Genomic DNA, 144179 nt, shown 5'->3' with positions numbered 1-144179 from the left:
GAAACCATAAAATATATAGAAGGAAATATAGGCGAAACACTACGTGATTTGCACATCAAAGACATCTTTACAGACACATCACCCAAAGCAGTGATAGTGAAGGCAAAGATAAACAGCTGGTACTATATCAAATTAAAGAGCTTTTGCACAGCAAAAGAGACAATAACAAAAACAAAGAGAAACCCCACCAACTGGGAGAACATTTTTGCACCCAACACTAATGATAAAGGACTGATCACAAAAATCTGCAAAGAGCTGATGAGACTCAACAACAACAAAGAAAATAATCCAGTCAAAAAATGGGCAGAAGAGCTTAAAAGAAACTTCTCTGAAGAGGAAATGCAAATGGCCAACAGGCATATGAAAAAATGTTCAACATCACTTGTCATCAGGGAAATGCAAATCAAAACTACCATGAGATACCATCTTACACCAGTGAGAATGGCACATATTAAAAAAACTAGCAACAACAAATGTTGGCGAGGGTGTGGAGAAAAAGGAACTCTTCTGCACTGTTGGTGGGAGTGCAAACTGGTCCAACCACTGTGGAAAGCTGTGTGGAGATTTCTGGACCTACTAAACATAGAGCTTCCATATGACCCAGCAATTCCACTCCTAGGTATTTACCCAAAGGACACAGAAACATCAATTCCAAAGAACACCTGCACCCCTATGTTTATAGCAGCACTGTTTACAATAGCTAAGCTTTGGAAACAACCCAAATGCCCAAAAATAGATGACTGGATCAAGAAGATGTGGTCCATATATACCATGGAATATTACTCAGCATTCAAAAAAGATAAACACATGCAATTTGCTGCAACATGGATGGCGCTGGAAGGGATCATGCTCAGCGAAATAAGCCAAAAAGAAAAAGAAAAATACCGGATGGTCTCACTCATAGCAGGAATCTAGAAAACTTAAATAAGGGACCAGGAAAAAGAATAACTATAAGAAAGTGAAAATCAAAATCAACAAAAACTATGAACCAGAGACACTTTTAGGGGGGCGGGGGCGGGAGGGGAGGGATTGGGGTCAGAATGGGGGGCTGCAATTGTATGGGGAATATAACAATAAAATTTATAAAAAAAAAATATCTCCAGGGCATCTGGATTGCTTCAATAAACAACTAAATAAAATCTTCCCATGAGACACCAATTATTTTGTTATATGAATGGTTTTCATTGAAGACTCAGATATTTGCCTCACAATACCTTAAGTGTTGTTTACTTCTATGCTTGCAGAAGGCATCATTTCTTTTCTGATGAGAATTGCCACAATGCCATATTGTTTATAGACAGTTTTCTCTTAAGACTGTCAATCAAGGCTTATGGGGTAAATGGATTGTGGGTATCAGCAACCTTAAATTAAAGTGTACTTATGCGGAGATTGCTCTTCTGGGCTAAGATCTGAAGGGTTCCTGAGTCATACATCTTACCACTTAAGTGCCACATGTTTGTTCTCTTTGGCTCATTCACCTGTGGAGCTCCATCCCTTCATATTGGCCAATACACTGGCTCCCAATTAAGTTTATGTGTGTGGTACAATGTTACAGATGTAATCTGTGTCCTCAATTCAGAGGAAATGGCTGGAGTGAACTTTGTAAGTAACTTTACATCATTGTTTGAATGATTATTTATAGAGGAAAAAACTATTATCACAAAGAAATTACATTTAATACTGGAGTTTTAGTTTATGACTTTCACTTCTGGAGTCCAGGATAATTTAAATTATGGAATGTTATTTTTTACTTTTCTCTTGAACAATACTAGCATTGCCTTAATTTTCCATGATAAAATAAATACATATTTATTTATCTCATTTATCTAGTCAAATAGAAAAGTAGAGAAATGGAGAAAGAACTACAGTTATCTATATATTGAGCACATTATCATTATTATTGTTTTTTAAAAATACCCAGAGGGATTGGGGGATTTCCCCCTGGGCCCGACCATACCTTTAAATCTAATTGACCAACATCAATATCACCATTCAATTTAGCATCTTTGTTTAGATTTACAGTTTTCTAATAAATATTTTCCACTTTATATTGATGTCCTTTCTGCATAAAGACTGTAAGTTGCATAGAGCTTATCTAATTACAGGACTTTACACGGTGGATATTATGGAGCATATTAGACTTTAATTTATGATGCACATCTCAAACTTGTATGATGTTATAGTGCAATGTTACTTCAGCAAAAAGTAAAGCAAAATAAAACATACTGGTCAAAAAAAGAAATATTGAATAAAGGACTTCCCATACATATTCTCACAGTTATTGCCAAATTAGTCCTTTAGAAAATGTGTCTCAGTGTGCACTCCCACCATACGAAAGTGAAAATCTCTGTTTTCCAGAGTCCTGGGCATTGGCTACTAAAATTTTGGGGTATTAATTTTAATATTTTTAACTAACACTATAAAACTTTAGATGGCACCAATTTAATCTACATGGCCATTTTATTAAAAACTCTCATAATTCTTTTTCTCACCATATTTTAAATTAATAGTAAGCATATACTTACTTTATATTTTTATGAGTTATTTGACCAAATGTACCAGTAAAAGAACAATATCAGAGACACCAAATCCTTACAAACAAGATAATTATTATGGATCCTTTTAGCAGGTATATTTAATGGGCAGTTTCCTGTCTGCCATGGTCTAAGAGTCTAAGAAAAAGCCAAATATTTTTTGATATCCTTTTTTGGCCCCACTCATCATACTATCAAAGTGACTACACAATATAGAATATACTGATTAGTCTCACCTATAATTCTCATCTCTAACAATATTAAGGATCACATTCAGATTCATTGTCATGTGATCCAAAAAAAAGTGGCAATTGAGAGGTTACTTTTCAAATCATTTCTGAGCATGAAGCTATTTCATGGACTCAGACTCTCTCACAGAAAGCGCAACACTCCCTGCTTTCAGGAAAATCTCCATTGTTTCTGTCACAAATCTCAAGCACATACATAACAAACATTTCATACTTACTTTCCAGGGGTTCCCCATTGCTTTTTGGGAAATTTAACCTGAAATTCCTTATTGGCTCTGGGAAACTCTGGTTGCTACTGGTTATATTTTGAGTTAATTTTACATAATTTTAACCCCAAATTCTCTTCCTGTTCTTTCAAATGCAAGATGACACGCAATGGCATAAAGAATAGTGTGCTTTGCTCTTACCAGCAAGTGAAAGATGGACCCTCATTAGACTTTCTAGCTTCCACTGAACTATTAAAAGCTATTTCCCCAAATTCTGACTAAAAGAATGGACAACCAATGGTAATTAAATGCTGGAACCCTTCTTGTCTTGGATGTGAAGATGTTCTGATCTCTCTGTCCAAAGCAGTGGATTGATCTATTGATTTGCAGTAACGGAAATGAATGTGTTTTATTGGTTCTATGTCTTTACAGAACACTGGGAACTATTAAATGAACCAACAAAAGTATCCCTGGTGACCATGTTCAAACCACTGATGACTCTATAGTGAAATTAACTTTGGAAAAAAAAAGAAAGAAAAATTAATGAGCTCCATGGGACAAAGTCTTCAGAGATAAAAAATGTAACCACAACATCAATTGTAGAGAAAAAGGATTCTCATTATGTTCTTTTTACAGGGTTCAAGTGCTGGGAGCACATCTGATGATTACTGTTTCAGAGCACAGTCACACAATCTACTGAAGTTAATCCTCCCCGATAGCTTATTATTAGTTCTTAAAATGTTATTTCAGTGACTAAGCAATGAGTGTTTATTCAATTCACTTCACTAATCATATGTTCCATCCACTTTTCCTGTTAAAATAGATCTAACTGGTATTCATATAGCTATTAATCACTGTTATGTCATACTCAAAACATGTAGGGATGCTGCTAAACCCAATGGTGTCATCTGCTTACTGAGAATGCCAGATCTGGGTGTATTGTGTCCAGGACCCACCATTTTATTCTAAGTCCTGAGATCCTCACCACCCTTCCGCAGTGCTCAACAGTGCCAGATTTCACAAAGCCTAGTAGCTGAAAATTGAGACAGAGCCAGAAGTTCAAAACAAGCACAGAGCCAAAATTGAACTGGAGCCAGAAGTTCAAAACAAGCACAGCACTGCCTGTGCTGACTGGCTGCCCTCTCCTCATCCAAGATGTCTGCTAACAATTCCATGGACCCGATAGCATCACAGCCATCATACTTACTACAGAAAAGCCGATAGATCTTTTATAAAAGTGGATCAGTTATTGAGAGAGCAGGATAGGCCCTTAAGAGCAGTATTACTAAAGTTTCTACAGACATTATGGCAGGGGTTGAGGTAGAGAAGGAGACACCCAGGGAAGCTGAGATGCAGAGACAGCCAGGCGGGACACACGACAGGGGGCACATTCAGTGGTTTTGTTTTCTACATTTCCCATTGTCTCCTGCTTACCCAGTTTTCTTTATTACTGCCAAAATAATTTCATGACGGGAAGAGTGGATGGAACATAGGAATAGTGTTTTTCTAGTCTTTGTTCTCTGCATTTCCTTATAAATTCTGGAATCAGATATAAATTTACATAAAAACAGTTTGCTAGGATTCTGATGGAGTTGGCTTTAAGTTAATGGGCCAATATGTGAACTGTTAATTTTTCAAAAGAAGGTTATTGAGTCTTCCAGTTCTTTAACATGGTACCAACATTAATTTAATTATTATTTACTTTCTTTCAATATTTTATAGGGGCTTTTGTGTGCATATGTATGCTTGTATGTTTAGAATTATTGCACATGACTAGATTTTTTTTAACAACTATTCATTGTTCTTGGGGGGCTATTATAAGGGAAATCATTGAAAATATTTATTCTCAAATATTGAATTTCTAACATATAGAACTAAAACTGATGTTTATATATTAACTTAATGTGTATTCATGAACTTAAATTTCCTTAATTTCCTAAGTTCTTTTCTTAGATTATTTTGTATTTTCTACATAAAATAATTTTATTTCTAAATAAGCTCAGAATCTAACCACAACAACTGGAAATTTATATCTGCCTTTGTAAGAGAGTTCAAAAATAGGTTTAATAAAGAAAATCAAAAACAGAAAAAATTCAGAGAGGGAAGTTCAAGTGATGCATGAGAACTCAATAAGATAATCAAATAGATGAAATAGAATCCAGGAAAATTCATGAATGAGGTCAGAAACAAAAGAATAAATAGAAGGTAGAATTTGAGCTTTAAGTAAGAAACAACATATATATAGGATATAAAGAGTTAAATAAATGAGATAAAATAAGCAAAAGCCCATACATATGTGGACCTCTGATTTATGACAAAGGAGCCAAAACATGTATTGGAACAAGGACAGCCTCTTCAATAACTGGTGCTGGGAAAATTGGAGAGCTGATGCAAAACAGTGAAACTGTTACGGAGCAGCCCCGCTATAAAACGGGTTCCTGGCTGTGGGTCCTCACCCACGGGCTTAAAAAAGAACTTATTAATACTCCACTGCAGGCACACACAAAAAGTTAATAAAAGGTTTATTTACAAGGGAAAAGAAATTGAGGAAATGTACAACTCAGGGAGAAAATAGGGAAATAAAGTCTTTAATGCGTCCTACCTGATCCACCCACCTGGAAACCCAAAGGCACTCTCAGAGCAGGCCAAGCGCTGCGAGCTGGCAGGAAGCCAAAATGGGGAGTCCCCCAAAGCCCACGTGTCTGGTTTTATACCAAACCTGGCTGCTTAACCCCACCCTCATGTTCCAGCCACCTTCCCTTTGGTGGTGATGGGATTTGTAGTTCCCAGTGTCTTTTGGCTTTGGTCTGGGGTGGGGGCAGAGTCCACAAAGTCTATATGGAATTAGCTTTAGGACAGCCTTTTCCCCCTAACAAAACTAGATCACGATCTCACACCATACACCAAAATCAGCTCAAAACGAAACAAAGACTTGTATGAAAAACCTGAAACCATAAAATACATAGAAGAAAATCATAAAATAGATAAGCCTTAGTGATATCTTTAGGGATTTGTCTCCAACAGCAAGGAAAACAAAAAGGAACATAAACAGCTGGGACTTTATCAAACTAAAAATATTCTGTACAGCGAAAGCCACCTTAACCTAAATGAAAAGATCCCCCAACTGAATGGGAGAAAATATTTGCACACCATACACCTGACAAGGGACTGGTATCAAAGAGATACAAAGAACTCAAGAAACCTCTACAAAAATAAGACAAATAACCCAATTAAAAAATGGGCCAAAGCACTAAACAGACACTTCTCCAAAGAAGACATTCAAATGGCCAGCAGGTACATGAAAAAAATGTTCACAACCATTTATTATTAGAGAAATGAAAATCAAGACCACAATGAGCTATCATCGCACACCTGTGAGAATGGCCCATATAGAAAAAGGCCAGAAACAAGTGTTGGCAAGGATGTGGAGCAAAAGTAATCCTCCCACTCTGCTGGTGGGAATACAAACTGGTCTAGCCCTTATGAAGGTGTCTCCAAAACATTAAAAATGATTGTCATTTGATCCAGTAATTCCACTCCAAGCCATCTACCCAAAACCTTCAAAAACACTAATTTGGAAGGAAACCTGCACTCCCATGTTTATTGCATCATTATTTACTACAACTCATTATGGAAATAACTGAAATGCCCCAGAACAGATGAGTGATTGAGAAGATGTTGTATAGGCTCACAATGAAATATTACTCAACGAGCACAAAAGATAAACTCATGTCACTTGCAGCAATGTTGATGGAGCTGGAAGAGATAATACTAAGTGAAATAAGTCAGGAGAAAGATAAATACCAGCAGTGTCACTAATATGAGGAATATAAAGTAACTAAATTAATGGTCAGATAAAGTCAAGCTTAAAAACTAACACTTGATAATTGACTACAGAACTGAAGCTGTGAGAGGAAGAGGGATGGGGAAGGGGTAAGAACAAAGAGGGAAGGAAGGGTTAACAAGCAGGATGAGGGGGACCCCAGGACTCCAAACCTGCCTGCTCTAAACGGGTTCTGCCACCTGCTACATAACGACAAACATATCCTTAGTACATAAGACTGTCAAAGGAAAGGAACTTCAATACAATTAGTGTGCAATAGAGAAAAGAGAAAGAATATAGTTAAAATAGTTTCCAATTAAACACTCAAAGTTACCCATCCCTGTGTGTAAATGCCCAGTTAAACAGGGTTGGCCCAAAGTAGGGCTACTGAGATCGAAAACCTTGCTACAAATCTAATTAATTAATTCCTATATCCATACAGTGTGCCAGATGAAAGAAAAACAGTAGAGGAAATAAAAATTTCTAGAGAAAGCTATGGAAGCAGAATTGATCCAATGAATGATCAAATCCATGGCTTCAAAATGATAAATGCGCAAATGACTCAGATGGAAAAAGACAGGGAAATATACTTGGATAATTACTCAATTCTGTTAGGAATGCCACATAAAGATAATGGGTATTGCAAAGAATGCAAAAACAATGATTTGAAGGGATATGTGCAATGCTGTGTTCATGCAGCACTACTTAGAATATCCAAGTTATGGAAACCTAAGTTCCCAAAGACAGATGAGTGGATCGGAAAGATGTGGCATATATACTTAATAGAATATTATTTAGTTATAAAAAGATAAAATCTTGCATTGTGTGACAACATGGATGGAACTGTATGGAACTGTGCTAATTTTTTTTAAATAATAAATTTTATTTTTATATTCCCCATACAATTGCAACCCCCCATTTTGACCCCAATCCCTCCCCTCCCCACCCCCCACCCCCCACAGAGTGTCTCTGGTTCATAGTTTTTTGTTGATTTTGATTTGCACTTTCTTATAGTTATTCATTTTCCTGGTCCCTTATTTAAGTTTTCTAGATTCCTGCTATGAGTGAGACCATCCGGTATTTTTCTTTTTCTTTCTGGCTTATTTCGCTGAGCATGATCCCTTCCAGCGCCATCCATGTTGCTGCAAATTGCATGTGTTTATCTTTTTTGAATGCTGAGTAATATTCCATGGTGTATATGGACCACATCTTCTTGATCCAGTCATCTATTTTTGGGCATTTGGGCTGTTTCCAAAGCTTAGCTATTGTAAACAGTGCTGCTATAAACATAGGGGTGCAGGTGCTCTTTGGAATTGATGTTTCTGTGTCCTTTGGGTAAATACCTAGGAGTGGAATTGCTGGATCCTATGGAAGCTCTATGTTTAGTAGGTCCAGAAATCTCCACACAGCTCTCCATAGTGGTTGGACCAGTTTGCACTCCCACCAACAGTGCAGAAGAGTTCCTTTTTCTACACACCCTCGCCAACATTTGTTGTTGCTAGTTTTTTTAATATGTGCCATTCTCACTGGTGTAAGATGGTATTTCATGATAGTTTTGATTTGCATTTCCCTGATTACAAGTGATGTTGAACATTTTTTCATATGCCTGTTGGCCATTTGCATTTCCTCTTCAGAGAAGTTTCTTTTTAGCTCTTCTGCCCATTTTTTGACTGGATTATTTTCTTTGTTGTTGTTGAGTCTCATCAGCTCTTTGCAGATTTTTGTGATCAGTTCTTTATCATTAGTGTTGGGTGCAAAAATGTTCTCCCTGCTGGTGGGGTTTCTCTTTGTTTTTGTTATTGTCTCTTTTGCTGTGCAGAAGCTCTTTAATTTGATGTAGTCCCAGCTGTTTATCTTTTCCTTCACTATCACTGCTTTGGGTGATGTGTCTGTAAAGATGTCTTTGATGTGCATATCACATAGTGTTTCGCCTATATTTCCTTCTATATATTTTATGGTTTCAGGTCTTATGTCCTAGTTCTTTAATCCATTTTGAGTTGATTTTTGTGTATGGTGTGAGGTAGTGGTCAAGCTTCATTCTTTTGCATGTAGTGACCCAGTTTTCCCAGCACCATTTATTGAACAAACTTTCTTTGCTCCAATGCATAGTCTTTGCTCCTTTGTCAAAGATTAGTTGACCATAAATCTGTGGGTTTATTTCTGGATTTTCTATTCGATTCCATTGGTCTGTGTGTCTGTTCTTGTTCCAATACCATGCAGTTTTGATGATTATGGCTTTGTAGTAGAGTTTGAAGTCTGGGAGTGTGATGCCTCCATTCCCTTCTTTTTTTTTTTTCAGGAGAGCTTTGGCTATTCGGGGTTTTTTGTGATTCCATATGAATTTCATCAATAATTGTTCTACTTCTTTGAAGAATGACATTGAAATTTTGATTGGAATAGCATTGAATCTGTATATTGCTTTTGGAAGGATAGCCATTTTAATAATGTTTATTCTTCCAATCCATGAGCAGGGGATGTCTTTCCATTTCTTTGTGTCTTCTTCTATTTCTTTTAACAGTGTTATAGTTTTCTTTGTATAGGTCCTTTACCTCTTTTGTTAGATTTATTCCCAAATATTTGATTTTTTTTGTTTTGATAATGAAAGGGATGTTTTTTTTTATTTCTTCTTCTTCAGATTTATTGTTCGTGTATAGGAAGGCTACTGACTTTTGCGTGTTGATTTTGTATCCTGCCACTTTGCTGAACTGATTGATGAGTTGAATTAGTTTTTCTGTGGAGTTTTTGGGGTTCTCTATGTATATTATCATATCATCTGCAAATAGGATAATTTGACTTCTTCTTTTCCTATTTGGATTCCTTGGATGTCTTTCTCTTGTCTTATTGCTCTGGCTAGGACTTCCAGTATTATATTGAAAAGCAGTGGTGAGAGTGGAAATCCTTGTCTTGTTCCAGATCTTAATGGAATTGCTTTCAGCTTTTCACCATTGAGGATGATACTGGCTGTTGGCTTGTCATATATGGCCTTTATGATATTGAGGTATGTTCCTTGTATCCCAAGAATTTCAAGGGCTTTTATCATGAATGGGTGTTGCACTTTGTCGAAAGCTTTCTTAGCATCTATTGATATTATCATATGGTTTTTATATTTCTTTTTGTTTATGTGTTGGATAACGTTGATTGATTTTTGGATGTTGAACCATCCTTGTGTCCCTGGAATGAATCCTACTTGGCCAGAACTGTGCTAATTTAAGTAAGTCAGATGGAGAAAGCCAGATGGATACCAGATGGTGTTACTTAATGTGGACTGTAGAGAAAACAAAAGATCAGACAAAACCAAACCAATAACCAAATCTGACCATAAATTTGAGGCTACCAGAAGAGCAGTCAGGTTAGACCACAGTGGGGAGGAAGCTCCATGGACTGTTATGGACTTGTATGGGTGCTTTGGTGGTGGGTGTGCTGAGGTAATGTACACCTGAAGGGCATTATTCTGTCCCTCTGCAAGATGTATACTCTTGTACACCAACATTACCTTGTTGAAAAAGTAATAAAAATAATAACAACTAAAAATATTTTTTCTGAAATGAAAAAAGGAAAGGAGTATGTTTGACAAGGAGTGTATGTTTGAATTTTGAATAATGTCTGTACATTAGTTTTTATTAAAAAAGATTTATGCATATAAGAACTGGGGTGTAGGCCAGAGGTGCAGGGGGTGAGAGGATCCACCAGAGACAGAGTGGGGAGCAGAACAGGCAGATTGACTGAAACACACTGCTAAGGGGAGCAGCGGGCAGGACAGGAGAGGTCTGCTGTGCCATGTGGGTAGCTCCCTGGCGGGGATGGAACACGTGTTGCAGTGGTTGCGGAGAGCTTCATAGGCTGCACCTTAGCCCCTTGCACCACCACGGAGGCCCAGGTCTGTAGATTAGTTGATGGTAGTATTGTTGTTAATTTCCTTTCTGACCATTGTTCTGTGGTTTTGAAAGATGAAAATGATTGGGGAAGCTGGATCATGAAATAGGAGAATTCTTGGTACAATTTTTGCTGCTTTTTTATAATTGAAATTATTTTAAAAGAGAAAGTTAATAAATAAAAAGTACTACTGAGTGGTTTTAAATAAAATTCTAAATTTCTATTAAAGCTATTAGAACAAATGGACAAATTCATATCTATCACAAGTCATAAGATACAAAGCCAATAAATAAATATCAATTGTATTTCTATGTGCTAGCAATGAGTAATTGGAAAGTGAAATTTAAAATAGGATTTACAGGCGAGGGTGTGGAGAAAAAGGAACTCTTCTGCACTGTTGGTGGGAGTGCAAACTGGTCCAACCACTATGGAGAGCTGTGTGGAGATTTCTGGACCTACTAAACATAGAGCTTCCATAGGATCCAGCAATTCCACTCCTAGGTATTTACCCAAAGGACACAGAAACATCCATTCCAAAGAGCACCTGCACCCCTATGTTTATAGCAGCACTGTTTACAATAGCTAAGCTTTGGAAACAGCCCTAATGCCCAAAAATAGATGACTGGATCAAGAAGATGTGGTACATATATACCATGGAATATTACTCAGCATTCAAAAAAGATAAACACATGCAATTTGCAGCAACATGGATGGCGCTGGAAGGGATCATGCTCAGCGAAATAAGCCAAAAAGAAAAAGAAAATTACCGGATGGTCTCACTCATAGCAGGAATCTAGAAAACTTAAATAAGGGACCAGGAAAATGAATATAAGAAAGTGCAAATCAAAATCAACAAAAAACTATGAACCAGAGACACTTTTTGGGGGGTGGGGGGCGGGAGGGGAAGGATTGGGGTCAGAATGGGGCGTTTGCAATTGTATGGGGGAATATAAAAATAAAATTTAATAAAAAAAATAAAAAAATAAAACAAATATATTACAAAAAAAAATAGGATTTACAATGACACTCAAAACCATGAAGCCATTAGGTAGCAATAACTTAAATACTGTGGAAACTGTACTTCAGTGTATACCGAAAACTGCTAGAGATTGCTGAAGACAATTTTTGAGAATTTTCATTGTTTTCTTTTTCAAAATAATTTCTTTGGGGAAAAAGACACAAGGTTTCAAATTAATTCAAATTAATTTTAAATTATGATGGAATGCGCAAAAAGAAATATTACCCAAGTAATAATGCACATTTGTAATTATTGAGGCAAAGATTAAGTTTTTAAGTAAAAACTTTGAAAAATAGCATTTAAAGAATATCTTCGTATTTGTGAATATATCAGTTAATATGAATGCATACATAGGAAACTTCTGGAAGAATATCTAAAATGTTAATGATGATGATTATTACTTTTACGCTTAACTTTTTTTTTCTTTTGTGATCTTAATTTAACTTTTGCTTATACTGAATAGTAATTAAGGTAAACATGTTGCAGAAGGAGAAAAGGAATCATTGTATTCTGTTAGCCTCTATTAACTGCTTTGGATGTATTGAACAAGTGGAAGAAAAGATATGCATGCTTTTTTTTCATTTGATGTTTATTTTGGGTAAATGACCTGCACTGAAGGATATTGTGGAAACTTCCATTCTCTGAGGACACTGTCTCCTCTGTTGCATGCTTTGGGATCATGGTCAAGAGAATACACAAAAGAACCAGTGTAATTCACTGAGGACTGGGGTATAATAATTTGATTTCATGTTTGGGAAATAAACACTAATTTTGTTACTGTAAAAACTCTTAGATGGTCTAGGGAAGTCTGAATATCATGTCTATCCCAACCAGAGATGACTTCTGATATTCCCTCAGATCTTGGAGTAGCAAATAAATTTCAAAATCATACAAATTCTTTGGAAGGAAAGTCTTGGTCATGTGTGTTAGAGATGATATTGTCAGATAAATCAGTGCCATCCCAGACAGCTGCTTGTGAGGTGAGTATGGTCCATGAGTGGCAGTAGCCCACATACAAGTCTATACAGACTTATTTTTCTTCAACCTTCTAATATTCAGCATGCTCAGGTATAAATAACCAGCTGAAATCATTATGACCATAAGTCTTTGAAAGACTTTAAAGTTATTTTCTCTTAGAAATATTTTGATATGTTTTGCCAAAATTAGATGAGAATAGTTAATTGAGATAGAGTAAATAGAAGCAAGAAGTTGTGATTTTGACTTAATTTATGTATTTGCTAGGGTTGGGTTAGTATGTGAGTAAATAGCAGGTGATCCAAAAATAGATGAAATGAAGGAATTCTAGAAACAGTCCTGAATTGGAAGTTATTTGCTCGTATAATTAAGATCTCTGCACACCTAATCAGCTCTCTAAAATATATAAGAACTAAACAGAAACTGAATTATGATATCAACAAAATTTTCAAGATATTCAAGAGAAAATTTCTAAGGTTTCCAGAAATGGTTAAGTCACCATCTCAAAATTGAAGGGAAGAAAGGATATGTAATCTTTTTCTATATCTCTGTCTATTCTATTTAATATAATTATGTTACTTTATCTTTTGTTAATAATTTGTTACTTGTGTGATACTAAAGCTCTTGGCAGTACTCCCAGCATGTCTGGAAACATTAAACCAGGCTCATTCCTCCATCTTTGTGATGGAGTCCGTAAACTCAGAGATTTATTATGGCCCATAGGCACTTGATTGATAGAGACACTCCCGCTTTTGTTATACAAGAGTACTTTAAAGCAATAAAGTGAAACTCACAGACAGTTAATTGGAATTTCTGAAAGAAGTTATGTTTTTCAATTTATTGATGACTCTGAAGAAGCACTGGAGAGTGAAACTGTTTTAGTAGATATTAGTGTGTTAATTGATATTGGCTGAGAAACAGTCACACTACAGCTGTTGGTTTCAATCCAGAATTTAAGTCTGCTTTTAATAAGTTTCTGACAGGTACATGAAGGAAGCCTGATTGGAAGTCCAAAAAGGATAGATTTTTTTTTTTTTTTTTTTGCTAAACATAGTGATAATTTGGTTGGCACTGTTGTGCTTTAATGCAGTTACTCTCTAAGTGCTACGTTGATAGGTTATGGTATGGCTTATGAGCCACTCAGAACATTTTGTCCACCAAAAGTAAGAGCAAGCAAGAGTTCCCTAAATTAGAGTCAGGGAGATGGAAAAATTAAGAGGTGTCAGAGTATTTTTAAACTTGAGTTCACATGAAAAATGATGTAATTTGTTTTTTTTTTTTTAACTTTCAACTGAATTTATTGAAATTATATTTAAGATACAGTTAGATGCTTTCCAGCCTGCTCAGCTTGGCCACTACCCCTGTCACATTTTTTTTTTAATTTTATTTTTATATTCCCCATACAATTGCAACCCCCTTATTTTGACCCTAATCCCTCCCCTCCCTCCCCCTAACCCCCATAAACTGTCTCTGGTTCATAGTTTTTTGTTGATTTTGATTTTCACTTTCTTATAGTTATTCTTTTTCCTGGTCCCTTATTTAAGTTTTCTAGATTCCTGCTATGAGTGAGACCATCCGGCATTTTTCTTTTTCTTTCTGGCTTATTTGGCTGAGCATGATCCCTTCCAGCGCCATCCATGTTGCTGCAAATTGCATGTGTTTATCTGAAAAATGATGTAATTTGAGACCCCTTTAGCTCCGTGGTAGTTATGTTAACCAAGAATTTTTTTTTGTTTCCAACTATCTTTTAATATTCTATAAAACATTTAATGTGACAAAACCCATACAAAGGTCTTAATGTGCTTTGGGAGATTCTGAAAGACTCCTCCAAAGGGTATAAACAGAAAAAAAAGAAGGAATCACTAAGAGTCAGGTTTTTGTTAGAAATGAGAAACGGAAGGGGGCGGGGGTGACATAAATGATCAGATGAAAATGTTTTCTGGACAGTCCAAATAAAGGAGTTTCACAAAAACACTGTGATGTGATTTTAGAGCGCCCCTTCCTCCACAACTCCATCATCATCAGACCACCCACAGACCCACGCACTCGACAAATCTTTCCCTGTTAAAGTCAGGGAGACAACAAAGTCAAGTGAAAGTAACTGTAATGTCATTAGAGCTTCAACATAGCGCTAAACTAAGAAAAAAAATACCTGAATCTCAACTGCTAATGTAGGTCATTAAATGCTGGTTTTTGGCTTTAGTAGCTGGATTTTGGTTTTAGTAAGGCAAAGAGTAAAAGGTATAAAGATGAGACATACCATTTTGAACATGCTCACTTAGAGGAAGCACGAAATTGCCGAATGGAGGTGCCCAACATTCAAAGAGATCATAGCAAAAGTGCACATTTTGAAACTATCAAATATTAAAAGCTAAATTGAAGTATTAGGACTTAATGCAACTGAGAGGAAGCAGAGAAGTGGACTTATGGATGAAATCTGAGAAATATAATGCAATAAAGATGACCAGAGGAAGAGACTTGTACTCTTGTGCTGTATCCGAGAGTCTGGATAGAGTATAGACCTGGTGTCTAGAATGTCATAAGAAATAAGAAGTAATTGAAGGTGCTAAATGCAATGAAATGTGCAAATAAAAATGGCTACACCTTGTTTAAACCTAAAGAAGCCAGAGGTAATCTGGCCAAGAACAGGTTCAGTGGAGAGGTGTGTTTAGAAGCCTTATAAGCATTTGAAGAGTAGGTTGGACGTCAGGGATTAATGACAATTATTGTAGAAGCTAAGGATAGACGTCATTTGGTGAATATATTTAATGTTTGTCGAGCTGATTATAACTTCAGTGACTTGATAACAAGGAGTCTAAGGTTTTCGGCCAGACAGCATGAAAAAGAATAATGTTCTTCAGCTATATACAGAACATTTTCTTACTTATAAGTGAATTTGGTTTGTATCAAATTGCTCTCTGTGTTCTGCACCAAAGCAAAGAATCAGTGAAGATAAGGTAAAGGTACAATTTCAGAAAGTCATTGGAAATATCTTTAAAAAAAAAAAAAACCCTTAAACATCCTTGTTTATTTTTTTACAATATAGGATTTTTTCCCCCTTAGTTGCAGTTACTGCAGGGGGAAATTTTTTTTAAAGATTTATTTATTTATGCATATAAGAGCTGGGGTACAGGCCAGAGATGCAGGGGGTGAGAGGATTCATCAGAGACAGAGTGGGGAACAGAACAGGCAGATCTACTGAAACACACTGCTGAGGGTAGCAGCGGGTGAGTCAGGAGAGGTCTGCTGCGCCATGTGGGTTGCTCCCTGGCCAGCCAGGGATCGAACTCATGCTGCAGAGGCTGCGGATTGCTTCATAGTGCGGTACTTAACCCTTTGTGCCACCAGAGAGCCCCAATGGGGGAAAAATTCTAAAAACAACTCTGCACCAGGCAAGAAAAAACTTTTTATTCAAATAGTGCAGATTGATAATATGATATAAATTTTAAGTGCATAATCATATAAATCAATACCTGTGTATATACACTACATTATTAAAGTGTCCTTTATAAATTTTGTGGGCTTGGTCATGGCTCTGCAAAAGAGTTCTTGAACAGTTCTGCTTTGTCTGACAGATAAGGAAACATCTTGTGTCATAATCACCCCTCATGTGTTTTCAGTTTCTCTAGGAATAAAAATGCTTCAAGGAGGTTATGAAATTGAGTAAAATTGCAGTTATTGAGAAGGGAATCTTTCTTAGAAAAAAGACATGCTAAAATTCATGATCTCATTCTTCCCTTGGGAACAAATGAGACATGGACCAATGTACTCCAAAGTCTAAATTAAAAGGATCCAATATATTTAATTAATAGCATGGAAAAATATGTTATATTTGAACTTTATTATTTAAAGAATACTTAAAAATTGATCTTTTAAAAACTATTGTTGTTATTTAGTACATTATAAAATCAACTTTGTTGATCTATTCATTCTTTAAAAAATATTTATTTTTATTTCTTTATGCATTCAAGAATTGGGGTGAAAGCCAGAGGTGGGGGTGGTGAGAGGATTCACCAGCAACAGAATAGGAGCAAAACAGACGGATCTACTGAAACACACTGTTGAGGGGAGCAGCTGGCGAGATAGGGGAGGTCTGCTGTGCCATGTGGGTCAGCTCCCTGGCTAGGGCTGGTGATAGCTTGATAGTGTGGAGACTTTAACCCATGCACCACCAGGGAGGCCAATATATTCATTTTAAATGAGCTAAATTAGAAGATAATGGAGCAGGGCATCTAAGAGTCAGTATTTTATTGAAAATTTTCCTTGATATAATGAATGTGTATTTATGTGTGTATGAGTGTGTGCCCGGGAACACAATATTACAAAATGTGTATCTTACCATTATTGTGGTCAAAAATGTTTGAAAGGTGGATTTCAAGCCTATCAAATGACATGTCACAGAGCTGAGCATGAATTATTTAAAAATATTCATTATCAAGCAACATAAAATACATGTGAGATCCAATGCTTGATTTTTCTATACAAAATCCATGTAAACTATTTTGCCCATCATCTTCTCAAGTTTTATCTCTCTCAATTTCATAGGCAAACTGGGACTAAGTCAGGAGCCAGGAATGAGAAACCATACAACACTAACCACCTTCATCCTCCTGGGATTGACAGATGACCCTCAACTGCAGATTCTGATTTTCATATTTCTACTTATCACCTACATGTTGAGTATAACTGGAAACCTGACCATCATCCTCCTCACATTAGTGGATTCTCACCTCAAAACTGCCATGTACTTTTTTCTCCAAAACTTTTCCTTCTTAGAAATCTCATTTACTTCTGCCTGCATTCCTAGCTTCTTGTACAGTCTATCAACAGGCGACAGGACCATTACCTATAATGCTTGTGCATCCCAAGTATTTTTTATAGCTCTTTTTGGAATAACAGAATTTTTCCTCCTGACCATCATGTCCTATGATCGGTACGTGGCCATCTGCAAACCCCTGCACTATGTGACCATCATGAACGACAAGGTCTGCAAAAGGCTTGTCTTCTCCTGTTGGATGATGACTTTATTGACCCTATTCCCACCATTTTCATTGGTCCTGGACTTAGAATTCTGTGACTCTAATGCCCTGGACCACTTTGTCTGTGATGCTAATGCTATCCTGAACATCTCATGCTCAGATACAAGGTTCCTAGAGCAGCTGCTTATTGTCTGCTCTGTGTTGATCTTCATCATGACTCTCTTGTGTGTGGTTTTATCCTACATGTATATCATCAGAACAATTCTAAGATTCCCCTCTGTTCAGCAAAGAACAAAAGCCTTTTCCACCTGTTCTTCCCATATTATTGTGATTTCTATCACATATGGCAGTTGTATTTTTATCTATGTCAAACCTTCAGCAAAAGATGAGATGACCATTAACAAGGGAGTGTCAGTCCTTACTACTTCCATCTCCCCCATGTTAAACCCATTTATTTATACTCTGAGGAATAAACAAGTGAAACAAGCTTTTAATGACTTAGTCAAAAGAATCATGATGCTCTCAAAGAACTAGGAAAATGTTGAGGGTGAGATCCCTAGGCCAATTTTCTTCAGTTTCTATCCCATATGTCTCATCCTGACCTAAACTTGGCTTTTATTTAGTGCTGACACTGACAAAGTCACCCCTGACTCTTCCCTATACATCAACATTTTTTAAAATTATTTTTAAATTTTTTTAATTTAAATTTTATTTTTATATTCCCCATATAATTACAACCCTCTTATTTTGACCCCAATCCCTCCTCTCCCTGCCTCCCCACCCCCCAGAGAGTCTCTGGTTCATAGTTGTTTGTTGATTTTGATATTTTCTTTCTTATAGTTATTCTTTTTCCTGGTCCCTTATTTAAGTTTTCTAGATTCCTGCTATGAGTGAGACCATCTGGTATTTTTCTTTTTCTTTCTGGCTTATTTCACTGAGTATGATCCCTTCCAGCGCCATCCATGTTGCTGCAAATTGCATGTGTTTATCTTTTTTGAATGCTGAGTAATATTCCATGGTGTATATGGACCACATCTTCATTTTTGAGAAATGATAAACTTTACTCAGAAAAAATGAGAATGGTTTTGATAGCCCTGAAAATAGAAACACGACTTTATTCTCAACCTTTCTTTTCCAATGGTGAAAGGATTGGGAGATTTGTCATAGCTATTGATGTAATAGTGTACATTATTTCTCCAAAGAAAACTTAGAGAGAAACAAAAGGAACCAATACTTTCGCTAAATGTAACAAGGAAAGAAATATCAAAATTCCAAAGTATATTTTGAAACAAGGATTAAGTATAAAGTATAGGATTTCAAAAGTCACTTAAATGAAGAAGCATTAAAATATTAAGGTTCTCATATTTTATTGAATGGAACCCTCCTATGTAAAAGTTACTCATACTTGCCAAAAGGGACTTGAATTACATTAAAATGGAGAGAGAAAGCACTGATAATTCCTGTTAAGGAATTAAAGTCTTCACTGAAATTACATAAAATAGATTGATAATGATGTATGAATTCAAGTGTTAAATGTTGGATGTAAATTAGTTAAAGTAATTAAATAGATGGCAGTGAGTCCAAGAAACTAATAGGACGAGAAGAGTGATAACCAGCAAGCCAAAGATACCAGGAAAAGAGAAAGAAGAAACTTAATATAATAGGAATGCTAATATCAATAAATTTTTTTTTCCTCAAGCGAAAACAAGCATTTTATTTAGGACTTCTCTGGTCTAAAATATACCCATGGACATGGACATGTTAAATCTCCTATAAGGAACATGTGGGATGCGTTGCTACATTAGATGCGTTGCTACATTAGATGCATTCATAGTCTGTAAAACATGAGTGTTTATAAGAAACAAAATAACACCAAACTCGTTTTTAGTGCCTGGCAGATTAAATTTTTTACAATAACCATGAGCTGGAAGCAACCTAAGTACCCAAAGACAGATGATTGGATAAAGAAGGTGTGGCATATAATCACAATGGACTATTATTCAGTTTTAAAAATAAGATGGAATTATGCCTTTTGCCACAACATAGATGGATTTAGTATTATTCGAGGTGAAGTATGTCAAAGAGAAAAACTATATATTAAAAAAAGGCAAAGAGGAACTCAATAAAACAAATCTGTATTTATTAGCATGGCAAATGACAACTTTTCCACTGGTACCTATGTATGTTATTTTCATGTATATTTATATATTTTTCCCACCGAAAATGGAAACATGAAAAAATTTTATATATTTTTTGCTAGTAATTTGTTATCTAAGAGTTGTTTCCAGAACCATGTCATTTTGTCAGGCAATTTGTTATTTGTTTCAGGTCTTACATTTGTGCATTTAATCCACTTTGAGTTATTTTTGTTTAAATTGTAGATTCTTTTTCATTCCAGTTTCATTCTTTTTCATGTGACTGTCCAGTTTTCCCAACACCATTTGTTGAAGAGACTGTTCTTTCACCGATGTATATTCTTTGTATATTTAATGTATATTCATGGATTAACTATTGATAGATTTGTGGGCTTTGCTTAGGCTTTTTCTATTTTTTTTTTTTTTTTTTTTAGTTTTGGAACCATACTGTTTTAATTGCTATAGTTTTTTTTAGTGCACTTTGAAGCCTGGAAAAGTGATACTCCCGTTCTTTTTCTTATTTTTTTTTTTTGGGCTGAATTGTTTGGCTATTTAGAACCCTTTGTGGTTCCATAAGAATGTAAGTAATGTTGAGGGGGCGGAGCAACATGGCGGCGAGGAGACGCTGCGAGTAAGATCTCCCATTAAAAATAGTTAATAGGGAGGAAAAGCGGCAGGTCCCAGTGAGAACTGGGACACGGAAGATAAACGGACGACTCCAGCAAACTGCCCAAAGAAGAAAGTTGCCATAAAAGAGGACCATAAGGGAGGGAAGCGCAGAACCCTGCTCCCCTCCCCCGCCCACAGAGGCGGCACTCTCCGACCGGCAGAGAGGAGGGAAACAACAAACCAAAACGGCCAACAAGAACAAACGACGCAGCAAGCGGGACTGTGAGTGGAAAGGAACTATTTCAGCCACCACACCCCGTGAACGGGAGCTGGGGAGAACCCTGCAGGATCCGCCGCGGAGGTGAGCTCCAGGCGCCATTAAAGAGAGCCCCGCCCCCCAGGAGGAGACCAGCACCAGCACACAGCCCCGGCCGCCCGGTAAGCTTGCGCGGAAAGAGGCGCACTGGAAAAGCAGACGCGGATCCGGATCGGATCGCAGCTGCCCAGGTCCCCGCGCCTGCGACCTAGGCTTGCGGGGAGACGGCGGAGGCCCTCCCTGAGTGAGCAGGAACAAGGCGCCCAGGCAGGGGAGCGGGATTCAAAAGGCGCCATTCCCGCGCCACTGATCTGGGCTACAGCCCGCGTCCTGGAACTGAGGGCTTTGGAACTGAGACCCGGGGCACGAAATTAGGGGCGTGGGTTCCCCACGACGGTGGGGCACAAGGCAGACACAGCACCCCAAATCCGTTGAGGTGTACCCTACCATCCCCGCTCTGCTCCCTGTCCCACGGGGTGGAAAATCAGCTCCCCAAGGGCTCTAGGAGAGATCTCTGGCGCCACCTAGCGACTTGACCCCAGCACAGGCTACTGAAGGAGCTAGTGGCCAGCTGGGGAGTTAGCCCACACCGGGCCCCTTCCGAACAAGTAGTCTGAGCCCACAGGGAGAGCGAGCACCCACAGCCGGGGCAGACCAGACGCGCAGGGAGTGTGTCCCACATCACCATTTTAGAACAGGGACATTTCTTCAGTAAAGACTACCTGCAGAAGGCTTCCTCAGGAGCCAGAGGTGAGCGGGGGAAGTTCGCCCACGCCAGACCCCCTCTGGCCTGCAGTCCAAGCCCAGAGGGGGAGCAGGAACCCACCGCCGGGGCAGACCAGGCGCACAGGGGAGTGTGTCCCCACATCGGCATTTTAGAACAGGGACCTTTACCTCCAGTAAAGGCTGCTTGAAACTGACAGATGACTCCTGGAAGAACCAGAGGGGAACAGAGAAGCCCACCCAAGATGCCGGCCAGTCCCAACAACACAGTGTCCCAACGCATACGGCAAATTAGAAAACAGACAGTAGGGAGGAGAAGAACCACACGCAACCTAGCAACTCTCCAGAGAAAAAGCACACCACAAAAAGAAAACCAGCCCCCAGATTGCAACGACAATAACTTGGAAGAATTTCTGAGCCTTCCAGAAAGAGAATTTAAAATTGCCGTGATTAAAAAACTGACAGAAGTCATAAAGGAAAACAATGATAAGGGAAAAATAATCAACGATCAGAAGAATGCAATTGAGTCCCTAGAGAGGGAAAACAATGGTCAGAAGAAAGAAATTGAGTCCCTAAAGAGGGAAGTAAAAGAAATGCAGGAGATCAAAGAATTAATGGAAGAACTAAAGAATTCTGGGAAAAGCAATGAAAGCAGAATAGATGAAATTGGAAGAACGAATAAGTAATCTTGAAGACACAGAAATAAAAAGAACCAAAACAGAAAAGGAAAGAGAAGTACGAAGGAAAAAGAATGAAGAAAGACTTCGGGAACTATCTGACTCCATGAGGAAAGGAAATATAAGAGTTATAGGAATACCAGAAGGAGAGGAGAGAGATGTAGGAACAGAGAAAATATTCAAAGAGATAATTGAAGAGAACTTCCCAAATGTGAAGAAGGAGCTGAAAATTGATATACAAGAAGCAAGAAGAACACCAAACTTCCACGACGAAAGGAAAAATACAGCAAGACACATAATAGTAAAGCTCCCAAGAATCCAGGAGAAGGAAAAAATAATGAAGCTGGCAAGAGGGAAGAAACAGATAACATTCAAAGGAAAGCCAATCAGGCTGACATCAGACTTCTCCGAAGAAACACTACGGGCAAGGAGAGAGTGGAGGGACATAGTCAACAGACTCCAAGAAAACAGATGCCAACCAAGAATACTCTATCCCGCAAAGCTCTCCTTCCTCTTTGAAGAAAGAATATGGACCTTCCCAGACAAACAGAAACTCCAGAATTTCATTGCAACTAAACCCCCACTCCAAAAAATACTACAAGGAGTCCTAAAGCCAGAACCTCAGAGGGACGAATAACAATGAAAGAAGGCCAAAAAAAAAAAAAGTTATTAAAAGAATAAATAAATAAAATCAAAGGAAAGACAAACACAATGGCAAATACAGATGTTAACATATCAATATTAACTCTAAATGTAAATGGACTAAACTCTTCAATAAAAAGACACAGAGTTGCAGCCTGGATTAAGAAACAAAACCCAACCTTTTGCTGTCTCCAGGAAACACATTTAGCTACAAAAGATAAAAATAGGCTCAAAGTTAAAGGATGGAAAACAATCCTACAAGCAAATGGACCAAAAAAGAAAGCAGGAACAGCTATACTTATATCAGATAAAACAGACTTCAAACTCAAAAAGATAAAAAGAGACCCCAAGGGTCACTACATTATGATCAAGGGGACAATACTTCAAGAAGAAATAACACTCATTAACATATACTCACCAAACAAAGGAGCACCAAAATATATCAGACAACTGTTGTCCTCTCTGAAAACAGACATCAGAGAAAACACATACGTAGTGGGAGACTTCAACACACCACTATCAACAATGGATAGATCAACAAGACAAAAAATAAGTAAAGAAACCAAAGCTCTAAATAAGGACCTAGAGCAATTGGGCTTAACAGACATCTATAGAACACTACACCCCAAAAAAACGGAGTACACATTTTTCTCAAGCGCACACGGATCATTCTCCAGGATCGATCACATACTGGGGCACAAGACAAACATCAACAGATACACCAAGATTGAAATCATATCAACCATCTTTTCTGACCATGAAGGCATCAAACTAGAAATAAACCATAAAAAGAAGGCAAGGAACTTTCCTACCTCATGGAGATTAAAAACCACACTACTGGAAGACCACTGGACTAATGAGGAGATCAAAGAAGAAATTAAAAAAATTTTTGAATTGAACGACAAGGAGGACACCAATATCCTAAATGTATGGGATGCAGCAAAAGCAGTAATAAGAGGAAAATATATAGCAATAGAAGCTCACATCAAGAAACAAGAAAGAACGCAAAGAAACAACCTAATCTCGAAGCTCAAAGATCTAGAAAAAGAACAACAAAAAAACCCCAAAACCAGTAGAAGAAAAGAAATAATAAAAACCAAAGCAGAAATAAATGAAATTGAAACTAAAAAAACAATCCAAAAGATCAATGAAACCAAGAGCTGGTTCTTTGAAAAAATCAATAAAATAGACAAACCCCTAGCCAGGCTCACAAAGGAAAAAAGGGAGAAAGCACAAATAAACAGGATCATCAATGAAAGAGGAGAAATCACAACGGACACAGCAGAAATCAAAAGAATAATCAGTAACTACTATGAACAGTTATATGGAAACAAGTTCAACAATCTAGAGGAGATGGACAAATTCCTACAACTCTACAATCACCCAAAGCTAGATAAAGAAGAACTAGAACACCTAAACAGACCAATTACAATTAGCGAAATTGAAATGGTAATAAAAAACCTCCCCAAAAACAAAAGCCCAGGACCTGATGGATTTACAAATGAATTCTACCAAACATTCAGAGACGAATTAGTGCCTATCCTTCACAAACTCTTCCAAAAAATTGAGAAGGAAGGGACAATACCAAACACGTTCTATGAAGCCAACATTACACTAATACCAAAACCGAACAAGGACAACACAAAAAAGGAAAACTACAGGCCAATCTCCCTAATGAACACTGATGCAAAAATCCTCAATAAAATTTTAGCTATCAGAATCCAACAATGTATCCATAAGATAATTCACCACGACCAAGTTGGATTCATTCCAGGGGCACAAGGATGGTTTAACATCCGAAAATCAATCAACGTTATCCAACACATCAACAAAAAGAAATATAAAAACCATATGATAATATCAATAGATGCTGAGAAAGCTTTCGACAAAGTGCAACACCCATTCATGATAAAAGCCCTTGAAATTCTTGGGATACAAGGAACATACCTCAACATCATAAAGGCCATCTATGACAAGCCAACAGCCAGTATCATTCTCAATGGTGAAAAGCTGAAAGCAATTCCATTAAGATCTGGAACAAGACAAGGATGTCCACTCTCACCACTGCTTTTCAATATAATACTGGAAGTCCTAGCCAGGGCAATAAGACAAGAGAAAGACATCCAAGGAATCCAAATAGGAAAAGAAGAAGTCAAACTATCACTATTTGCAGACGATATGATATTATACATAGAGAACCCCAAAAACTCCACAGAAAAGCTAATTCAACTCATCAATCAGTTCAGTAAAGTGGCAGGATACAAAATCAACACGCAAAAGTCAGTAGCCTTCCTATACATAAACAATAAATCTGAAGAAGAAATAAAAAAAACCATCCCTTTTGTTATTGAAACAAAAAAAATCAAATATTTGGGAATAAATCTAACAAAAGAGGTAAAGGACCTATACAAAGAAAACTATAAAACACTGTTAAAAGAAATAGAAGAAGACACAAAGAAATGGAGAGACATCCCCTGCTCATGGATTGGAAGAATAAACATTATTAAAATGGCTATCCTTCCAAAAGCAATATACAGATTCAATGCTATTCCAATCAAAATTTCAATGTCATTCTTCAAAGAAATAGAACAATTATTGATGAAATTCATATGGAATCACAAAAAACCCCGAATAGCCAAAGCTCTCCTGAAAAAAAAAAGGGAATGGAGGCATCACACTCCCAGACTTCAAACTCTACTACAAAGCCATAATCATCAAAACTGCATGGTATTGGAACAAGAACAGACATACAGACCAATGGAATCGAATAGAAAATCCAGAAATAAACCCACAGATTTATGGTCAACTAATCTTTGACAAAGGAGCAAAGACTATGCATTGGAGCAAAGAAAGTTTGTTCAATAAATGGTGCTGGGAAAACTGGGTGGCTACATGCAAAAGAATGAAGCTTGACCACTACCTCACACCATACACAAAAATCAACTCAAAATGGATTAAAGAACTAGACATAAGACCTGAAACCATAAAATATATAGAAGGAAATATAGGCGAAACACTACGTGATCTGCACATCAAAGACATCTTTACAGACACATCACCCAAAGCAGTGATAGTGAAGGCAAAGATAAACAGCTGGGACTACATCAAATTAAAGAGCTTTTGCACAGCAACAGAGACAATAACAAAAATAAAGAGAAACCCCACCAACTGGGAGAACATTTTTGCACCCAACACTAATGATAAAGGACTGATCACAAAATTCTGCAAAGAGCTGATGAGACTCAACAACAACAAAGAAAATAATCCAGTCAAAAAATGGGCAGAAGGGCTAAAAAGAAACTTCTCTGAAGAGGAAATGCAAATGGCCAACAGGCATATGAAAAAATGTTCAACATCACTTGTAATCAGGGAAATGCAAATCAAAACTACCATGAGATACCATCTTATACCAGTGAGAATGGCACATATTAAAAAAACTAGCAACAACAAATGTTGGCCACGGTGTGGAGAAAAAGGAACTCTTCTGCACTGTTGGTGGGAGTCAAACTGGTCCAACCACTGTGGAAAGCTGTGTGGAGATTTCTGGACCTACTAAACATAGAGCTTCCATAGGATCCAGCAATTCCACTCCTAGGTATTTACCCAAAGAACACAGAAACATCAATTCCAAAGAGCACCTGCACCCCTATGTTTATAGCAGCACTGTTTACAATAGCTAAGCTTTGGAAACAACCCAAATGCCCAAAAATAGATGACTGGATCAACAATATGTGGTCCATATACACCATGGAATATTACTCAGCATTCAAAAAAGATAAACACATGCAATTTGCAGCAACATGGATGGCGCTGGAAGGGATCATGCTCAGCGAAATAAGCCAGAAAGAAAAAGAAAAATACCGGATGGTCTCACTCATAGCAGGAATCTAGAAAACTTAAATAAGGGACCAGGAAAATGAATAACTATAAGAAAGTGAAAATCAAAATCAACAAAAAACTATGAACCAGAGACACTTTTAGGGGGGCGGGGGCAGGAGGGGAGGGATTGGGATCAGAATGGGGGGGCTGCAATTGTATGGGGAATATAACAATAAAATTTATTAAAAAAAAAGTTCTATAAAAATTATATAGGTATGCCAAAGAATGAAAGCAGTCATGACAATTGTAAAGAAATAAATTTAGAGGACATTGCTTTTTGACCTCAAAACTTATTAAAATGTTCATGTAATCAGGACAGCTTTATGTGAGGTTTATATTATGTCACTAATATCCCAATAGAAATTTTAAATGCAAAGTCATGAGAATTTATTCTTCAAAAATATATTAAAGAAGGAGGTAAAGGACTGAATCTGAGGGCTAGGAGTGATTCTGGTCACTTATAAGTCCTACACTTGGTCTCTCTCTCGTCCTGGGTACATGGAGAGCAGTCGTGGGTGATGTGGGCCATTTTCCCCGTCTCAGCAATGCGGAGCACACAGCAATAGACATCTGCTTGTAAATGGAACTGCACAATTCACCAGGCATCCTCTGGGCTCCATACAGTCCCTGGTATAAACAGACTGTAAATGGTTTTTGAACCAACGGATGTAAGGATGGGTGAATAAAAATGCGAACAAGTGAAAAAAAAAAAGAATGTAAGTAATGTTTATTCTATCTCATTGAAGAATACTCATTGAAATCTTGACAGAGATTGCATTAAATCTGTACGTTGTTTTTGGTGAAGATGGTCATATAGCAATATTAATTCCTCCAATCCATGAGCAGAGAACTTCTTTCTATTCTTTTAACAATGTCTCAGTTTTCATTACATAAGTCCTTTACCTCCTTTGTTACTCCTAGGTGTTTCATTTATATTTATATTTATTATTTTAATATTTACTTTATTTTTATTTATTTTTATTTTTATTTTTATTTTTTAATAGAGGCATGCTTTATTTATTTGTTTGCTGGTTTGTTTGTTTGTTTTGTTTATACATGCACTGGGTACAGTCAGAAGCGCAGGAGGGTGAGAGAATTCACCAGAGCCAGAGCGGGGAGCAGAGCAGGCAGAAGGACCGAAGGACACTGCTGAGGGGAGCAGCGGGCGGCAGGAGAGGTCTGCGCGCCATGTGGGACCCTCCTCCGGTGGCCGGGGAGCAGCCGAGGATCGAACCGGCGCTGCAGAGGCCGCGCACAGCTTCGCAACCCAGCGCTCAACCGCTGCGCCACCGGGGAGGCCCAATATTTACTTTATTTTTAATGAGGTAAAAAAGGAACCATGAAATCAGTACAATTAAGTTAGTAAAAAAAAAAGAGTGACTTATGAAAATTTTGTTAAAAATAAGCAATAATATGTGAGTATTTATGCATACACATTGACTGGATTGCAATACAAAATGTGTTTCTCCTATATATTGTACTCAGATGTTTGAAAAAACAAGATTTCAAACAATAAAATGACATTTAGGAGAGAGGAAAGCATAAATAGCTTTAAAAAGTCATCTAGTCAAATAAAATGTATTGCTTACCTTATCTAACCAAAAATTCATTTGAAAATCTTTTTTTCCTGTTTCCTGAGTCTCGTCTCTCAGGTTTAGGTACAGACTGGCTGGAAGGCAGGCAGGATTACCTACTTCCATCTCCCCCATGTTGAACCCATTTGTTTACTCTTTGAGGAACAAACAAGTGATACAAGCCTTTAATAACTTAGTCACAAAATTGTACTCCTCTCTGGGAATTCGGGGAATATTGAACTAATAGTTCATAAAATCTTTCCATTTCCACCACTTTTTTTTTTTTTGCTTCTTCTTATCTTTCTTTCTATAAAGTAGAAATCTCTATCAAAGAACAGCTTACTTTTCCTTATCGAGTATCCTATTTGTCAAAAAAGGTACAAGAACAAAAAATGACTTAGACACAGTGATATTCTTTTATATCTCTATCAAAATATATGAATAAATGTGTAGATATCTGCTGAATGAAGGCACTGATAAGAACAATATTCAGAATTTATGGAATCAGGATTTCCCATTTGGAAACTGAGCATGGAACTTAAAAATAGCAGAACATTATCATGCTATCTTATAGGTATCATTATCATGCTATGTTGTGCTATCTTATACTTTCAAACACCATTTTGTCAATACTTTAAATAGGTTAAAAAATCTCCTTTAAGGAATTCACATGCTTATTTATTCAACAGTTTATATTGATCTCATTTTTCATGCTTGGGACATTCTCTTCAATTATCTCCTTGAATAATTTCTCGGTTCCTTTGTCTCTCTCCTCACCTTCTGGAATCCCTATAACTCTTATATTTCCTTTCCTTCATGGAGTCTGATAATTGTCAAAAAGTTTCCTTATTCTTTTTCTTTGTATTTCTCTCTCTTTTATTTCTGCATCTTCCAGAGTACTGATATGTTCTTCCATTTTATCAATTCTGTTTTCATTGCTTTTCCCAGTGTTCTTTATCTCTTCTAGTAATCTTTTAATCTCCTGTGTTTCTTTTAAGGTCTCATTTTCATTCTTCAGTTCATTGATTATTTGTCTCATATTTTTTTCCTGTTCGTTTTCTCTATGCTTTTTAATCATGATGATTCTGAATTCTCTGACAGGCAGAGAAGTTCTTCCATGTCATTGTTGTTGAGTTCTGGTGACTGATTTTCTTTTTGTGGTTAGTCCTTCCCTGCGGGCTTGCTTGGTTATTCATATTTTTCCTTCTCCCTGCTGTTTGCGTTCTAATTAGTTCTATGCATTGGGACATTGTGCCACTGGTGTTGGAAAGCATCTCTTTGGGGTGCTCCATCAGGGGTGTTGGAAACTGTTTACCAGACTGAGACCAGTACTGTTAGCCCAAAACGCCTCTGGGGTATTGATGCTGTGGTTGTGTTGCTGGGCACTGTCCCTATGGTTCTGTCCCTCAGTTCCAGAAGGAAGTCCCTTCCCTCCAACTATCAGCTAGTTGGCGATTTTGTTCTGGTTACTAGGTGGCGCCGGAGACCTGTACTTTCCGACCTGTGCTTTTCCCCAGTAGATCTCTGGGAAACAGGGGTGACGGAAGGGAGCACCTCAACACAGGGGCTATTACTCATGCTGGGTGCTGAGTCTGCACTGGGTTCACCCGGTACTGTGCCCGCAGCTGTACAGCTCCCACGCCCTGAATTCTGCACCATAGGTCTCAGTTCCAGGGCTCTCAGATCCCAAACGCAGGCTGTCACCCTGTGTGGTGCCCACTGCTATGGCCTGCTCCATGCCCTGGATCCCATACCTGGCTCTCGGTTCCAGAATGCAAGCTGTCACATTGGAGCTTTAGTAGTCTTGCTCCTTGCCTCATTTCCCTTCTCACCCCTGTTTGCGTGGCCCACCCCCTCTCAGAGCTAGAGGGTGGTTTTGGAATCCCTGGCTTCCAACTATCAGGTATTTGGCAATTTTGTTTTGATCACTAGGTGGCACCGGAGACCTTTCCTAGTATCCTTCCAGAGCTGCTTTTCCCCCATATGTCTCTGGGGAACAGAGAGCGGGTGGAGTGGAGCGCCTCGATGGCCGTGGGGTGCTGTGCCTGCCCTGTGCCCTGCCATTGTGGGGATCCCACACCCCGAATTTCATGCTCCGGTTCTCAGTTCCAAAGCCCTCAGATCCAGAATGTGGGTGGTAGCCCAGTTCAATGCCTGCAGATCTGGTGTCTTTTACACCCTGATCCTGTGCCCGGGTGCCTGATTTTGATTACCCAGTGAGGGTCATTCACCTCAGTAATGGCTCCCGCGTGTCTCCCCACAATCATAGGTTGTGTGCATGGAAACCTGGGAAGCTGCAATTCTGTGTATCCTTTTTGAGCATGGGCAAGCTTACCGCTGGCCTTTGGCTATTCGCAGGTCTTTCCACCCAGTCCCATATGTAAAAGAAAAACTTTCTCTTATCAAACTACTTTGTTTTTATGAATGATGGCAGAGGTTTTTTTCCATTACCAGGAGCACATACTGGCTGTATTATTTCCTTAAGTAGTTTTTCATGACCATGGACTCCAAGATAAACAAAATCCAAAACTTTTTCTTTTTTAAAGATGTCTCTCAATATGCTCCCTTTGTCAACTATTTAAGAAAATCTACTCTATACCAATATTTTTAATCTTTTATGTCTAATCTTAGTTTTTCCTGCTTCTATCATTAAAAAGTTATGTCTGGCAAAACAATTTATCTCTTCTTTATATAAATACTTCTTAGCTTGAACAAAGCATCTAGACATTGTCTGAATTTTACAGTGATTTCCAGAATTGAGAGAGTAATTTATAGTAATTTATAACTCTCAATTTTTCGTAACTCTCACATTCCTTGCATCTAAATATCTTTGTCATTTATTGACTAAAAAATGACCATAATATATATTTCTTTTATCTACTCTCATATGTCAGTCTCTACATGGATTCTAGATTTTTCTTATTTTGAATGGAAAGATATGTTTCTAGGTCAATAAATCTAGCAAAGAAAAACTAAGCCCTAAAAATAATAATTGTTATAGAGGAAAGGTGTATGTCTCCTAGTAACCAGCAGTCAGACATTTTTCTCTAAGTCACTGATTACCAAATTCATTTAATTAATAAGAAAATAGTGAGGTGCAGATGTTGTTATATCAATAAACTCTTTATATGCTATAAAGTTATTTAAAATGTTTAATCAAAAAAGGAAAAAGTATACCAGCTTCTACAAATCACTGGTAAATCTACCTTTGATTTCCTACAAGAATTGCCTTAGTTTATATTTTGAAAAACTCTCAAATGCTAAAGTATCTTCATATGCACATACTGAGGTTCCTGTATTTCATTTCAGACTGCAGAAAAACACAATCAGTGGTAGTGTAATCAGTTATGAATGCTCTCACATCTTGGAAAATTTTTAGTGATAAATTGAAAAAAACACTTAACATGTGAGTCAAATGTAAAAAGGTGGAGTTTATTTTCTGTGCTTCTGTAATTTTTCCACCTCCTCATTCTTTCTTTATTTATTTTAAAAGATTTATTTATTTATGCATAAAAGAACTGTGATAGAGGCCAGAGGTAAGAGGGGTGAGGGGATTCACCAGAGACAGATTGGGGAACAGAACAGGAGGATCTACTGAGCAGCAGAAGAGGCAGGAATCTACCCAAAAGACACAAAAACATGAATTCAAAAAAAGGACACCTGCATCCCTATTTTTATTGCAGCACTATTCACAATAGGCATGATATGGAAACAACACAAATGCCCCAAAATAGATGACTGAATCAAGAAGATGTGGTATATATACACAATGGAATATTACTCAGCAATCAAAAAAGACAAACTCATGCAATTAGCAGCAACATGGATGGAAGCGGAAGGGAATATGCTCAGTGAAATAAGCCAGAAAGAAAAAGAAAAATATCAGGTGATTTCACTTTTAGGAGGAATGTAGGGGAACCAAATAAGGTATCAGGAAAAAATATTATAATAAATTAAAAAACAAAAACCAAATTTAACAGGCAATATATAAATCAGAGTCATTCTGCAGAGGAGGGGAAGGGAGAGGGATCAAAACAGGGATCTTCCTTGGGTGGGAAGAGCACAAGGGACTATGGTGATGATACAGGGGTGAATTGATGGCGGGAATTTTATGGGAACTACACCTGAGAGGAGAAAGCATACACTGCACAAAAAGGAAGAATGATATAAAATATATACATATACAACACACATACACACATATGAATAGGGGATCATTCTCTTGATTTATTTCTAAGATTTGAAAGTCTTTTTCAATAGTTCACTTGTACAATCCTTTTAACCTCTACTCCTTCATTTTCCCTTATAGTTTAGACTACAGAATGTAGAAAAATTATGATGCAAATTTGTATTTATTGACAAGGAAAAGTAAGTGTTTTGACTATATTACACTATTTTTTTAAAGGCAAACAGTAGTTTCATTAAAATTATATTAGAAAGCAAAAATAATGGGTATGACTGTGCCATTTTAATGTGTACTTATATATTTTCAACTGAAAACACAATTATGAAATCTTCTTTAACTTTTGCTCACACATTGCTCACACTGATTTGGAGAACTGCCAGAATTTTGTTTTTTTTATAGGGCAGTTTGAACGTGTCTATTAACGTTATTATAACCTATTGTCTTTGAAGACATGGTCTTCCTGACACTCTGTTGGGCTTTGCCAACCTCAGTTCATGTTATTCTAGATTCATTAAGTCATGTGTGAACTTTGGTCACAAAGGGCCTTTATTCACACAGAGGGCCCTGCATATCCATAAGAGACTGAGATAATAAAACATTTCTCTCATGTCATTGGTTACAAGTCTCCTTCTGCTTTGAGATATCCACAATCAGGTTTCTGAATTTTTTACTAATACCTTACATTTGTCAGGGATTTAAAATAATGTGTTTTTTATTTCAGTTCTGAGGTGCAATAAAAGTGTTTCTTAGACTTAACATGGAATAGACTCTCCACAGGGCATCTCTGTGTGGGAGGAGCTACTAAAAATGATGACAGCACATCTGTTCCAAAAAATGCAGGAATATGTAAGCCTTTATGAAGGGGCCTTTATGAACGTACTGACTGCACATCCATCCTGGACACATTAGATTGCATATTCAGCTCAAGCCAAGTTGTCTTCCATATGAGTAAGTATATTTTTGCTTGGTAATTTCAATTTCTTTCTTCATTCATTTTCCCTCTCACTGATTTGAGAAAAGTGTTAGACTTCTATGTTTAAAACTAAGATGGTGTGAATTAATTTGGATATTTCAGGCAAAGCAAATAATTATTTCAGACACTATTTGGTTCTAGAAAATTGAGATGGAAAGTGATCAGCAAGATGAGTACCAATCACCTATAGATTATGAAGATGTATGTTGTCAATGGATTCATCAGTACTGGTTGGAACAGAATGCTGTGAAGGACATCGGAAGTGATTTACCCACACTGTAATTCTATCAATCACAATTTATTTTTTTAAAGATTTATTTATTTTTATAAATAAATACAGGCCAGATGCATGGGAGGGTGAGAGGATTCACCAGAGCCAGAGCAAGGAATAGAACAGGCAGACTGATGAAATACACTGCTGAGGGGAGCAGCGGGCACGATAGGAGAGGTCTGCTGCACCATGTGGGATTCTTGCTGGCCAGCCGGGATCGAACCGGTGCTGCAGAGGCTGTAGACAGCTTCACAGTAGGGAGCTCAACTGCCTGTACCACCAGGCCTTCGATTACAGTCTATTTATCCAAGTTATAATTAGATTGTCCTTTATTAGAATGTCAAATTAACTGCAATGTGATCCATTAGGCATTTCTGTTCCAATTAAGTGCAAATATTCCAAGGAAGACAGTAGCTAGAGAACACACCCGATGCATTTATTGTTAAACATTCATGAAAACCCGGATATCATGGGAAGGAGGGTCTGACTATTTGAAGGAGAGAAATGATGCAGAATCTGAAACACTGCTCAGAGTCAGGTTGACAGAGCAAGTCCTGAGGGACTAAGGGTTTTCTCAATTTGTTCCAGGCAGGTCAATTCCTATGGAATTATATTTAAAGAGCAGTGATTATTGTGTAATAATTTCTCCTCCTGAGCTTGGGTTAGGTCTCCTCTCAGGCCTGGTAATTGTAGATATTTTCTAATGTAGAAGCTGATGCTATCAGTGGAGACTGTTTTGTTGGACAAAAAATGTACTTAAATTAAGCAAACACTGGAAAAAAAACACACAGTTTTTGTGATTACAAAATACATCATAGAGGTAAAAAACATTTATGTATAGTTACAGCTAATAATAGTCTCAGTGAAAGTGCTTTTTCTTTTCTTTTCTTTTCTTTTTTTAAAAAGATTTATTTATTTATGCATACAAGAACCGGGGCACAGGCCAGAGGAGTGGGTGGTGAGAGGATTTACCAGAGACAGAGTGGGGAGCAGAATAGGCAGACTGACCAAAATACACTGCTGAGGATGCAGCGGGCAAGTCAGGAGAGGTCTGTTGTGCCATGTGGGTTGTTCTCTGGCCGGGGATCGAACTTATGCTGCAGTGGCTGTGGATAGTTTCATAGGTTGTGTCTTAACCCCTTGTGCCCCTAGGGAGGCCCTGAAAGTACTTCTTCAACCTCAATATGGTTGAAAGTCATTAAGACTTGGATTTTTTATTTACAAACAGAAATGTCTTCCACGACACAAATTACATAATAAAGGCTCAGAAGGAAAAGTGGAGAACTATGGTCTAACATCCAAAATTATAGGGACCTGGAACTCTGAACTCAATACTCTAATAGAACAGAGAACATTCACAGTTGTCAAGATTCACCTGCTTCATAGAGAATGTAGGAAAGAAAACCCAATGCATCACACTGGCTATTGCTTAGTGGCCACATATACTAGGGTTTTATAGTAAGTAAGTGTTATAGTAATTTATGGCCATATATAAAGAGTTGAGAACCAAGATGAAAATACGTAATAAGGAGACAATATATTAGGGGTAGAGATGTTAACTGAGAATGTGTCAAGGATCTGTCTGTGTGTTTTTTAATGACTGAAAATGTTCATGAATGAGACTTTATTGACAAAACTTAGTAAAATGAACCCTAAAGTCTGATTCCAGAAACTATAAGATGCACTGGAATTATACTTCTCCTTAGTCATCAGACCATGGCAAAACAATACAGAGATTTGGGGTAACATCTAGATAACATTAGACATAGTCTCAAAAAATGCAGCATCCCTTTATATCATTTTCAAATAGAAAAAACATTCAAAATATCATTTAAAGTAGTTTTTCCAAGGTTGCTTATTCTTCTCTTATATGCAAATGTTAAATTCACCTTTTCTTTATATCCACCAACATTTATGGAAGCCCATGTGCCCTCAGAGGTAAGTGTGGTGCTGGGGAAACAAGGTTAAAAAAAAAAAAATTTACCGGCACCACTTGGACATCTAATCAGAGCTGCAGAGATGTAATCATTGGCTACAGCTGGAATAGTAAGTGGACAAGCTCCTCCAGTTGATACCTAAACTAGAACTGGAAAGGGGGTGGCTGAGACTATTTGTGGCATACAGATCAGCCGAAGGAGGGTCAGGTTAAGCCAAATTAAGAACTAGCCCTAGAAATCTGATATTAAACTGAGGTTACCAGAGTGGGTGGGGAAAGGTGAGAGCAGCATGGGGAGGGGCACAGTGGCCTGTGGTGAGGATGTAGGTGTTTTGGTGGTGGGGATGGTGTGGTAACTCCACCAGAAGGGGGAGATCCGATATTTTTAAACAGAATGATGTCAGCCAATGTTAGTTCTATAATAATAAGTAAATAAATGAATAAATATCAATTGCAGTTTAAATGAAGGATCTAAGACACTATTAAATAGCGATGTAAATAGATCCCTGGACTCTTTAAAATGCTCAGCTATCTTTTTTTTTTTTTTTTTGGAATGTGCTATTGCCAAAACAAACAAACAAAACTTTGCTTTTCTTGCAATGAATGTAATTCTATTTTTATCAGTCCACCACTATGTAGTGGCTTTCAAGGTGATAACTGTGACAATGCTAGACCACACGAGTAAATTAACATCTCCTTTGATTGGTAATAAAGTTTCAGATATACGGTGTCATTGGATCTTAAAACATCAGTGTTATATGTTCTTAAGAACTTCTCACTGAACTCCTATTCCAGATTTTTAACACAGCTGACTAGCTTGGAGTCAACATGATTTTGAAGCTATAATCTAACTCTCAAATGACATATTCTAGTCATTATGGATTAAACAATTTTTCATTTTTAGCAGACTCTCCAGGATATTTTTTTTAACATTTCAATCACTTTTATTTATTTTTTTAAATTTTTTAAAAAATAAATTTTATTTTTATATTCCCCATACAATTGCAATCCCCTTATTTTGACCCCAATCCCTCCCCTCCCCACCCCCCACCCCCCACAGAGTGTCTCTGGTTCATAGTTTTTTGTTGATTTTGATTTTCACTTTCTTATAGTTATTCATTTTCCTGGTCCCTTATTTAAGTTTTCTAGATTCCTGCTATGAGTGAGACCATCTGGTATTTTTCTTTTTCTTTCTGGCTTATTTCGCTGAGCATGATCCCTTCCAGCGCCATCCATGTTGCTGCAAATTGCATGTGTTTATCTTTTTTGAATGCTGAGTAATATTCCATGGTGTATATGGACCACATCTTCTTGATCCAGTCATCTATTTTTGGGCATAAAATGCTCAGCTTTCTAAAAGATATGTAAAGTTGGTTACACAATACAGTCCACTTATTTTTCAAAATGATTAAGAGAAAGATAAAGCCTCACGATTGAGGGTCCTATTAAAACAGCAGATCTTCCCTGATGCATGAATCAGTCAGCCCTGCCTGTGGGTAGCCTGGGAGACTGACTGTGGCAGCGGGCCTGCAGGGGATAGATGTGTCCTCTCATCTGAAGGAGGGCATATGTCAGAGCTACCAAATAAGACTCTTTGTATCACAATAAATATACTTCTGATATCTATGTGAAATGTTTTCTTTAAATTGTTGATGAGGAAGAGCTCTTTGTCTTGAAGAAGCAGCGGAAAGTGAACGTTATTGTAGTTGATGGAAGTGGCTGAGGGACAAGGGACCGCTGTTGGCACTAACCCAAATGTAAGAGTTCTTGTTCCCAGGTGTTTATGTTTCTGACAGGTGTACTGAGGAGGCATGAATCACAGCCATAAAAGCTATGAGTTCTCTGTGCCATTCAGTGGGATGTTTGTTAACTTCTTTGCCTTGATGCAGTGATCATGGACATGCTGAGTGGGCAGACAGGCTAAGGTGTGAATAGAGCCAGTCACTAAATTAAGAAGGGAGAAATGTTCCTTAATTAGACTCGGGATATGCCAATGAAAGGAGCCATATCACTTGTATTTAAGGAAGAATGCCATCTCCTATGATCTGAGGGAATATAGTCATCAGAATTATTTCTTTGTCTCTAATTAAGGAGTTATAGGTTTGTTATAATAAATGAGATGAAAATCTTGTTTGAAGAAATTTTTATCTGCTCACTCGTCAAAATCAGTGATGAAATGCCTACCACCTTATTCCTGTGAAAATGACCCATAGTAAAACAAGTAACAAAACCCCAGAAATGATAAATGTTCGTGAGGGTGTAGAGAAAACGGAACTCTTTACTCTGTTGTGGGAATGTGGACTAGTCCAGCTCCTGTGGAAAACAATATGGAAGCTGTTCAAAATATTAAAATAGATTTACCAAGTGCTGCAGAAATTCCATTCTTTGGAATTATCCAAAGCATGCTAAATCTCTAATTCGAAGAGATCTGTGCACTCCTGTGTTATATGTAGTACTGTTCACAATAGCCAAGTTATTGAAACGAACTGAATTCCCAACAACAGGTGAGTGGATAAAGATATGGAATACTACTCTGTTGTAAAAAGAAATGAAATGTTGCCATTTGTAATAACATGGATGAAATGGGAGGGGATTAAGCTACGTGAAATAACTCAGATGGAGAAAGATAAACACAGGGTGATTTCACTCACGTGCAGAATATGAACAAAACAAAGGGACACAGAACTAACCAAAAAAACCCCTTGAAATATGATTGCAGAATTGAAGATACCAAAGAGGAGGGTAATGATGGGGAAAAAGGGTGCAGGGAGCCCAGGAGTCTATGGTAAGGACTGTGGGTGTTTTTGGAGTGGGTACAGGGTGGTAACTGACATTTGAAAATGTGTAACCCTGTCCCCCTAAATCATGCACAGTATTGTAAACCAAGTTACCTCAATTAAACAAAGTAAGTCAAAAAGAAATGTTCATCACAGATGAGGAGCAAGTTTAGTGCTTTATTTCAGCTACGCTTGCCACATAAATGTGCTGTTTAGGCAAGTTATTTTAGTAAAGTTGAGGTGCTGAATGTGGCTGTTTATTGATAATGATAGATAAAAAGTGTTCTTTTCCAATATTTTCTAGTTGACAGTGAAGAAAAACAATCACCAAGTTGGAAAGTTTTAAAAGGGTACTGGAACTCTCTCTTTTCTTTTTATTAAAAAATTAAAAAAAATATTTTTGATTAGAAGACTGGAGTATAGGGGGTGAGAGGATTCACCAGAGACAGAGCGAGGAGCAGAACAGGCAGACTGACTGAAATACACTGCAGAGGGGAGCAGTGGGCGCGACAGGAGGTCTGCTGTGCTCCCTGGCTGGGGATTGAATTCAGACTGTCTAGACGATAGCACTGAGACTTAACCCCTGGGCTACCAGGGAGGACCCCTTTCTCTTTTAAATAGAAACATCCTTTTAAAACATGGTCTAGTATTCCACAGTCCAGTTTGCTGTGTTAACATAAAGTGTACTCTCTTCAATGAAATGTTACAATACTTATTTAAAGTTTCATTATTCAAAATGGTTCATCCTGAGGAAAAAAGAAGAGAACACGTAGAATTGAGTATGAATTGCTTAAGTATAAAAATTTACACATTGGTGTAAATTTTTATTTTTTAATCCATCTCCCCAAATTGTTTTATCTAAGGGCCTCACTGTCTCTTTAAAAATAAAACAAAACAAGACAAAACAGAAAACCATTTTATATTTTTCAGATTCCAAAAGAAACACTTATTTATGGAAGATAATTTGGAAAATGTATGCAAGTATATACAAAGAAATTAAACCCACCCATTATCCTTTCATCCCCGAATAGCCAGAGTAGAATGTATTCTTGTGTTTCTTCCCAAGATAATTTATGGACAAAATATTGATATCTTTTCATCAATTATTTTATTGACATAAATTGTGTCACAACATTGTACATAACTATATAATTTTTAGCATACTGGAATGATCTATTCTTATATTTCGGTTTATTTTTTACTAAACATTCATCAATAGGAAATATTTTTAAATTAAAAATAATTTTTATAATTATTTTCTTCAATCTACAAGTCATGTTCAATTAATAATTATAAAATTAGGCAATTTAATATTTAATTTTGTTGATATAGGGAAATTAAAAGAGATTTATAGGAATAGTATGGTTGAAGGCTAGTCATTACCTGAAAACTTTTTTACAGATATGCAACAATATACATATATGTGATATACATATTTGCTTGAATGAAATGAAAAATATATTTATCATTAGATGTTATGCTTTCAATGTTTGAAAAGCAAAGTTTCATAGCAATTTAATGTCACGTTAGAAGAGCAAAAGACATAAATAGCTTTAAAAGTCATTATAAAAAATATATATTGCTTACTCCTTATAAATGAATCTTTCTTCCTCCTTCTGTGTCTTCTATATTTCAGATTTAGACACAGATTGTAAGGAAGTCAGGAGCCAGGAATGAGAAACCACACAGCAATAACCACCTTCATCCTACTGGGATTATCAGATGACCCACAGCTGCAGATTATAAGCTTCATATTTCTATTAATTGCCTACATGTTGAGCGTAACTGGAAACCTGACCATCATCCTCCTCATTTTAGTGGATTCCCACCTTAAAACTGCAATGTACTTTTTTCTCCAAAATTTTTCCTTCCTAGAAATTTCATTCACTTCTGCTTGTATTCCCAGATTCTTGTACAGTCTGTCAACTGGTGACAGGACCATTACCTATAGTGCTTGTTTAAGTCAAATATATTTTGAATATGTGTTAGCAGTAACAGAATTTTTCCTCCTGACCATCATGTCCTATGATCGGTACGTGGCCATCTGCAAACCCCTGCACTATGTGACCATCATGAACCGCAGGGTCTGCCAAACACTTGTCTTCTGCTGTTGGATAATGACTTTGCTGCTGATGTTGCCACTATTTATTTTGTTATTGGGCCTGGAATTCTGCGACTCTAATGCCATCGACCACTTTCTCTGTGATGCTAATCCTCTCATGAAGATCTCATGCTCAGATACTTGGCTTGTAGAACAGATTCTTGTTGTCTGTTCTGTGTTGATCTTCATTATGACTCTCGTGTGTGTGGTTTTATCCTACATTTATATTGTGAGAACGATTCTAAGGTTCCCATCAGCCCAGCAAAGAAAGAAGGCATTTTCCACCTGTTCTTCCCACATGATTGTGCTTTCCATATCCTACGGCAGCTGTATCTTTGTCTACATCAAACCTTCAGCAAAAGATGACACGGCTATGAATAAAGGGATTACACTATTAAATACTTCCATCTCCCCCATGTTGAACCCATTTATTTATACTCTGAGGAACAAGCAAGTGATACAAGCCTTTAATGACTTAATTAAAAAATTATACTCCTCTCAATGAATTAGGGTAAAGACCTAATAAGGAGCCTAATAATACTTTAAATCTACCCCCCCTTTTTTTTTTACTTCTTCTTGTCTATGTCTTTATAAAGTAGAAAGCTCTATCAAAGAACTGCTTACTTTTCCTTATAGACTAACCTATTTGTTAAAAAAAGGTACAAGAACAAGATTTGACTTAGAATCAGTAATTAAATATCTTTCTAGTGTCAACAGTTATAAACAAATGCACAGAAATCAGCTTAATGAATGCATTAATAAGAAAAATATTCAAAATTCATGAAAATAGGATTGCCATTTGGAGACTGAAGATGGAACTTAAAAATAGTAGAGCATTATCATGCTGTCTTAGAAGTAACGATTTCAGAGAACTTTTTGTCAAAACTAAACTCTCCTGTATGAAGTTTAGATTCTTATTTATTCAAGATTTGATGTTAAGATGGAGCTAATTATGACTATTTCTTAAAATGGAATAAACTTTAGAATATAAAGATAATGGCACAATCTTTTTTGTGTTCAAAGAACAAGTACCTACTAAAACCATGTATGAAATTTTCAATTGCCAAACTGTAACAGGGTGGTCCCCAGGAAAAGGGGAAGTTTTAGATTTCCTGCCCCACCCAAAGGAGGGTGGAGCTGAGCAGGGAGAAGAGAAGAAGCTGGAGAAAGGACGAAGAAAGGAAGGAAGCAGGATGGAGCCAGAAGGAGACCTGGAGGAGGCACATGGAGCCGAGAGACAAGTGAAGAAAGTGCTTGCCTTTTGGTCTTGGACTGGGTGACACAGACATGGGTGAGAGACCTGCATGGAGGTGACAATGGCAGCTTTTACCTTGATTTTGATTTTGCTGTTTTCCTTCCAGACTTGTCTGGTTGTTTCTGATCCTTCTCTGTGGGTCCCCTCTGAAAGGTGCTTAGGACTTATGGCAGTTTTGGGGCCTTGCTCTGGGCCCATCCTGTTTGGGTGGTCTTTAACCCACAAGGGGACAGGTAACTTTGGGTGCTTGATATAGAAACGATATTCTTTGCCTTTCTTGTATTGTTTACTAATTGTATTAAAGTTCCTTTTCATTAAAGTCTCATATGTTTTGTGTTGATGCGGCGGATGGCAGCACCTATTTAGAGCAGGCAGGTTTGAGGGGTCTGCCCCTCTCCCTGCCCTGTAAGAAAACTACTTCTCTTTTAAGATACATATATAAAATTTTTCTTTTTAATGAGTGGTTTTTTTTTTTAAAACCAGGATCATAGACTGGTTCTATATTCCCCCATAGAGTTTTTCACAAATATGGTCCCTAAGTTAAAAGACTTCAAAATTTTTTCTTTTTGAAAGATTTATCATGCTTTAGAAAAATCTTCCCCTACTGATAACTCTTTCTCAATGTTTCCTTTTCCCACTCTTTACAAATATCTAGTCCATATCAAAATTTTATCTTTTATCATATCACTTTTTCTGCTTCCAATATTTCAAATTATGCTGCCCAAATAATAATTTGTCATATTGTATAATTTATCATATTGTATAACAATTATACAATATTTGTGTAATTACTTCTGAACTTGAGCAAGCTCTAGAGGATTTTCTGAGTTTCAAGGTGATTTTCAGAGTTGAGTGAGATCAATTTATTGCAATTTTTATATTTCCTGTGTTTAAACCTACTTTGTTGTCAATTTACTAAAAATGACAATAATATATATTTCTTTTATCTTATGTAGTCAGCTTCTACATGGATTCCTGTTTTTTCTTTATTAATTAATGAAAGTGTAGGTTTCTAGGATGCTAATTCTAGTAAAGAAAATATAGGCCCTAAACAATGTGTCCAAATAATTGTCATAGAGGAAAACTGTATGTCCTCTAGTCATAAGCATTCAGACATTTTTCTTTAAGTCACTGATTGCCAAACTTATGTAATTAGTCAAAAAAAAAAGTGGCTGCAAACATAGGTGTCTGAATAAACTCTATGCCTTTATAAGCTATAAAGTTATTTAATATGCTTAATCAAAAAAGGGAAAACAAATCAGCTTCCACAAATCATTGGTAAATCTGTCATCGATTCCCACAAGAATTGCCTTAGTTTATATTTTGAAAAACTCTCAAAATCCTCAGTATTTTCATATGCACATATTGAGGTTACTGTATTTCATTTCAGAACGGAAAAAAAAAGCAATCGGTAAGAGTGTGATGATTATGAATGTTCTCACATTCTAGGAAAAATTTTCAGTGATAAAAGAATAATTAAAGTGTGACTGGATTGCAAAAAGATGGCGTTTATTTTCTGTGCTTCTGTAAATTTTCCACCTCCTCATTCTTATCTCTTGCACGCAATTTAGAAATGTTACATTATAGGAGGTTGCAGAGCAAAAATGCTGCCAAACCAGGGCCTCAGAGAAATAGGAAACAAGTAGTGAAGACAGCTAATCCCAGGACCTCAAATGCCAGGACACAGGGTTAAGGCTGCTTATTACTGAGTTGCAGTAAACTGGTTAAAATACTTGACTGATTTACACAGAAGCAATGTCATCTAATGAATCCACATGTTTCAGTCTATGTAGAGAGCCAGGTCCAACTACTCTGATTTTGCTTGGCAGCTCAGTGGCATATAAAAATCTAGAGCATGTGCATTTCTTTCTTTCTTGACTTAAAATTCACACCAGTTTCATGACTCTAATAAAATCTTCCCTTAGGAGAGGAATTGCGTCCCTTTTCACCTGAGCATTTGCAGATGACCAGCATGGAATAAGAACTGAGGGTGAAGAAGAGTTTGATATTAACAATTTTAAGATACTTCTATGAAATATATGGCACAGATAGAGAATTGCAATGATTCAAGTATCAACTTGATGGGACTAAGGGATGCTGGGACAGCTGGTAAGACACTAGTCTGATGTCAATGTGAGGGAGTTTTGGGGAAGAAATTAGCATCTGATGAATGGATGGAGTAAATAAGATAGCTGTCATCATTGTAGGCAGGCATCATGCAATCCACTGAAGTTTGAATAGAACCCAAAAACAGATTGAAAGAAATTATTAAATCTACCTGTATTAATAAAAGAAAGATCAATTCTCTAAAATCTGTTTGGAATCCTTTGCTTCTTAAAGTGTTTTTATTTCAGTTCTGAGGTGCAAAAAAACCAGATTCCTAGATTTAACATGGAATTGGCTCTTCAAAGGGCATCTGTGTGGAAGGAGCTACTGGGAATGATGACAGTACATCTGTCCAAAAATGCAGGGACACATAAGCCTCCATGAAGGGGCCTCTATGAACGTACTGACTGCACATCCATCCATTAAAATTGGAACCATTAGAATTGCATGTTCAACTCCAGTCAAGTTGTCTTCCATACAGTAAGTAGGTTATTGATTGGTAAATTTAGTTTCTTTCTTCATTCATATTTTCCCCTCAAGTGATTTGAGAAAATATTAGAGTTCTATGTTTAAAACTCTGATGTCTTGAATCAACCGGCTATTTCAGGCAAAGCAAATAATTATTTCAGACACTATTTTGTTTTGGAAAATTGAAATGGGACATGATCAGCTTTATTAAAAATATTTATTGCACAAGTCAATAAAGACTTGAGTCACTTCCTTTTTTTCATTTTATCTTTGGTAGCCAGATGATTAATAATCACTGAGAGGTTCTGAAGAAATATGTCTTCAATGAATTCATCAGTACTAATTGGGACAAAATGCCGTGGGGGACATCAGAAGTGATTTACCCACACTGTAATTTTAGCAATCAAATTTATTTTCCCAATCTATGATGATATCATACATTATTAGAATGCCAAATTAACTGCAGTATTATCATTAGGCATCTCTACCTTAATTAAGTGCAAATATTCCTGGAAAGACAGTATACAGAGAACACACTTGTATGCATTTATTGTATAAACAGAAAGCTTGTGGTGCTCAGAAAATCATGTTAGGAAGGCACAAGTTGTCCTGTCTCTGAGAAAGCTTATATCCTCCCAGGGAGTGGTGGCCACACCCATTGTAAACCATAGCTTTATGCTACAGAGTTAGGGACTAAAGTGGAAATCTGAAATTAGAGAAAATCATGGAAAAAAATTAAATTGAAATTAGTCCATCCATTTAATACTTTCATAGACAATAATAATGTCAATGACTTGATAAAGAAGAGAAGAAATATGTTTTAGTGAGTCAAACAACACTGAAATCATTAATCAATAAGGATAATGTCTGTTATCCACAAATTCAGCAGGACATTCTCTCACTAATTAATCATTCATTTGTGAATAAAAAACTCTCTGTGTTTTGCACCAAAGAAAAAATGGGTCATTAGGGAAAATGAAGCTAAGGCATAAATATTCAAGTAACCCATGGAACATGAGTCGGGGGATGTTGGTTATGATGAGATGTTGTTCATAGATGTTGTAGGTTTCACAATGGCAGTAGAATAGAGTCCTCAACTGCTGCACCAGATGGGGCAGACAATGTCAGCATCAGAATATCCCAGGTGTTTACAGCTTATTCAGTGGAAAAAATGTTCAAGCCGATCAATGAAACACAGCTAAATTTTAGTTTCTAAGTATGGGAAAATTCCTGGGAAAAAATTATTTGTGGGGAAACAGTCATTCTGTGAGTAAATCTATTTCAACTGTTAAATGATAAAGAGTAAATGTTTGAAAATGTGTGAAATGATCCTATCAGTCTTTATACTGTATTGTTGCTGAAGGAATCCTGAAGCAATTCTGTTCTTGCCAATCCGTTGGTATGACTAATTAGCAATTATAGCATTGGTTTAATGATCCTCATACTTATTTTAATGTGATATATTAAAAATGACCCATGAGAGAAGGGAGGCGAGGTTGGTGAAATCTGAAAATTTTGATTCTGCTATACAATTTCATGTGTTAGGTGTGCATACATGTTAACCCTAGCCAATGTAAAATGTAATTCTCTTTTTATGTTGTGCTTGTAATGATTAAGATCCAATATTTCAAATGAATCAGTGACATATAAAGGGTGAGGAGCATGGTTTTAAAATAATCTCATTAAGCAAATATATTATATGGCTTGACTTTTCCAACCCAAAATCCTTGTGGAGAAATATTCTTTCCTGTTCTCCTCAGTCTCATTTCTGCAGTTTTCCACTCAATCTGAGCGGAAGTCAGGAGCCAGGAATGAGAAATCACACAGCGATAACCACCTTCATCCTGTTGGGGTTTACAGATGACCCTGAAATGCAGATTCTGACTTTCATATTTCTATTAATCGCCTACATGTTGAGTGTAACAGGAAACCTGACCATCATCACCCTTACATTTGTGGATTCCCACCTTAAAACTGCAATGTACTTTTTTCTCCAAAATTTTTCCTTCTTAGAAATTTCATACACTTCTTCCTGTATTCCTAGGTTCTTGTACAATCTATCAACAGGTGACAGGACCATTACCTACAATGCTTGTGTAAGCCAACTATTTTTCATATATGTTTTTGCCATAACACAATTTTTCCTCCTGACCATCATGTCCTATGATCGGTACGTGGCCATCTGCAAACCCCTGCACTATGTGACCATCATGAACCGCAGGGTCTGCAAAACTCTTGTCTTCAGCTGTTGGATGATGACGTTGTTGTTGATGTTGCCACTATTTAGTTTGTTACTTGGACTGGAATTCTGTGACTCCAATGCCATCGACCACTTTGCCTGTGATGCTAATCCTCTGATGCAGATCTCGTGCTCAGATACTGGGCTCCTAGAGAAGATGATTATTGCCTGTTCTGTGTTCTTTATCTTGACTCTCGTGTGTGTGGTTCTGTCCTACGCTTATATCGTCAGAACAATTCTAAGGTTCCCATCAGCCCAGCAAAGGAAGAAGGCATTTTCTACCTGCTCTTCCCACATGATTGTGCTTTCCATCTCCTACGGCAGCTGTATCTTCATCTATACCAGACCTTCAGCAAAAGATGACTCGGCCATGAATAAAGGGATTATACTATTAAATACTTCCATCTCCCCCATGTTGAACCCATTTATTTATACTCTGAGGAACAAACAAGTGATACAAGCCTTTAATGACTTAGTCACAAAATTGTACCCCTCTCAAGGAAGTAGAGGAATGTTGAAGTAAGGGGACATAATAGTATTTACTTAAGTTTCAACCCATTTTACTTCTTGTTATAAATTTCTGCTTCTGTTTCATACAAACTGTGAATAAGCCACTGTGTACTTCTTACATACTATCCTCTCAGTTTTTTGAAAAATGCCCTAAGAACTCAAAATGTTTAAGAATCAGCAATTAGCTGTCTGAATATGTCTGTATCTTCCTTTGATAGAGATACTTAAGTGAATAGACACATATCTGCTTTGAGAATGACGTTGAGAACAATATTCTGATCTCATGAGAATATGGTTGTCTCTTAGAAGTTGAAGAAATATCCTAGTAATGGTAAAGCATCGTGACTGTTTCTTACAGTTTGAAGATTTCAGAACATTTTATGTAGTTTTTAACATGTTTAAATTTTCTATGCAAAATTTACTTTATCCAGGATTTTAAGAGACAGTAATAACTATTTCTTAAAAGGAAATTAACCTTGATAATATAAGTATAAAGGTGAAACTTTTCTGTGGGCTCAAAGAACATGTAAAAATCTTGCTGTCATGTATGAGAGAGTAGTGTTCAACTATCAAAATCATTTTAGAAATGAATAGTGTTTTTTTTAGATATAATTTTTTTTTCTTTTAGGAGTATTTTGCTCAGGGGACTGTGGATTGCCTCCATTATTTCAGCATGTAATCTTTTGTGAACATGATCTCAAAAAATAAATTTGAAATCTTTTCTCATTTTTAGTTTGTCTGTCCTATGAAATATTCCATGCTGGGTGCGTTCCTTTTTACTATTGTTTAAAAAATCCTCTGTGTACCAAAGATTTTACCTTCAATACTTTATTGATTTTCTCAGTTTCCATCATTTCCCAACTTATGACTTATGTAATAGTAATTTATTTTTTCTTTGATCAATTTCTACTACTTCTACCATAGCATCTGCTGTGGTCTGCAGAGAGTGAGAGTTTTATGTAATTTTGCTATTGCCCGTGTCTAAAGTTGCTTTGTCATTTATTGACTAAAAATGAAAATGTATTTTTTTCCATATCTACTCTCATGCAATTCACAGCTACATAGGATTCCATTGTGTTTTTATTATCATTTATAAATAGAAAGGTTATTTTCTCAGAGCTTATAATAAGGCAAAGAAAAAAAATCCTGCCTATTATGTGGCAAACTGGTAGTGAAAGAGCAAAGATGTATGTCTTCCAAAGACCAGCTCTTCTGTCTTTTTTTTGAGTTTAATAATTATACTTATGCAATTAGTTATTAAATAGGGAGGCAAAGACTTAGGAGTATATAACAAACTCTGGGCCTGTACATACAGGTTTTATGCAATAAAACCGTTGGTAAATCGGTGTTATTTTTGCCTATCATTGCCTGAGTTTATGATTTGAAAAAGACTGACATACAGAATACCTAAATGCCCATATTTTCTTTAGAACGATGAACACAACTGGTGCTATTCGAGTGGATTCTGAATGTCCGCACAATCTAGCAAAATGTTTTCAATTAAATTGAAGAAAAGGAACTTACGACATGACTAAATTTTAAAATGCTGGTGTAGTCTGTGCTTTTCTAATTTTTCTATCTCCTGATTCTCATCTTATATGTTATTTTGAATTTATATAATGTAAGACATTAATAGTAAAATCTATATTTGGTTTCTATTGTTCAGATGTTGATTCTTAATATATCCAAACATTGATGAAATGATATCAAGTGTTATTCTAATGTTTCACATTTTCCATTCCTTTATAAATGGTAATTTGGATGCAAAAACTTGAAAAACCACGTATTAAGAGCTATCGTATCCTCCAAGGAAGGAACTGTATCATTGCAAGTTTCATATTTTTGGAAAGGTGAGTTATTTTTTCATTTATTAATTACATACACAAGGGATTTCTTTTGGCGGGTAAATGAGCAACACAAAAGATTTTCTCTGGGATTCGTGATTAGAGCACACCAATTATTTACAATAAAATTAACACATACATAATTTTATTGAAAGTTGACGTGTCAGTATACGTACAAGCACTGGGGTTATTCACACTCTGAGAGAATGAACAAGATCAATCATGGCCGATGATTGCAATTATTATAATATTAAAGACAAGATGGTACAGGGGAAGGTCAGGAAGCCCCAGCCTGGGCTCCCCTGGGTGTTTACTGGGGGGGTTGGGGGGAACTGGCCGAGTCTGCGTGTGTGTGTCTGGCGTTGTTCAATCCAGATGTCAGCTGGGACGGGAAGAATAACCCAGGACCGGGAACAAACTGGGTCCCCATGATCTATAGGAGTTCTGCTCAGCAAATGTAGGTGACAGCAACTGCAGAGAGAAGGTCCTGATTTTTAAAGGACTCATTTCCCTATTAAGCTGCTTAAAACGACAGTCTTCCTGAAGCTTCTGCACAATACCCACTTACCCAGGAAATATTTCTCCTCTGAGTGCTCAAAATCATGTTGGTGTATGGTGTTGGGGTTTGCCCTGATGAATAAATCTCTGAAACTGGGGGCAAGAGACGCCATCCTGCGTGTGCAACAATGTGGATGGACCAGGGGTGTGATGGTCAGTGAAATACGCCCAATGGAGAGAGACAAACACTGTATTTGGGATATGGAGAAGCCAAACAAGCAGGTGAATTAAATAAAAGAGGAACTAATTAAAAAATAGCTAAAAATTGAGACTATCAGAGCAATGAGGGGTTATCAGTGGGAGAGGGTAGGAAGGGATGGGCAAATAGGGTGAAAAAGGTCAATTGTGTGTTGGAGGATCTAATTGCACTTTTTGTGGTGAGCTCAGGGTGGAATACACAGGAGTTAATATTTGATGCTGGACACCAGACCCATGTGCTATGTGCAGTGTTACTCCAATAAACAGAAAGTGTTGTACTCAGAAAATCGAGCTAGGAAGTAAGCTGTCCTGTCTTTGAGGAACCTTATACCCCCCAGGCAGGGGTGGCCACAGCCATTGTTAACCATAGGTTTATGCTGAAGCCCATTAGATAAGCAAAGAGCCCCAGGAGCCTATAATGAAGAAACACCAATCAACTCTTCTTGAAAATTTTTTGCACTTGGAGGTGAATTCAGTGAATGTATGATTTTTTTAAGTATCATGAATGAATGCAAACACAATTTCTAGTCAACTTTACCATCAAACAAATAAAAGGTGAAAGTTTTTCAGAGATGTATTCATGGACTAAAGAGATTATAATGAAGGACTGCGGAAGTACATTTTCTTATAGCTCATGCCCTAAAGAGTTGTAACTTTCTATTGTTTTTATGATGAATTCTCTTAATCTAAATTAAAAAAAATTTATGCGTAACCCAGTGGTAGCTGGACATTAAGCAAACAGTAAATGGCAAAGTGAAACGCAAATGTATTTTCCTTGTGCTTCGTCGCTGAACCTGTCAAGCAATGATATTGTAAGAACAGTCATTCTCCTTATAATCAAGATTTGAAATTTTTTTCTTAATATTAGATTTGTGTAATGTTTCTAGCCTCATTGTTCTCTATCCTTTTAGTAGGGCCCCGACTACATTATTTGGAAAAATAATGGTGCAAATCTATACTAATAAGGAAAACAGTAATACTTTTATGTGTAACTACATACACATTATTATGTATATTGATCTATTTTCCTGTAAAAATTAGATATCAAGATATTTTTCATTTTTTGTTCAGTTTCTTATCTGAGTAGAAATCTTGCCAGAAATTTTTCTACTTGGCTAAGTTGTTGCATCTAATTGTCCCCAAGGTCACTGCTCCCACTGATGTCCTTTAGGACTTTGCCAAAATTCACCTCTCCTTAGAGTCATTATCACATTTGCACTTTGGTCACAAAGGGCCCTTTATTCACCCAGATGGTCCTTGCATGTTCAAAGAAGACATATAACTAAGCATTTAAATTCACTGTATAAAATTGATGTCTGGAGACATCAGGAATTATCTTATTGAAACTTATAAAAATTACCTTACATTTGTCAACTTTTTAACATAAATGTTTTTGTTCCAGTTAAGATACAAGGAATGGATTCCCAGAGTTCCAGTGGAAGAGGACATCAAGGAGTGTCTGTGTGGGAATCATGGAGACCTGCTATCATGTAGGTTCCAAAAGAGGTCATGGAAACATGCAAAGCCCCATGACATTCCATATATGGACAGACTAACTCTCCTTACATTGTCATTTTCATCTTGAGCTCTCTGGATTGCATAGTCAACTAAAGCTATTTTTGTCTTCCTGGAGAGTAAGTATGTTTTTGTGTGTAAATTTCAGTGTTTTTATTTCACATTCTCATTCTCTGGTCTCAGTAAAATGTCCAACATCTGTGTTTAAAATTAAAATGATAAAATGGAAAAGCAGAGTTATAGCTGATTTTATTTTGTTTCATAAATGTAAAATGTAAATGTAAAATGATTAAATTCATTAGATGTATTTGTTGCATGCATCAGTAAAGATTTAGATCAGTTCCTGTTCACTCCTTTTTCTTCATAGCAAGAGTAGCACAGGACTTAAGAAATAGTAGAGGTCTTAAGAAATGAATGGAATGATTTCATGAGACTCTTGAAACAGAATAATATGATGGACAGTCAGAAGTGATCTACCCCTAGTGTATAATGTTCACAAATGACAATTTCTGCAGAAATATAGCTATATTTCCCTTCATTTTAAATGCCATGTTTACCACCACATTGTCACTAGAATTCATTGAGATCATTAAAGGTAAATACTCCTGGAAAAACACTTGTAGAAAATATACATGAATTCATGTCCTTTATCAAAGCCTGCATACTATCCAGATATAAGCCAAGACATGCACTGGTGACTAGAAAGGGGCACTGTGGGATCTGGGACATGCATTGAGTTAGGATCCAGAGAAGTCCAGAGGGATCACCTGAGAGGAGAGAGTGTACATTGCACAACAATGAAGAATAATGTACATGTATATAAAATATATTAAAAAATTTTTCTTACTTTGTTTCAGAAGGTTCAGTCCCACTGGGATTCCATGTAAGGCTCCTGATTATTAGATAACAATAAGTTCTCCTGATTGTGATCACGGCTCCTTTGATGAAATGGTCCCTATAAACCTTTGCTGTCTGACACATGGACGATATTGCTAGTGTCTGCTGTGAGTGTCTTGATAGGCAAAAATAAACGTAAATTGTTCAGGAACCGGAAAAATACACATTTAGGGTTCTTGTGAATGTAATTTATAGCAAGTACTTAAAAATTTCATATTACAGACTAATGATATTTTCAGTACAGGATCCTTTTCTACTTTTTCACAGTTGAAAATCCAAGGCTTGGATTCTTTAATTACAAAATATCCCATTTCATTACTGATATATTTATGGTTGAGAGAGAAACAGAAACATAGAAATATCTGTTGCCTCGTACACAAAATTGTAGCGTCCCTGAACTGGTCTTCATTACTCATGAATGACAATTATTGAAAGTTGTGAAAATTCATCTGTAGAATACAGGTAAGAAAACCCACTGAGGGGAACAGTGGGCGAGGCAGGAGTGGTCTTTCCGCCATGTGGGTTGCTCCCTGGCTGGCAGGGGATCAAACTCGTGCTGCAGAAGCTGCGATTTTTTTCATAGTGCGGTGCTTCACCCCTTGCACCACCAGGGAGGCCAATTATATAAATTTTTCAGTTAAACCCGGGTTACTGCTGTGCAGGGTACAAGGGATTAAAAAAAACTCCTAAGACAAACCTGAGAAAACAGCGAGTGAGCGTCAGCATCAATCAATTACAGACGGGATGGCTAGGAGGAGGGAAAATATTGGCTGAATCTAGTTTCTCCATGCAGATAGTCCCTGTAAAGTGACTGTTTTTGACAGTGTGTCCTGCTTAGAAGCCTTTCTCTACTACTTCACCACCAGCAAACTAATAAACTGAAAACAGAAAATAAAATCACCGGTTTCTCAAGTTAGAATCATGGAAATGGCAAAATTAAGTGAAAACATCATCAATGTCAGTAGCTTTTCAAAGTGAGCACAAGCTTAGAAGCATTATAGCAGGAGCTCAATTGTGAATATCGAGCAATAATTGTTGGTTTTTGATTCTGTGGAGCAGTACTGAATGTGTCAAGGGCAACAGTGGTACAGGAGAGTGGAATTCCATAATCAGCACGTGTAATTAGATGAAACTTTGAAAATGCAGATTTCATGGTGTCAGAAGGATGATGTATGAATCAGTTATTTGTGAAATTTTTAACTAAGTAGGACAAGTGGTAGTTAAAGATGCCAAAAGAAAAGGAAATAGGGGATATCATGGAAGAAACATATCTAGAATATTTAAAGTGGGGCTAATCGTGTCTAATGCAAAAAAAAGTCAAAATGATTATACTTCATTTAGCATTTAAAATAATACATAGAAAAACATTTTAAAGTACTGGTCTCTCTAGAAGCTGTATCACAGAGAGTCAGGGACTAAAGTGGAAATCTGAAATTAGAGAAAAATATGAAAAAATTAAATTGAAATCAGACCATCCATTTAATAATGTCAATGACTTAATTAGTGAGTCAAACAAAACTGAAATCATTGATCAATAAGGATAATGCCTGTTGTCCACAAATTCAGCAGGACATTCTCTCACTAAATAATCATTCATTTGTGAATCAAAAACACATTGTGTTTTGCACCCCCTAAAAAATGGGTCATTAAGGAAAATGAAGCTAAGGCATAAATGCTCAAGTAACTCATGGCACATGAGTCAGGGGATGTTGGTTATAATGAGATGTTGTTCATAGATCATTGTAGGTTTCACAATGGCAGTGGAATAGAGTCCTCAACTGCTGCACCAGATGGAGCAAATAATATCTGCATCAGAATATCCCAGGTGTTTACAACTTATCCAGGGGAACAAAGTTCAGGCCAATCAATGAAAAGCAGCTAAATTTTAGTTTGTAAGTATGGGAAAATTCCTGGGGATAAAAAGCACATCTTAATGTTCACCAGTGATTATTTGTGGGGAAAAGTCATGCTGTGAATTAATCTATTTCAAAGATTAAATGATAAAGAGTAAATGTTTGAAAATGTGTGAAATGATCCTATCAGTCTTTATACTGTATTGTTGCTGAAGCAATCCTGTTCTTGCCAATCCATTGGTCATGACTAATTAGCAATTATAGCATGATTTAATGATACTAATAGTTATATTTAATGTGTCATATTAAAAATGACCCATGAGAGAAAGGAGGCGAGGTTGGTGAAATCTGAAAATTTTGATTCTGCTATACAATTTCATGTGTTAGGTGTGCATACATGTTAACCTAGTCAATGTAAAATATAATTCTCTTTATATTGTGCTTGTAATGATTAGATCCAAGATTTCAAACCAATCAAGTGACATATAAAGGGTGAAGAGCAGCATGGCTTTAAAATAACCTCATTTAGTCAAATATATTACATGGCTTGACTTTTCCAACCCAAAATCCTTGTGAAGAGAATATTCTTTCCTGTTCTCCTCAGCCTCATTTCTGCAGTTGTCCTATCATCTGAGCAGAAGTCAGGAGCCAAGAATGAGAAATCACACAGCAATAACCACCTTCATCCTCTTGGGGTTAACAGATGACCCACAACTGCAGATTCTGACTTTCATATGTCTATTAATCGCCTACATGTTGAGTGTAACAGGAAACCTGTTCATCATCATTCTTACGTTTGTGGATTCTCATCTTAAAACTGCAATGTACTATTTTCTCCAGAATTTTTCCTTCTTAGAAATTTCATACACTTCTTCCAACATGCCTAGATTCTTGTACAGTCTATCAACAGGTGACAGGACCATTACCTACAATGCTTGTGTAAGCCAACTATTTTTTATATATGTGTTTGCGATAACACAATTTTTCCTCCTGACCATCATGTCCTATGATCGGTACGTGGCCATCTGCAAACCCCTGCACTATGTGACCATCATGAACCGCAGGGTCTGCAAAATGCTTGTCTTCAGCTGTTGGATGACGACCTTGTTGTTAATGTTTCCACTACTTATTTTGGTACTGGGCCTGGAATTCTGTGACTCCAATGCCATAGATCACTTTGGCTGTGATGCTAATCCTCTGATGAAGATCGCATGCTCAGATACTAGGCTCTTAGAGCAGATGATTATTGCCTGTTCTGTGGTGATCTTCCTCATGACTCTTGTGTTTGTGGTTTTGTCCTATGCTTATATCATCAGAACAATTCTTGGGTTCCCATCAGCCCAGCAAAGGAAGAAGGCATTTTCCACCTGCTCTTCCCACATGATTGTGCTTTCCATATCCTACGGCAGCTGTATCTTCATCTACACCAAACCTTCAGCAAAAGATGACATGAGCATAAATAAGGGGATTACGCTATTAACTACTTCCATCTCCCCCATGTTGAACCCATTTATTTATACTCTGAGGAACAAACAAGTGATACAAGCCTTTAACGACTTAGTCACAAAATTGTACCCCTCTCAAGGAAGTAGAGGAATGTTGAAGTAAGGGTCCATAATCGTATTTACTTAAGTTTCAACCCCATTTTACTTCTTGTCATAAATTTCTGCTTTTATTTAATACAAATAGTGAACAAGTCACTCTCTACTTCTCCTTATATATGACCCTCTCTGTTTTTTGAAATATATCACATGAGCAAAAATTTTTAAGAGTCAACCATTATCTGTCCAGATATGTCTATCTCTATTTCCCTTTCTCTACTTAAATGAATAGACAAATATCTGCTTTGAGACTGATTTTGAGAGCAACTATATTCTGATCTCAAGAGAATATGGTTGTCCCTTGAAAACTGAAGAAATATCATAGTAATGATAATACATAATGACAGTTTCTTAAAGTTTGAAGAATTCAGAACATTTTATGTAGTTTTTAACATGTCTAAATTTTCTAAATAAAATTTACTTTATCCAGTATTTAAGAGACAGAAATTAATATTTTTAAAAGGAAAATAAGCTTGATAATATAAAAGTATAGTGGTGAATTCTTTCTGTGTGTTCAAAGAACATGTAAAAATTTTACTTTCTTGTATGAGAGAGTAGCTTTCAACTATCAAAATCATATTAGAAATGAGCTGTTTTGTTTTTTAGATATAATTTTTTTTTATTTTGCTCGGGGGAATGTGGATTGCCTCTGTTATTTCAGCATGTAATCTTTTGTGAACACAATCTCATAAAGAAATCTGAGACTTTTTCTCATTTTTAGTTTGTCTGTCCTATGAAATATTCCATGCTGGGTGTGTTCCTTTTTACTACTGTTTAAAAAATCCTCTGTGTACCAAAACTTTTACCTTCAATACTTTATTGATTTTCTCAGTTTCCATCATTTCCCACCTTATGATATATGGAATAGTAATTTATTTTTTCATTGATCAGTTTCTACTACTTCTACCATAGCATCTGCTGTGGTCTGCAGAGAGTGAGAGTTTTATGTAATTTTGGTGTTGCCTGTATCTACAGTTGCTTTGTCATTTATTGACTAAAAATGGAATGTATTTTTTTCATACCTACTCTCATGCAATTCACAGCTACATAAGATTCTATTGTATTTTTATTAGCATTTATAAATAGTAAGGTTATTTTCTCAAAGGTTATAACACGGTAAAGAAAAAAAATCCTCCACATTATGTGGCAAACTGATAGAGAAAGATAAAAAATGTATGTCTTCCCAGTGACCAGCTCTTCAGTCTATTTTTTTTGAGTTTAATAATTTATACTTATGCAATTAGTCATAAAATAGGGAGGCAAAGACTTAGGAGTATTTATCAAACTCTGGGTCTGTACATACAGGTTTTATGCAATAAAACCATTGGTAAATCTGTGTTATTTTTGCCTATCATTGCCTTAGTTTATGTTTTGAAAAAGACTGATATGTAGAACACCTAAGTGTCTATATTTTCTCTAGAATGATGAACACAAGTGGTGCTAGTCTGATGGATTCTGAATGTCCTCATAATCTAGCAAAATGTTTTCAATTAAATTGAAGAAAAGGAACTTACGACATGACTAAATTTTAAAATGCTGGTGTATTCTGTGCTTCTCTAATTTTTCCATCTCCTGATTCTCATCTTATGTGTTATTTTGAATCTATATAATGTAAGACATTAATAGTAAAATCTTTATTTGGTTTCTATTGTTCAGATGTTAATTCTTTTTTTTTTCAGATGTTAATTCTTAATATATCCAAACATTGTTGAAATGATATCAAGTGTTATTCTAATGTTTCACATTTTCCATTCCTTTATAAATGGTAATTTGGATGCAAAAACTTGAAAAACCACATATTAAGAGCTCCTAGGAAGGAACGGTATCATTGCAAGTTTCATATTTTTAGAAAGGTGAGTTATTTTTTCATTTATTAATTATATCACAAGGGATTTCTTTTGGAGGGTAAATGAGCAACACAAAAGATTTTCTCTGGGATTAGTGATTAGAACACACCAATTATTTACAATAAAATTAACACATACATAATTTTATTGAAAGTTGAAGTGTCAGTATATCTACAAGCACTGGGGTTACTCACACTCTGAGAGAATGAACAAGATCAATCATGGACGACGATTGCTCTTAATATAATATTAAAGACAAGACAGAAAAGAGAGACTTTGCTCCAGGCCTTGCAAGTTGTTCCCTTCTCCTCCTCGCCTGGGCCTCCCCCCACCACGCTCCCGCAGACCCTGGGGTGGCCAGGAAGCCCCAGCCCGGGCACCCCTGGGTGGTTACTGGGGTCGGAGGAGCTGGCCCAGTCTGCTGTGTGTGTCTGGTGTCGTTCAATCCAGATGTCAGCTGGGACGGGAAGAATAACCAGGGACAGGGAACAAACTGGGCCCCCATGATCGATAGGAGTTCTGCTCAGCAAATGTAGGTGACAGCAACTGCAGAGAGAAGGTCCTGATTTTTAAAGGACTCATTTCCCTATTAAGCTGCTTAAAACGACAGTCTTCCTGAAGCTTCTGCACAATTCCCACTTAACCAGGAAATATTTTTCCTCTAAGTGCTCAAAATCATGTTGGTGGGTGGTGTTGGAGTTTGCACTGATGAATAAATATTTGAAACTTGGGGGGAAAAATGATATCCTGCCATGTCAAGAATATGGAGGGACCAGGGGCACGATGTTCAGTGAAATAAATCCAATGGAGAGAGACAAAACTGTTTTTGGGATACAGGGAAGCCAAACAAGCAGGTGAATTAAATAAAAGAGGTACTAATTAAAAATAGCTAAACATTTAGACTATCAGAGCAGTGAGGGGTTATCAGTGGGAAAAGGTTTGGAAGGGATGGGCAAAGAGGGTGAAAAAGTCCATTGTGTGTTGAAGAATCGAGTTGGACTTTTTGTGGTGAGTTAAATTTGAATATATAGGAGTTAATATTTGATGCTGTATGCCAGACCCATGATGCTATGTGCAGTGTTACCCCAATAAACGGAGAATGCGTTGTTCTCAGAAAATTGAGTTAGGAAGGTGTAAGCTGTCCTGTCTTTGAGGAAGCTTATATTCTCCAGGGAACTGTGGCCACACCCATCATTAACCATTTGATAAGCAAAGATCCAGGAGTATTTAATGAAGAAATACAAATCGTGTGTTCTTGAAAATTTTCTCCACATGGAGGTGAATTCAATGAATGTATGGGTTTTTTTTAAGTTGACAATCATGACGCATTAGGAATGAATGCAAACAAAATATTTCAGTCAACTTTACCATCAAACAAGTAGTGGTGAAACTTCTTTGGAGATGTATTCATGGACTAAAGAGATTATAATGAAGGGCTGCTAAAGTACATTTTCTTATAGTTCATGTCCTACAGAGGTGTGACTTCATAATCTTTGTATGATGATTTCTTTTGTTTTTAAAGATTTATTTATGCATATAAACACTGGGTTACAGGCCAGAGGTGTGGGAGGTGAGAGGATTCATCAGAGACAGAGTGGGGAGCAGAACAGGAAGCTTGACTGAAATGCACTGCTGAGGGGAGCAGTGGGGAGACAGGAGAGGTCTGCTGCACACTGTGGGTCAGCTCCTTGGCCGGGGATCTACTCCAGCTGCAGTGGCTGTGTATAGCTTCATAGTTTGCATCTTAACAACCCCTTGTGCCACCAGGGAGGCCCCTGTATGATGATTTCTCTTAACCTAAATTTAAAAAATTTTAGGTGTAACCTCGTGGCACCTGGACATTAAACAAACAGTAAATGGCAAAGTGAAATGCAAATGCATTTTCCTTGCCCATCATGGCTGAACCCGTCAAGCAATGATGTAAGAATAGTCATTCTCTTTATTTTCAAGATTTGAAAAATTTTTCTTATATTAGATTAGTGTAATGGTGGAGCCTCACTATTCTCTATCCTTTTAGTGGGGTACAGACTACATTATGTAGAAAAATTAGGATGCAAATCTGTACTAATATGGAACATAGTAATACTTTTATGTGTAACTACATAAACATTATTATGTATATTGATTTATTTTCCCCCCAAAATTAGATATCAAACTCTTTTTCATTTTTTGTTCTTATCTGAGTAGAGGTCTTGCCAGTAATTTGTTTTCTCCTTGGCTAAGTTGTTGCATCTTATTGTCCCCAAGGATACTGCTCCCACTCATGTCCTTTAGGACTTTGCCAAAATTCATTCTCATTAGAGTCATTATTATGTTTGCACTTTGGTCTCAAAGGGCCTTTTTTTCACCCAGATGGTCCTTGCACCTCTATAAGATAAATGACAAAGCATCTAAATTCTTTGTATAAAATTGATGTCCTGAGATATCAGGAATTATCTTACTGAAACTTATAAAAATTATATTTGTCAACCTTTTAAAATAAATGTTTTTGTTCTTGTACTAAGATTCCCCAGAGTTCCAGTGGAAGAGGACATTGAAGGGTGTCTGTGTGGGAATCCTGGAGACCTGTTGTCATGTATGTTCCATATGATCGTGGAAATATGCAAAGCTCCATGGTAGGCCATTTATGGACAGACTGATTCACTTACACTTTCATTTTCGTCTTGTGTTCTTGGATTGCATAGTCAACAAAAGCTATTTTTGTCTTCCTGGAGAGTAAGTATTTTTTTATGTGTAAATTTCAGTGATTTTATTTAACATTCTTGTTCTTTGATCTCAGTAAAATATCAGACTTCTATGTATACAATTAAAATGATAAAATGAAAAGAAGTTATATCTGTTGTTATTTTGTTCTATAAATGTAAAATATAAATGTAATGATTGATTCATTAGAAATATTTGTTGCATGCATCAGTAAGGATTTAGATCAGTTCCTGTACTTTCTTTCTCTTCATAGCAAGAGTAGCACAGGTCTCAAGATACAGTAGAGGTCTTAAGAAATGAATGGAATGATTTCATGAGACTCTTGAAACAGAATAATATGATGGACAGTCAGAAGTGATCTACCCCTAGTGTATAATGTTCACAAATGACAATTTCTGCAGAAATATAGCTATATTTTCCTTCATTATAAATGCCACATTTACCACTATATTGTCACTAGAATTCACTGAGCTCACTAAAAGTAAATACTCCTGGAAACACATTTGTGGAAAATATACGTGAATTCATGTACTTTATCAAAGCCTGCATACTATCCAGATATAACCCAAGACATGCACTGGTGACTAGAAAGGAGCGCTGTGGGATCTGGGACATGCATTGATTAGGATCCAGAGAAGTCTGGAGAGATCACCTGAGAGGAGAGAGTGTACATTGCACAACAATGAAGAATGATGTACATGTATATGAAATATATTAAAAAGAATTTTCTTATTTTGTTTCAGAAGGTTCAGTCCCACTGGGATTCCATGTAAAGGCTCCTGATTATAGATAACAATAAGTTCTCCTAACTGTGATCACGGCTCCTTTGATGAAATGGTCCCTATAAACTGTTGTTGTCTGACAGATAGAAGATGGATAATGTCTGCTGTGAGTGTCTTGTAAGGTGAAAATAAACCTAAATTGTTCAGGAACCAGAAAAACAGGGTTCCTGTGAATGTAATTTATAGCAAGGTTCACAGGGTTCCTGTGAATGTAATTTATAGCAAGCACCACACATTCAGGGTTCCTGTGAATGTAATTTATAGCAAGCACTTGCAAATTTCATATTACAAACTGATGATATATTCAGTGCAGGATCCAATTCCTTATCACAGTTGAAAATTCCAAGACTTAGATTCTTTATTTACGAAATATCCCATTTCATTAATGACATATTTATGGTTGAGAGAGAAACATAAAAATATCTATTGCTTGGTATACAAAATTGTAGCATCCCTGACCTGGTCTTCATTACTCAAAATGGCAGTCATTGAGAGTTATGAAAATTCACCTGTCCAATACAGGTAAGCAAACCCAGTGGTCACCTTGGGTGTTTCTTTTTATCCAGATACATTAGCATAAATTTTAGAGGAATAAATGTTGAAATGAATGAGGAGATATAAGATTTCAAACCAATCAAGTGACATTTAAGGGATCCAAGAGAACAGTTCTAAAATAACATCCTTTATTTGTGTCCTTTGGGTAGATACATAGGAGTGGAATAGATGGATCATATGTAAACTCCATTTTTAGTAGTTTGAGGAACCTCCATACAACTTTCCTCAGTGGGACCAATTTGTATTCCCACCAGCAGTGTGGGAGAGTTCACTGGTGAATTGGTGGTGAGAATTTCGCAGGGAAATCATACATTGTACAAAAATGAAGGATAATATAATAAATATATATTTACAAAACCCAAAATAATGTCATTAAGTCGAATATATTACATGGCTTGATTGTTCCAAGCCAAAATCTTGTGAACAGGAAAATATTCTTTCCTCTTCTCCTCTGTCTGATTCTCTAGTTTTCCTCAGAGCCTGAGAGGAAGTCAGGAGCCAGGAATGAGGAATCACACAGTGATAACCACCTTCATCTTCCTGGGGTTAACAGATGACCCAGAAATGCAGATTCTGACTTTCATATTTCTTCTAATTGCCTACTTGTTGAGTGTAACTGGAAACCTGACCATCATCCTTCTTGTATTAGTAGATTCCCACCTTAAAACTGCAATGTACTATTTTCTCCAAAATTTTTCCTTCTTAGAAATTTCATTCACTTCTTCCTGCATTCCTAGGTTCTTGTACAGTCTATCAACAGGCGACAGGACCATTACCTATAGTGCTTGTGTAAGCCAACTATTTTTTATGTATATGTTTGCAATAACACAATTTTTCCTCCTGACCATCATGTCCTATGATCGGTACGTGGCCATCTGCAAACCCCTGCACTATGTGACCATCATGAACCGCAGGGTCTGCAAAATGCTTGTCTTGTGCTGTTGGGTGACAACTTTGCTGTTGATGTTGCCACCATTGGTTTTGTTTCTGGGCCTGGAATTCTGTGACTCCAATGCCATAGATCACTTTGGCTGTGATGCTAATCCTCTGATGCAGATCTCGTGCTCAGATACTCGGCTCTTAGAGCAGATGATTATTGCCTGTTCTGTGGTGATCTTCATCATGACTCTCATGTGTGTGGTTTTGTCCTACGCTTATATCGTCAGAACAATTCTAAGGTTCCCATCAGCTCAGCAAAGGATGAAGGCATTTTCCACCTGCTCTTCCCACATGATTGTGCTTTCCATATCCTATGGCAGCTGTATCTTCATCTACATCAAACCTTCAGCAAAAGAGGACATGACCATGAACAAGGGGATTACACTCTTAACTACATCCGTCTCCCCCATGTTGAACCCATTTATTTATACTCTGAGGAACAAACAAGTGATACAAGCCTTTAAGGGCTTGGTCACAAAATTGTACTCCTACCATGGAATTAGGGCAGTGTTGAACAAGGGTCCAAAATAATAGCTTCTTAAGTTTCAACCCCACTTTACTTCTTGTTGATCTAATTTCTGCTTCTATTTAACACAAATTGTGAACAAGTCATTCTTATCTCTCCTTATATACACTTTCTCTGTTTTTTGAAAAAATGTCACATGAGCAAAACTGTTTAAGAATAAGCATTTATCTGTCTGGGACTGTCAATCTCTATCTCATTTTCTCTACTTAAATGAAAGACACACATGTACTTTGAGAATGATGGTGAGAAGAACAATATTGTGATCTCATGAGAATATGCCTGTCTTTGGAAATTGAAGAAATAGCCTAGTAATGGGAAAACATAGTGACAGTTTGTTACAGTTTGAAGATTTCAGAGCATTTTATTTAGTTTTTTTTTAATATTTATTTATTTATACAAGCACTAGGGTACAGGCCAGAGGCATGGAAGGTGAGAGAATTCACCAGACAGAGTGGGGAGCAGAACAGGCAGACTGACAAAATACACGGCTGAGGGGAGCAGCAGGCGAGACAGGAGAGGTCTGCTGAGCCATGTGGGAATCTCCTCGGCCTGCCGGCAATTGAACAGGCACTGCAGAGGCTGTGGACAGCTTCACAGCACTGCGCTCAACCTGCTCTGTCACCGGGGAAGCCCATTTTTTTCTAGTGTTTGACATGTTTAAATTTTCTATACAAAAGTTAGTTTATTTATCCAGGATTTTATGTGACAGGAATTTCTATTTTTGAAAAGGAAAACAAGCTTGATAACATAAGGGTGAAATTTTTCGGTGGTTCAAAGAACATGTAAAAATCTCACTGTCATGTATGAGAGTGTAGTGGTCAACTATCAAAATCATTTTAGAGATGAACTGCTTTGTTTTTTAGATATAAATTGTATTTTCTTTTAGGACTTTTTGTGGTGAGTTCATTGTTGAAAATATAGGAGTTAATGTTTGATGGTTGACCCAGACCCATGATGCTATGTTACTCCAATAAACAGAAAGCGTGTTGTACTCAGAAAATGGAGTTAGGCAGGTGTAAGCTGTCCTGCCTGTGAGGAAGCTTATACCCCTCAGCAGTGGTGGCCACAGCCATTGTTAACCATAGGTTCATGCTCAAGCCCATTTGATAAGCAAAGAGACCCAGGATTTATAATGAAGAAAAACAAATCCTGTATTTTTGAAAATTTTCTGCACTTGGAAGTGAATTCAATGAACGTATGAATTTTTTAAAGCTGACAATCATGATGCATTATGAATGAATTCCAGCACAATATTTTATTCAACTTCACCATCAAGCCAGTAAAGGGTGAAACTTCTTCGGAAACATATCATGGACTAAAGATGTTATAATGAAGGATTGCTGACATATGTTTTCTTATAGTTCATATCCTAAAGAAGAGTAATGTCATAGTCTTAGCATGATGAAAAAATTTCATGTGTAACCTCATGGTATCGGACATTAAGCAAATAGTAAATGGAAAAGTGAATTACTCGTGCATTTTCCTTGTGCTTCGTGGCTGAACCTGTCAAGCAATGATATTGTAAGAACAGTCACTCTTATTTTCAAGATTTGAAAATTTTTCCTGAATATTAGTTTTGTGTAATGCTTCCAGCCTCCTTATTCTCTATCCTTTTTGTTAGGATAGACCACATTATGTAGAAAAATTATGATCCAAATCTGTACAAATAAGTTAAACAGTAATAATTGTTTACATGTAACTACATAAACATATTATTATGTATATTGATATTATTCCCTGTATAAATGAGATATCAAACTATAGTTCATGTTTTCGTCAATTTCTTATCTGACTAGAAATCTTGCCAGAAATTATTTCTCATTGGCCAAGGTGCTGCGTCTTAATGTTCCCAAGGACACTGCTCCCACTGATGTCTCTTAGGACATGATGTCTCTTTGCCAAAATTCACTTCTCATTAGAGTCATTATCATGTTTGCAGTTTGGTCACAAAGGGCCCCTAATTCACCCAGATGGTCCTTGTGCGTGCATAAGAGACAGAGGACAAAGTATCTAAATTCATTGTGTAAAATATATGTCCTGACATATCTGGAATTATGTCTGAAATATAAAAATCTCCTTGCCTTTGTCAAACTTTTAAAATAAATGTTTTTATTCTAGTAGTAAGATTCAAGGAATTGGTTCCCAGAGTTATAGTAGGAGAGGACGTCAAAGAGTGTCTTGTGAGGAAATCATGCAAGACTCTGCTGTCATGTATGTTCTGAAAGATATGGAAATATGCAAAGCTCCATGATGGGCCATTTATGGACAGGCGGACTCTTCTTACACTTTCATTTTCATCTTGAGCTCTCAGGATTGCGTATTCAACTAAAGCCTTTTTTTGTCGTCCAGCAGAGTAAGGATTTTTTGTTTGTTAATTTGAATGCTTTATTTAACATTCTCGTTCCTTGGTCTCAGTAAAATGCCAGACTTCTATGCTTAAAGTTGAAATGATAATAATCTAGATATGTCAGGAGAGGAACTGTTATTTCTTATGTTATTTTGTTCTACGCAAGTAAAATGTGAAGTTATTAGATTCATTAGAAATATTTGTTGCAATCATAAGTAAAGATTTAGTTTCTGTTCACTTTTTTTTTTCTTCATGGGAAGATTAGCCTATAGTACAAATTCTTATGAAAGGAAACTGAATGATCTCACTAGCATTCTTTGGAAAAGAATATTATGATGAACATTCAAAGATGATGCCCCCTAAAGTAATTTAACTATTTTTTCCTTCCTTATAAATGTCAACTTAGCTGCAATATTGTCATCATAGTTCCCTGAGCTAATAAAATATAAATACTACTGGAATTGCACTAACAGCAAATACACCTGATTTTATTTGCTTTCACAAAGCCTGCATAATACCTCAATAGAACAGAAGATGTGTGTCGATGATTCGAAAGGAGTGATGTAAAACCTGGGACATGTATTGAGTTAGGATGTTAGTGAAGTCCTGGGGATTTAAGAATTTTCTTAATTTGTTTCAGAAGATTCCGTTCCAATAGGATGCCATGTAGAGGCTCCAATCACTAGATAATAATGATAATTTCTCCTGAATTTAGGGAAGAGAGGAAATAAAAACTGTCTATCTGAGAGCTTTAGTATTAACAGTAGAACTAAAAGTAGTATCATGTTTCAATGGCTGAAATTTGCGTATCAAGGGTAACCCAGGAGAAAAAAAGATAAGAACATTTAGTATATTAAGTAGTGATGAGTATTTATGCTGTCCCTGATAGAGTGATAGGTATTTTTTGCTCAATAATGTCATTTTTTTCAGAGCAACCCAAGATTGCACAAATTTATATCTGTGTTTTACATGGAAAAGAGCAGAGAATTCCACCTCTTGCCAAGAGTGCTCAGGTAGGAAGTGGGAAACACCAACTTACAATTTGTGAGTCCAATAAGGATGTCTAAGGGTAATTTGAATTTTGAAGACAGAAGATGTAAAGGTCTTTCCCTTACACATATAAATTTGGGAATCATCAGTCTATTTGAAGTTGTATTATTTATGAGAATATACTACAGTGAAAAAAGGCAGAAAATACCCCAGAATATTTCAGGTATACTGACATCATTGAGATGGGAAGAGGAAAAGAAGTTTTTATTGGCAGATAAAAAATTAAATGAAGAGAGAATTTAGGCTCTTTGTGGACCATCGGAACCAGCTTTCATTTCACGAAGATTGAATAATGAGTGACGAAAAGTAGGTGGCTTTATTGTCTACAAAATCAGTGGGTCATTCTTTCATTGATTAACCCCTCTCTTGTGAGTAACAGCACTCTGTTTTTGTACCAGGGAAAAATGGGTCATCAGAGAAAATCTCACTAAGGCATAAACATTCAAGTAACCCATCACACATATCTGTCAGCTGATGTTGGTTATAACTGGATTTTGTTTGTAGATCCATTATAGGTTTCTAATGACAGTGGAATAGAGTCCTAAATGCCATGCCAGATGGAGTTACAAAAGTCTTATATCAAAACTATGCCCAGGTATTTACAACTTACCTGGAAAAAAATTAAGCTGTTTCATTAAAATGAAACACAGCTAAGTTTCATTTGGTAAGTATGGGAATATCCTTGGGAAAAATGTGTCTCCTAATGTGACCAGTGATTATTTGTGGGGAAACAGTCTTATGCTGTGAATTGATCTATATCAAAGACTAAATGATAAAGAGTAAATTTTTGAAAACATGTGATATAGAGTGCACAAATTTCCCCCCCAATTATTGGGGTGTCTGTTTTGCTTAATGTCTCTTGTGCTGTGCAGAAATTTTCAGTTGGTGTAATCCAGGTGTTTATCTTTTCCTTGATTTTCTTTGCTTTGGGTGAGGAGTCTTTAAAGAAGTTACTGAGATGTCTGTCTTGTAGTGTTTTACCTATATTTTCTTCTATATATTTCATGTTTTCAGGTCTTATGTCCAGTTGTTTTATCCCTTTTGATTTGATTTTTGTGCACAGTGAGAGGCAGTGGTCTAGTTTCATTTAGCTGCATGTGGTGGTCCATCCCAGCCCCATTTATTGAACAAACGGTCCATATTCCATTGCATATTCTTTGCTCCTTTGTCAAAGATTAGTTGTCCAGATAAGTGTGGCTTTACTTCTGGGCTCTCTGTTCGGTTCCATTGGTCTGTGTGTCTGTTTTTGTTCCAATACAAAACTGTTTTATGGCTTTATAGTATAGCTTGTTATGTATTGTATTTTATAGTATTGGTATGGCTTTATAGTATAGCTTGAAGTTTGGCATTGTGATCCCTCCTTTCTGAGACTATTTCCTGATTAATGTAAGATAACTAAATATACAGGAATAAATTATTACAACATATTTGTCTACATACTTTATATGGTGTCATAAAAATAGTGTTAAATAGGCAAAAAAGACAGCTTATTAATACAGATTGTAACAGGACAAGTGTATCTCTATCAAAGAAAGGAAAGTGTTATCTCTATCCAAAAAAAAGAAAATAAAATATGGAAGATGGAAAAAGGAAAGAAAAGAAAATGTGTGAAATGATGCTGTCATTTATACTATATTGTTGCTGAATGCATCCTTAAGAAATTCTGTTATTGGCAAACCACAGGCCATAACTAATTAGCAATTATAACATTGATTTCATATACTACTAATTGTTTTAATGCAGGACATTAAAAATGGGTGATGGGAGAAGGGAGGCTAAAGGTTGTTTTTCCTTGAAAATTTTATTTCTGATATGCAATTTATGTGTCGTGTGTGCATTCGTGTTAACCTGATTACAATATAAATGTATTTCTCTTTTATGTTGTGCTCATCATGTTTGAGAGGCAAGATTTTCAACCAATCAAGTGACCATTAAAAAGCCAAGAGCATGGTTTTAAAATAACATCATGAAGTCAAATAAATTCCATGGCTTGACTTTCTAAGCAAAAACCCTGTGAATAGAATATTCTCTCTCTTTTTTGAGTCTCATTTCTCCTAATTTTACACACGGTTAAGAGTAAGTCAGGAGCCAAGAATGAGAAACCACACAGCAATGACAACCTTCATCCTCCTGGGATTAACAGATGACCCACAACTGCAAATTCTGATTTTCATATTTCTATTCATCTCTTACATGCTGAGTGTAACTGGAAACATGATCATCATCCTCCTTATATTAGTGGATTCCCGCCTTAAAACTGCAATGTACTATTTTCTCCAGAATTTTTCCTTCTTAGAAATTTCATTCACTTCTGCCTGCATTCCTAGGTTCTTATACAGTCTATCAACAGGTGATAGGAACTTTTCGTACAATGCATGTCTAAGCCAGCTGTTTTTTAACAGACTTGTTTGCAGTAATGGGATTTTTCCTCCTGACCATCATGTCCTATGATCGGTACGTGGCCATCTGCAAACCCCTGCACTATGTGACCATCATGAACCCCAGGTTCTGCAAAACTCTTGTCTTCTCCTGTTGGCTGACAACTTTTTTGTTGATATTCCCATTATTTCTTATGTTTTGGCGCCTAGAATTCTGTGACTCTAATGCCATTGACCACTTTCTTTGTGATGCTAATCCTCTGCTGAAGATCTCATGCTCAGATACTTGGCTCCTAGAGCAGATGGTTGTTGTGTGTTCTGTGTTGATCTTCCTCATCACTCTCGCCTGTGTGATTCTGTCCTATGTTTATATTATCAGAACAATTCTGAGGTTCCCATCAGCCCAGCAAAGGTAGAAGGCATTTTACACCTGCTCTTCCCACATGATTGTGATTTTCCTTTCCTACGGCTCCTACGGCATCTGTATCTTCATCTACATCAAACCTTCAGCGATAGATGACATGACCATGAATAAGGGGATTACACTCTTACCTACATCCATCTCCCCCATGTTGAACCCATTTATTTATACTCTGAGGAACAAACAAGTGATTCAAGCCTTTAAGGACTTGGTCACAAAATTGTACTCCTACCATGGAATTAGTGCAACGTTGAAAAAGGGTCCAAAATAATAGTTTCTTAAGTTTCATACGTTTTTACTTCTTCTTGATCTACATTTCTGCTTACATTTACTACAAATTGTGAGGAAGTCCCTCGTAATTCTTATTTATGACCCTCTCCATTTTTTAAAAAATGCCACATGAAAACAAAATGTTTAAGAATCAACAACTATCTGCCTGAATATGTGTTTCTCTACCTTCTTTTATCTACTTAAATGAATAGACACATATCTGCTTTGAGAATGACATTGAGAAGAACAATATTCTTATTAAATGAGTATTTGATTGTCCTTTGGAATTGAAGAAATATCTTAATAATGGTAAAACATCGTTATACTTCTTATGGTTTAAAGTTTTGCTTGATCTATTTTTTAATTTGTTTAAAGTCTAAACAGTTTTTGAAGTTTATCATGATTTTGCTGTTTACATGCCCTATGTGGCTGCTCAGTTCTGACCCTAGTCCCCAGGACCCACACCCCTATGAGGCCACCGTGGGACATGCTAGCAGTTGTAAGGCAAGTCACCTGCGATGTCATTGGCAGGTAAAGGAGGGGGCAAATCTCCACCTTTACTCTGGGCTTCCCATCCTACCAGCCTACTTCTCTAACATGACATGATGATCTATGTAAAGATATCCCAGAAGAATCCTTCGGAAACGCTGCTAAAATATTCATCTAAATAAATTTGAAGGTGTATTTGTCTTCATTCGAGCCCTCATGAAATTGATAGTGTTCCATTTAGCATATCATTACATAGATTAAAAATGGTGCCTGGAATGTAAACTGGTCCAGGCACTATGGAAAACTGTGGAAAGCACTAAAAATTGATCAACCATGTTATCCAGGAATTCTACTCTTAGGAATGTACCCTAGAACACAAAGGCACTCATGTGAATGGAAACCTGTGCTCCTATGTTTATTGCAGCACTATTTACCGTAGTCAAGATAGGAAAAGAACCCAACTGTCCCAAAATAGAGGAATGAATGAAGAAGATGTGGTATATACACACCATAGAATGCTACTTACCAATCAAAAAAGATAAACTCATGCCATTTTTGGCAACATGATGGAACTTGAAAGGATTATGCTAATCAAGTGAAGTCAGGAGAGTGATAAATATTGGATGTTTTCCCTTATATGTAGACTATGGAGAAACTGAGCAAAGCGTCATGAAAAAGACATTCTTGCGAACTGACCATAGATCTGAGGCGTAGAGCAGGGGAGGGGAATGGACAGGAGTCAAAATGGGAGGGAAGAGCACAAGGGTCTTTGGTGATGGGTCATAGGTGCCGGGGTGGGGAGTATGGGGACTCAACCTGATGTGAGAAATCAAAAAAAGAATTAACAATGATGTGAGAAAATAAATGAGTTAATTTAATTACAAAGGAACAACTGCAGCCTAGAACTGGCCACACTGGAACCTTAGTACCTGGCAGGGTGCCCCATCCCCCCTCCCACTGATGGGCTGTCCACTAGCCATTGCAAGTGCCTTCCCACTGTTGCTGTAGGGGGCATGGGGCTATCTATCTCAGATAAAGGGGGTCACCCAGGGGTTGCATTCTTAAAATCTTTGACTCTTTTGGCCCTCAGATTTGAAAGATATAAGCTTACTTTTTCTCTGCAATACTGCCTGGGTGTGAACAGACTAGAGAACCAAGAAATTTGACCTAATAAAGCAAAGTATACTCATCTGGATCCCAAACTGCAAAAGGCAAGGCATGTGGAAGTTTGATGTCAAACACTTTTTACTTTTTTCACACTTTGTATTCTGAGTAGAAGAGTTGCCAGAATTTTGTTTTCTCCTCAGGCCAAGTTGTTGCATCTTCCTCTTTTTTTTTTTTTAAAGATTTTATTTTATTTATGCAAGAACCAGGGTACAGGTGAGATGCGCGGAGGGCTGAGAGGATTCACCAGAGACAGTGGGGAACAGAACAGGCAAAATGATGAAATACACTACTGAGGGGAGCAGCGGGAAAGACAGGAGTGGTCTGCTCGCCATGCAGGTTGCTCTGAGGCGGGCAGGGATTGAACAGGTGCTGCAGAGCCTGGGGATAGCTTCACAGCGCTGCGCTCAACCTGCTGTGCCACCAGGGAGGCCCATTGTTGTGTAGTTTTTAACATGTTTAACTACTCTATACAAAATTTGGTATATTTATCGAGGATTTTAAGAGACTGAATTACTATTTTTTAAAAGGAAAACAAGCTTGATAATATAAGGGTGAAATTTTTCTGTGGTTCAAAGAACATGTAAAAATCTTTCTGTCATGTATGAGAGAGTAGTGGTCAACTATCAAAATCATTTTAGAAATGAACTGTTTTGTTTTTGGTATAAATTGTATTTTCTTTTAGGACTTTTTGTGGTGAGTTCATTGTCGAATATATAGGAGTTAATATTTGATGCTGGACCCAGACCCATGATGCTATGTGCAATGTTACTCCAATAAACAGAGATTGTGTTGTTCTCAGAAAATCAAGTGAGGAAGGTGGGAGCTGTCCTGTCTTTGAGGAAGCTTATATCCTCCCAGGGAACTGTGGCCACACACATTGTTAACCATTTGATAAGCAAGGAGACCCAAGGCTATTTAATGAAGAAAGACAAATCCTGTATTCTCCACATGGAGGTGAATTGAGTGAATGTATGGGTTTTTTTTAAGTTGACAATCATGATGCATTATGAATGAATGCAAACAAAATATTTCAGTCATCTTTACCATCAAACAAGTAAATGGTGAAACTTCTTCAGAGATGTATTCATGGACTAAAGAGATTATAATGAAGGGCTGCTGAAGTACATTTTCTTATAGTTCATGTCCTACAGAGGTGTGACTTGATAATCTTTGTATGATGATTTCTTTTTTTAAAAAAAGATTTATTTATTTATGCATACAAGCACTGGGCTACCGACCAGAGGTGTGGGGGGGTGAGAGGATTCACCAGAGACAGAGTGGGGAGCAGAACAGGCAGATTGACCGAAATCCACTGCTGAGGGGAGCAGCGGGGAGACAGGAGAGGTCTGCTGCGCCCTGTGGGTCAGCTCCCTGGCCGGGGATCTACTCCAGCTGCAGTGGCTGTGTATAGCTTCATAGTTTGCATCTTAACAACCCCTTGTGCCACCAGGGAGGCCCCTGTATGATGATTTCTCTTAACCTAAATTTAAAAAATTTTAGATGTGACCTCGTGGTACCTGGACATTAAACAAACAGTAAATGGCAAAGTGAAATGCAAATGCATTTTCCTTGCCTATCATGGCTAAGCCCGTGAAGCAATGATGTAAGAATAGTCATTCCCTTTATTTTCAAGATTTGAAAAATTTTTCTCATATTAGATTAGTGTAATGGTCTAGCCTCACTATTCTCTATCTTTTTAGTAGGGTACAGACTACATTATGTAGAAAAATTAGTATGCAAATCTATACTAATATGGAACATAGTAATACTTTTATGTGTAACTACATAAACATTATTATGTATATTGATTTATTTTCCCCCTAAAATTAGATATCAAACTCTTTTTCAGTTTTTGTTCTTATCTGGGTAGAGGTCTTGCCAGTAATTTGTTTTCTCCTTGGCTAAGTTGTTGCATCTTATTGTCCCCAAGGACACTGCTCCCACTCATGTCCTTTAGGACTTTGCCAAAATTCATTCTCATTAGAGTCATTATTATGTTTGCACTTTGGTCTCAAAGGGCCTTTTTTTCACCCAGATGGTCCTTTCACCTCTATAAGACAAATGACAAAGCATCTAAATTCTTTGTATAAAATTGATGTCCTGAGATATCAGGATTATCTTACTGAAACTTATAAAAATTATATTTGTCAACCTTTTAAAATAAATGTTTTTGTTCTTGTACTAAGATTCCCCAGAGTTCCAGTGGAAGAGGACATTGAAGAGTGTCTGTGTGGGAATCCTGGAGACCTGTTGTCATGTATGTTCCATATGATCGTGGAAATATGCAAAGCTCCATGGTAGGCCATTTATGGACAGACTGATTCACTTACACTTTCATTTTCGTCTTGTGTTCTTGGATTGCATAGTCAACAAAAGCTATTTTTGTCTTCCTGGAGAGTAAGTATTTTTTTATGTGTAAATTTCAGTGATTTTATTTAACATTCTTGTTCTTTGATCTCAGTAAAATATCAGACTTCTATGTATACAATTAAAATGATAAAATGAAAAGAAGTTATATCTGTTGTTATTTTGTTCTATAAATGTAAAATATAAATGTAAAGTGATTGATTCATTAGAAATATTTGTTGCATGCATCAGTAAGGATTTAGATCAGTTCCTGCACTTTCTTTCTCTTCATAGCAAGAGTAGCACAGGTCTCAAGATACAGTAGAGGTCTTAAGAAATGAATGGAATGATTTCATGAGATTCTTGAAACAGAATAATATGATGGACAGTCAGAAGTGATCTACCTCTAGTGTATAATGTTCACAAATGACAATTTCTGCAGAAATATAGCTATATTTTCCTTCATTATAAATACCAAGTTTACCACTATATTGTCACTAGAATTCACTGAGCTCACTAAAAGTAAATACTCCTGGAAACACACTTGTAGAAAATATACGTGAATTCATGTACTTTATCAAAGCCTGAATACTATCCGGATATAACCCAAGACATGCACTGGTGACTAGAAAGGAGTGCTGTGGGATCTGGGACATGCATTGATTAGGATCCAGAGAAGTCTGGAGAGATCACCTGAGAGGAGAGAGTGTACATTGCACAACAATGAAGAATGATGTACATGTATATGAAATATATTAAAAAGAATTTTCTTATTTTGTTTCAGAAGGTTCAGTCCCACTGGGATTCCATGTAACGGCTCCTGATTATAGATAACAATAAGTTCTCCTGACTGTGATCACGGCTCCTTTGATGAAATGGTCCCTATAAACTGTTGTTGTCTGACAGATGGAAGATGGATAATGTCTGCTTTAGTGTCTTGTAAGGTGAAAATAAACCTAAATTGTTCAGGAACCAGAAAAACACACATTCAGGGTTCCTGTGAATGTAATTTATAGCAAGCACTTGCAAATTTCATATTACAAACTGACGATACTTTCAGTGCAGGATCCTATTCCTTATCACAGTTGAAAATCCCAAGACTTGGATTCTTTATTTACAAAATATCCCATTTCATTAATGACATATTTATGGTTGAGAAAGAAACTTTAAAAATATCTATTGCCTGGTATACAAAATTGTAGCATCCCTGACCTGGTCTTCAGTACTCAAAATGGCAGTCATTGAGAGTTATGAAAATTCACCTGTCCAATACAGGTAAGCAAACCCAGTGGTCACCTTGGGTGTTTCTTTTTATCCAGATACATTAGCATAAATTTTAGAGGAATAAATGTTGAAATGAAAGAGGAGATACAAGATTTCAAACCAATCCAATTAAAGGAGCCAAGAGAATGCTTTTAAAATAATGTCTTTTTTTGTGTCCTTTGAGTAGATGCCTAGGAGTGGAATAAATGGATTATATGTAAGCTCCATTTTAAGGAGTTTGAGAACTTCCATACAACTTTCCTCAGTGTTTGGGCCAATTTACATTCCCACCATAAGTGTTCGAGAGTTCACTGGTGAATTGGTGGTGGGAATTTCGCAGGGAAATCATACATTGTACAAAAATGAAGGATAATATAATAAATATATATTTACAAAACCCAAAATAATGTCATTAAGTTGAATATATTACATGGCTTGATTGTTCCAAGCCAAAATCTTGTGAACAGGAAAATATCCTTTCCTCTTCTCCTCTGTCTGATTCTCTAGTTTTCCTTAGAGCCTGAGAGGAAGTCAGGAGCCAGGAATGAGAAATCACACAGTGATAACCACCTTCATCCTCCTGGGGTTAACAGATGACCCAGAAATGCAGATTCTGACTTTCATATTTCTACTAATTGCCTACATGCTGAGTGTAACTGGAAACCTGACCATCATCCTCCTCGTATTACTGGATTCCCACCTTAAAACTGCAATGTACTATTTTCTCCAGAATTTTTCCTTCTTAGAAATCTCATTCACTTCTGCCTGCATTCCTAGATACTTGTACAGTCTATCAACAGGCGACAGGACGGTTACCTATAGTGCTTGTGTAAGCCAACTATTTTTTATATCGGTGTTTGGAATAACACAATTTTTCCTCCTGACCATCATGTCCTATGATCGGTATGTGGCCATCTGCAAACCCCTGCACTATGTGACCATCATGAACCGCAGGGTCTGCAAAATGCTTGTCTTGTGCTGTTGGGTGACAACTTTGCTGTTGATGTTGCCACCATTTGTTTTGTTTCTGGGCCTGGAATTCTGCGACTCCAATGCCATTGATCACTTTGGCTGTGATGCTAATTCTCTGATGCAGATCTCGTGCTCAGATACTGTGCTCTTAGAGCAGATGGTTATTGCCTGTTCTGTGGTGATCTTGCTCATGACTCTTGTGTTTGTGGTTTTGTCCTACGCTTATATTGTCAGAACAGTTCTAAGGTTCCCATCAGCCCAGCAAAGGAAGAAGGCATTTTCCACCTGCTCTTCCCACATGATTGTGATTTCCATATCCTATGGCAGCTGTATCTTCATTTATACCAGACCTTCAGCAAAAGATGACATGGCCATGAATAAGGGGATTACACTCTTAACTACATCCGTCTCCCCCATGTTGAACCCATTTATTTATACTCTGAGGAACAAACAAGTGATACAAGCCTTTAACGACTTAGTCACAAAATTGTACTCCCCTCAAGGAATTAGAGGAATGTTGAAGTAAGGGTCCATAATAATATTTACTTAAGTATCAACCCCATTATACTTCTTGTTATAAATTTCTGCTTCTATTTACTACCAATTGTGAAGAAGTCACTCTGTACCTTCCCTTACATACAACCTTCTCTTTTTTTTGAAAAAATGCCACCAGAGCAAAAATGTTTAAGAATAAGCAATTATCTGTCTGGGAATGTCAATCTCTAGCTCGTCATCTCTACTTAAAGGAAAAAACACATGTGCTTTGAGAGTGACGTTGAGAAGAACCATATTGTGATCTCATGAGAATATGCCTGTCCCTTGGAAATTGAAGAAATATCCTAGTAATGCGAAAACATAGTGACAGTTTCTTACAGTTTGAAGATTTCAGAGCATTTTATTTAGTTTTTTTTTTAAGATTTATTTATTTATACAAGCACTAGGTTACAGGCCAGAGGCATGGGATGGCGTGAGAATTCACCAGAGACAGAGCAGGGGGCAGAACAGGCAGAAGGACCGTAATACACTGCTGATTGGAGCAGCCATGCCATGTGGGAATCTCCCTGGCCGGCCAGGGATGGATCGAACAGGTGCTGCAGAGGCTATGGACAGCTTTACAGCGCTGTGCTCATCCTGCTGCGTTTGGGAGTCCCATTTTTATCTAGTCTTTTACATGTTTAAATTTTCCTTACAAAATTCAGTTTATCCAGGATTTTAAGAGAGAGTAATTACTATTTTTTAAAAGGAAAACAAGCTTGATAACATGAGGGTGAAATTTTTCTGTGGTTTTAAGAACATGTAATAATCTTACTGTCATGTATGAGAGAGTAGTGTTCAACTATCAAAATCATTTTAGAAATGAACTGCTTCGTTTTTTAGATATAAATTGTATTTTCTTTTAAGACTTTGTGGTGAGTTCATTGTCGAATATAAAGGAGTTAATATTTGATGCTGGACCCAGACCCATGTGCTCTGTGCAATGTTACTCCAATAAACAGAAAGCGTGTTGTACTCAGAAAATGGAGTTAGGCAGGTGTAAACTGTCCTGTCTGTAAGGAAGCTTATACCTCCCCAGGCAGTGGTGGCCACAGCCATTGTTAACCATAGGTTTATGCTAAAGCCCATTTGATAAGCAAAGAGACCCAGGATTTATAATGAAGAAAAACAAATCCTGTATTTCTGAAAATTTTCTGCACTTGGAGGTGAATTCAATGAATGTATAATTTTTTTTTAAATTGACAATCATGACGCATTATGAATGAATTCCAGCAAAATATTTTATTCTACTTCACCATCAAGCAAGTAAAAGGTGAAACTTCTTCAGAAACGTATTCATGGACTGAAGGCATTATAATGAAGGACTGCTTACAAGCATTTTCTTGTAGTTCATGTCCTAAAGAAGAGTAACTTCATGATGAAAAATTTCATGCGTAACCTCGTATCGGACATTAAGCAAACGGTAAATGGCAAATAAATGCATATGCATTTTCCTTGTGCTTCGTGGCTGAACCTGTCAAGCAATGATATTGTAAGAACAGTCACTCTTATTTTCAAGATTTGAAAATTTTCCCTGAATATTAGATTTGTGTAATGCTTCCAGACTCCTTATTCTCTATCCTTTTTGTAGGGATAGACTACATTATGTAGAAAAATTATGATGCAAATCTATGCTAATAAGGAAAACAGTAATAATTGTTTACATGTAACTACATAAACACATGCTTATGTATATTGATATATTTTCCTGTATAAATTAGATATCAAACTATAGTTCATGTTTTCTTCAATTTCTTATCTGAGTAGAAATCTTGCCAGAAATTTGTTTTCTCATTGGCCAAGGTGTTGCATCTGATTATCCCCAAGGACACTGCTCCCACTGATGTCTCTGTAGGACTTTGCCAAAATTCACTTCTCATTAGAGTCATTATCATGTTTGCAGTTTGGTCACAAAGGGCCCCAAATTCACCCAGATAGTCCTTGCGCGAGCATAAGAGACAGAGGACAAAGCATCGAAATTCATTGTGTAAAATTTATGTCCTGACATATTTGGAATTATGTCTGAAATATAAAAATCTCCTTGCCTTTGTCAAACTTTTAAAATAAATGTTTTTATTATAGTAGTAAGATTCAAGGAATTGGTTCTCAGAGATATAGTGGAAGAGGCTATCAAAGAGTGTCTTGTGGGGAAATCATGGAAGACTCTGCTGTCATGTATGTTCTGAAAGATGTCGTGGAAATATGCAAAGCTCCATGATGGGCCATTTATGGACAGGCGGACTCTTCTTACACTTTTATTTTCATCTTGAGCTCTCAGGATTGCATATTCGACTAAAACCTTTTTTTTTGGTCTTCCAGCAGAGTAAGGATTTTTTGTTTGTTAATTTGAATGTTTTATTTAACATTCTAGTTGCTTGGTCTCAGTAAAATGCCAGACTTCTATGCTTAAAGTTAAAATGATAATAATGTAGATATCTCAGAAAAAAGAACTGTTATTTCTGATGTTCTTTTGCTGTATAAAAGTAAAATGTGAAGTTATTAGATTCATTAGAAATATTTGTTGCAATCATAAGTAAAGATTTAGATCAATTTCTGTTTACTTTTTTTCCTTCATGGAAAGACCAATCATAGCCTGTAGTTCAAGTTCTTAAGAAAGGAAACTGAATGAGCTCACTAACATGCTTTGGAACAGAATATTATGATGGACATTCAGAGATGATGCCCCCTAGAGTAATTTTCACAAATCACTGTTTTTGCCAAAATATAACTATTTTTTCCTTCCTTATAAATGTCAGCTTAGATGCACTGTTGTCATCATAGTTCACTGAGCTAATAAAATATAAATACTACGGGAAGTGCACTAACAGCAAATACACCTGAATTCATTTGCTTTCACAAAGCCTGAATAACACCTGGATAGAACAGAAGACATATGTTGGTGATTAGAAAGGAGTGATGTTAAAACCTGGGCATGTATTGAGTTAGGTTGTTAGTGAAGTCCTGGGGGTTTAAGAATTTTCTGAATGTGTTTCGGAAGGTTCAGTTCCAGTGGGATTCCATGTAAAGTCTCCAGTTACTAGATAATGATGATTTCTTCTGAGTTCAGAGAAGAGAAGAAATAAAAGCTGTCTGAGAGTTTTAATATTAACAATAGAACTAAAAGTAGCATCATGTTTCAATGGCTGAAATTTGCATATCAAGGATAGCCCAGGAGAAAAAAAAAAAGAACATTTAGTATATTAAGTAGTGATGATGAGTATTTATGCTGTCCCTGATAGAGTGATAGGTATTTTTTGCTCAATAATGTCAATTTTTCAGGACAACCCAAGATTGTACATATTTATATCTGTGTTTTATACAGAAAAGAGCAGAGAATTCCTCCTCTTGCCAAGAATACTCAGGTAGGAAATGGGAAACACCAACTTACAGTTTTTGAGTCCAATAAGGATATCTAAGGGTAATTTGAATTTTGAAGACAGAAGATGTAAAGGTCTTTCCCTTACACATATAAATTTGGGAATCATCAGTCTACTTGAAGTTGTATTATTTATGAGAATATACTACAGTGAAAAAGGCAGAAAATACCCCAGAATATTTCAGGTATACTGACATTATTGAGATGGAAAGAGGAAAATAAGTTTTTTATTGGCAGATAAAAAATAAATGAGTAGAGAGAATTTAGCCTCTTTGTGGACCATTGGAACCAGCTTTCGTTTCATAAAGATTGAACAGTAAGTGACGAAAAGTAGGTGGCTTTATTGTCCACAATTTCAGTAGGTCATTCTTTCACTGATTAATTCCTCTTTTGTGAGTAACAACACTCTGTTTTTGCACCAGGGAAAAATGGGTTATCAGAGAAAATCTCACTAAGGCATAAACATTCAAGTAACCCATCACACATATCTGTCAGCTGATGGTGGTTATAACTGGATTTTGTTTGTAGATCCATTATAGGTTTCTAATGACAGTGGAATAGAGTCCTAACTGCCCTGCCAGATGGAGTTACAAAAGTCTTATATCAAAAGTATGCCCAGGTATTTACAACTTACCTGGAAAAAAATTAAGCTGTTTCATTAAAATGAACCACAGCTAAGTTTCATTTGGTAAGTATGGGAAAATCCTTGGGAAAAATGTGTCTCTTACTGTCACCAGTGATTACTTGTGGGGAAACAGTCTTATGCTGTGAATTGATCTATATCAAAGATTAAATGATAAAGAGTAAATTTTTGAAAATGTGTGAAATAGAGTGCAAAATTTTTTCCCCAATCATTGGGGTATCTCTCTGTTTTGGTTAATGTGTCTTGGGCTGTGCAGAAGTTTTTCAGTTTGATGTAATCCCAGGTGTTTATCTTTTCCTTGATTTTCTTTGCTTTGGGTGAGGAGTCTTTAAAGAAGTTACTGAGACGTATGTCTTGTAGTGTTTTACCTATATTTTTCTTCTATATATTTCATGATTTCAGGTCTTATGTCCAGTTGTTTTATCCATTTTGAGTTGATTTTTGTGCACAGTGAGAGGTAGTGGTAGTTTCATTTAGTGCATGTGTTGGTCCATCCCAGCCCCATTTATTGAACAAACTGTCCGGGTTCCATTGCATATTCTTTGCTCCTTTGTCAAAGAGTAGTTGTCCAGATAAGTGTGGCTTTACTTCTGGGCTCTATATGGCTCCATTGGTCTGTGTGTCTGTTTTTATTCTAATACCAAACTGTTTTAATTGTTATGGCTTTATAGTATAGCTTGAAGTTCGGCATTGTGATCCCTCCTTTCTGAGCCTATTTCCTGATTAATGTAAGATAACTAAATATACAGGAATAAATTATTACAACATATTTGTCTACATACTTTATATGGTGTCATAAAAATAGTGTTAACTAGGCAAAAAGCATATTAATACAGATTTTAACAGGACAAGTGTATCGCTATCAAAGAAAGGAAAGTGTTATGTCTATCAAAAAAAAATATGGAAGATGGAAAAAAACAAAGAAAAGAAAATGTGTGAAATGATCCTGTCATTTTTACTATATTGTTGCTGAATGCATCCTTAAGAAATTCTGTTACTGGCAAACCACAGATCATAACTAATTTGCAATAATAACATTGATTTCATATACCACTAATTATTTTAATGCAGTACATTAAAAATGGGTGATGGGAGAAGGGAGGCTAAAGGTTGTTTTTTTCTTAAAAATGTTATTTCTGATATGCAATTTATGTGTCGTGTGTGCATACATGTTAACCTGATTGCAATATAAATGTATTTCTCTTTATATGTTGTGCTCATCATGTTTGAGATGCAAGATTTTCAACCAATCAAGTGACCATTAAAGAAGCCAAGAGCATGGTATTAAAATAACATCATGAAGTCAAATAAATTCTATGGCTTGACTTTCAAAGCAAAAACCCTGTGAATAGAATATTCTCTCTCATTTTTGAGTCTCATTTCTACTAATTTTATACACAGTTTAAGAGTAATTCAGGAGCCAAGAATGAGAAACCACACAGCAATAACAACATTCATCCTCCTGGGATTGACAGATGACCCACAACTGCAGATTCTGATTTTCATATTTCTATTCATCTCTTACATGCTGAGTGTAACTGGAAACATGATCATTATCCTCCTCGTATTAGTGGATTCCCGCCTTAAAACTGCAATGTACTATTATCTCCAAAATTTTTCCTTCTTAGAAATTTCATACACTTCTGCCTGCATTCCTAGATTCTTGTACAGTCTATCAACAGGCGACAGGACCATTACCTACAATGCTTGTGTAAGCCAACTATTTTTTATATACGTGTTTGCGATATCACAATTTTTCCTCCTGACCATCATGTCCTATGATCGGTACGTGGCCATCTGCAAACCCCTGCACTATGTGACCATCATGAACCGCAGGGTCTGCAAAATGCTTGTTTTGTGCTGTTGGGTGACAACTTTGCTGTTGATGTTGCCACCATTTGTTTTGTTTCTGGGCCTGGAATTCTGTGACTCCAATGCCATTGATCACTTTGGCTGTGATGCTAATCCTCTGATGCAGATCTCGTGCTCAGATACTGGGCTCTTAGAGCAGATGATTATTTTCTGCTCTGTGGTGATCTTTATCTTGACTCTTGTGTGTGTGGTTTTGTCCTATGTTTATATCATCAGAACAATTCTAAGGTTCCCATCAGCCCAGCAAAGGAAGAAGGCATTTTCCACCTGCTCTTCCCACATCATTGTGATTTCCATCTCCTACGGCAGCTGTATCTTCATCTACATCAAACCTTCAGCAAAAGATGACATGACCATAAATAAGGGGATTACGCTATTAACTACATCCATCTCCCCCATGTTGAACCCATTTATTTATACTCTGAGGAACAAACAAGTGATACAAGCCTTTAAGGACTTAGTCACAAAATTGTACCCCTCTCAAGGAATTAGAGGAATGTTGAAGTAAGTAAGGGTCCATAATAATACTTACTTAAGTATCAACCCCATTTTACTACTTCTTGTTATAAATTTCTGCTTCTATTTAATACCAATTGTGAACAAGTCACTCTGTACCTCCCCTTACATATGACCTTCTCTTTTTTTTTTTTTGAAAAAATGCCACCAGAGCAAAAATGTTTAAGATAAGCAATTATCTGAGCCTCCCCGGTGGCGCAGCGGTTGAGCGCTGGGTTGTGAAGCTGCCCGCGGCCTCTGCAGCGCCGGTTCGATCCCCGGCTGCTTCCCGGCCCCCAGAGGAGGGTCCCACATGGTGCACAGACCTCTCCTGCCGCCCCCTGCTCCCCTCAGCAGTGTACTTCGGTCCTCTGCCTGCTCTGCTCCCCGCTCTGGCTCTGGTGAATTCTCTCACCCTCCCGCTCTTCTGACTGTACCCAGTGCATGTATAAATAAATAAATAAATCTTTAAAAAAAAATAACTTAAAAAAAAAAAAGAATAAGCAAATTGTCTGGGAATGTCAATCTCTAGCTCATCATCTCTCCTTAAAGGAAAAAAACACATGTGCTTTGAGAATGATGTTGAGAAGAACAATATTGTGATCTAATGAGAATATGCCTGTCTTGGAAATTGAAGAAATATCCTATTATTGGGATAACATTGTGACAGTTTCTTACAGTTTGAAGATTTCAGAGCATTTTATTTAGTTTTTTTTTTAAGATTTATTTATTTATACAAGCACTAGGGTACAGGCCAGAACGTGGGAGGTCGCGAGATTTCACCAGAGACAGAGCAAGGGACAGAACAGGCAGAAGGACCGAAATACACTGCTGAGGGGAGCAGCAGGCGAGACAGGAGAGGTCTGCCCTGCCATGTGGGAATCTCCCTGGCCGGCCATGAATCGAACTGGCTCTGCAGAGGCTGTGGACATCTTTACAGCGCTGCGCTCATCCTGCTGCATTTGGGAGTCCCATTTTTATCTAGTCTTTTACATGTTTACATTTTCCATACAAAATTTAGTTTATTTATCCAGGATTTTAAGAGAGAGTAATTACTATTTTTTAAAAGGAAAACAAGCTTGATAACATGAGGGTGAAATTTTTCTGTGGTTTTAAGAACATGTAATAATCTTACTGTCATGTATGAGAGAGTAGTGTTCAACTATCAAAATCATTTTAGAAATGAACTGTTTTGTTTTTTGGATATAAATTGTATTTTCTCTTAGGACTTTGTGGTGAGTTCATTGTCGAATATAAAGGAGTTAATATATGATGCTGGATACCAGAACCATGTGCTCTATGCAATGTTATTCCAATAAACAGAAAGCGTGTTGTACTCAGAAAATGGAGTTAGGCAGGTGTAAACTGTCCTGTCTGTGAGGAAGCTTATCCCCCCAGGCAGTGGTGACCACAGCCACTGTTAACCATAGGTTTATGTTAAAGCCCATTTGATAAGCAAAGAGACCCAGGATTTGTAATGAAGAAAAACAAATCCCAGATTTCTGAAAATTTTCTCACTTGGAGGTGAATTCAATGAATATATGACTTATTTAAATTGACAATCATGATGCATTATGAATGAATTCCAGCAAAATATTTTATTCTACTTCACCATCAAACAAGTAAAGGGTGAAACTTCTTCAGACCGTATTCATGGACTAAAGACGTTATAATTAAGGACTGCTTACATACATTTTCTTATAGTTCATGTCCTAAAGAGGAGTAACCTCATAGTCTTTGCATGATAAAAAATTTCATGTGTAACCTCGTATCGGACATTAAGCAAACAGTAAATGGCAAATAAACGCATGTGCATTTTCCTTGTGCTTCATGGCTGAACCTGTCAAGCAATGATATTGTAAGAACAGTCATTCTTATTTTCAAGATTTGAAAATTTTCCCTGAATATTAGATTTGTGTAATGCTTCCAGACTCCTTATTCTCTATCCTTTTTGTAGGGATAGACCACATTATGTAGAAAAATTATGATGCAAATCTATGCTAATAAGTTAAACAGTAATAATTGTTTACATGTAACTACATAAACACATGCTTATGTATATTGATATATTTTCCTGTATAAATGTATAAATTAGATATCAAACTATAGTTCATGTTTTCTTCAATTTCTTATCTGAGTAGAAATCTTGCCAGAAATTTGTTTTCTCATTGGCCAAGGTGTTGCATCTGATTATCCCCAAGGACACTGCTCCCACTGATGTCTCTGTAGGACTTTGGCAAAAATTCACTTCTCATTAGAGTCATTATCATGTTTGCAGTTTGGTCACAAAGGGCCCCAAATTCACCCAGATAGTCCTTGCGTGAGCATAAGAGACAGAGGACAAAGCATCGAAATTCATTTTGCAAAATTTATGTCCTGACATATCTGGAATTATGTCTGAAATATAAAAATCTCCTTGCCTTTATCAGACTTTTAAAATAAATGTTTTTATTCTAGTAGTAAGATTCGAGGAATTGGTTCTCAGAGGTATAGTGGAAGAGGCCATCAAAGAGTGTCTTGTGGGGAAATCATGGAAGACTCTGCTGTCATGTATGTTCTGAAAGATGTCGTGGAAATATGCAAAGCTCCATGATGGGCCATTTATGGACAGGCGGACTCTTCTTACACTTTTATTTTCATCTTGAGCTCTCAGGATTGCATATTCAACTAAAACCTTTTTTTTTGGTCTTCCAGCAGAGTAAGGATTTTTTGTTTGTTAATTTGAATGTTTTATTTAACATTCTAGTTGCTTGGTCTCAGTAAAATGCCAGACTTCTATGCTTAAAGTTAAAATGATAATAATGTAGATATCTCAGAAAAAAGAACTGTTATTTCTGATGTTCTTTTGCTGTATAAAAGTAAAATGTGAAGTTATTAGATTCATTGAAAGTGTTTGTTGCAATCATAAGTAAAGATTTAGATCAATTTCTGTTTACTTTTTTTCTTCATGGAAAGATAGCTCCAATCATAGACTAGAGTACAAGTTCTTAAGAAAGGAAACTGTATGATCTCACTAGCATTCTTTGGAACAGAATATTATGATGGACATTCAGAGATGATGGCCCCTAAATAATTTTCACAAATCACTATTTTTGCCAAAATATAATTATTTTTTCCTTCCTTATAAATGTCAGCTTAGCTGCAATATTGTCATCATAGTTCACTGAGCTAATAAAATATAAATATTACTGGAAGTGCACTAACAGCAAATACACCTGATTTCATTTGCTTTAACAAAGCCTGCATAATACCTGGATAGAACAGAAGACATGTGTTGATGATTAGAAAGGAGTGATGTAAAACCTGGGCATGTATTGAGTTAGGATGTTAGTGAAGTCCTGGGGGTTTAAGAATATTCTTAATTTGTTTCAGAAGGTTCAGTTCCAGTGGGATTCCATGTAAAGTCGTCAATTACTAGATAACGATGATTTCTTCTGAATTCAGAGAAGAGAAGAAATAAAAACTGTCTATCTGAGAGTTTTAATATTAACAGTAGAACTAAAAGTAGTATGTTTTAATGTCTGAAATTTGCATATCAAGGGTACCCCAGGAGAAAAAAAAGATAAGAACATTTAGTATATTAAGTAGTGATGATGAGTATTTATGCTGTCCCTGATAGAGTGATAGGAATTTTTTGCTCAATAATGAAATTTTTCAGGACAACCCAAGATTGTACATATTTATATCTGTGTTTTATACGGAAAAGAGCAGAGAATTCCACCTCTTGCCAAGAGTACTCAGGTAGGAAATGGGAAACACCTCCTTACAATTCATCAAAGAAAACTCTCACTAGGGCATAAACATTCAAGTAACCCATCACACATGGGTCAGCTGATGTTGGTTATAACTAGATTTTGTTTGTAGATCCATTATAGGTTTCTAATGACAGTGGAATAAAGTCCTAGCTGCTGTGCCAGATGGAGTTACAAAAGTCTTATATCAAAACTATGCCCAGGTATTTACAACTTACCTGGAAAAAAATTAAGCTGTTTCATTAAAATGAAACACAGCTAGGTTTCATTTGGTAAGTATGGGAAAATCCTTGAGAAAAATGTGTCTCTTAATGTCACCAGTGATTACTTGTGGGGAAACAGTCTTATGCTGTGAATTGATCTATATCAAAGATTAAATGATAAAGAGTAAATTTTTGAAAATGTGTGAAATAGAGTGCAAAATTTTTTCCCCAATCATTGGGGTGTCTCTTGTGCTGTGCAGAAGTTTTTCAGTTTGATGTAATCCAGGTGTTTATCTTTTACTTGATTTTCTTTGCTTTGGGTGAGGAGTCTTTAAAGAAGTTACTGAGACGTATGTCTTGTAGTGTTTTACCTATATTTTCTTCTATATATTTCATGATTTCAGGTCTTATGTCCAGTTGTTTTATCCATTTTGAGTTGATTTTTGTGCACAATGACAGGTAGTGGTCTAGTTTCATTTAGTGCATGTGTTGGTCCATCCCAGCCCCATTTATTGAACAAACTGTCCGGGTTCCATTGCATATTCTTTGCTCCTTTGTCAAAGATTAGTTGTCCAGATAAGTGTGGCTTTACTTCTGGGCTCTATTTGGCTCCATTGGTCTGTGTGTCTGTTTTTACTCTAATACCAAACTGTTTTAATTGTTATGGCTTATAGTATAGCTTGATTTTGCATTGTGATCCCTCCTTTCTGAGCCTATTTCCTGATTAATGTAAGATAACTAAATATACAGGAATAAATTATTACAACATATTTGTCTACATACTTTATATGGTGCCATAAAAATAGTGTTAAATAGGCAAAAAAGACAACATATTAATACAGATTTTAACAGGACAAGTGTATCTCTATCAAAGAAAGGAAAGTGTTATCTCTATCCCCCCCAAAAATAAATAAAGTAGGAAAGATGGAAAAAAAGAAAGAAAAGAAAATGTGTGAAATGATGCTGTCATTTATACTGTAGTGTTGCTGAATGCATCCTTAAGAAATTCTGTTATTGGCAAACCACAGGTCATAGCTAATTAGCAATTATAACATTGATTTCATATACTACTAATTGTTTTAATGCAGGACATTAAAAATGGGTCATAGGAGAAGGGAGGCTAAAGGTTGTTTTTTCTTGAAAATTTTATTTCTGATATGCAATTTATGTGTCATGTGTGCATACATGTTAACCTGATTGCAATATAAATGTATTTCTCTTTATATGTTGTGCTCATCATGTTTGAGATGCAAGATTTTCAACCAATCAAGTGACCATTAAAGAAGCCAAGAGCATGGTTTTAAAATAATACCATGAAGTCAAATAAATTCTATGGCTGGACTTTCTAACCTAAAACCCTGTGAATAGAATATTCTCTCTCTTTTTTTTGAGTCTCATATTTCCGAATTTCACACACAGTTAAGAGTCATTCAGGAGCCAAGAATGAGAAACCACACAGCAATAACAACATTCATCCTCCTGGGATTAACAGATGACCCACAACTGCAGATTCTGATTTTCATATTTCTATTCATCTCTTACATCCTGAGTGTAACTGGAAACATGATCATCATCCTCCTTATATTAGTAGATTCCCACCTTAAAACTGCAATGTACTATTTTCTCCAGAATTTTTCCTTCTTAGAAATTTCATTCACTTCTGCCTGCATTCCTAGGTTCTTATACAGTCTATCAACAGGTGATAGGAACTTTTCGTACAATGCATGTCTAAGCCAGCTGTTTTTAACAGACCTGTTTGCAGTAACGGGATTTTTCCTCCTGACCATCATGTCCTATGATCGGTACGTGGCCATCTGCAAACCCCTGCACTATGTGACCATCATGAACCCCAGGTTCTGCAAAACTCTTGTCTTCTCCTGTTGGCTGACAACTTTTTTGTTGATATTCCCACTATTTCTTATGTTTTGGGGCCTGGAATTCTGTGACTCTAATGCCATTGACCACTTTCTTTGTGATGCTAATCCTCTGCTGAAGATCTCATGCTCAGATACTTGGCTCCTAGAGCAGATGGTTGTTGTGTGTTCTGTGTTGATCTTCATCATCACTCTCGCCTGTGTGATTCTGTCCTATGTTTATATCATCAGAACAATTCTGAGGTTCCCATCAGCCCAGCAAAGGAAGAAGGCATTTTCCACCTGCTCTTCCCACATGATTGTGATTTTCCTTTCCTACGGCAGCTGTATCTTCATCTACATCAAACCTTCAGCGAAAGATGACATGACCATGAATAAGGGGATTACACTCTTACCTACATCCATCTCCCCCATGTTGAACCCATTTATTTATACTCTGAGGAACAAACAAGTGATACAAGCCTTCAAGGACATGGTCACAAAATTGTACTCCTACCATGGAATTAGGGCAGTGTTGAAAAAGGGTCCAAAATAATAGTTTCTTAAGTTTCATACGTTTTTACTTCTTCTTGATCTACATTTCTGCTTACATTTACTACAAATTGTGAGCAAGTCCTTCATAAGTCTTATTTATGACCCTCTCCATTTTTTTGAAAAATGCCACATGAAAACAGAATGTTTAAGAATCAGCAACCATCTGCCTGAATATGTCTTTCTCTACCTTCTTTTATCTACTTAAATGAATAGACACATATCTGCTTTGAGAATGACATTGAGAAGAACAATATTCTTATTAAATGAGTATATGATTGTGCTTTGGAATTGAAGAAATATCTTAACGGTAAAACATCGTTATACTTCTTATGGTTTAAAGTTTTGCTTGGTATATATTTTAATTTGTTTAAAGTCTAAATAGTTTTTGATGTTTATCATGATTTTGCTGTTTACACACCCAATGTGGCTACTCAGTTCTGATCCTAGTCCCCAGGACCCACACCCCTATGAGGACACTGTGGGACACGCTAGCAGTTTTAAGGCAAGTCACCTGCGATGTCACTGGCAAGTAAAGGAGGGGCAAAGCTCTACCTTTACTCTGTGCTTCCCATCCTACCAGCCTCCTTCTCTAACATGACATGATGATCTATGTAAAGATATCCCCGAAGAATCCTAAAATATTCATCTAAATATTCATCTGAATAAATTTGAAGGTGTATTTGTCTTCATTCGAGCCCTCATGAAATTGATAGTGTTCCATTTAGCATATCATTACATAGATTAAAAATGGTCCCTGGAATGTAAACTGGTCCAGGCACTATGGAAAACTGTGGAAAGCACTAAAAATTGATCAACCATGTGATCCAGGAATTCTACTCTTAGGAATGTACCCTAGAACACAAAGGCACTCATGTGAATGGAAACCTGTGCCCTATGTTTCTTGCAGCACTATTTACCATAGTCAAGATAGGAAAAGAACCCAACTGTCCCAAAATGGAGGAATGAATGAAGAAGATGTGATATATACACACCATAGAATGCTACTTACCAATCAAAAAAGATAAACTCATGCCATTTTTGGCAACATGAGGGAACTTGAAAGGATTATGCTAATCAAGTGAAGTCAGGAGAGTGATAAATATTGGATGTTTTCCCTTATATGTAGACTATGGAGAAACTGAGCAAAACGTCATGAAAAAGACAAAACTTGCAAGCTGACCATAGATCTGAGGTGTAGAGCAGGGGAGGGGAATGGACAGGAGTCAAAATGGGAGGGAAGAGCACAAGGGACTTTGGTGATGGGTCATAGGTGCCGGGGTGGGGAGTATGGGGACTAAACCTGATGTGAGAAATCAAAAAAAGAATTAACAACGATGTGAGAAAATAAATGAGTTAATTTAATTACAAAGGAACAACTACACCCTAGAACTGGCCACACTGGAACCTTAGTACCTGGCAGGGTGCCCCACCCCCCCTCCCACGGATGGGCTGCCCACTAGCCATTGCAAGTGCCTTCCCACTGTTGCTGTAGGGGGCATGGGGCAATCTATCTCAGCTAAAGGGGGTCACCCAGGGGTTGCATTCTTAAAATCTTTGACTCTTTTGGCCCTCAGACTTGAAAGATATAAGCTTACTTTTTCTCTGCAATACTGCCTGGGCGTGAACAGACTAGAGAACCAAGAAATTTGACCTAATAAAGCAAAGTATAGTCATCTGGATCCAAAACTGCAAAAGGCAAGGCATGTGGCAGTTTGATATCAACCACTTTTTACTTTTTTCACACTTTGTATTCTGAGTAGAAGAGTTGCCAGAATTTTGTTTTCTCCTCAGGCCAAGTTGTTGCATCTTCCTCTTTTTTTTTTTTTAATTTAATTTTATTTATACAAGAACCAGGGTACAGGTGAGATGCACGGAGGTCTGAGAGGATTCACCAGAGACAGTGGGGAACAGAACAGGCAAAATGATGAAATACACTACTGAGTGGAGCAGCGGGAAAGACAGGAGTGGTCTGCTCGCCATGCAGGTAGCTCTGAGGCCGGCAGGGATTGAACAGGCGCTGCAGAGCCTGGGGATAGCTTCACAGCGCTGCGCTCAACCTGCTGTGCCACCAGGGAGGCCCATTTTTATGTAGTTTTTAACATGTTTAAGTACTCTATACACAATTTGGTATATTTATCCAGGATTTTAAGAGACTGAATTACTATTTTTTAAAAGGAAAGCAAGCTTGAATATAAGGGTGAAATTTTTCTGTGGTTCAAAGAACATGTAAAAATCTTTCTGTCATGTATGAGAGAGTAGTGTTCAACTATCAAAATCATTTTAGAAATGAACTGTTTTGTTTTTAGGTATAAATTGTATTTTCTTTTAGGACTTTTTGTGGTGAGTTCATTGTCGAATATATAGGAGTTAATATTTGATGCTGGACCCAGACCCATGATGCTATGTGCACTGTTACTCCAATAAACAGAGAGTGTGTTGTTCTCAGAAAATCAAGTGAGGAAGGTGTAAGCTGTCCTGTCTTTGAGGAAGCTTATATCCTCCCAGGGAACTGTGGCCACACCTATTGTTAACCATTTGATAAGCAAGGAGACCCAAGGCTATTTAATGAAGAAAGACAAATCCTGTATTCTCCACATGGAGGTGAATTCAGTGAATGTATGGGTTTTTTTTTTAAGTTGACAATCATGATGCATTATGAATGAATGCAAACAAAATATTTCAGTCATCTTTACCATCAAACAAGTAAATGGTGAAACTTCTTCAGAGATGTATTCATGGACTAAAGAGATTATAATGAAGGGCTGCTGAAGTACATTTTCTTATTTCTTTTTATTTATTTATTTATTTTTATAATAAATTTTATTGTTATATTCCCCATACAATTGCAGTCCCCCCATTCTGACCCCAATCCCTCCCCTCCCGCCACCGCCCCCTAAAAGTGTCTCTGGTTCATAGTTTTTTGTTGATTTTGATTTTCACTTTCTTATAGTTATTCATTTTCCTGGTCCCTTATTTAAGTTTTCTAGATTCCTGCTATGAGTGAGACCATCCGGTATTTTTCTTTTTCTTTTTGGCTTATTTCGCTGAGCATGATCCCTTCCAGCGCCATCCATGTTGCTGCAAATTGCATGTGTTTATCTTTTTTGAATGCTGAGTAATATTCCATGGTATATATGGACCACATCTTCTTGATCCAGTCATCTATTTTTGGGCATTTGGGTTGTTTCCAAAGCTTAGCTATTGTAAACAGTGCTGCTATAAACATAGGGGTGCAGGTGCTCTTTGGAATTGATGTTTCTGTGTCCTTTGGGTAAATACCTAGGAGTGGAATTGCTGGATCCTATGGAAGCTCTATGTTTAGTAGGTCCAGAAATCTCCACACAGCTTTCCACAGTGGTTGGACCAGTTTGCACTCCCACCAACAGTGCAGAAGAGTTCCTTTTTCTCCACACCCTCGCCAGCATTTGTTGTTGCTAGTTTTTTTAATATGTGCCATTCTCACTGGTGTAAGATGGTATCTCATGGTAGTTTTGATTTGCATTTCCCTGATGGCAAGTGATGTTGAACATTTTTTCATATGCCTGTTGGCCATTTGCATTTCCTCTTCAGAGAAGTTTCTTTTTAGCCCTTCTGCCCATTTTTTGACTGGGTTATTTTCTTTGTTGTTGTTGAGTCTCATCAGCTCTTTGCAGATTTTTGTGATCAGTCCTTTATCATTAGTGTTGGGTGCAAAAATGTTCTCCCAGTTGGTGGGGTTTCTCTTTGTTTTTGTTATTGTCTCTTGCTGTGCAGAAGCTCTTTAATTTGATGTAGTCCCAGCTGTTTATCTTTGCCTTCACTATCACTGCTTTGGGTGATGTGTCTGTAAAGATGTCTTTGATGTGCAAATCACGTAGTGTTTCGCCTATATTTCCTTCTATATATTTTATGGTTTCAGGTCTTATGTCTAGTTCTTTAATCCATTTTGAGTTGATTTTTGTGTATGGTGTGAGGTAGTGGTCAGGCTTCATTCTTTTGCATGTAGCGACCCAGTTTTCCCAGCACCATTTATTGAACAAACTTTCTTTGCTCCAATGCATAGTCTTTGCTCCTTTGTCAAAGATTAGTTGACCATAAATCTGTGGGTTTATTTCTGGATTTTCTATTCGATTCCATTGGTCTGTATGTCTGTTCTTGTTCCAATACCATGCAGTTTTGATGATTATGGCTTTGTAGTAGAGTTTGAAGTCTGGGAGTGTAATGCCTCCATTCCCTTCTTTTTTTTTCAGGAGAGCTTTTGCTATTCGGGGTTTTTTGTGATTCCATATGAATTTCATCAATAATTGTTCTATTTCTTTGAAGAATGACATTGAAATTTTGATTGGAATAGCATTGAATCTGTATATTGCTTTTGGAAGGATGGCCATTTTAATAATGTTTATTCTTCCAATCCACGAGCGGGGGATGTCTCTCCATTTCTTTGTGTTGAAGTACATTTTCTTATAGTTCATGTCCTACAGATGTGTGACTTGATAATCTTTGTATGATGATTTCTTTTTTTTAAAAAAGATTTATTTATTTATGCACACAAGCACTGGGCTACAGGCCAGAGGTGTGGGAGGTGAGAGGAGTCACCAGAGACAGAGTGGGGAATGAAATGGGCAGATTGACTGAAATACACAGCTGAGGGGAGCAGCAGGTGAGACAGGAGAGGTCTGCTGGGCCTTATTGGTAGCTCCCTGGCCGGGGATCGAACTCGTGCTGCAGTGGCTGCATATAACTTCATAGGTTGAGTCTTAATAACCCCTTGCGCCACTAGGGAGGCATCTGTATGATATTTCTGTTAAACTAAATTTAAAAAATTTAGGTGTAACCTTGTTTCACCTGGACGTTAAACAAACAGTAAATGGCAAAGTGAAATGCAAGTGCATTTTCCTTGTGCATCGTGGCTGAGCCTGTCAAGCAATGAAGTTGTAAGAACAGTCATTCTTCTTATTTTCAAGATTTGAAAATTTTTTCTCAATATTAGATTAGTGTAATGTGTCTAGCCTTACTATTCTCTATCCTATTAGTAGGGCACAAGCTACATTATGTAGAAAAATTAGGATGCAAATCTATACTAATATGGAACATTGTAATACTTTTATGTGTAACTACATAAACATTATTATGTATATTGATATGTTTTCCCAAAAAAGCTAGATATATCAAACTATGTTTCATTTTTTGTTATCTGAGTAGAAGTCTTGCCAGAAATTTGTTTTCTCCTTGGCTAAGTTGTTGCATCTTATTGTCCCCAAAGCAACTGCTCTCACTGGTGTCCTTTAGGACTTTGCCAAAATTCACTTCTCATTAGAGTCATTATTATGTTTGCACTTTGGTCACAAAGGGCCCTTTATTCACCCAGATGGTCCTTGCACCTCTACAATACAAATGACAAAGCATCTAAATTCATTGTATAAAATTGATGTCCTGAGATATCTGGAATTATCTTACTGAAACTTAAAAAATTACATTTGTTAACCTTTTAAAATAAGTTTTTTGTTCTTGTACTAAGATTCCCCAGAGTTCCAGTGGAAGAGGACATCGAAGAGTGTCTGTGTGGGAATCATGGAGACCTGCTGTTATGTATGCTCCAAAAGCTAGTGGAAACATGCAAAGCTCCATGACGGGCCATTTATTTACGGACTGATTCTCCTTACACTTTCATTTTCATCTTGAGTTCTTGGATTGCATAGTCAACTAAAGCTGCTTTGGTCTTCCTGGAGAGTAAGTATTTTTTTGCGTGTAAATTTCAGTGTTTTTATTCAACATTCTCATTCTTTGGTCTCAGTAAAATATCAGACTTCTATGTATACAATTAAAATGATAAAATGAAAAGAAGAGTTATATCTGTTGTTATTTTGTTTTATAAATGTAAAATATAAATGTAAAGTGATTGATTCATTAGAAATATTTGTTGCATGCATCAGTAAGGTTTTAGATCAGTTCCTGTTCTTTCTTTCTCTTCATAGCAAGAGTAGCACAGGTCTCAAGATATAGTAGAGGTCTTAAGAAATGAATGGAATGATTTCATGAGATTCTTGAAACAGAATAATATGATGGACAGTCAGAAGTGATCTGCCCCCTAGTGTAAAAGTTTCACAAATGACAATTTCTGCAGAAATATAGCTATATTTTCCTTCATTATAAGTGCCACGTTTACCACTATATTGTCACTATAGTTCACTGAGCTCATTAAAGGTAAATACTCCTGGAAACACACCTGTAGAAAATACACCTGAATTTATGTACTTTATCAAAGCCTGCATACTATCCAGATATAACCCAAGACATGCATTGGTGACTAGAAAGGAGCGCTGTGGGATCTGGGACATGCATTGATTAGGATCCAGAGAAGTCCGGAGAGATCACCTGAGAGGAGAGAGTGTACATTGCACAACAATGAAGAATGATGTACATGTATATTAAAAAGAATTTTCTTATTTTGTTTCAGACGTTCAGTCCCACTGGGATTCCATGTAAAGGCTCCCGATTATTAGATAATAGTGAGTTCTCCTGACTGTGATCAGGGCTCCTTTGATGAAATGGTCCTTATAAACCTTTGCTGTCTGACACATGGAAGATGGCTAGTGTCTGCTGTGAGTGTCTTGTAAAGTGAAAATAAACATAAATTGTTCAGGAACCAGAAAAACACACATTCAAGGTTCTTGTGAATATAATCTATAGCAGGTACTTGCAAATTTCATATTACAAACTGATGATATTTTCAGTGCAGGATCCTATTCCTTATCACGGTTGAAAATCCCAAGACTTGGATTCTTTATTTACAAAATATCCCATTTCATTAATGACATATTTGTGGTTGAGAAAGAAACAGAAACATAGAAATACCTATTGCCTCGTATACAAAATTGTAGCGTCCCTGACCTGGTCTTCATTACTCAAAATGGCAATCATTGAAAGTGATGTAAATTCATCTGTCCAATATGGGTAAGAAAACCCAGTGGTCACCTTGGGTGTTGCTTTTTGTCCAGATACATTAGCATAAATTTTAGAGGAATAAATATTGAAATGAATGAGGAGATATAAGATTTCAAACCAATCAAGTGACATTTAAGGGATCCAAGAGAATGGTTTCAAAATAACATCCTTTTTTTGTGTCCTTTGGGTAGATACCTAGGAGTGGAATAGATGGGTCATATGTAAACTCCATTTTTAGTAGTTTGAGGAACCTCCATACAACTTTCCTCAGTGGTTGGACCAATTTGTATTCCCATCACCAGTGTGGGAGAGTTCACTGGTGAATTGGTGGTGAGAATTTCACAGGGAAGTCATACATTGTACAAAAATGAAGGATAATATAATAAAATTATATTTACAAAACCCAAAATAATGTCATTAAGTCGAATATATTACATGGCTTGATTGTTCCAAGCCAAAATCTTGTGAACAGGAAAATATTTTTCCTCTTTTCCTCTGTCTGATTCTCTAGTTTTCCTTAGAGCCTGAGAGGAAGTCAGGAGCCAGGAATGAGAAATCACACAGTGATAACCACCTTCATCCTCCTGGGGTTAACAGATGACCCAGAAATGCAGATTCTGACTTTCATATTTCTACTAATTGCCTACATGCTGAGTGTAACTGGAAACCTGACCATCATCCTCCTCGTATTACTGGATTCCCACCTTAAAACTGCAATGTACTATTTTCTCCAGAATTTTTCCTTCTTAGAAATCTCATTCACTTCTGCCTGCATTCCTAGATACTTGTACAGTCTATCAACAGGTGACAGGACCATTACCTATAGTGCTTGTGTAAGCCAAGTATTTTTTATATATGTGTTTGCAATAACACAATTTTTCCTCCTGACCATCATGTCCTATGATCGGTATGTGGCCATCTGCAAACCCCTGCACTATGTGACCATCATGAACCGCAATGTCTGCAAAATGCTTGTCTTGTGCTGTTGGGTGACAACTTTGCTGTTGATATTGTCACCATTTGTTTTGCTACTGGGCCTGGAATTCTGCAACTCCAATGCCATTGATCACTTTGCCTGTGATGCTAATCCTCTGATGCAGATCTCGTGCTCAGATACTGGACTCTTAGAGCAGATGGTTATTGCCTGTTCTGTGGTGATCTTCCTCATGACCCTTGTGTTGGTGGTTTTGTCCTACGCTTATATTGTCAGAACAGTTCTAAGGTTCCCATCAGCCCAGCAAAGGATGAAGGCATTTTCCACCTGTTCTTCCCACATGATTGTGCTTTCCATATCCTATGGCAGCTGTATCTTCATCTACATCAAACCTTCAGCAAAAGATGACATGACCATGAATAAGGGGATTACACTCTTAACTACATCCGTCTCCCCCATGTTGAATCCATTTATTTATACTCTGAGGAACAAACAAGTGATACTGTTATAGGACAGGAAGAGGGGTAGCCCAAGCCCCCCAAACCTGCCTATTCTAAATGGGTTCTGCCATCCGCCGCATCAACACAAAACATATGAGACTTTAATGGGAAGGAACTTTAATAAAACTAGGAAACAATACAGGTAAGGCAAAGAGTCTAGTTTCTAAATGAAGCACCCAAAGTTACCCATCCCCTCGTGGGTAAAACTCCATCCAAATGGGATCGGCCCAGAACAAGGCCCCAAAGCCTGCTACAAGTCTAAAGCATCTTCCAGTGGGGACCCACAGAAAAGGGTCACAAACAACCGGGCAAGCCCGGAAGGAAAAGAGCAAAATCAACATCAAGATAAAAGCTGCCATGGTCACCTCCCCATGGGTCTCACCCACATCTGTGTCACCCAGTCTACGACCAAAAAACAAGCGCAGTTTCTTCACGTGTCTCTAGGCTCCATCCTGCTTCCTTCCTCAGTCTCTTCTGCTTCTCCTCCTCCTGCTCAGCTCCACCCTCCCTTGGGTGGGGCAGGGAACCTGGAACTTCCCCCTTTCCTGGGGACCACCCTGTTACAATACAAGCCTTTAATGACTTAGTCACAAAATTGTACTCCCCTCAAGGAAGTAGAGGAATGTTGAAGTAAGGGTCCATAATAATATTTACTTAAGTATCAACCCCATTTTACTTCTTGTTATAAATTTCTGCTTCTATTTAATACCAATTGTGAAGAAGTCACTCTGTACCTCTCCTTACATACAACCTTCTCTTTTTTTTGAAAAAATGCCACCAGAGCAAAAATGTTTAAGAATAAGCAATTATCTGTCTGGGAATGTCAATCTCTAGCTCGTCATCTCTACTTAAAGGAAAAAACACATATGCTTTGAGAGTGACGTTGAGAAGAACAATATTGTGATCTCATGAGAATATGCCTGTCCCTTGGAAATTGAAGAAATATCCTAGTAATGCAAAAACATAGTGACAGTTTCTTACAGTTTGAAGATTTCAGAGCATTTTATTTAGTTTTTTTTAAAGATTTATTTATTTATACAAGCACTAGTGTACAGGCCAGAGGCATGGGAGGGCGTGAGAATTCACCAGAGACAGAGCAGGGGGCAGAACAGGCAGAAGGACTGTAATACACTGCTGAGCGGAGCAGCCATGCCATGTGGGAATCTCCCTGGCCAGCCAGCGATCGATCGAACAGGTGCTGCAGAGGCTATGGACAGCTTTACAGCGCTGTGCTCATCCTGCTGCGTTTGGGAGTCCCATTTTTATCTAGTGTTTTACATGTTTAAATTTTCCTTACAAAATTCAGTTTATTTATCCAGGATTTTAAGAGAGAGTAATTACTATTTTTTAAAAGGAAAACAAGCTTGATAACATAAGGGTGAAATTTTTCTGTGGTTTTAAGAACACGTAAAAATCTTACTGTCATGTATGAGAGAGTAGTGTTCAACTATCTAAATCATTTTAGAAATGAACTGCTTCGTTTTTTAGATATAAATTGTATTTTCTTTTAGGACTTTGTGGTGAGTTCATTGTCGAATATAAAGGAGTTAATATTTGATGCTGGACCCAGACCCATGTGCTCTGTGCAATGTTACTCCAATAAACAGAAAGCGTGTTGTACTCAGAAAATGGAGTTAGGCAGGTGTAAGCTGTCCTGTCTGTGAGGAAGCTTATCCCCCCAGGCAGGGGTGGCCACAGCCATTGTTAACCATAGGTTTATGCTAAAGCCCATTTGATAAGCAAAGAGACCCAGGATTTATAATGAAGAAAAACAAATCCTGTATTTCTGAAAATTTTCTGCACTTGGAGGTGAATTCAATGAATGTATGATTTTTTTTTAAATTGACAATCATGACGCATTATGAATATATTCCAGCAAAATATTTTATTCTACTTCACCATCAAGCAAGTAAAAGGTGAAACTTCTTCAGAAACGTATTCATGGACTGAAGGCATTATAATGAAGGACTGCTTACAAGCATTTTCTTGTAGTTCATGTCCTAAAGAAGAGTAACTTCATGATGAAAAATTTCATGTGTAACCTCGTATCGGACATTAAGCAAACAGTAAATGGCAAATAAACGCATGTGCATTTTCCTTGTGCTTCATGGCTGAACCTGTCAAGCAATGATATTGTAAGAACAGTCACTCTTATTTTCAAGATTTGAAAATTTTCCCTGAATATTAGATTTGTGTAATGCTTCCAGACTCCTTATTCTCTATCTTTTTTGTAGGGATAGACCACATTATGTAGAAAAATTATGATGCAAATCTATGCTAATAAGGAAAACAGTAATAATTGTTTACATGTAACTACATAAACACATTATTATGTATATTGATATATTTCCCTGTATAAATTAGATATCAAACTATAGTTCATGTTTTCTTCAATTTCTTATCTGAGTAGAAATCTTGCTAGAAATTTGTTTTCTCATTGGGCAAGGTGTTGCATCTGATTGTCCCCAAGGACACTGCTCCCACTGATGTCTCTGTAGGACTTTGCCAAAATTCACTTCTCATTAGAGTCATTATCATGTTTGCAGTTTGGTCACAAAGGGCCCCTAATTCACCCAGATGGTCCTTGCGCGAGCATGAGAGACAGAGGACAAAGCATCGAAATTCATTGTGTAAAATTTATGTCCTGATATATTTGGAATTATGTCTGAAATATAAAAATCTCCTTGCCTTTGTCAAACTTTTAAAATAAATGTTTTTATTCTAGTAGTAAGATTCGAGGAATTGGTTCTCAGAGATATAGTGGAAGAGGCCATCAAAGAGTGTCTTGTGGGGAAATCATGGAAGACTCTGTTGTCATGTATGTTCTGAAAGATGTCATGGAAATATGCAAAGCTCCATGATGGGCCATTTATGGACAGGCGGACTCTTCTTACACTTTCATTTTCATCTTGAGCTCTCAGGATTGCATATTCAACTAAAACCTTTTTTTTTTGGTCTTCCAGCAGAGTAAGGATTTTTTGTTTGTTAATTTGAATGTTTTATTTAAAATTCTAGTTCCTTGGTCTCAGTAAAATGCCAGACTTCTATGCTTAAAGTTAAAATGATAATAATGTAGATATCTCAGAAAAAAGAACTGTTATTTCTGATGTTCTTTTGCTGTATAAAAGTAAAATGTGAAGTTATTAGATTCATTAGAAATATTTGTTGCAATCATAAGTAAAGATTTAGATCAATTTCTGTTTACTTTTTTTCCTTCATGGAAAGACCGCACCAATCATAGCCTATAGTTCAAGTTTTTTTTTGTTTTTGTTTTTGTTTTTATGATTTATTTATTTATATATACAAGCACTGGGTACAGTCAGAAGCACGGGAGGGTGAGAGAATCCACCAGAGCCTGAGCAGGGAGCAGAGCAGGCAGAAGGACCGAAGGACACTGCTGAGGGGAGCAGCGGGCGGCAGGAGAGGTCTGCGCGCCATGTGGGACCCTCCTCCGGTGGCCAGGGAGCAGCCGGGGATCGAACCGGTGCTGCAGAGGCTGCAGGCAGCTTTGCAACCCAGCGCTCAGTCTCTGCGCCACCAGGGAGGCCCTGTAGTTCAAGTTCTTAAGAAAGGAAACTGAATGAGCTCACTAACATGCTTTGGAACAGAATATTATGATGGACATTCAGAGATGATGCCCCCTAGAGTAATTTTCACAAATCACTGTTTTTGCCAAAATATAACTATTTTTTCCTTCCTGATAAATGTCAGCTTAGATGCACTATTGTCATCATAGTTCACTGAGCTAATAAAATATAAATACTACTGGAAGTGCACTAACAGCAAATACACCTGAATTCATTTGCTTTCACAAAGCCTGAATAATACCTGGATAGAACAGAAGACGTGTTGATGATTAGAAAGGAGTGATGTTAAAACCTGGGCATGTATTGAGTTAGGTTGTTAGTGAAGTCCTGGGGGTTTAAGAATTTTCTGAATGTGTTTCAGAAGGTTCAGTTCCAGTGGGATTCCATGTAAAGTCTCCAATTACTAGATAATGATGATTTCTTCTGAGTTCAGAGAAGAGAAGAAATAAAAGCTGTCTGAGAGTTTTAATATTAACAGTAGAACTAAAAGTAGCATCATGTTTCAATGGCTGAAATTTGCATATCAAGGGTAGCCCAGGAGAAAAAAAAAAGAACATTTAGTATATTAAGTAGTGATGAGTATTTATGCTGTCCGTGATAGAGTGATAGGTATTTTTTGCTCAATAATGTCAATTTTTCAGGACAACCCAAGATTGTACATATTTATATCTGTGTTTTATACAGAAAAGAGCAGAGAATTCCTCCTCTTGCCAAGAATACTCAGGTAGGAAATGGGAAACACCAACTTACAATTTTTGAGTCCAATAAGGATGTCTAAGGGTAATTTGAATTTTGAAGACAGAAGATGTAAAGGTCTTTCCCTTACACATAAAAATTTGGGAATCATCAGTCTACTTGAAGTTGTATTATTTATGAGAATATACTACAGTGAAAAAGGCAGAAAATACCCCAAAATATTTCAGGTATACTGACATCATTGAGATAGAAAGAGGAAAAGAAGTTTCAGCTTTCGTTTCATAAAGATTGAACAATAAGTGATGAAAAGTAGGTGGCTTTATTGTCCACAATTTCAGTAGGTCATTCTTTCACTGATTAATTCCTCTTTTGTGAGTAACAGCACTCTGTTTTTGCACCAGGGAAAAATGGGTTATCAGAGAAAATCTCACTAAGGCATAAACATTCAAGTAACCCATCACACATGGGTCAGCTGATGTTGGTTATAACTGGATTTTGTTTGTAGATCCATTATAGGTTTCTAATGACAGTGGAATAAAGTCCTAACTGCTGTGCCAGATGGTGTTACAAAAGTCTTATATCAAAAGTATGCCCAGGTATTTACAACTTACCTGGAAAAAAATTAAGCTGTTTCATTAAAATGAAACACAGCTAAGTTTCATTTGGTAAGTATGGGAAAATCCTTGGGAAAAATGTGTCTCTTACTGTCACCAGTGATTACTTGTGGGGAAACAGTCTTATGATGTGAATTGATCTATATCAAAGATTAAATGATAAAGAGTAAATTTTTGAAAATGTGTGAAATAGAGTGCAAAATTTTTTCCCCAATCATTGGGGTGTCTCTTGTGCTGTGCAGAAGTTTTTCAGTTTGATGTAATCCCAGGTGTTTATCTTTTCCTTGATTTTCTTTGCTTTGGCTGAGGAGTCTTTAAAGAAGTTACTGAGATGTATGTCTTGTAGTGTTTTATCTACATTTTCTTCTGTATTGTTGTTTGAGGTCTTATGTCCAGTTGTTTTATCCATTTTGAGTTGATTTTTGTGCACAATGACAGGTAGTGGTCTAGTTTCATTTAGTTGCATGTGGTGGTCCATCCCAGCCCCATTTATTGAACAAACTGTCCGGGTTCCATTGCATATTCTTTGCTCCTTTGTCAAAGATTAGTTGTCCAGATAAGTGTGGCTTTACTTCTGGGCTCTATTTGGCTCCATTGGTCTGTGTGTCTGTTTTTATTCTAATACCAAACTGTTTTAATTGTTATGGCTTTATAGTATAGCTTGAGGTTTGGCATTGTGATCCCTCCTTTCTGAGCCTATTTCCTGATTAATGTAAGATAAGTAAATATACAGGAATAAATTATTACAACATATTTGTCTACATACTTTTTATGGTGTCATAAAAATAGTGTTAAATAGGCAAAAAGCATATTAATACAGATTTTAACAGGACAAGTGTATCGCTATCAAAGAAAGGAAAGTGTTATCTCTATCAAAAAAATAAAATATGGAAGATGGAAAAAAACAAAGAAAAGAAAATGTGTGAAATGATCCTGTCATTTTTACTATATTGTTGCTGAATGCATCCTTAAGAAATTCTGTTACTGGCAAACCACAGATCATAAATAATTATAACATTGATTTCATATACCACTAATTGTTTTAATGCAGTACATTAAAAATGGGTGATGGGAGAAGGGAGGCTAAAGGTTGTTTTTTTCTTAAAAATTTTATTTCTGATATGCAATTTACGTGTCGTGTGTGCATACATGTTAACCTGATTGCAATATAAATGTATTTCTCTTTATATGTTGTGCTCATCATGTTTGAGAGGCAAGATTTTCAACCAATCAAGTGACCATTAAAGAAGCCAAGAGCATGGTTTTAAAATAACATCATGAAGTCAAATAAATCCTATGGCTTGACGTTCAAAGCAAAAACCCTGTGAATAGAATATTCTCTCTCTTTTTTGAGTCTCATTTCTCCTAATTTTATACAGAGTTAAGAGTAATTCAGGAGCCAAGAATGAGAAACCACACAGCAATAACAACATTCATCCTCCTGGGATTGACAGATGACCCACAACTGCAGATTCTGATTTTCATATTTCTATTCATCTCTTACATGCTCAGTGTAACTGGAAACATGATCATCATCCTCCTCGTATTAGTGGATTCCCGCCTTAAAACTGCAATGTACTATTATCTCCAAAATTTTTCCTTCTTAGAAATTTCATACACTTCTGCCTGCATTCCTAGATACTTGTACAGTCTATCAACAGGCGACAGGACCATTACCTATAGTGCTTGTGTAGGCCAAGTATTTTTCATAGATATGTTTGCAATAACACAATTTTTCCTCCTGACCATCATGTCCTATGATCGGTATGTGGCCATCTGCAAACCCCTGCACTATGTCACCATCATGAACCGCAGGGTCTGCAAAATGCTTGTCTTGTGCTGTTGGGTGACAACTTTGCTGTTGATGTTGCCACCATTTGTTTTGTTTCTGGGCCTGGAATTCTGTGACTCCAATGCCATTGATCACTTTGGCTGTGATGCTAATCCTCTGATGAAGATCTCGTGCTCAGATACTGGGCTCTTAGAGCAGATGATTATTTTCTGCTCTGTGGTGATCTTCCTCATGACTCTTGTGTTTGTGGTTTTGTCCTACGCTTATATCGTCAGAACAATTCTAAGGTTCCCATCAGCCCAGCAAAGGAAGAAGGCATTTTCCACCTGCTCTTCCCACATCATTGTGATTTCAATCTCCTATGGCAGCTGTATCTTCATCTACATCAAACCTTCAGCAAAAGATGACATGACTATAAATAAGGGGATTACGCTATTAACTACTTCCATCTCCCCCATGTTGAACCCATTTATTTATACTCTGAGGAACAAACAAGTGATACAAGCCTTTAAGGACTTAGTCACAAAATTGTACTCCCCTCAAGGAAGTAGAGGAATGTTGAAGTAAGTAAGGGTCCATAATAATATTTACTTAAGTATCAACCCCATTTTACTACTTCTTGTTATAAATTTCTGCTTCTATTTAATACCAATTGTGAACAAGTCACTCTGTACCTCTCCTTACATACGACCTTCTCTTTTTTTTTTTTGAAAAAATGCCACCAGAGCAAAAATGTTTAAGAATAAGCAATTATCTGGGCCTCCCCGGTGGCGCAGCGGTTGAGCGCTGGGTTGTGAAGATGCCCGCGGCCTCTGCAGCGCCGGTTCGATCCCGGCTGCTCCCCGGCCACAGGAGGAGGGTCCCGCATGGCGCGCAGACCTCTCCTGCCGCCCGCTGCTCCCCTCAGCAGTGTCCTTCGGTCCTTCTGCCTGCTCTGCTCCCCGCTCTGGCTCTGGTGAATTCTCTCACCCTCCCGCGCTTCTGACTGTACCCAGTGCATGTATAAATAAATAAATAAATCTTTTAAAAAAAAAACTTAAAAAAAAAAAGAATAAGCAAATTATCTGTCTGGGAATGTCAATCTCTAGCTCATCATCTCTCCTTAAAGGAAAAAACACATGTGATTTGAGAATGATGTTGAGAAGAACAATATTGTGATCTCATGAGAATATGCCTGTCTTGGAAATTGAAGAAATATCCTATTATTGGGATAACATTGTGACAGTTTCTTATAGTTTGAAGATTTCAGAGCATTTTATTCAGTTTTTTTTAAGATTTATTTATTTATACAAGCACTAGGGTACAGGCCACAGGCGTGGGAGGTCGCAAGATTTCACCAGAGACAGAGCAGGGGGCAGAACAGGCAGAAGGACCGAAATACACTGCTAAGGGGAGCAGCAGGCGAGACAGGAGAGGTCTGCCCTGCCATGTGGGAATCTCCCTGGCCTGCCAGGAATCGAACTGGCTCTGCAGAGGCTGTGGACAGCTTTACAGCGCTGCGCTCATCCTGCTGCATTTGGGAGTCCCATTTTTATCTAGTCTTTTACATGTTTACATTTTCCATACAAAATTTAGTTTATTTATCCAGGATTTTAAGAGAGAGTAATTACTATTTTTTAAAAGGAAAACAAGCTTGATAACATAAGGGTGAAATTTTTCTGTGGTTCAAAGAACATGTAATAATCTTACTGTCATGTATGAGAGAGTAGTGTTCAACTATGAAAATCATTTTAGAAATGAACTGTTTTGTTTTTTGGATATAAATTGTATTTTCTCTTAGGACTTTGTGGTGAGTTCATTGTCGAACATAAAGGAGTTAATATATGATGCTGGATACCAGACCCATGTGCTCTATGCAATGTTACTCCAATAAACAGAAAACGTGTTGTACTCAGAAAATGGAGTTAGGCAGGTGTAAACTGTCCTGTCTGTGAGGAAGCTTATCCCCCCAGGCAGGGGTGGCCACAGCCATTGTTAACTATAGGTTTATGTTAAAGCCCATTTGATAAGCAAGAGACCCAGGATTTATAATGAAGAAAAACAAACCCAGATTTCTGAAAATTTTCTGCACTTGGAGGTGAATTCAATGAATGTATGACTTATTTAAATTGACAATCATGATGCATTATGAATGAATTCTAGAAAAATATTTTATTCTACTTCACCATCAAGCAAGTAAAGGGTGAAACTTCTTCAGACCGTATTCATGGACTAAAGATGTTATAATTAAGGACTGCTTACATACATTTTCTTATAGTTCATGTCCTAAAGAAGAGTAACTTCATAGTCTTTGCATGATGAAAAATTTCATGTGTAACCTCGTATCGGACATTAAGCAAACAGTAAATGGCAAATAAATGCATGTGCATTTTCCTTGTGCTTCATGGCTGAACCTGTCAAGCAATGATATTGTAAGAACAGTCACTCTTATTTTCAAGATTTGAAAAATTTCCCTGAATATTAGATTTGTGTAATGCTTCCAGACTCCTTATTCTCTATCCTTTTTGTAGGGATAGACCACATTATGTAGAAAAATTATGATGCAAATCTATGCTAATAAGGAAAACAGTAATAATTGTTTACATGTAACTACATAAACACATGCTTATGTATATTGATATATTTCCCTGTATAAATTAGATATCAAACTATAGTTCATGTTTTCTTCAATTTCTTATCTGAGTAGAAATCTTGCCAGAAATTTGTTTTCTCATTGGCCAAGGTGCTGCATCTGATTATCCCCAAGGACACTGCTCCCACTGATGTCTCTGTAGGACTTTGCCAAAATTCACTTCTCATTAGAGTCATTATCATGTTTGCAGTTTGGTCACAAAGGGCCCCAAATTCACCCAGATGGTCCTTGCGTGTGCATAAGAGACAGAGGACAAAGCATCTAAATTCATTTTGCAAAATTTATGTCCTGACATATCTGGAATTATGTCTGAAATATAAAAATCTCCTTGCCTTTATCAGACTTTTAAAATAAATGTTTTTATTCTAGTAGTAAGATTCGAGGAATTGGTTCTCAGAGGTATAGTGGAAGAGGCCATCAAAGAGTGTCTTGTGGGAAACTCTTCCAAAAAATTGAGAAGGAAGGGACAATACCAAACACTTTCTATGAAGCCAACATTACACTAATACCAAAACCGAACAAGGACAACACAAAAAAGGAAAACTACAGGCCAATCTCCCTAATGAACACTGATGCAAAAATCCTCAATAAAATTTTAGCTATCAGAATCCAACAATGTATCCATAAGATAATTCACCACGACCAAGTTGGATTCATTCCAGGGGCACAAGGATGGTTTAACATCCGAAAATCAATCAACGTTATCCAACACATCAACAAAAAGAAATATAAAAACCATATGATAATATCAATAGATGCTGAGAAAGCTTTCGACAAAGTGCAACACCCATTCATGATAAAAGCCCTTGAAATTCTTGGGATACAAGGAACATACCTCAACATCATAAAGGCCATCTATGACAAGCCAACAGCCAGTATCATTCTCAATGGTGAAAAGCTGAAAGCAATTCCATTAAGATCTGGAACAAGACAAGGATGTCCACTCTCACCATTGCTTTTCAATATAATACTGGAAGTCCTAGCCAGGGCAATAAGACAAGAGAAAGACATCCAAGGAATCCAAATAGGAAAAGAAGAAGTCAAACTATCACTATTTGCAGGCGATATGATATTATACATAGAGAACCCCAAAAACTCCACAGAAAAGCTAATTCAACTCATCAATCAGTTCAGTAAAGTGGCAGGATACAAAATCAACACGCAAAAGTCAGTAGCCTTCCTATACACAAACAATAAATCTGAAGAAGAAGAAATCAAAAAGACCATCCCTTTTGTTATTGAAACAAAAAAAATCAAATATTTGGGAATAAATCTAACAAAAGAGGTAAAGGACCTATACAAAGAAAACTATAAAACACTGTTAAAAGAAATAGAAGAAGACACAAAGAAATGGAGAGACATCCCCTGCTCATGGATTGGAAGAATAAACATTATTAAAATGGCCATCCTTCCAAAAGCAATATACAGATTCAATGCTATTCCAATCAAAATTTCAATGTCATTCTTCAAAGAAATAGAACAATTATTGATGAAATTCATATGGAATCACAAAAAACCCCGAATAGCCAAAGCTCTCCTGAAAAAAAAAGAAGGGAATGGAGGCATCAGACTCCCAGACTTCAAACTATACTACAAAGCCATAATCATCAAAACTGCATGGTATTGGAACAAGAACAGACATACAGACCAATGGAATCGAATAGAAAATCCAGAAATAAACCCACAGATTTATGGTCAACTAATCTTTGACAAAGGAGCAAAGACTATGCATTGGAGCAAAGAAAGTTTGTTCAATAAATGGTGCTGGGAAAACTGGGTCGCTACATGCAAAAGAATGAAGCTTGACCACCACCTCACACCATACACAAAAATCAACTCAAAATGGATTAAAGAACTAGACATAAGACCTGAAACCATAAAATATATAGAAGGAAATATAGGCGAAACACTACGTGATTTGCACATCAAAGACATCTTTACAGACACATCACCCAAAGCAGTGATAGTGAAGGCAAAGATAAACAGCTGGGACTATATCAAATTAAAGAGCTTTTGCACAGCAAAAGAGACAATAACAAAAACAAAGAGAAACCCCACCAACTGGGAGAACATTTTTGCACCCAACACTAATGATAAAGGACTGATCACAAAAATCTGCAAAGAGCTGATGAGACTCAACAACAACAAAGAAAATAATCCAGTCAAAAAATGGGCAGAAGAGCTTAAAAGAAACTTCTCTGAAGAGGAAATGCAAATGGCCAACAGGCATATGAAAAAATGTTCAACATCACTTGTCATCAGGGAAATGCAAATCAAAACTACCATGAGATACCATCTTACACCAGTGAGAATGGCACATATTAAAAAAACTAGCAACAACAAATGTTGGCGAGGGTGTGGAGAAAAAGGAACTCTTCTGCACTGTTGGTGGGAGTGCAAACTGGTCCAACCACTGTGGAAAGCTGTGTGGAGATTTCTGGACCTACTAAACATAGAGCTTCCATATGATCCAGCAATTCCACTCCTAGGTATTTACCCAAAGGACACAGAAACATCAATTCCAAAGAACACCTGCACCCCTATGTTTATAGCAGCACTGTTTACAATAGCTAAGCTTTGGAAACAACCCAAATGCCCAAAAATAGATGACTGGATCAAGAAGATGTGGTACATATATACCATGGAATATTACTCAGCATTCAAAAAAGATAAACACATGCAATTTGCTGCAACATGGATGGCGCTGGAAGGGATCATGCTCAGCGAAATAAGCCAAAAAGAAAAAGAAAAATACCGGATGGTCTCACTCATAGCAGGAATCTAGAAAACTTAAATAAGGGACCAGGAAAATGAATAACTATAAGAAAGTGAAAATCAAAATCAACAAAAAACTATGAACCAGAGACACTTTTAGGGGGGCGGGGGCGGGAGGGGAGGGATTGGGGTCAGAATGGGGGGCTGCAATTGTATGGGGAATATAACAATAAAATTTATAAAAAAAAAAAAAAAAAAAAGAGTGTCTTGTGGGGAAATCATGGAAGACTCTGTTGTCATGTATGTTCTGAAAGATGTCATGGAAATATGCAAAGCTCCATGATGGGCCATTTATGGACAGGCGGACTCTTCTTACACTTTCATTTTCATCTTGAGCTCTCAGGATTGCATATTCAACTAAAACCTTTTTTTTTGGTCTTCCAGCAGAGTAAGGATTCTTTGTTTGTTAATTTGAATGTTTTATTTAAAATTCTAGTTCCTTGGTCTCAGTAAAATGCCAGACTTCTATGCTTAAAGTTAAAATGACAATAACGTAGATATCTCAGAAAAGGAACTATTAGTTCTGATGTTCTTTTGCTGTAAAAGTAAAATGTGAAGTTATTAGATTCATTGAAAGTGTTTGTTGCAATCATAAGTAAAGATTTAGATCAATTTCTGTTTACTTTTTTTCTTCATGGAAAGATAGCTCCAATCATAGACTAGAGTACAAGTTCTTAAGAAAGGAAACTGTATGATCTCACTAGCATTCCTTGGAACAGAATATTATGATGGATATTCAGAGATGATGGCCCCTAAATAATTTTCACAAAAAACTATTTTTGCCAAAATATAATTATTTTTTCCTTCCTTATAAATGTCAGCTTAGCTGCAATATTGTCATCATAGTACACTGAGCTAATAAAATATAAATATTACTGGAAGTGCACTAACAGCAAATACACCTGATTTCATTTGCTTTAACAAAGCCTGCATAATACCTGGATAGAACAGAAGACATGTGTTGATGATTAGAAAGGAGTGATGTAAAACCTGGGCATGTATTGAGTTAAGATGTTAGTGAAGTCCTGGGGGTTTAAGAATATTCTTAATTTGTTTCAGAAGGTTCAGTTCCAATGGGATTCCATGTAAAGTCGTCAATTACTAGATAACGATGATTTCTTCTGAATTCAGAGAAGAGAAGAAATAAAAACTGTCTATCTGAGAGTTTTAATATTAACAGTAGAACTAAAAGTAGTATCATGTTTTAATGTCTGAAATTTGCATATCAAGGGTACCCCAGGAGAAAAAAAAGATAAGAACATTTAGTATATTATGTAGTGATGAGTATTTATGCTGTCCCTGATAGAGTGATAGGAATTTTTTGCTCAATAATGTCCATTTTTCAGGACAACCCAAGATTGTACATATTTATATCTGTGTTTTATACGGAAAAGAGCAGAGAATTCCACCTCTTGCCAAGAGTACTCAGGTAGGAAATGGGAAACACCCCCTTACAATTCATCAAAGAAAAATCTCACTAAGGCATAAACATTCAGTAACCCATCACACATATCTGTCAGCTGATGTTGGTTATAACTAGATTTTGTTTGTAGATCCATTATAGGTTTCTAATGACAGTGGAATAAAGTCCTAACTACTGTGCCAGATGGAGTTACAAAAGTCTTATATCAAAAGTATGCCCAGGTATTTACAACTTACCTGGAAAAAAATTAAGCTGTTTCATTAAAATGAAACACAGCTAGGTTTCATTTGGTAATTATGGGAAAATCCTTGGGAAAAATGTGTCTCTTAATGTCACCAGTGATTACTTGTGGGGAAACAGTCTTATGCTGTGTATTGATCTATATCAAAGATTAAATGATAAAGAGTAAATTTTTGAAAATGTGTGAAATAGAGTGCAAAATTTTTTCCCCAATCATTGGGGTGTCTCTTGTGCTGTGCAGAAGTTTTTCAGTTTGATGTAATCCCAGGTGTTTATCTTTTCCTTGATTTTCTTTGCTTTGGCTGAGGAGTCTTTAAAGAAGTTACTGAGACATATGTCTTGTAGTGTTTTACCTATATTTTCTTCTATATATTTCATGATTTCAGGTCTTATGTCCAGTTGTTTTATCCATTTTGAGTTGATTTTTGTGCACAGTGAGAGGTAGTGGTAGTTTCATTTAGTGCATGTGTTGGTCCATCCCAGCCCCATTTATTGAACAAACTGTCCATGTTCCATTGCATGTTCTTTGCTCCTTTGTCAAAGATTAGTTGTCCAGATAAGTGTGGCTTTACTTCTGGGCTCTATTTGGCTCCATTGGTCTGTGTGTCTGTTTTTATTCTAATACCAAACTGTTTTAATTGTTATGGCTTTATAGTATAGCTTGAAGTTTGGCATTGTGATCCCTCCTTTCTGAGCCTATTTCCTGATTAATGTAAGATAAGTAAATATACAGGAATAAATTATTACAACATATTTGTCTACATACTTTATATGGTGTCATAAAAATAATGTTAAATAGGCAAAAAAGACAACATATTAATACAGATTTTAACAGGACAAGTGTATCTCTATTAAAGAAAGGAAAGTGTTATCTCTATCCCCCCAAAAAATAAATAAAATAGGAAAGATGGAAAAAAACAAAGAAAAGAAAATGTGTGAAATGATCCTGTCATTTATACTATAGTGTTGCTGAATGCATCCTTAAGAAATTCTGTTATTGGCAAACCACAGGTCATAGCTAATTAGCAATTATAACATTGATTTCATATACTACTAATTGTTTTAATGCAGGACGTTAAAAATGGGTGATGGGAGAAGGGAGGCTAAAGGTTGTTTTTTCTTGAAAATTTTATTTCTGATATGCAATTTATGTGTCGTGTGTGCATACATGTTAACCTGATTGCAATATAAATGTATTTCTCTTTATATGTTGTGCTCATCATGTTTGAGATGCAAGATTTTCAACCAATCAAGTGACCATTAAAGAAGCCAAGAGCATGGTTTTAAAATAACCTCATGAAGTAAAATAAATTCTATGGCTTGACTTTCAAAGCAAAAACCCTGTGAATAGAATATTCTCTCTCTTTTTTGAGTCTATTTCTCCTAATTTTATACACAGTTTAAGAGTAATTCAGGAGCCAAGAATGAGAAACCACACAGCAATAACAACCTTCATCCTCCTGGGATTAACAGATGACCCACAACTGCAGATTCTGATTTTCATATTTCTATTCATCTCTTACACGCTGAGTGTAACTGGAAACATGATCATCATCCTCCTTATATTAGTAGTATCCCACCTTAAAACTGCAATGTACTATTTTCTCCAGAATTTTTCCTTCTTAGAAATTTCATTCACTTCTGCCTGCATTCCTAGGTTCTTATACAGTCTATCAACAGGTGATAGGAACTTTTCATATAATGCATGTCTAAGCCAGCTATTTTTAACAGACCTGTTTGCAGTAACGGGATTTTTCCTCCTGACCATCATGTCCTATGATCAGTACGTGGCCATCTGCAAACCCCTGCACTATGTGACCATCATGAACCCCAGGTTCTGCAAAACTCTTGTCTTCTCTTGTTGGCTGACAACTTTTTTGTTGATATTCCCACTATTTCTTATGTTTTGGGGCCTGGAATTCTGTGACTCTAATGCCATTGACCACTTTCTTTGTGATGCTAATCCTCTGCTGAAGATCTCATGCTCAGACACTTGGCTCCTAGAGCAGATGGTTGTTGTGTGTTCTGTGTTGATCTTCCTCATCACTCTCGCCTGTGTGATTCTGTCCTATGTTTATATCATCAGAACAATTCTGAGGTTCCCATCAGCCCAGCAAAGGAAGAAGGCATTTTCCACCTGCTCTTCCCACATGATTGTGATTTTCCTTTCCTACGGCAGCTGTATCTTCATACATCAAACCTTCAGCGAAAGATGACATGACCATGAATAAGGGGATTACACTCTTACCTACATCCATCTCCCCCATGTTGAACCCCTTTATTTATACTCTGAGGAACAAACAAGTGATACAAGCCTTCAAGGACTTGGTCACAAAATTGTACTCCTACCATGGAATTAGGGCAGTGTTGAAAAAGGGTCCAAAATAATAGTTTCTTAAGTTTCATACGTTTTTACTTCTTCTTGATCTACATTTCTGCTTACATTTACTACAAATTGTGAGCAAGTCCTTCATAAGTCTTATTTATGACCCTCTCCATTTTTTGAAAAATGCCACATGAAAACAGAATGTTTAAGAATCAGCAACCATCTGCCTGAATATGTCTTTCTCTACCTTCTTTTATCTACTTAAATGAATAGACACATATCTGCTTTGAGAATGACATTGAGAAGAACAATATTCTTATTAAATGAGTATATGATTGTGCTTTGGAATTGAAGAAATATCTTAACGGTAAAACATCGTTATACTTCTTATGGTTTAAAGTTTTGCTTGGTATATTTTTTAATTTGTTTAAAGTCTAAATAGTTTTTGATGTTTATCATGATTTTGCTGTTTACACACCCAATGTGGCTACTCAGTTCTGATCCTAGTCCCCAGGACCCACACCCCTATGAGGACACTGTGGGACACGCTAGCAGTTTTAAGGCAAGTCACCTGCGATGTCACTGGCAAGTAAAGGAGGGGCAAAGCTCTACCTTTACTCTGTGCTTCCCATCCTACCAGCCTCCTTCTCTAACATGACATGATGATCTATGTAAAGATATCCCCGAAGAATCCTAAAATATTCATCTAAATATTCATCTGAATAAATTTGAAGGTGTATTTGTCTTCATTCGAGCCCTCATGAAATTGATAGTGTTCCATTTAGCATATCATTACATAGATTAAAAATGGTCCCTGGAATGTAAACTGGTCCAGGCACTATGGAAAACTGTGGAAAGCACTAAAAATTGATCAACCATGTGATCCAGGAATTCTACTCTTAGGAATGTACCCTAGAACACAAAGGCACTCATGTGAATGGAAACCTGTGCTCCTATGTTTCTTGCAGCACTATTTACCATAGTCAAGATAGGAAAAGAACCCAACTGTCCCAAAATGGAGGAATGAATGAAGAAGATGTGGTATATACACACCATAGAATGCTACTTACCAATCAAAAAAGATAAACTCATGCCATTTTTGGCAACATGAGGGAACTTGAAAGGATTATGCTAATCCAGTGAAGTCAAGAGAGTGATAAATATTGGATGTTTTCCCTTATATGTAGACTATGGAGAAACTGAGCAAAACGTCATGAAAAAGACAAAACTTGAAAGCTGACCATAGATCTGAGGCATAGAGCAGGGGAGGGGAATGGACAGGAGTCAAAATGGGAGGGAAGAGCACAAGGGACTTTGGTGATGGGTCATAGGTGCCGGGGTGGGGAGTATGGGGACTAAACCTGATGTGAGAAATCAAAAAAAGAATTGACAACGATGTGAGAAAATAAATGAGTTAATTTAATTACAAAGGAACAACTGCAGCCTAGAACTGGCCACACTGGAACCTTAGTACCTGGCAGGGTGCCCCACCCCCCCTCCCACGGATGGGCTGCCCACTAGCCATTGCAAGTGCCTTCCCACTGTTGCTGTAGGGGGCATGGGGCAATCTATCTCAGCTAAAGGGGGTCACCCAGGGTTTGTATTCTTAAAATCTTTGACTCTTTTGGCCCTCAGACTTGAAAGATATAAGCTTACTTTTTCTCTGCAATACTGCCTGGGCGTGAACAGACTAGAGAACCAAGAAATTTGACCTAATAAAGCAAAGTATAGTCATCTGGATCCAAAACTGCAAAAGGCAAGGCATGTGGCAGTTTGATATCAACCACTTTTTACTTTTTTCACACTTTGTATTCTGAGTAGAAGAGTTGCCAGAATTTTGTTTTCTCCTCAGGCCAAGTTGTTGCATCTTCCTCTTTTTTTTTTTTTTTTAATTTAATTTTATTTATACAAGAACCAGGGTACAGGTGAGATGCACGGAGGTCTGAGAGGATTCACCAGAGACAGAGTGGGGAACAGAACAGGCAAAATGATGAAATACACTACTGAGTGGAGCAGCGGGAAAGACAGGAGTGGTCTGCTCGCCATGCAGGTAGCTCTGAGGCCGGCAGGGATTGAACAGGCGCTGCAGAGCCTGGGGATAGCTTCACAGCGCTGCGCTCAACCTGCTGTGCCACCAGGGAGGCCCATTTTTATGTAGTTTTTAACATGTTTAACTACTCTATACAAAATTTGGTATATTTATCCAGGATTTTAAGAGACTGAATTACTATTTTTTAAAAGGAAAGCAAGCTTGATAATATAAGGGTGAAATTTTTCTGTGGTTCAAAGAACATGTAAAAATCTTTCTGTCATGTATGAGAGAGTAGTGTTCAACTATCAAAATCATTTTAGAAATGAACTGTTTTGTTTTTAGATATAAATTCTATTTTCTTTTAGGACTTTTTGTGGTGAGTTCATTGTCGAATATATAGGAGTTAATATTTGATGCTGGACCCAGACCCATGATGCTATGTGCACTGTTACTCCAATAAACAGAGAGTGTGTTGTTCTCAGAAAATCAAGTGAGGAAGGTGTAAGCTGTCCTGTCTTTGAGGAAGCTTATATCCTCCCAGGGAACTGTGGCCACACCTATTGTTAACCATTTGATAAGCAAGGAGACCCAAGGCTATTTAATGAAGAAAGACAAATCCTGTATTCTCCACATGGAGGTGAATTCAGTGAATGTATGGGTTTTTTTTTAAGTTGACAATCATGATGCATTATGAATGAATGCAAACAAAATATTTCAGTCATCTTTACCATCAAACAAGTAAATGGTGAAACTTCTTCAGAGATGTATTCATGGACTAAAGAGATTATAATGAAGGGCTGCTGAAGTACATTTTCTTTTTTTTTTCTTTTTTATTTTTATTTATTTATTTATTTTTTTAATAATAAATTTTATTGTTATATTCCCCATACAATTGTAGCCCCCCCATTCTGACCCCAATCCCTCCCCTCCCGCCCCCGCCCCCTAAAAGTGTCTCTGGTTCATAGTTTTTTGTTGATTTTGATTTTCACTTTCTTATAGTTATTCATTTTCCTGGTCCCTTATTTAAGTTTTCTAGATTCCTGCTATGAGTGAGACCATCCGGTATTTTTCTTTTTCTTTTTGGCTTATTTCGCTGAGCATGATCCCTTCCAGCGCCATCCATGTTGCTGCAAATTGCATGTGTTTATCTTTTTTGAATGCTGAGTAATATTCCATGGTATATATGTACCACATCTTCTTGATCCAGTCATCTATTTTTGGGCATTTGGGTTGTTTCCAAAGCTTAGCTATTGTAAACAGTGCTGCTATAAACATAGGGGTGCAGGTGTTCTTTGGAATTGATGTTTCTGTGTCCTTTGGGTAAATACCTAGGAGTGGAATTGCTGGATCCTATGGAAGCTCTATGTTTAGTAGGTCCAGAGATCTCCACACAGCTTTCCACAGTGGTTGGACCAGTTTTCACTCCCACCAACAGTGCAGAAGAGTTCCTTTTTCTCCACACCCTCGCCAGCATTTGTTGTTGCTAGTTTTTTTAATATGTGCCATTCTCACTGGTGTAAGATGGTATCTCATGGTAGTTTTGATTTGCATTTCCCTGATGGCAAGTGATGTTGAACATTTTTTCATATGCCTGTTGGCCATTTGCATTTCCTCTTCAGAGAAGTTTCTTTTTAGCCCTTCTGCCCATTTTTTGACTGGATTATTTTCTTTGTTGTTGTTGAGTCTCATCAGCTCTTTGCAGATTTTTGTGATCAGTCCTTTATCATTAGTGTTGGGTGCAAAAATGTTCTCCCAGTTGGTGGGGTTTCTCTTTGTTTTTGTTATTGTCTCTTTTGCTGTGCAGAAGCTCTTTAATTTGATGTAGTCCCAGCTGTTTATCTTTGCCTTCACTATCACTGCTTTGGGTGATGTGTCTGTAAAGATGTCTTTGATGTGCAAATCACATAGTGTTTCGCCTATATTTCCTTCTATATATTTTATGGTTTCAGGTCTTATGTCTAGTTCTTTAATCCATTTTGAGTTGATTTTTGTGTATGGTGTGAGGTAGTGGTCAAGCTTCATTCTTTTGCATGTAGCGACCCAGTTTTCCCAGCACCACTTATTGAACAAACTTTCTTTGCTCCAATGCATATTCTTTGCTTCTTTGTCAAAGATTAGTTGACCATAAATCTGTGGGTTTATTTCTGGATTTTCTATTCGATTCCATTGGTCTGTGTGTCTGTTCCTGTTCCAATACCATGCAGTTTTGATGATTATGGCTTTGTAGTATAGTTTGAAGTCTGGGAGTGTAATGCCTCCATTCCCTTCTTTTTTTTTTCAGGAGAGCTTTGGCTATTCGGGGTTTTTTGTGATTCCATATGAATTTCATCAATAATTGTTCTATTTCTTTGAAGAATGACATTGAAATTTTGATTGGAATAGCATTGAATCTGTATATTGCTTTTGGAAGGATGGCCATTTTAATAATGTTTATTCTTCCAATCCACGAGCGGGGGATGTCTCTCCATTTCTTTGTGTTGAAGTACATTTTCTTATAGTTCATGTCCTACAGAGGTGTGACTTGATAATCTTTGTATGATGATTTCTTTTTTTTAAAAAAGATTTATTTATTTATGCACACAAGCACTGGGCTACAGGCCAGAGGTGTGGGAGGTGAGAGGAGTCACCAGAGACAGAGTGGGGAATGAAATGGGCAGATTGACTGAAATACGCAGCTGAGGGGAGCAGCAGGTGAGACAGGAGAGGTCTGCTGGGCCTTATTGGTAGCTCCCTGGCCGGGGATCGAACTTGTGCTGCAGTGGCTGCATATAACTTCATAGGTTGAGTCTTAATAACCCCTTGCGCCACTAGGGAGGCATCTGTATGATATTTCTGTTAAACTAAATTTAAAAAATTTAGGTGTAACCTTGTTTCACCTGGACGTTAAACAAACAGTAAATGGCAAAGTGAAAATGCAAGTGCATTTTCCTTGTGCATCGTGGCTGAGCCTGTCAAGCAATGAAGTTGTAAGAACAGTCATTCTTCTTATTTTCAAGATTTGAAAATTTTTTCTCAATATTAGATTAGTGTAATGTGTCTAGCCTTACTATTCTCTATCCTATTAGTAGGGCACAAGCTACATTATGTAGAAAAATTAGGATGCAAATCTATACTAATATGGAACATTGTAATACTTTTATGTGTAACTACATAAACATTATTATGTATATTGATACGTTTTCCCAAAAAAGCTAGATATATCAAACTATGTTTCATTTTTTGTTATCTGAGTAGAAGTCTTGCCAGAAATTTGTTTTCTCCATGGCTAAGTTGTTGCATCTTATTGTCCCCAAAGCAACTGCTCTCACTGGTGTCCTTTAGGACTTTGCCAAAATTCACTTCTCATTAGAGTCATTATTATGTTTGCACTTTGGTCACAAAGGGCCCTTTATTCACCCAGATGGTCCTTGCACCTCTACAATACAGATGACAAAGCATCTAAATTCATTGTATAAAATTGATGTCCTGAGATATCTGGAATTATCTTACTGAAACTTAAAAAATTACATTTGTTAACCTTTTAAAATAAGTTTTTTGTTCTTGTACTAAGATTCCCCAGAGTTCCAGTGGAAGAGGACATCGAAGAGTGTCTGTGTGGGAATCATGGAGACCTGCTGTTATGTATGCTCCAAAAGCTAGTGGAAACATGCAAAGCTCCATGACGGGCCATTTATTTACGGACTGATTCTCCTTACACTTTCATTTTCATCTTGAGTTCTTGGATTGCATAGTCAACTAAAGCTGCTTTGGTCTTCCTGGAGAGTAAGTATTTTTTTGCGTGTAAATTTCAGTGTTTTTATTCAACATTCTCATTCTTTGGTCTCAGTAAAATATCAGACTTCTATGTATACAATTAAAATGATAAAATGAAAAGAAGAGTTATATCTGTTGTTATTTTGTTTTATAAATGTAAAATATAAATGTAAAGTGATTGATTCATTAGAAATATTTGTTGCATGTATCAGTAAGGATTTAGATCAGTTCCTGTTCTTTCTTTCTCTTCATAGCAAGAGTAGCACAGGTCTCAAGATATAGTAGAGGTCTTAAGAAATGAATGGAATGATTTCATGAGATTCTTGAAACAGAATAATATGATGGACCGTCAGAAGTGATCTGCCCCCTAGTGTAAAAGTTTCACAAATGACAATTTCTGCAGAAATATAGCTATATTTTCCTTCATTATAAGTGCCACATTTACCACTATATTGTCACTATAGTTCACTGAGCTCATTAAAGGTAAATACTCCTGGAAACACACCTGTAGAAAATACACCTGAATTTATGTACTTTATCAAAGCCTGCATACTATCCAGATATAACCCAAGACATGCATTGGTGACTAGAAAGGAGCGCTGTGGGATCTGGGACATGCATTGATTAGGATCCAGAGAAGTCCGGAGAGATCACCTGAGAGGAGAGAGTGTACATTGCACAACAATGAAGAATGATGTACATGTATATTAAAAAGAATTTTCTTATTTTGTTTCAGACGTTCAGTCCCACTGGGATTCCATGTAAAGGCTCCCGATTATTAGATAATAGTGAGTTCTCCTGACTGTGATCAGGGCTCCTTTGATGAAATGGTCCTTATAAACCTTTGCTGTCTGACACATGGAAGATGGCTAGTGTCTGCTGTGAGTGTCTTGTAAGGTGAAAATAAACATAAATTGTTCAGGAACCAGAAAAACACACATTCAAGGTTCTTGTGAATATAATCTATAGCAGGTACTTGCAAATTTCATATTACAAACTGATGATATTTTCAGTGCAGGATCCTATTCCTTATCACGGTTGAAAATCCCAAGACTTGGATTCTTTATTTACAAAATATCCCATTTCATTAATGACATATTTGTGGTTGAGAAAGAAACAGAAACATAGAAATACCTATTGCCTCGTATACAAAATTGTAGCATCCCTGACCTGGTCTTCATTACTCAAAATGGCAATCATTGAAAGTGATGTAAATTCATCTGTCCAATATGGGTAAGAAAACCCAGTGGTCACCTTGGGTGTTGCTTTTTGTCCAGATACATTAGCATAAATTTTAGAGGAATAAATATTGAAATGAATGAGGAGATATAAGATTTCAAACCAATCAAGTGACATTTAAGGGATCCAAGAGAATGGTTTCAAAATAACATCCTTTTTTTGTGTCCTTTGGGTAGATACCTAGGAGTGGAATAGATGGGTCATATGTAAACTCCATTTTTAGTAGTTTGAGGAACCTCCATACAACTTTCCTCAGTGGTTGGACCAATTTGTATTCCCATCACCAGTGTGGGAGAGTTCACTGGTGAATTGGTGGTGAGAATTTCACAGGGAAATCATACATTGTACAAAAATGAAGGATAATATAATAAAATTATATTTACAAAACCCAAAATAATGTCATTAAGTCGAATATATTACATGGCCTGATTGTTCCAAGCCAAAATCTTGTGAACAGGAAAATATTTTTCCTCTTTTCCTCTGTCTGATTCTCTAGTTTTCCTTAGAGCCTGAGAGGAAGTCAGGAGCCAGGAATGAGAAATCACACAGTGATAACCACCTTCATCCTCCTGGGGTTAACAGATGACCCAGAAATGCAGATTCTGACTTTCATATTTCTACTAATTGCCTACATGCTGAGTGTAACTGGAAACCTGACCATCATCCTCCTCGTATTACTGGATTCCCACCTTAAAACTGCAATGTACTATTTTCTCCAGAATTTTTCCTTCTTAGAAATCTCATTCACTTCTGCCTGCATTCCTAGATACTTGTACAGTCTATCAACAGGTGACAGGACCATTACCTATAGTGCTTGTGTAAGCCAAGTATTTTTTATATATGTGTTTGCAATAACACAATTTTTCCTCCTGACCATCATGTCCTATGATCGGTATGTGGCCATCTGCAAACCCCTGCACTATGTGACCATCATGAACCACAAGGTCTGCAAAATGCTTGTCTTGTGCTGTTGGGTGACAACTTTGCTGTTGATATTGTCACCATTTGTTTTGCTACTGGGCCTGGAATTCTGCGACTCCAATGCCATTGATCACTTTGCCTGTGATGCTAATCCTCTGATGCAGATCTCGTGCTCAGATACTGGACTCTTAGAGCAGATGGTTATTGCCTGTTCTGTGGTGATCTTCCTCATGACCCTTGTGTTGGTGGTTTTGTCCTACGCTTATATTGTCAGAACAGTTCTAAGGTTCCCATCAGCCCAGCAAAGGATGAAGGCATTTTCCACCTGCTCTTCCCACATGATTGTGCTTTCCATATCCTATGGCAGCTGTATCTTCATCTACATCAAACCTTCAGCAAAAGAGGACATGACCATGAACAAGGGGATTACACTCTTAACTACATCCGTCTCCCCCATGTTGAACCCATTTATTTATACTCTGAGGAACAAACAAGTGATACAAGCCTTCAAGGACTTGGTCACAAAATTGTACTCCTAGATTGGAATTAGGGCAGTGTTGAACAAGGGTCCAAAATGATAGTTTCTTAAGTTTTAACCCCACTTTACTTCTTGTTGATCTAATTTCTGCTTCTATTTAATACAAATTGTGAACAAGTCATTCTTATCTCTCCTTATATACACTTTCTCTGTTTTTTGAAAAAATGTCACATGAGCATGACGGTGAGAAGAACAATATTCTGATCGCATAAGAATATGCCTTTCCTTGGAAATTGAAGAAACAGCCTAGTAATGGGAAAACATAGTGACAGTTTGTTACAGTTTGAAGATTTCAGAGCATTTTATTTAGGTTTTTTTTTAAAGATTTATTTATTTATACAAGCACTAGGGTACAGGCCAGAGACGTGGAAGGTGAGAGAATTCACCAGAGACAGAGTGGGGAGCAGAACAGGCAGACTGACAAAATACACGGCTGAGGGGAGCAGCAGGCGAGACAGGAGAGGTCTACTGCACCCTGTGGGAATCTCCCCGGCCTGCCGACAATCGAACAGGAGCTGCAGAGGCTGTGGACAGCTTCACAGCACTGCGCTCAACCTTCTCTGCCACCGGGGAAGCCCATTTTTTTCTAGTTTTTAACATGTTTAAATTTTCTATACAAAAGTTAGTTTATTTATCCAGGATTTTATGTGACAGGAATTATTATTTTTGAAAAGGAAAACAAGCTTGATAATACAAGGGTGAAATTTTTCTGTGGTTCAAAGAACATGTAAAAATCTCACTGTCATGTATGAGAGAGTAGTGTTCAACTATCAAAATCATTTTAGAAATGAAGTGTTTTGTTTTTAGATATAAATTGTATTTTCTTTTAGGACTTTTTGTGTTGAGTTCATTGTCGAATATATAGGAGTTAATGTTTTATGCTGGACCCAGACCCATGTGCTCTGTGCAATGTTACTCCAATAAACAGAAAGCATGTTGTACTCAGAAAATGGAGTTAGGCAGGTGTAAGCTGTTCTGTCTGTGAGGAAGCTTATACCCCTCAGCAGTGGTGGCCACAGCCATTCTTAACCATAGGTTAATGCTAAAGCCCATTTGATAAGCAAAGAGACCCAGGATTTATAATGAAGAAAAACAAATCCTGTATTTTTGAAAATTTTCTGCACTTGGAGGTGAATTCAATGAACGTATGAATTTTTTAAAGTTGACAATCATGACGCATTATGAATGAATTCCAGCAAAATATTTTATTCAACTTCACCATCAAGCCAGTAAAAGGTGAAACTTCTTCAGAAATGTAACATGGACTAAAGATGTTATAATGAAGGATTGCTGACATATATTTTCTTATAGTTCATGTCCTAAAGAGGTGTAATTTCATAGCCTTTGTATGTTGAAAAAATTTCATGTGTAACCTCATGGTATCGGACATTAAGTAAACAGTAGATGGCAAAGTGAAATGCATATGCATTTTCCTTGTGCTTCGTGGCTGAACTTGTCAAGCAATGATATTGTAAGAACAGTCACTCTTATTTTCAAGATTTGAAAATTTTCCCTGAATATTAGATTTGTGTAATGCTTCCAACCTCCTTATTCTCTATCCTTTTTGTAGGGATAGACTACATTATGTAGAAAAATTATGATACAAATCTATGCTAATAAGGAAAACAGTAATAATCATTTACATGTAACTATACAAATATATTATTATGTGTATTGATATATTTTCCTGTATAAATTAGATATCAAACTATAGTTCATGTTTTCTTCAATTTCTTATCTGAGTAGATATCTTGCCAGAAATTTGTTTTCTCATTGGCCAAGGTGTTGCATCTGATTGTCCCCAAGGACACTGCTCCCACTGATGTCTCTGTAGGACTTTGCCAAAATTCATTTCTCATTAGAGTCATTATCTATCATGTTTGCAGTTTGGTCACAAAGGGCCCCTAATTCACCCAGATGGTCCTTGTGCGTGCATAAGAGACAGAGGACAAAGTATCTAAATTCATTGTGCAAAATTTATGTCCTGATATATCTGGAATTATGTCTGAAACATAGAATATCCTTGTCTTTGTCAAACTTTTAAAATAAATGTTTTATTCTAGTAGTAAGATTCAAGGAATTGGTTCCCAGAGTTATAGTGGGAAAAGACATCAAAGAGTGTCTTGTCAGGAAATCATGCAAGACTCTGCTGTCTTGTATGTTCTGAAAGATGTGGAAACATGCAAAGCTCCATGACGGGCCATTTATGGACAGACCGACTCTCCTTACACTTTCATTTTCATCTTGAGCTCTTAGGATTGCATATTCAACTAAAGCCTTTTTTTTTTTTTATCTTCCAGCAGAGTAAGGATTCTTTATTTGTTAATTTGAATGCTTTATTTAACATTCTCATTCCTTGGTCTCAGTAAAATGCCAGACTTCTATGCTTAAAGTTAAAATGATAATAATCTAGATATGTCAGGAAAAGAACTGTTATTTCTGATGTTATTTTTTCTACTCAAGTAAAATGTGAAGTTATTAGATTCATTAGAAATATTTGTTGCAATAATAAGTAAAGATTTATTTCTGTTCACTTTTTTTTTTCTTCATGGGAAGATTAGCCTATAATACAAGTTCTTAAGAAAGGAAACTGAATGATCTCACTAACATGCTTTGGAAAAGAATATTATGATGGACATTCAAAGAGGATGGCCCCTAAAGTAATTTTCACAAATCACTATTTTTGCCAAAATATAACTATTTTTTCCTTCCTTATAAATGACAACTTAGCTGCAATATTGTCATCAATATTGCATCACTGAGCTAATAAAATGTAAATACTACTGGAAGTGCACTAACAGCAAATACACCTGATTTCATTTGCTTTAAGAAAGCCTGCATAATACCTGGATAGAACAGAAGACATGTGTTGGTGATTAGAAAGGAGTGATGTAAAACCTGGGACGTGTATTGAGTTAGGATGTTAGTGAAGTCCTGGGGGTGTAAGAATTTTCTTAATTTGTTTCAGAAGATCCCGTTCTAATGGGATTCCATGTAAAGGCTCCATCACTAGATAATGACGATTTCTCCCGAATTTAGGGAAGAGAGGAAATAAAAACTGTCTGAGAGTTTTAGTATTTTGAAGACAGAAGATGTAATGGTGTTTCCCTTACACATGTAAAATTGGGAATCGTCAGTCTACTTGAAGTTGTAATATTTATGAGAATATACTACATTGAAAAAGGCAGAAAATATCCCAGAATATTTCAGGTATACTGACATCATTGAGATGGAAAGAGGAAAAGAAGTTTTTTATTGGCATTTAAAAAATAAATGAGTAGAGAGAATTTAGGCTCTTTGTGGACCATCGGAACCAGCTTTCATTTCATGAAGATTGAATAATGAGTGACGAAAAGTATGTGGCTTTATTGTCCACAAATTCAGTGGGTCATTCTTTCACTGATTAATCTCTCTCTTGTGAGTAACAACACTGTTTTTGCACCAGAGAAAAATGGGTCATCAGAGAAAAATCTCACTAAGGTATAAACATTCAAGTAAACCATCACACATATCTGTCATTTGATGTTGGTTATAACTGGATTTTGTTTGTAGATCCATTATAGGTTTCATAATGACAGTGGAATAGAGTCCTAACTGCCATGCCAGAAGGAATTACAAATGTCTTATATCAAAACTATGCCCAGGTATTTGCCACTTAGCAGGAAAAACAATTAAGCTGATCCATGAAACACAGCTAAGTTTCATTTGGTAAGTATGGGAAAATTCTTGGGAAAAATGTGTCTCTTAATGTCACCAGTGATTACTTGTGGGGAAACAGTCTTATGCTTTGAATTGATCTATCAAAGATTAAATGATAAAGAGTAAATTTTTGAAAATGTGTGAAATAAAGTGCAAAATTTTTTCCCCAATCATTGGGGTGTCTCTTGTGCTGTGCAGACGTTTTTCAGTTTGATGTAATCCCAGGTGTTTATCTTTTCCTTGACTTTCTTTGCTTTGGGTGAGGAGTCTTTAAAGAAGTTACTGAGATGTCTGTCTTGTAGTGTTTTACCTATATTTTCTTCTATAAATTTTATGGTTTCAGGTCTTATGTCCACTTGTTTTATCCACTTTGAGTTGATTTTTGTGCACAGTGAGAGGCAGTGGTCTAGTTCCATTTAGTTGCATGTGGTGGTCCAGTTTTCCCAGCCCCATTTATAGAACTAACTGTCCATGTTCCATTGCATGTTCTTTGCTCCTTTGTCAAAGATTAGTTGTCCAGATAAGTGTGGCTTACTTCTGGGCTCTCTATTCAGTTCCATTGGCCTGTGTGTCTGTTTTTGTTCCAATAAGAAACTATTTTAATTGTTATGGCTTTATAGTATAGCTTGAAGTTTGGCATTGTGATCCCTCCTTTCTGAGCCTATTTCCTGATTAATGTAAGATAAGTAAATATACAGGAATAAATTATTACAATATATTTGTCTACATACTTTATATGGTGCCATAAAAATAGTGTTAAATAGGCAAAAAAGACAACATATTAATACAGATTGTAACAGGGCAAGTGTATCTCTGTCAAAGAAAGGAAAGTGTTATCTCTATCAAAAAAATAAAATATGGAAGATGGAAAAAAACAAAGAAAAGAAAATGTGTGAAATGATGCTGTCATTTATACTATATTGTTGCTGAATGCATCCTTAAGAAATTCAGTTATTGGCAAACCACAGGTCATAACTAATTAGAAATAATATATTGATTTCATATAGTACTAATTATTTTAATCAGGACATTAAAAATGGGTCATAGGAGAATGGAGGCTAAAGGTTGTTTTTCCTTGAAAATTTTATTTCTGATATGCAATTTATGTGTCATGTGTGCATACATGTTAACCTGATTGCAATATAAATGTATTTCTCTTTATATGTTGTGCTCATCATGTTTGAGATGCAAGACTTTCAACCAATCAAGTGACCATTAAAGAAGCCAAGAGCATGGTTTTAAAATAACATGAAGTCAAATAAATTCTATGGTTCCACTTTCTAACCTAAAACCCCATGAATAGAATATTCTCTCTCTTTTTTTGAGTCTCAAATTTCTGAATTTCACACACAGTTAAGAGTCATTCAGGAGCCAAGAATGAGAAACCACACAGCAATAACAACCTTCATCCTCCTGGGATTAACAGATGACCCACAACTGCAGATTCTGATTTTCATATTTCTATTCATCTCTTATATGCTGAGTGTAACTGGAAACCTGACCATCATCCTCCTCATACTAGTGGATTCCCGCCTTAAAACTGCAATGTACTATTTTCTCCAGAATTTTTCCTTCTTAGAAATTTCATTCACATCTTCCTGCATTCCTAGATACTTGTACAGTCTATCAACAGGCGATAGGAACTTTTCGTACAATGGGTGTCTAAGCCAGCTATTTTTTTTTTTAAATAAATTTTATTGTTATATTCCCCATACAATTGCAGCCCCCCCATTCTGACCCCAATCCCTCCCCTCCCGCCCCCCTAAAAGTGTCTCTGGTTCATAGTTTTTTGTTGATTTTGATTTTCACTATCTTATAGTTATTCATTTTCCTGGTCCCTTATTTAAGTTTTCTAGATTCCTGCTATGAGTGAGACCATCCGGTATTTTTCTTTTTCTTTTTGGCTTATTTCGCTGAGCATGATCCCTTCCAGCGCCATCCATGTTGCTGCAAATTGCATGTGTTTATCTTTTTTGAATGCTGAGTAATATTCCATGGTATATATGTACCACATCTTCTTGATCCAGTCATCTATTTTTGGGCATTTGGGTTGTTTCCAAAGCTTAGCTATTGTAAACAGTGCTGCTATAAACATAGGGGTGCAGGTGTTCTTTGGAATTGATGTTTCTGTGTCCTTTGGGTAAATACCTAGGAGTGGAATTGCTGGATCATATGGAAGCTCTATGTTTAGTAGGTCCAGAAATCTCCACACAGCTTTCCACAGTGGTTGGACCAGTTTGCACTCCCACCAACAGTGCAGAAGAGTTCCTTTTTCTCCACACCCTCGCCAACATTTGTTGTTGCTAGTTTTTTTAATATGTGCCATTCTCACTGGTGTAAGATGGTATCTCATGGTAGTTTTGATTTGCATTTCCCTGATGACAAGTGATGTTGAACATTTTTTCATATGCCTGTTGGCCATTTGCATTTCCTCTTCAGAGAAGTTTCTTTTAAGCTCTTCTGCCCATTTTTTGACTGGATTATTTTCTTTGTTGTTGTTGAGTCTCATCAGCTCTTTGCAGATTTTTGTGATCAGTCCTTTATCATTAGTGTTGGGTGCAAAAATGTTCTCCCAGTTGGTGGGGTTTCTCTTTGTTTTTGTTATTGTCTCTTTTGCTGTGCAAAAGCTCTTTAATTTGATGTAGTCCCAGCTGTTTATCTTTGCCTTCACTATCACTGCTTTGGGTGATGTGTCTGTAAAGATGTCTTTGATGTGCAAATCACGTAGTGTTTCGCCTATATTTCCTTCTATATATTTTATGGTTTCAGGTCTTATGTCTAGTTCTTTAATCCATTTTGAGTTGATTTTTGTGTATGGTGTGAGGTGGTGGTCAAGCTTCATTCTTTTGCATGTAGCGACCCAGTTTTCCCAGCACCATTTATTGAACAAACTTTCTTTGCTCCAATGCATATTCTTTGCTCCTTTGTCAAAGATTAGTTGACCATAAATCTGTGGGTTTATTTCTGGATTTTCTATTCGATTCCATTGGTCTGTATGTCTGTTCTTGTTCCAATACCATGCAGTTTTGATGACTATGGCTTTGTAGTATAGTTTGAAGTCTGGGAGTCTGATGCCTCCATTCCCTTCTTTTTTTTTCAGGAGAGCTTTGGCTATTCGGGGTTTTTTGTGATTCCATATGAATTTCATCAATAATTGTTCTATTTCTTTGAAGAATGACATTGAAATTTTGATTGGAATAGCATTGAATCTGTATATTGCTTTTGGAAGGATGGCCATTTTAATAATGTTTATTCTTCCAATCCATGAGCAGGGGATGTCTCTCCATTTCTTTGTGTCTTCTTCTATTTCTTTTAACAGTGTTTTATAGTTTTCTTTGTATAGGTCCTTTACCTCTTTTGTTAGATTTATTCCCAAATATTTGATTTTTTTTGTTTCAATAACAAAAGGGATGGTCTTTTTGATTTCTTCTTCTTCAGATTTATTGTTTGTGTATAGGAAGGCTACTGACTTTTGCGTGTTGATTTTGTATCCTGCCACTTTACTGAACTGATTGATGAGTTGAATTAGCTTTTCTGTGGAGTTTTTGGGGTTCTCTATATATAATATCATATCGTCTGCAAATAGTGATAGTTTGACTTCTTCTTTTCCTATTTGGATTCCTTGGATGTCTTTCTCTTCTCTTATTGCCCTGGCTAGGACTTCCAGTATTATATTGAAAAGCAATGGTGATAGTGGACATCCTTGTCTTGTTCCAGATCTTAATGGAATTGCTTTCAGCTTTTCACCATTGAGAATGATACTTAAGCCAGCTATTTTTGATAGACTTATTTGCAGTAACGGGGTTTTTCCTCCTGACCATCATGTCCTATGATCGGTACGTGGCCATCTGCAAACCCCTGCACTATGTGACCATCATGAACCCCAGGGTCTGCCAAACACTTGTCTTCTGCTGTTGGATGATGACTTTGTTGCTTATTTCCCCACTATTCATTTTGTTTTTGGGTCTGGATTTCTGTGACTCTAATGTTATTGACCACTTTGGCTGTGATGCTAATCCTCTGCTAAAGATTTCATGCTCAGACACTTGGCTCCTAGAGCAGATGGTTGTTGTGTGTTCTGTGTTGATCTTCCTCATCACATTCGCCTGTGTGATTCTTTCCTATGTTTATATCATCAGAACAATTCTAAGGTTCCCATCAGCCCAGCAAAGGAAGAAGGCATTTTCCACCTGCTCTTCCCACATGATTGTGATTTTCCTTTCCTACGGCAGCTGTATCTTCATCTACATCAAACCTTCAGCAAAAGATGACATGACCATGAATAAGGGGATTACACTCTTACCTACATCCATCTCCCCCATGTTGAACCCATTTATTTATACTCTGAGGAACAAACAAGTGATACAAGCCTTTAAGGATTTGGTCACAAAATTGTACTCCTACCATGGAATTAGGGCAGTGTTGATAAAAGGTCCAAAAAAATAATAAATAGTTTCTTAAGTTTCATACGTTTTTACTTCTTCTTGATCTACATTTCTGCTTATTTTAATACAAATTGTGAGCAAGTTCCTCTGTACTTCTTATTTATGACCCTCTCCATTTTTCAAAAATGGCACATGAAAACAAAAGGTTTACAATCAGCAATTATCTGCCTGAATATGTCTTTCTCTACCTTCTTTATCTACTTAAAGGAAAAGACACATATGTGCTTTGAGAATGATGTTGAGATGAACAATATTGTGACCTGATGAGAATATGCCTGTCCTTGGAAACTGAAGAAATAGCTTAGTAATGGGAAAACATAGTGACAGTTTCTTAAGTTTGAAGATTTCAGAGCATTTTATTTAGTTTTTATTTTTAAGATTTATTTATTTATACAAGCACTAGTGTACAGGCCAGAGGCGTGGGAGGGCGTGAGAATTCACCAGAGACAGAGCAGGTAGCTGAACAGGCAGAAGGACCGAAATACACTGCTGAGGGGAGCAGCGGGCGAGACTGAGAGGTCTGCCATGCCATGTGGGAATCTCCCTGGCTGGCCTGGAATCCAACAGATGCTGCAGAGACTGCGGACAGCTTCACAGCGCTGTGCTCATCCTGCCGTTCCACCGGGGAGGCCCATTTTTATCTAGTCTTTAACATGTTTAAATTTTCCTTACAAAATTTAGTTTATTTATCCAGGATTTTAAGAGACAGGAATTTCTATTTTTGAAAAGGAAAAGAAGCTTGATAATATAAGGGTGATTTTTTTCTGTGGTTCAAAGAACATGTAAAAATCTCACTGTCATGTATGACAGAGTAGTGGTCAACTATCAAAATCATTTTAGAAATGAAGTGTTTTGTTTTTAGATATAAATTGCATTTTCTTTTAGGACTTTTTGTGTTGAGTTCATTGTCGAATATATAGGAGTTAGTGTTTGATGCTGGACACCAGACCCATGTGCTCTGTGCAATGTTACTCCAATAAACAGAAAGCCTGTTGTACTCAGAAAATGGAGTTAGGCAGGTGTCCTGTCTGTGAGGATCTTATAACCCTCAGCAGTCGTGGCCACAGCCATTGTTAACCATAGGTTCATGCTCAAGCCCATTTGATAAGCAAAGAGCCCCAGGATTTATAATGAAGGAAAACAAATCCTGTATTTTTGAAAATTTTCTGCACTTGGAGGTGAATTCAATGAACGTATGAATTTTTAAAGTTGACAATCATGACGCATTATGAGTTAATTCTTGCAAAATATTTATTCAATTTCACCATCAGGCAGTAAAATGTGAAACTTATTCAGAAATGTATTCATGGACTAAAGACGTTATAATGAAGGATTGCTGACATATATTTTCTTATAGTTCATATACTAAGGAAGAGTAACATCATAATCTTAGCATGATGAAAAAATTTCATGTGTAACTTCATGGTTTGGACATTAAGCAAACAGTGAATGGCAAAGTGAATTGCTCGTGCATTTTCCTTGTGCTTCGTGGCTGAACTTGTCAAGCAATGATATTGTAAGAATAATCATTCTTATTTTCAAGATTTGAAAATCTTTCCTGAATATTAGTTTTGTGTAATGCTTCCAGCCTCCTTATTCTCTGTCCTTTTTGTTGGGATAAACCACATTATGTAGAAAAATTATGATCCAATTCTATACAAATAAGTTAAACAGTAATAATTGTTTACATGTAACTACATAAACATATTATTATGTATGTTGATATTATTCCTTTTATAAATTAGATATCAAACTATAGTTCACGTTTTCTTCAATTTCTTATCTGACTAGAAATCTTGCCAGAAATTATTTCTCATTGGCCAAGGTGCTGCGTCTTAATGTTCCCAAGGACAGTGCTCCCACTGATGTCTCTTAGGACATGATGTCTCTTTGCCAAAATTCACTTCTCATTAGAGTCATTATCATGTTTGCAGTTTGGTCACAAAGGGCCCCTAATTCACCCAGATGGTCCTTGCGTGTGCATAAGAGACAGAGGACAAAGCATCTAAATTCATTGTGTAAAATTTATGTCCTGACATATCTGGAGTTATGTCTGAAATATAAAAATTTCCTTACATTTGTCAAACTTTTAAAATAAATGTTTTTATTCTAGTAGTAAGATTCAAGGAATTGGTTCTCAGAGGTATAGTGGAAGAGGCCATCAAAGAGTGTCTTGTGGGGAAATCATGGAAGACTTTGCTGTCATGTATGTTCTGAAAGATGTTGTAGAAATATGCAACGCTCCATGACAGGCCATTTATGGATGGACGGATTCTCTTACACTTTCATTTTCATCTTGAGCTCTCAGGATTGCATATTCAACTAAAGCCTTTTTTTGGTCTTCCAGCAGAGTAAGGATTTTTTGTTTGTTAATTTGAATGTTTTATTTAATGTTCTAGTAACTTGGTCTCAGTAAAATGCCAGGCTTCCATGCTTGAAGTTAAAATGGTAATAATTTAGATATCTCAGAAAAAGAACTGTTATTTCTGATCTTTTGCTGTATAAAAGTAAAATGTGAAGTTATTAGATTCATTAGAAATATTTTGTTGCAATCATAAGTAAAGATTTAGTTTCTGTTCACTTTTTTTTCTTCATGGGAAGATTAGCACCAGTCATAGCCTGCAGTACAAGTTCTTAAGAAAGGAAACTGTATGATCTCACTAACATGCTTTGGAAAACAATATTATGATGGACATTCAAAGATGATGGCCCCTAAAGTAATTTTCACAATCACTATTTTTGCCAAAATATAACTATTTTTTCCTCCCTTATAAATGTCCTCTTAGCTGCAATATTGTCATCATAGTTCACTGAGCTAATGAAATGTAAATACTACTGGAAGTGCACTAACAGCAAATACACCTGATTTCATTTGCTTTAAGAAAGTCTGCATAATACCTGGATAGAACAGAAGACATGTGTTGATGATTCGAAAGGAGTGATGTAAAACCTGTACATGTATTGAGTTAGGATGTTAGTGAAGTCCTGGGGGTGTAAGAATATTCTTAATTTGTTTCAGAACGTTCAGTTCCAATGGGATTCCATGTAAAGGCTCCAATCACTAGATGATGATGATTTCTCCTGAATTTAGGGAAGAGACGAAATAAAAACTGTCTATCTGAGAGTTTTAATATTAACAGTAGAACTAAAAGTAGTATCATGTTTCAATGGCTGAAATTTGCTTATCAGGGGTAGCCCAGGAGAAAAAAAAGATAAGAACATTTAGTATATTATGTAGTGATGAGTATTTATGCTGTCCCTGACAGAGTGATAGGAATTTTTGGCTCAATAATGTCAATTTTTCAGAACAACCCAAGATTGTACAAATTTATATCTGTTTTACATGGAAAAGAGCAGAGAATTCCACCTCTTGCCAAGAGTACTCAGGTAGGAAATGGGAAACACCAACTTACAATTTTTGAGTCCAATAAGGATGTCTAAGGGTAATTTGAATTTTGAAGACAAAAGATGTAAAGGTGTTTCTCTTACACATATAAATTTGGGAATCACCAGTCTATTTGAAGTTGTATTATTTGTGAGAATATACTACAGTGAAAAAGGCAGAAAATACCCCAGAATATTTCAGGTATACTGACATCATTGAGATGGGAAGAGGAAAGAAGTTTTTAGTGGCAAATAAAAAATTAAATGAAGAGAGAATTGAGGTTCTTTGTGGACCATCGGAACCAGCTTTCGTTTCATGAAGATTGAATAATGAGTGATGAAAAGTAGGTGGCTTTATTGTCCACAAAATCAGTGGGTCATTCTTTCACTAATTAATCCCTCTCTTGTGAGTATCAACACTGTTTTTGCACCAGAGAAAAATGGGTCATCAGAGAAAAATCTCACTAAGGCATAAATATTCAAGTAAACCATCACACATATCTGTCAGCTGATGTTGGTTATAACTGGATTTTATTTGTAGATCCATTATAGGTTTCATAATGACAGTGGAATAGAGTCCTAACTGCCATGCCAGAAGGAATTACAAATGTCTTATATCAAAACTATGCCCAGGTATTTGCCACTTAGCAGGAAAAACAATTAAGCTGATCCATGAAACACAGCTAAGTTTCATTTGGTAAGTATGGGAAAATTCTTGGGAAAAATGTGTCTCTTAATGTCACCAGTGATTACTTGTGGGGAAACAGTCTTATGCTGTGAATTGATCTATATGAAAGATTAAATGATAAAGAGTAAATTTTTGAAAATGTGTGAGATGGAGTGCAAAATTTTTTTTGCCAATCATTGGGGTGTCTCTCTGTTTTGGTTAATGTCTCGGACTGTGCAGAAGCTTTTCAGTTTGATGTAATCCCAGGTGTTTATCTTTTCCTTGACTTTCTTTGCTTTGGGTGAGGAGTCTTTAAAGAAGTTACTGAGATGTATGTCTTGTAGTGTTTTACCTATATTTTCTTCTATAAATTTTATGGTTTCAGGTCTTATGTCCACTTGTTTTATCCACTTTGAGTTGATTTTTGTGCACAGTGAGAGGTAGTGGTCTAGTTTCATTTAGTTGCATGTGGTGGTCCAGTTTTCCCAGCCCCATTTATTGAACAAACTGTCCATGTTCCATTGCATGTTCTTTACTCCTTTGTCAAAGATTAGTTGTCCAGATATGTGTGGCTTTACTTCTGGTCTCTCTATTCGGTTCCATTGGTCTATGTGTCTGTTTTTGTTCCAATGCCAAAATATTTTAATTGTTATGGCTTATAGTATAGCTTGAAGTTTGGCATTGTGATCCCTCCTTTCTGAGCCTACTTCCTGATTAATGTAAGATCACTAAATATACAGGAATAAATTATTACAATATATTTGTCTACATTATATGGTATCATAAAAATAGTGTTAAATAGGGAAAAAAGACAACATATTAATACAGATTGTAACAGGGCATGTGTATCTCTGTCAAAGAAAGGAAAGTGTTATCTCCATCAAAAAAAAAATAAAATATGGAAGATGGAAAAAAAAAAGAAAAGAAAATGTGTGAAATGATCCTGTCATTTATACTATAGTGTTGCTGAATGCATCCTTAAGAAATTCTGTTATTGGCAAACCACAGGCCATAACTAATTAGCAATTATAACATTGATTTCATATACTACTAATTGTTTTAATGCAGGACATTAAAAATGGGTCATAGGAGAAGGGAGGCTAAAGGTTGTTTTTTCTTGAAAATTTTATTTCTGATATGCAATTTATGTGTCGTGTGTGCATACATATTAACCTCATTGCAATATAAATGTATTTCTCTTTATATGTTGTGCTCATCATGTTTGAGATGCAAGATTTTCAACCAATCAAGTGATCATTAAAGAAGCCAAGAGCATGGTTTTAAAATAACATCATGAAGTCAAATAAATTCTATGGCTTGACTTTCTAACCTAAAACCCTGTGAATAGAATATTCTCTCTCTTTTTTGAGTCTATTTCTCCTAATTTCACACACAGTTAAGAGTAATTCAGGAGCCAAGAATGAGAAACCACACAGCAATAACAACCTTCATCCTCCTGGGATTAACAGATGACCCACAACTGCAGATTCTGATTTTCATATTTCTATTCATCTCTTACATGCTGAGTGTAACTGGAAACCTGATCATCATCGTCCTCGTATTAGTGGATTCCCACCTTAAAACTGCAATGTACTATTTTCTCCAGAATTTTTCCTTCTTAGAAATTTCATTCACTTCTGCCTGCCTTCCTAGATACTTGTACAGTCTATCAACAGGTGATAGGAACTTTTCGTACAATGGGTGTCTAAGCCAGCTATTTTTAATAGACTTATTTGCAGTAACAGGGTTTTTCCTCCTGACCATCATGTCCTATGATCGGTACGTGGCCATCTGCAAACCCCTGCACTATGTGACCATCATGAACCGCAGGGTCTGCCAAATGCTTGTCTTCTGCTGTTGGATGATGACTTTGTTGCTTATATCCCCACTGTTCATTATGTTTTTGGGTCTGGATTTCTGTGACTCTAATGTTATTGACCACTTTGCCTGTGATGCTAATCCTCTGCTAAAGATTTCATGCTCAGACACTTGGCTCCTAGAGCAGATGGTTGTTGTGTGTTCTGTGTTGATCTTCCTCATCACATTTGCCTGTGTGATTCTGTCCTATGTGTATATCATCAGAACAATTCTGAGGTTCCCATCAGCCCAGCAAAGGATGAAGGCATTTTCCACCTGCTCTTCCCACATGATTGTGATTTTCCTTTCCTATGGCAGCTGTATCTTCATCTACATCAAACCTTCAGCAAAAGATGACATGACCATGAATAAGGGGATTACACTCTTACCTACATCCATCTCCCCCATGTTGAACCCATTTATTTATACTCTGAGGAACAAACAAGTGATACAAGCCTTTAAGGATTTGGTCACAAAATTGTACTCCCACCATGGAATTAGGGCAGTGTTGATAAAAGGTCCAAAAAAATAATAGTTTCTTAAGTTTCATACGTTTTTACCCTTTCTTGATCTATATTTCTGCTTATTTTAGTACAAATTGTGAGCAAGTTCCTCTGTACTTCTTATTTATGACCCTCTTCATTTTTTAAAAAATGGCACATGAAAACAAAAGGTTTACAATCAGCAATTATCTGCCTGAATATGTCTTTCTCCACCTTCTTTTATCTACTTAAAGGAAAAGACACATATGTGCTTTGAGATTGACGTTGAGATGAACAATATTGTGATCTCATGAGAATATGCCTGTCCTTGGAAATTGAAGAAATAGCCTAGTAATGGGAAAACATAGTGACAGTTTCTTAAGTTTGAAGATTTCAGAGCATTTTATTTAGTTTTTATTTTTAAGATTTATTTATTTATACAAGCACTAGTGTACAGGCCAGAGGCGTGGGAGGGCGTGAGAATTCACCAGAGACAGAGCAGGTAGCTGAACAGGCAGAAGGACCGAAATACACTGCTGAGGGGAGCAGCGGGCGAGACTGAGAGGTCTGCCATGCCATGTGGGAATCTCCCTGGCTGGCCTGGAATCCAACAGGTCCTGCAGAGGCTGTGACAGCTTCACAGCGCTGCGCTCATCCTGCAGTGCCACTAGGGAGGCCCATTTTTATCTAGTCTTTAATATGTTTAAATTTTCCTTACAAAATTTAGTTTATTTATCCAGGATTTTAAGAGACAGGAATTTCTATTTTTGAAAAGGAAAAGAAGCTTGATAATATAAGGGTGAATTTTTTTCTGTGGTTCAAAGAACATGTAAAAATCTTACTGTCATGTATGAGAGAATAGTGGTCAACTATCAAAATCATTTTAGAAATGAAGTGTTTTGTTTTTAGATATAAACTGTATTTTCTTTTAGGACTTTTTGAGTTGAGTTCATTGTCGAATATATAGGAGTTAATGTTTTATGCTGGACACCAGACCCATGTGCTCTGTGCAATGTTACTCCAATAAACAGAAAGCGTGTTGTACTCAGAAAATAGAGTTAGGCAGGTGTAAGCTGTTCTGCCTGTGAGGAAGCTTATACCCCTCAGCAGTGGTGGCCACAGCCATTGTTAACCATAGTTTCATGCTCAAGCCCATTTGATAAGCAAAGAGCCCCAGGATTTATAATGAAGAAAAACAAATCCTGTATTTTTGAAAATTTTCTGCACTTGGAGGTGAATTCAATGAACGTATGAATTTTTTAAAGTTGACAATCATGACACATTATGAATTATTCTAGCAAAATATTTTATTCAACTTCACCATCAAGCGGTAAAAGGTGAAACTTTTTCAGAAACGTTCATGGACTAAAGACGTTATAATGAAGGATTGCTGACATATATTTTCTTATAGTTCATATACTAAGGAAGAGTAATATAGTCTTAGCATGATGAAAAAATTTCATGTGTAACTTCATAGTTCGGACATTAAGCAAACAGTAAATGGTAAAGTGAATTACTCGTGCATTTTCCTTGTGCTTCGTGGCTGAACTTGTCAAGCAATGATATTGTAAGAATAATTATTCTTATTTTCAAGATTTGAAAATCTTTCCTGTATATTAGTTTTGTGTAATGCTTTCAGCCTCCTTATTCTCTATCCTTTTTGTAGGGATAGACCACATTATGTAGAAAAATTATGATCCAAATCTATAGTAATAAGTTAAACAGTAATAATTGTTTACATGTAACTACATAAACATATTATTATGTATGTTGATATTATTCCTTTTATAAATTAGATATCAAACTATAGTTCACGTTTTCTTCAATTTCTTATCTGACAAGAAATCTTGCCAGAAATCATTTCTCATTGGCCAAGGTGTTGCATCTTAATGTTCCCAGGGACACTGCTCCCACTGATGTCTCTGTAGGACTTTGCCAAATTCACTTCTCATTAGAGTCATTATCATGTTAGCAGTTTGGTCACAAAGGGCCCCAAATTCACCCAGATGGTCCTTGCATGTGCATAAGAGACAGAGGACAAAGCATCTAAATTCATTGTGTAAAATTTATGTCCTGACATATCTGGAGTTATGTCTGAAATATAAAAATTTCCTTACATTTGTCAAACTTTTAAAATAAATGTTTTTATTCTAGTAGTAAGATTCAAGGAATTGGTTCTCAGAGTTTTAGTGGAAGAGGCCATCAAAGAGTGTCTGTGTGGAAATCATGGAAGACTCTGCTGTCATGTATGTTCTGAAAGATGTTGTATATATGCAAAGCTCCAAGACGGGTCATTTATGGATGGACAGACTCTCTTACACTTTCATGTTCATCTTGAGCTCTCAGGATTGCATATTCAACTAAAGCTTTTTTTTTTTTGTCTTCCAGCAGAGTAAGGATTTTTTGTTTGTTAATTTTTAACAAAAAAATGTTTTATTTAATGTTTTATTTAAAGTTCTAGTTCCTTGGTCTCAGTAAAATGCCAGACTTCTATGCTTGAAATTAAATGATAATAATGTAGATATCTCAGAAGAAGAACTGTTATTTCTGATGTTCTTTTGCTGTATAAAATTAAAATGTGAAGTTATTAGATTCATTAGAAATATTTGTTGCAATCATAAGTAAAGATTTAGTTTCTGTTCACTTTTTTTTCTTCATAGAAAGATTAGCACCAGTCATAGCCTAAAGTACAAGTTGTTAAGAAAGGAAACTGAATGATCTCACTAGCATGCTTTGGAAAACAATATTATGATGGACATTCAAAGATGATGGCCCCTAAAGTAATTTTCACAAATCACTATTTTTTCCAAAATATAACTATTTTTTTCCTTTCTTATAAGTGACAACTTAGCTGAAATATTGTCATCATAGTTCACTGAGCTAATAAAATGTAAATACTACTGGAATTGCACTAACAGCAAATACACCTGATTTCCTTTGCTTTAAGAAAGCCTGCATAATACCTGGATAGAACAGAAGACATGGGTTGATGATTAGAAAGGAGTGTTGTAAAACCTGGGACCTGTATTGAGTTAGGATGTTAGTGAAGTCCTGGGGGTGTAAGAATTTTCTTAATTTGTTTCAGAAGATTCAGTTCCAATGGGATTCCATGTAAAGGCTCCAATCACTAGATGATGATGATTTCTCCTGAATTTAGGGAAGAGAAGAAATAAAAACTGTCTATCTGAGAGTTTTAATATTAACAGTAGAACTAAAAGTAGTATCATGTTTCAATGGCTGAAATTTCCATATCAAGCGTAGCCCAGGAGAAAAAAAAAAGATAAGAACATTTAGTATGTTAAATTGTGATGAGTATTTATGCTGTCCCTGATAGAGTGATAGGTATTTTTTGCTCAACAATGACAATTTTTCAGAACAACCCAAGATTGTACAAATTTATATATGTTTTACATGGAAAAGAGCAGAGAATTCCACCTCTTGCCAAGAGTACTCAGGCAGGAAATGGGAAACACCAACTTACAATTTTTGAGTCCAATAAGGATGTCTAAGGGTAATTTGAATTTTGAAGACAGAAGATGTAAAGGTGTTTCCCTTACACATATAAATTTGGGAATCATCAGTCTACTTGAAGTTGTATTATTTGTGAGAATATACTACAGTGAAAAAGGCAGAAAATACCCCAGAATATTTCAGGTATACTGGCATCATTGAGATGGAAAGAGGAAACAAAGTTTTTATTGGCATATAAAAAATTAAATGAAGAGAGAATTTAGGCTCTTTGTGGACCATCGGAACCAGCTTTCATTTCATGAAGATTGAACAATGAGTGACGAAAAGTATGTGGCTTTATTGTCCACAAATTCAGTGGGTCATTCTTTCACTGATTAATCTCTCTTGTGAGTAACAACACTGTTTTTGCACCAGAGAAAAATGGGTCATCAGAGAAAAATCTCACTAAGGCATAAATATTCAAGTAAACCATCACACATATCTGTCAGCTGATGTTGGTTATAACTGGATTTTATTTGTAGATCCATTATAGGTTTCATAATGACAGTGGAATAGAGTCCTAACTGCCATGCCAGAAGGAATTACAAATGTCTTATATCAAAACTATGCCCAGGTATTTGCCACTTAGCAGGAAAAACAATTAAGCTGATCCATGAAACACAGCTAAGTTTCATTTGGTAAGTATGGGAAAATTCTTGGGAAAAATGTGTCTCTTAATGTCACCAGTGATTACTTGTGGGGAAACAGTCTTATGCTGTGAATTGATCTATATGAAAGATTAAATGATAAAGAGTAAATTTTTTTTAAAAGATTTTATTTATTTATTTATACAAACACTGGGTACAGTCAGAAGTGCGGGAGGGTGAGAGAATTCACCAGAGCCAGAGAGGGGAACATAACAGGCCGACTGACGAAATACACTGCTATGGGGAGCAGCGGGCAGTAGGAGAGGTCTGTGCCCCATGTGGGACCCTCGCCCAGCGCCCGGGGATCGAACTGGTGCTGCAGAGGCTGCAGGCAGCTTCGCAGCCCAGCCCTCAACCGCTGGGCCACCGGGGAGGACCAAGAGTAAATTTTTGAAAATGTGTGAAATGGAGTGCAAATTTTTTTCCCAATCATTGGGGTGTCTCTCTGTTTTGGTTAATGTCTCTTGGGCTGTGCAGAAGTTTTTCAGTTTCATGTAATCCCAGTTGTTTATCTTTTCCCTGATTTTCTTTGCTTTGGGTGATGAGTCTTTAAATAAGTTATTGAGATGTATGTCTTGTAGTGTTTTACCTATATTTTCTTCTATATTTTATTGTTTCAGGTCTTATGTCCACTTGTTTTATTCACTTTGAGTTGATTTTGTGCACAGTGAGAGGCAGTGGTCTAGTTTCATTTAGTTGCATGTGGTGGTCCAGTTTTCCCAGCCCCATTTATAGAACTAACTGTCCATGTTCCATTGCATGTTCTTTGCTCCTTTGTCAAAGATTAGTTGTCCAGATAAGTGTGGCTTTACTTCTGGGCTCTCTATTCAGTTCCATTGGCCTGTGTGTCTGTTTTTATTTCAATAGCAAACTGTTTTAATTGTTATGGCTTTATAGTATAGCTTGAAGTTTGGCATTGTGATCCCTCCTTTCTGAGCCTACTTCCTGATTAATGTAAGATCACTAAATATACAGGAATAAATTATTACAATATATTTGTCTACATACTGTATATGGTGTCATAAAAATAGGGCTTCCCCTGGTGGCGCAGAGGTTGAGCACTGGGCTGTGAGGCTGCCTGCATCCTCTGCAGGGCTGGTTCGTTCCCTGGCTGCCCACGTGGGTCCCACAAAAAAAAAAAGTGTTAAATAGGCACAAAAGACAACATATTAATACAGATTGTAACAGGACAAGTGTATCTCTATCAAAGAAAGGAAAGTGTTATCTATCCAAAAAAAAAAAAAATAGGGAAGATGGAAGAAAACAAAAGAAAATGTGTGAAATGATCCTGTCATTGCTACTATATTGTTGCTGAATGCATCCTTAAGAAATTCTGTTATTGGCAACCACAGGTCATAACTAATTAGCAATAATAACATTGATTTCATATACTACTAATTGTTTTAATGCAGGACATTAAAAATGAGTCATAGGAGAAGGGAGGCTAAAGGTTGTTTTTTCTTGAAAATTTTATTTCTGATATGCAATTTATGTGTCATGTGTGCATACATGTTAACCTGATTGCAATATAAATGTATTTCTCTTTATATGTTGTGCTCATCATGTTTGAGATGCAAGATTTTCAACCAATCAAGTGATCATTAAAGAAGCCAAGAGCATGGTTTTAAAATAATACCATGAAGTCAAATAAATTCTATGGCTTGACTTTCTAACCTAAAACCCTGTGAACAGAATATTTTTCCTCTTTTTTGAGTCTCATTTCTCCTAATTTTACACACGGTTAAGAGTAATTCAGGAGCCAAGAATGAGAAACCACACAACAATAACAACCTTCATCCTCCTGGGATTAACAGATGACCCACAACTGCAGATTCTGATTTTCATATTTCTATTCATCTCTTACATGCTGAGTGTAACTGGAAACCTGATCATCATTGTCCTCGTATTAGTGGATTCCCACCTTAAAACTGCAATGTACTATTTTCTCCAGAATTTTTCCTCCTTAGAAATTTCATTCACTTCTGCCTGCATTCCTAGATACTTGTACAGTCTGTCAACAGGTGATAGGAACTTTTCGTACAATGGGTGTCTAAGCCAGCTATTTTTAACAGACTTGTTTGCAGTAACAGGATTTTTCCTCCTGACCATCATGTCCTATGATCGTTACGTGGCCATCTGCAAACCCCTGCACTATGTGACCATCATGAACCCCAGGATCTGCAAAACTCTTGTCTTCTCTTGTTGGCTGACAACTTTTTTGTTGATATTCCCACTATTTCTTATGTTTTGGGGCCTGGAATTCTGTGACTCTAATGCCATTTGACCACTTTCTTTGTGATGCTAATCCTCTGATGAAGATCTCATGCTAAGATACTTGGCTCCTAGAGCAGATGGTTGTTGTGTGTTCTGTGTTGATCTTCATCATCACTCTCGCCTGTGTGATTCTGTCCTATGTTTATATCCTCAGAACAATTCTGAGGTTCCCATCAGCCCAGCAAAGGAAGAAGGCATTTTCCACCTGCTCTTCCCACATGATTGTGATTTTCCTTTCCTACGGCAGCTGTATCTTCATCTACATCAAACCTTCAGCAAAAGATGACATGACCATGAACAAGGCAATTACACTCTTACCTACATCCGTCTCCCCCATGTTGAACCCATTTATTTATACTCTGAGGAACAAACAAGTGATACAAGCCTTTAAGGACTTGGTCACAAAATTGTACTCCCACCATGGAATTAGATCAATGTTGATAAAAGGTCCAAAATAATAGTTTCTTAAGTTTCATACTTTTTTTACTTCTCTCGATCTACATTTCTGCTTCTATTTAATAAAAATTGTGAACAAGTCCTTCCATACTTCTTATTTACGACCTTCTCCATTTTTTAAAAATGCCACATGAAAACAAAATGTTTAAGTATCAGCAATTATCTGCCTGAATTTGTCTTTCTCTACCCTCTTTTATGTACTTAAATGAATAGACGCATATCTGCTTTGAGAATGACATTGAGAAGAAAAACATTCTGGTTAAATGAGTATATGATTGTCCTTTGGAATTGAATAAATATCCTAATAATGGTAAAACATAGTTATACTTCTTATGGTTTAAATTTTCACTTGGTCTATTTTTTAACTTGTTTAAAGTCTGAATAATTTTTGATGTTTATCATGATTTTGCAGTTTACACGCCTAGTGTGGCTGCTCAGTTCTGACCCTAGTCCCCAGGACCCACACCCCTATGAGGCCACCCTGGTACATTCTAGCAGTTTTAAGGCAAGTCACCATTGATGTCACTGGCAGGTAAAGGAGGGGGCAAAGCTCCACCTTTACTCTGGGCTTCCCATCCTACCAGCCTCCTTCTCTAACATGACATGATGATCTATGTAAAGATATCCCCAAAGAATCCTTCGGAAACGCTGCTAAAATATTCATCTGAATAAATTTGAAGGTGTATTTGTCTTCATTCAAGCCCTCATGAAATGGATAGTGTTCCATTTAGCATATCATTACATAGATTAAAAATGGTCCCTGGAATGTAAACTGGACCAGGCACTATAGAAAACTGTGGAAAGCACTAAAAATTGATCAACCATGTGATCCAGGAATTCTACTCTTAGGAATGTACCCTAGAACACAAAGGCACTCATGTGAATGGAAACCTGTGCTCCTATGTTTATTGCAGCACTATTTACCGTAGTCAAGATAGGAAAAGAACCCAACTGTCCCAAAATGGAGGAATGAATCAAGAAGATGTGGTATATAC

At 36.7% G+C, this 144179-nt stretch overlaps 11 protein-coding genes and 2 pseudogenes across 13 annotated transcripts; all 13 read left to right on the top strand.

Annotated features, from left to right (window-relative positions):
- Positions 1 to 17251: 17251 nt before the first annotated feature.
- LOC311184972 (olfactory receptor 6C2-like) lies at positions 17252 to 18190 on the top strand (the record flags this gene model as incomplete). Its single annotated transcript, XM_084255307.1, has 1 exon — positions 17252 to 18190. One exon carries the CDS (start codon positions 17252 to 17254, stop codon positions 18188 to 18190), a length of 939 nt encoding a protein of 312 aa, XP_084111433.1.
- Positions 18191 to 40027: 21837 nt separating this feature from the next.
- Positions 40028 to 40960, top strand: LOC311184981 (olfactory receptor 6C2-like; the record flags this gene model as incomplete). The annotated part of the gene is made up of 1 exon (XM_084255316.1): positions 40028 to 40960. One exon carries the CDS (start codon positions 40028 to 40030, stop codon positions 40958 to 40960), a length of 933 nt encoding a protein of 310 aa, XP_084111442.1.
- Positions 40961 to 46095: 5135 nt separating this feature from the next.
- Positions 46096 to 47046, top strand: LOC311185543 (olfactory receptor 6C2-like; the record flags this gene model as incomplete). Its single annotated transcript, XM_084256166.1, has 1 exon — positions 46096 to 47046. One exon carries the CDS (start codon positions 46096 to 46098, stop codon positions 47044 to 47046), a length of 951 nt encoding a protein of 316 aa, XP_084112292.1.
- Positions 47047 to 54552: 7506 nt separating this feature from the next.
- LOC311185542 (olfactory receptor 6C2-like) lies at positions 54553 to 55506 on the top strand (the record flags this gene model as incomplete). Its single annotated transcript, XM_084256165.1, has 1 exon — positions 54553 to 55506. One exon carries the CDS (start codon positions 54553 to 54555, stop codon positions 55504 to 55506), a length of 954 nt encoding a protein of 317 aa, XP_084112291.1.
- Positions 55507 to 61842: 6336 nt separating this feature from the next.
- Positions 61843 to 62856, top strand: LOC311185541 (olfactory receptor 6C2-like; the record flags this gene model as incomplete). The annotated part of the gene is made up of 1 exon (XM_084256164.1): positions 61843 to 62856. Exon 1 carries the CDS (start codon positions 61891 to 61893, stop codon positions 62854 to 62856), a length of 966 nt encoding a protein of 321 aa, XP_084112290.1. The 5' UTR covers positions 61843 to 61890.
- A 5486-nt stretch (positions 62857 to 68342) lies between these two features.
- LOC311185540 (olfactory receptor 6C2-like) lies at positions 68343 to 69318 on the top strand (annotated as a pseudogene). The gene has a single exon. The product of its transcript is annotated as an olfactory receptor 6C2-like (transcript).
- A 5808-nt stretch (positions 69319 to 75126) lies between these two features.
- On the top strand, positions 75127 to 76080 carry LOC311184940 (olfactory receptor 6C2-like; the record flags this gene model as incomplete). Its single annotated transcript, XM_084255270.1, has 1 exon — positions 75127 to 76080. The coding sequence occupies one exon, from the start codon at positions 75127 to 75129 to the stop codon at positions 76078 to 76080; it is 954 nt and encodes a 317-aa protein (XP_084111396.1).
- Positions 76081 to 81533: 5453 nt separating this feature from the next.
- LOC311184970 (olfactory receptor 6C2-like) lies at positions 81534 to 82471 on the top strand (the record flags this gene model as incomplete). The annotated part of the gene is given in 2 exon segments (XM_084255305.1): positions 81534 to 82440; positions 82443 to 82471. Coding segments are annotated over 2 exon segments (936 nt in total).
- A 5401-nt stretch (positions 82472 to 87872) lies between these two features.
- LOC311185538 (olfactory receptor 6C2-like) lies at positions 87873 to 97206 on the top strand (the record flags this gene model as incomplete). The annotated part of the gene is made up of 2 exons (XM_084256162.1): positions 87873 to 87980; positions 96418 to 97206. 2 exons carry the CDS (start codon positions 87873 to 87875, stop codon positions 97204 to 97206), a joined length of 897 nt encoding a protein of 298 aa, XP_084112288.1.
- Positions 97207 to 103497: 6291 nt separating this feature from the next.
- LOC311184944 (olfactory receptor 6C2-like) lies at positions 103498 to 104451 on the top strand (the record flags this gene model as incomplete). The annotated part of the gene is made up of 1 exon (XM_084255279.1): positions 103498 to 104451. One exon carries the CDS (start codon positions 103498 to 103500, stop codon positions 104449 to 104451), a length of 954 nt encoding a protein of 317 aa, XP_084111405.1.
- A 7927-nt stretch (positions 104452 to 112378) lies between these two features.
- Positions 112379 to 121873, top strand: LOC311184984 (olfactory receptor 6C2-like; the record flags this gene model as incomplete). The annotated part of the gene is made up of 2 exons (XM_084255319.1): positions 112379 to 112486; positions 120946 to 121873. The coding sequence occupies 2 exons, from the start codon at positions 112379 to 112381 to the stop codon at positions 121762 to 121764; spliced, it is 927 nt and encodes a 308-aa protein (XP_084111445.1). The 3' UTR covers positions 121765 to 121873.
- Positions 121874 to 126839: 4966 nt separating this feature from the next.
- On the top strand, positions 126840 to 136347 carry LOC311185537 (olfactory receptor 6C2-like; the record flags this gene model as incomplete). Its single annotated transcript, XM_084256161.1, has 2 exons — positions 126840 to 127078; positions 135612 to 136347. 2 exons carry the CDS (start codon positions 126840 to 126842, stop codon positions 136345 to 136347), a joined length of 975 nt encoding a protein of 324 aa, XP_084112287.1.
- A 5872-nt stretch (positions 136348 to 142219) lies between these two features.
- LOC311185536 (olfactory receptor 6C2-like) lies at positions 142220 to 143186 on the top strand (annotated as a pseudogene). Its single transcript has one exon. The product of its transcript is annotated as an olfactory receptor 6C2-like (transcript).
- The last annotated feature ends 993 nt before the right edge of the window (positions 143187 to 144179 follow it).

Source organism: Talpa europaea (assembly GCF_964194135.1).
Source record: "Talpa europaea genome assembly, chromosome: 15".
Taxonomy (NCBI): domain Eukaryota; kingdom Metazoa; phylum Chordata; class Mammalia; order Eulipotyphla; family Talpidae; genus Talpa; species Talpa europaea.
Note: the sequence above shows the minus strand (reverse complement) of the source record. Positions and strands in the feature narration are given on the sequence as shown.